Source organism: Esox lucius, chromosome 9 (assembly GCF_011004845.1).
Source record: "Esox lucius isolate fEsoLuc1 chromosome 9, fEsoLuc1.pri, whole genome shotgun sequence".
Taxonomy (NCBI): Eukaryota; Metazoa; Chordata; class Actinopteri; order Esociformes; family Esocidae; genus Esox; species Esox lucius.
Genome location: NC_047577.1, coordinates 7,184,247 through 7,328,425, shown reverse-complemented (window position 1 = coordinate 7,328,425; position 144,179 = coordinate 7,184,247). Strand labels below are relative to the sequence as shown.

General features: G+C 40.5%; 1 protein-coding gene and 5 long non-coding RNA genes across 15 annotated transcripts; all 6 read left to right on the top strand.

The window, feature by feature from the left end:
- Nucleotides 1-18,040: 18,040 nt before the first annotated feature.
- On the top strand, nt 18,041-20,123 carry LOC117594894. Its single transcript, XR_004576183.1, has 3 exons — nt 18,041-18,086; nt 18,809-18,886; nt 20,024-20,123. It is a non-coding gene; the product is annotated as an uncharacterized LOC117594894 (long non-coding RNA).
- Nucleotides 20,124-25,662: 5,539 nt separating this feature from the next.
- Nucleotides 25,663-30,831, top strand: LOC109616114. The gene is made up of 3 exons (XR_004576181.1): nt 25,663-25,704; nt 30,401-30,636; nt 30,779-30,831. It is a non-coding gene; the product is annotated as an uncharacterized LOC109616114 (long non-coding RNA).
- A 13,793-nt stretch (nt 30,832-44,624) lies between these two features.
- On the top strand, nt 44,625-135,819 carry LOC105007993 (sialoadhesin-like). 10 transcript variants are annotated; one of them, XR_004576161.1, is made up of 11 exons: nt 44,627-45,462; nt 47,456-47,526; nt 49,864-50,211; nt 52,025-52,246; nt 53,110-53,475; nt 56,918-57,169; nt 57,391-57,622; nt 57,715-57,792; nt 57,932-58,012; nt 58,154-58,286; nt 70,596-70,695. XR_004576161.1 is itself a non-coding variant. In XM_034294312.1 (11 exons), the coding sequence occupies exons 3-11, from the start codon at nt 106,175-106,177 to the stop codon at nt 116,390-116,392; spliced, it is 1,680 nt and encodes a 559-aa protein (XP_034150203.1). In that variant the 5' UTR covers nt 103,791-103,877; nt 105,043-105,182; nt 106,159-106,174; the 3' UTR covers nt 116,393-117,452. The 10 variants fall into 10 exon arrangements, 5 of the variants coding, with proteins under 5 accessions (XP_034150201.1, XP_034150205.1, XP_034150203.1 ...); XR_004576162.1 differs by lacking the exon at nt 70,596-70,695 and adding an exon at nt 65,654-65,670; XM_034294312.1 differs by lacking the exons at nt 44,627-45,462; nt 47,456-47,526; nt 49,864-50,211; ... (6 more) ...; nt 58,154-58,286; nt 70,596-70,695 and adding exons at nt 103,791-103,877; nt 105,043-105,182; nt 106,159-106,229; ... (6 more) ...; nt 115,718-115,938; nt 116,314-117,452.
- LOC117594888 lies at nt 91,395-92,986 on the top strand. Its single transcript, XR_004576176.1, has 3 exons — nt 91,395-91,566; nt 92,444-92,782; nt 92,883-92,986. It is a non-coding gene; the product is annotated as an uncharacterized LOC117594888 (long non-coding RNA).
- Nucleotides 130,286-131,028, top strand: LOC114828679. Its single transcript, XR_004576172.1, has 3 exons — nt 130,286-130,493; nt 130,582-130,806; nt 130,944-131,028. It is a non-coding gene; the product is annotated as an uncharacterized LOC114828679 (long non-coding RNA).
- LOC117594887 lies at nt 133,195-133,952 on the top strand. Its single transcript, XR_004576175.1, has 3 exons — nt 133,195-133,254; nt 133,522-133,757; nt 133,846-133,952. It is a non-coding gene; the product is annotated as an uncharacterized LOC117594887 (long non-coding RNA).
- Nucleotides 135,820-144,179: the final 8,360 nt, after the last annotated feature.

The following is a 144,179-nucleotide window of genomic DNA, read 5'->3' as shown; positions in this document are numbered from 1 at the left end:
ACTGCATGTCATGTATTCATATCATCCACACTGTGTTTTAGGGAAACATACATCAGTTCTGAATGCATCTATAAGAATCACAGTGGTTGTTCTGGTTCTCATCCTCTGTCTCTCTGGATTCATCTGGTTCAGGTGAGGTGACTTTAATCTTTTACAAACCAAATGTAATTTTTGGTTACTCAATTGTGTTGGTTTAATTTTGTTCCAAGAAGGAAGAATGACTCCAAATCCACCTCTTCTGACAAAAGAAACACCAAAAACACAGAAGACAAACGACAGGTGAGTCTGTTAGAATATTTCATTAGATTCATATGTTATGAAATACTGGGTAATGTTTCAAATAGAACATTCTCTCTCTCAATTTCATCACTCTCTCTTTCCAGAATTTCCATCCTGATCCAAACAGAGATACATACACAGCTCTGAATATGAGGACCAGATCCCCTGACTACGACACTCTGGAAGTAATTACATTATCATACATTATTATGTCATGTCTGTGTTTTTCTGTTATTTACAATATTTTATGTTGACAGAAAACAAACATGTTAGTATTGTTTCATAACACCCAAGTATTCTCCCTCTCTACATTTCTCTCCCTCCCTCCCCCACAGAGTGTCCATCCTTATACTAACAGTGACATGTACTCATCTCTGAACATGAAGACCAGGTCACCTGACTATGACACCCTGGAAGTGAGTATTGTGATGTTTCCTCTCCTCTATCAACATTGGACAAACAACTCTGAGGGTTTGTGTGTTTTGTGTTTGTCTTTTTTGTTTGCTTTTCCACATGTGTCTTCTTTCAGAGTGTGAGACCCCTCAGTGACACAAACACCCAGATAGACACTAAGCCTTCTGATTATGAGAACTGAAGAGAACCACCACAGAACCAGGACTGTAGAGAACCACCACAGAACCTGGACTGAAGAGAACCACTATATAACTGGCATCAATTCAAAGCTAGAAAATATTGAAAATGTCCAGATAATAAGCTTAACTTAAATGTGGAGGTGAATTCTGTTTCAAAGTAATGATAATGATTATAAAGTATATTGATGATTACTTGTACACATTATGTTCCAGATATTTTCTTTTAAGGTTTATAACCTTTTTGTGACCAATAGGAATATTAACAATAGCTTTAGTTGTCTTTGCTGTTGTTTTTATTTACAGTTTTGGACCATATGGTTGCAACTATTTAATATTACTCATAGATCAGTTAAATAGTCACTTACCCATGATGCATCACAGTTTTCAAAATGATTGAGAATGGTTATAGATAGAGGACTATTATCTGTTCCTTCTCAGGAGACAGGGGGCACTGGGACACTGGTAACACCAAGTCACTATAAAATCTCACAGTTAGAATAAAAGGGGAGTGTTTTGTTAGAAGAATACTACAGAGTCTATCTATAATACTGTAGCAAGAACAATGTCCAAAATAATGAAAAAAAAACTGGTCAAACATAATTATAAAAATAATTATATAAGTTTCCATGTAATGTCTAAAAATGGCCAGCAGATGGGATCAAGGTCTATTAGATATGATATCCAACCAATCTAACACGTCTGTAATGTAAGTAGATTCTATTACAGAGAGCAAATCCTAATAAATAGAACAAAAAAAAAATCTAAACACAAAATGGAAAACATAAGTGGAATATTTTGTAAAAAAATCTAAAATATGTGCTAATAATAATTATCCATTCATGGAAACATTTATGCTTACCAGAAAATTAAGAGAAAAACTACAATTCACAAGATATTGTACTATTGTAAATGTTTAGTCAGAAACCTGAAAAAGAACAATAATAACCAACCTCATACAGACTGATAAGAATTGGTATCTCTTTTTTGTGTTTAATAATTGGAAATAGTCATCTAGTAATATGTCCCCATGGTTACCTCTCCTCCAATCAGACAGACTCCAGTCCTGTGTATGAGAACATATCAGACATGGTCATGACCTCTACTGCAGTACAGACAGCAGACACAGACAACCAGGATGACCTTCACTATGACGGCATCCACTACTCTTCCTCCAAGAAACAGGATGTACCTCTGTACTCCACCCCCCAGAAACAGGAAGAGGAAGTCCAGAATGTTTCTGTGAAATTCAACTGTCTCAGTGCTGCCACTTGGTGGATACATTCTGTCATTACATCAACAGCATCAAGAGGAGGGGATGTTCAAGTTCAAAGTTGATCTTTCAAACACACTGAATAACACAACATCATCCCGAATAACACAGCATCATCCTGAATAACACAGCATCATCCTGAATAACACAGCATCATCCTGAATAACACAGCATCATCCTGAATAACACAGCATCATCCTGAATAACACAGCATCATCCTGCACAATGAAACTCTTCTGACATGGCACACAACATCTACGTATATCAAACGAAAATATGGAGAATTTGAATAATATGGGTTGAAGTATTGTATATTATAGGTATAGTATGAGTGTAATATGGTTATGAATAATACATACAAAACAAAATTGTATGTAGATTAAATGTACCTGAATAGATCTGTAATGTTGGTGTGATCAGTATGATTACAGATCAGTGTTGTGTCAAAAAGAGGAAGGAACTGGCAGTTCATCTGCTATTTGTGCCTTAAAATATTTTAAATATCAACTACAGATCTTGCTGTTCCAGTCAGTTCCCATTTACTGACTGTAAGTTGACTCAACCAGACCTCCCCCTTCACTTCACTCTGTAAGTACACTTAGTGATGCCTTGTTACTTTGTATTTTGGTTATTTCATTATAAACATAATCAATTGTGGGTTGAGATTCATTTTTCTTTTATTTGTTCCTTTCAGTTGTGTTTTGGTTGTCAAATGATGGTCAGTATGTGTAAAGGATCTCAGAGTAGGAGGGCTGATCTATAGTAGGATCCCAGAGGACACACTACAGTTACCTCAAATATCCCATCTGTCTGGATCCCCATAATGTACATAAGTCTTGTAATAAACTAACATCTAACCAGGCCTTCTGTTAGGGGATGATGGATGGGTCTGACCCCAAGAGTCACATGGTCATTCCTGGTGCTAGGCAACAACATTTACCTTCTGTTTGTTTATTGAACGTTACTTTAACAGCAACTTAATAGTTGTGAATGTGTCAGCATATTTACATTACAACAGTGATGGTCAGTAAGTGATTGTTATTGTTGTTCATGATGAAGATGATGGTTTTGTTGTACAATTCAAATTATTTTAACATTATTCAGCATGTCAGCATTAAAATACAGATGCCAACTGACATGAAACACATCACACATTAATAACATACAGAATACATACAGTGTTCTCAGACCACCATATCTACAATATAATATCAGTCTGGATAGCTTTTATTGCAGTGGTCCTATACTTCATCTATAATTTACACTACAATGTATCAGGTGTATTTATTTACCAGTAATACAGTAGAGGGAGTTGTTGTTGTAGAATCATATATGTTTCATTGAATGTTAAATGTGCCTAGATAATGAGAACAACAGAAACATCTGTGTTTAGATCCAAACTCTGCCAACCTCAGGAATGTGGAATGTTTGCATTGACCATCTGGGGTTCTTGTGGAGATGTGATCTGTGATACAGTAGGTAGACAAGCCCTTCAGTGTGTATAAGCACAATGTGTAACCGCTAGATTCTAACATTGTTTATGTTACAGGGGCATAGATACAACAATGTCCTTGAGATCAACAGGAAGTGTGTTTGTGGTCTTCCTCTGGTCTTTGACAGGTATGTTGTGTTTCATAATTTTATTACATTAAATGCCTGTAATTCTAAGGAGCAGGATGATCTCTTCCAGCAGTTTCCATGCGATCATTGTCATTATATTAGTCTAAAACAAAACACTTCTGCCTCATTGTGCTCCAGTTACTCCTTGTGGCCTCTTCATATCATGTATTATTAAGTCATTATGACATTGAATCACTGTACCTGTCCCTGATGAATAGATGTCAAATAATCATGTCAGAGTATCAAAAAAACAATCCATCTGTGATTTACACAGCAACCAGGCCAGAGATTCAGACATGTGACTGCAAACAGTTTCACCTTTTTAAAAGTGTATCCTGGTATTTCACTGATTAAGAAAGATTACTGTTTAGATGTAGTGAACTGCTCAACAAAGACAAACAATCATAAAAAGACTGGGAAAAATAAATGTCAATTATTCTAAACTGTGTACAATAACACCTTGGGATTACAAAGAAAATAACATTTCTCTTTTTACTAGCATCTGGCGGGTCCAAAAGTAATATTTGATAACTTAATGAATATTGAATGCTGAATCATTTAGAAAAGTATAAACATTAAAAATGCCATTTGATTTAGAAAACTATAGAGTAGTTTACTGTATTATCATTATAGTTTAATGTATATACAGTTGTACTCATAAGCTTGCATACCCTGGCAGAAATTGTGACATTTTGGCATTGATCTTGAATATACCTTGAAGGCCAAGTCAATAAGCAAAATCAATGACATAACATTTTAGAAAATTGAGAAATGTAGAAGAAATGTTTAGAAACTCAGACATGGATGGACAGAACAGGAAGGAATAATAAAATTAATTAGTTTAGGATTGGTTAGGATTAGTCTGGTTAATTTGTCTTTACACAAGTCTATTTCCATGAAAAATATTGCTATTGAATTAAATGAATTTGCTGTCCTAAATCACAAATTTTACATAAATCAACTAAAACATATAAATGGTTCAGGTTAAGAAACACACAAACACACATGTCTATATATAAATATAAATACAGCTCCGGGAAAAAATATCAAAAGGTTGATAAGGAGGGTTCTGAGTGAGGAACAGAAGGGATCAAATTAAGAGACCGCTGCAAATTGAACGCTTCGACGGGGAGGTGACGGACAGCTCCGTAATCTCCTGCATTTCCTGGTTTCCTTTCTTCCTCGAACACATCCTAGACTTGTTTTGTGTCTTGTCTCCTATCATCACTCACACCAGGTGCCAATTTGGTCATTAGTATGTGTTTAAATGTTTCTCCTCTGCTCCCATCACTAAATCAGACAGTGTATACTTAAATATGTGATTAACAATGAACACCTTTTCTTTTGTGTTTATGAGTATGAGTCATAAACCCCATAATGCCTTGTAGCTGAACTCGAAAAGCCATTATTTACATTCTTACACCATTAATTTATTCTGTAGACATTTTTCAGATCCACATGAAATAAGGTCTGTGTATCATGCAGGCTTACACCACATCGTCCATGTATAATATAAGACTTCAAATACCCATGTAGTTTATTTGCTAGAAACTTGACAAACATTGTTAATATCTGGTAATAATGGAACCACTTGTCTGTGGAGCTGAAGGGGACCCGTTCAAGACTGTTCAAACAAACTAAATACAATGTCTGTAGATGGACAGGATTTCCCTATTATGTATATTGACATTTACATTAACTCACTTTTCATTGTCAATCATAAATTGGCCTAAAACAGTTTTAACAAAGTATTATGAAATAGAGCCCACCAGGGATGTTAACAATATCGGACACCATTTCTCACACAGACTTATTTCCATGTAGTGAACAACCATGTACATTAAAATGGTGGTATCATGTTAGCTGAGGAAAGGTAAAAGGGGAACTGGGGTCTAAAGGTTGAGTTCATTAATGACAGGACTTTTATCTCTAGACCACAGGATCTGATGACATCATTTAAAATGTCTAAACGCAATGGCCACCTTCTCAATATATTTTTATATCCAAAATGTAAAGTGGATATCAGAGTGGTGATCCAGTGGGCAAGACATTCCCTGATTAACTCTAAATCACTGTCAATGACATGATATGATAACTATCAGAACACCCAATCAACAACCTATAGGATAGCACTTTCCAAACACCCCCCCATCAACAACCTATAGGATAGCACTTTCAAAACACCCACCCCTTCAACAACCTATAGGATAGCACTTTCAAAACACCCACCCCTTCAACAACCTATAGGATAGCACTTTCAAAATGCTCTCTAGTTTCAAACACATGTATCAGAATTCCATTGAAACCTCCATCCAATACTCCATTAAACCAACCATGTTACCTATTTTTACTTGGTTTCATTCTAACTCTATTGTGTTGTCTGACTGTGTTTCAGTGGTACTGGGTCAGGGTGACTGGGGTGTGACCTACTCCACTCAGAGTATCTGTGTCTTGAAGGGGTCAACAGTGGAGCTGAGCTGCACCTACAAGTATCCAAGTGGTCATAAAGTCACATCAACCTTCTGGTTCACTAAAGAAATCCCTAATAATAATTATGTGAACCTGAGTGATGATCCAGACTACAGAGGTCGTGTGACGTACCGTAGTGATGAGAAGAACAGACACATCCTGATAATCACAGACCTGAGAGAGAGTGACTCAGCTGAGTACAAGTTCAGATTTATTACAGATCAGCCTGAAGTGAAATGGATTGGTAATCCTGGAGTCACACTGTCTGTCACAGGTATATTTGTAATGAAATACAATTATATGATGATCCAGTCCATTTAGTGAAAATAGATATTTTAAAGTCTGTTTGAAGTATCATTTTTACCACTATTGTTAAAGTCAGTGACAACAAAGTTAGAGTATGTTAATTGTCATACACAGTATGTTGTTTATTCTGCAGGTCTTCATGTGGAGGTGACTGGTGGAGATATGAAGACACTGACCTGTAAAAGCATCTGTGCTCCACCTATTAACCCTAACCCCACCTACATCTGGTACAAGAACGGACAACAGATAGATGAAAGCTCCTCCCCCCAGTACAAAGACCCAGTCTACATTGACTATGAAATCAGTTACTCCTGTTCTGTTAAAGGTCATGAGGATCTCCACTCTCCTACAGTGTGTTTATTTAATACTGGAACACTGAGTCAGATACAGGAGAGTCAAATACAAGGGAGTCAGGTACAAGGGGAGTCAGATACAGGGGAGTCAGATACAGGGGAGTCAGGTACAGGGGAGTCAGGTACAGGGGAGTCAGGTACAGGGGAGTCAGATACAGGCTTCAATGAATTTATTAACCAGGGAAGCAACACTGATCAAAAACAAAAACTCACTTGGAAACAAAGAAAACAACAAAACAAGATGACCCTCATCAGGACAGGTAAGATCACTACAACTAGACAACAGATAAACACAAAACCAAAACTACAAACAATCCTGTTCATTGACCTGACAAAGGAACACATTAAATAGACCTCCTGATGGGAAATGGAAAACACCTGGACTCAATAACACACAAGCTCCATTCAAGTCCAGGGGTGTAGAGTGACTGTTGAGGAGGGTTGTGAGGGGTGTTACAAAGACCCCTGGTGGACCAAGTAGACTGGAGACTCTGACCGTCTCGGGTGTAGAAGGTCTGGAGGGAGACACTGATAGTGTAGGTGGGGGTGACGTAGCTGTGGTTATGACCAGTACATTGTGTTAACACTTTATAACCTCTGTGTGTTTGTTTCGTAGTATATTTTGATAACATTAGCATTTATAGAAATAACTAAGACAATGTCCTCTTGTTATGTCACTGTGTTTCAGATGTTCAGGATCCGTACTGCAGCAGAGTGACTTACACCCAGAGGAGAATCTGTGTCTTGAAGGGGTCATCAGTGGACATATCCTGTACTTATGTTGGTTATAATGATGTCACATCACCACTGTGGTTTAGTCCTAAACAGAGTGGTAGGTGGAGGGATAAGTTGATCCCTGAGGATCTAACCACAGACCCAGGGTATGCAGGTCGGGTGGAGTATCCTGACCAAGAGAGTAGAAGATACAGAGTTCCCTTCACCCTGAGAATCACAGATCTGAGAGAGGAGGACTCAGCTGAATATCGCTTCACTTTTAAAACAAACTACTTTGAATGGGGTCATAGTCTCCCTGGAACAACTCTGACTGTCACAGGTAATAATAAATTCACTGTGTTTGATACAACTGTACATCATTAAATAAATGTATAGTTCTGTTCATTCAGAGGTGTGTTTGGTTAATCAATATTCCATCAGATGTCCAGGTGAAGATGACTCCTGCTACAGTGACTGAGGGACAGAATGTAACACTGACCTGTATCACATCCTGTCCTCTGTCTGACAACCTCACCTACATCTGGTACAAGAAGACTGTAACCTCACCAAAAGCATCAGGACAGAGTTACAGCATCACTAACATCACATCTGAGGACAGTGGAGAATATTACTGTGAGGTCAGGAATGGAGGAGGATCTAACAACACTACAGCTCTGATGATCACTGTCGCAGGTAACATTTAATCTACAATGTTCAATGGAGAATGACTGTAACACCTCCTACTGGTCCTCCTGCTCTTCCTGCTCCTCCTTCTCCTCCTCCCTGTCGGTGCAGAGCTCGGCATCCCCGGTATAATAGTTCCCTCCAGCCCAACGACGCCTAATCAGTTTTTCATCACCAACCAGACTTGTCTCCTTTCCCCCTCACATACCTGGTTCCTGTTTGCTCATTACATACCTGGTTCTGTTTCCTCATAACACACCTGGTTCCTGTTTCCCCATCACACACCTGGTTCCTGTTTCCCCATCACACACCTGGTTCCTGTTTCCCCATCACACACCTGGTTCCTGTTTCCCCATCACACACCTAGTTCCTGTTTCTCCATTACACACCTGGTTCCTGTTTCCCCATTACACAACTTGTTCCTGTTTTCCCATTACACACCTTGTTCCTGTTTCCTCATTACACATCTGGTTCCTATTTCCCCATTACACGCCTGGTTCCTGTTTCCCCTTTACACACCTGGTTCCTGTTTCCCCTTTACACACCTGGTTCCTGTTTCCCCATCACCCACCTGGTTCCTGTTTCCCCAACTAGTTGTAGTATATAATGCCTTCTGGTCTCTCCTGTCCATTGTTGGTTATTGTTACTTGTCCCTGCATTATGTCTCTATCTCGTTCACTGATTTTCTAATCCTTATGCATTGATATTTAATTCTTGCACTCAATGTTTTTTTTGTTATGCTTTTGGTGTATTGTTGTTTTGTGGCATTAAATAAATATCGTTGAATCCTGCGCCTGACTCCAGAACCCTTCTCTCTCAACAATAACATGTTTCAAGATAATATTTTGACTCTGTTTATTACACTTTACCTCCAGCTTACAGTGAGGTCTCTGCTCAGCAGTTTATACATCGTCCAATTCAATCTTCTGCCAAGTAGTTTCATATTCTGTACTACCAACTGTATATTCATTAACTTATTGTTTATTCCAACATGTCATGTATTCATATCATCCTGATTGTATTTTAGTGAAACAGACATCAGTTCTGACTGTATCTGTTGGAATCACAGTGGTTGTTCTGGTTCTCATCCTCTTTCTCTCTGGATTCATCTGGTTCAGGTGAGGTGACTTTTACCAAATGTAACTTTTATACTCAATTGTGATGGTTGATTGATCTGTTCATAATTTTTTTGCAAAGAAGGAAGAATGACTCCAAATCCACCTCCTCTTATAAAAGAAACACCAGAAACACAGAAGACAAGGGACAGGTGAGTCTGTTAGAATAGTTCCATATGTTTCGAAATATTGGGTGATGATTCACATATAACATTCTCTCTCTCTATTTCATCTCTCTCTCTAGGGTGTCCATCCTGATCCAAACAGTGATACATACACAGCTCTGAATATGAGGACCAGATCCCCTGACTACGACACTCTGGAAGTAATTACATTATCATACATTATTATGTCATGTCTGTGTTTTTGTCTTATATAAAATATTTGATGTTGACAAAAAACAGACATGTAACTGTTGTTTCATAACACTTATATTCTCCCTCTCTACATTTCTCTCCCTCCCTCCCCCACAGAGTGTCCATCCTGATACTAACAGTGACATGTACTCATCCCTGAACATGAAGACCAGGTCACCTGACTATGACACCCTGCTAGTAAGTATTGTGATGTATCCTCTCCTCTATCAACATTGGACCTACAACTCTGAGGGTTTGTGTGTTTTGTGTTTGTTTTTTTGTTTGCTATTCCTCATGTGTCTTCTTTCAGAGTGTGAGACCCCTCAGTGACACAAACACCCAGACACACACTAAGCCTTCTGATTATGAGAACTGAAGAGAACCATCACAGAACCAGGACTGTAGAGAACCACCACAGAACCTGGACTGAAGAGAACCACCATATAACTGGCATCAATTCAAAGCTAGTATTAACATGTCTATTCTATTAATATAATTCTTCTTCCCCATATTGAAAATGTCCAGATAATAAGCTAAAATTAAATGTGGAGGTGAATTCTGTTTCATAGTAATGATAATGATTATAAAGTATATTGATGATTAGTTGTACACATTATGTTCCAGATATTTTCTTTGAAGGTTTATAACATTTTTGTGACCAATAGGAATATTAACAATAGCTTTTGTTGTCTTTGTTGTTGTTGTTTTTATTTACAGTTTTGCACAATATGGTTGCATTAACCAAATAATATTATTCATAGATCAGTTAATCAGTCACTTACCCATGATGCATCACAGTTTTGATAGTCTCAAACGACTGCTGTGAGTAAGGACATCCCTGTACCATCTTGGTTCCAGACATAGAGTTGAATAGAGGGACCCTCCTTGCAGCTGGACCAAAATAGCTTCTGAGACAGCATAACTAACTGTCTCCATTTTAAAGAAGTGGTCAGATAGAAGGGGTATGTGGGTAATATCTTTCTTCATCCTCTACTTTACTGTAGCAGCAAACAAATGAAAGAGGAGAATACTGTAACATAGGTTTTGTTTCAAGTTTGTCCTCAATTCAACTCTATGGTCTCTAAGTTTGAAACTGACACCATATTTCATTACACTCTCATGAAATTGACTAAATCAGTATTCTGGAACCTAAATCAAAATATCTCTGTAATGATTTGTATTCAGTCTTTTTGTTACATAAAACCATAATCCATATGTTTTTCTTCATATAACATATTCACATCAAGGCCCTCAGAGCATTTTAAATTAAGAGTAAAAGTTTGAGTGTTTTAGCCTTTGTAAAATCTTTGTGTGTTTTAGCCAGACTCACATTAAAGGTGTAATGTAGACATGAATACCTGTCTGACGTTACTGTGATGTTGATGTTTTTGGAAGTGAACTTTTGTTTTGTTTTCTACAATTGTTGTTATCTACTAAGAACTAAGGAGCACAGAAAGGGATTATGGGAAACAGGTGTGTGTCAGGTGGTGATTAGACACCTGCTGCATATAAGTACGGGCCAAAATACCAGCAGGGAGGAAGAGCAGCAGAAACAGGGGGAGGATGAGGATGTTTGCAGTGAGTAGCCTACGTGATGATGATGATGATGATGATGATGATGATGATGATGATTCCAGCCAGTACATGATGAAGAGGGTATTGAAGAAAAGGCTGACACAAGGATGAGCGCAGGATGTGAACATCAAAGGAGTGGATAAACACACACATTAACCCTGCAAAAAGGGACGGTCGTCTTCTGCCTACAATTTGGTTATTGAGAGTCACAGGGGCTGGAGGCTTGTCGTGCCTGATCAGTGTTGTTCACCTTCCCATAGACCACTTTTGTTAAATAGTGTTTGGCAACCAACATTATCAGTGCATTACTGCCACCAACTGGACTGGAGTGGGGTACCAGAGACAGGGAAGGCCTAAATCCTATTCAGCAATCCTGTTTCCCTTAAAAAACAAAACAACCAATTCATACCCACATTCTGTGATCCTAACACTGTCCTTACATTCATTTGTATCAAGCCAAGCTTCCTCACATCCACGATCATTCTCTCTCGTTCCCTCCCATAATCCTGGCATCAAAATAAAACATGATCTAATGATTCTAATTAATCTACAGTATACAGTTCCCACAATTCCCAGTATTGTTTTTCTATTATGTATAATGTTGCGTTAAGCCTCGTGTCCCAATCTCATCCTGGTTAATGGACTTTCCTACCATTTCTGTCGATTTGACGGTCTCCCTGTTCAAACTGTCCCTTGGATTCCATACATGTGTCATCCCTTTTCATCCCTGTCACTCCATACAGGTGTCATCCCTTGTCATCCATGTCCCTCCATACAGGTGTCATCCCTTGTTTTTCAGTCTGTTTAGTAATGTCCAAAATAATTATGAAAAATTGGTCAAACATAATTATATAAATAATTATTTAAGTTTCCTTGTAATGTCTAAAAATGGCCAGCAGAAGGGATCAAGGTCTATTAGATATGCTCTCCAACCAATCTAACACGTCTGTAATGTAAGTAGCATCTATTACAGAGAGCAAATCCTAGTAAATAGAAAAAAAGTTCTAAACACGAAATGGAAAACATAGTGGAATATTTTGTTCAAAAATATAAAATATGTGCTATTAATAATTATCCATTCATGGAAACGTTTATGCTTACCAGAAAATTAGGAGACAAACTACAATTCACAAGATATTGTACTATTGTAAATGTTCTGTCTAAAACCTGAAAAAGAACAATAATAACCAACCTCATTCAGACTGATAAGAATTAGTATCTCTTTTTTGTGTTTAATAATTGGAAATAGTGATCTAGTAATATGTCCCCATGGTTACCTCTCCTCCAACCAGACAGACTCCAGTCCTGTGTATGAGAACATATCAGACATGGTCATGACCTCTACTGAAGAACAGACAGCAGACACAGACAACCAGGATGACCTTCACTATGACAGCGTCCGCTACTCTTCCTCCAGGGAACTGGATGTACCTCTGTACTCCACCCCACAGAAACAAGAAGAGGAAGTCCAGAATGTTTCTGTGAAAATCAACTGTCTCAGTGCTGCCACTTGGTGGATACATTCTGTCATTACATCAACAGCGTCAAGAGGAGGGGATGTTCAAGTTCAAGTTCAAAGTTGATCTTTCAAACACACTGAATAACACAGCATCATCCTGAATAACACAGCATCATCCGGCACAATGAAACTCTTGTGACATGGCACACAACATCTACGTATTAAGAAAAATATAAAACAAAAATACAGCAAAAATATATGGAGAATTTGAATAATATGGGTTGAAGTATTCTACATTTTAGGTACAGTATGAGTGTAATATGGTTATGAATGATACATACAAAATAATATTCTACGTAGATTAAATGTACCTGAATAGATCTGTAATGTTGGTGTGATCAGTATGATCATGGATCAGTGTTGGCCTGAGGGGAAAACCTGTTCACACTGCAGCTGTCTAACAGACACTACCAGAGTATCAGGGCACATTTACAGACTCACAAACTAACTGTGAATAAGAGCCTGGAACCCCTTATATTTAAATGAGGTCTAGTGGGAGGGGCTTCACTAAGTAACTCATCGGTCTAAATCATTTAGATGAAGGCAACATTGTTTTCTACTTAATATCCACTGTTTGTCAGTGAATCACCAGACCGTGATATAATTTATACATGTGACCAAGTTACAGAGCTGTAATCATGTGTTAGGAGACATGCTTTCTCAAACCAGTTCAATGCTTATCCTCGGCCTCTGTTACTGTGTGCAGTTTGGACACGTGTGAGAGACACATACAAGACACAGAACAATGTGTAGAAGGGAGAAAAAGGTGTTCAGAAATGTGTCAACCACAGAACTCACACTTCCTGAAGGCTACTTGTGTCAGCAGCACTGCCAATAAGTGTTGTTGGTTTATGATGAAAACACTCAGCATCACCTTCCTTTACCCCATTAGACATCCTGTATCTTGTAAAATATTTTTATGTACCTTGTTAACACTTTTTAGTATTTCGTCTGATGTATTTTTTACTAGTATAATATTGTATTGTGGAGCCAGTCAAGAAGAGCGAATGTCACTTACTGTTTGTGTGAGTGACAGAGTCCCCCTTGTTAAATAGTGTAGTGGTTACAGAAGCGGACCTGTCAACTATAGGTCCTGTGTTTGTATCTCCTGACAGGCCAAGCAAAGTATGCATTATGTATTATTCTGTACAGACAAAAACGTTGCTAGCTAAAACCTTCAATAACTACATTATAGCAAGCCTGAAATAAAACAGTTGACGGTTATATTGCGACTGTTTCTGGTGGATTTTCGAAGTACACATGCGTGCGTTTTGGGTCAGGATAGACAAACACATTTGCTTGCAACACTTTCTATTGTGGGCCGGCTGAACTTGGTTGACCTGGGCTTGCCTGGTTTCTTGTTACATTTGATGTTTCTTATGTTGGCAAAGGCAGTATGTTAACCCTTGTGTTATGTTAACAGTATGTTAACCCCTGTGTTATGTTAACAGTATGTTAACCCTTGTGTTATGTTAACAGTATGTTAACCCTCACGTTATGTTAACAGTATGTTAACCCTTGTGTTATGTTAACAGTAGTTTAACCCTTGTGTTATGTTAACGGTATGTTAACCCTCACGTTATGTTAACAGTATGTTAACCCCTGTGTTATGTTAACAGTATGTTAACCCTTGTGTTATGTTAACAGTATGTTAACCCCTGTGTTATGTTAACAGTATGTTAACCCCTGTGTTATGTTAACAGTATGTTAACCCTTGTGTTATGTTAACAGTATGTTAACCCCTGTGTTATGTTAACAGTATGTTAACCCCTGTGTTATGTTAACAGTATGGTAACCCCTGTATTATGTTAACAGCATGTTAACCCTTGTGTTATGATAACAGTATGTTAAGCCTTGTGTTATGTTAACAGTATGTTAACCCTTGTGTTATGTTAGCAGTATGTTAACCCCTGTGTTATGTTAACAGTATGTTAACCCTTGTGTTATGTTAGCAGTATGTTAACCCCTGTATTATGTTAACAGTATGTTAACCCTTGTGTTATGCTGTTAACAGTATGTTACTTTTATTATAACACTAAAGTTATATTAACCCTTGTGTTATGTTAACAGTATGTCAACGTAAGTGTTATGATAAAAGTATGTTAACCTTTTTGTTATGTTAACAGTATGTTAACCCCTGTGTTATTTTAACAGTATGTTAACCCCTGTGTTATGTTAACAGTATGTTAACCCTTGTGTTATGTTAACATTTTTGTTACACTCTTTAAGTTACTGGGTCAAATTGACCTAGGGTGTAAAATCACAGCCCATTACACACTATTGATATTTTAGTCTCCAAAAAATGACCAAATCATTACTCATATAAATAATAACATTTAATATTATTTATTATGTAGTCCACTTACACCACATTTTTATTTAGACCACATAATCAAAATGTATATATGTTTGCTACTATTATCCATTAATTGTATTGTTCTAGACAATGTTCTGCTGACCCATATGTCGAGAAATTAAGATCATAGTGGCAACTTATATGTTTCGGGCTAAAACATGTTACACACAAATCAAAAGTTATGGAATCAGTTTGAGCAGGACTGGTCATCTCTGTACAATACACCATGATGTTCTCACACCACGTGCTATTCGTCTCTCACTACATGCTGGTTTTGTGTCACAGTTATCTAAGAGAACTAATCTGGAGAATATACAAAGTCGCTCAAGTGACATGGTTGCATGCAAAACATCTCAACCTGTCTCTGTATTTCATAAACTATCCATTGATTCAGGTTTGGACGTGTAGTCTGTAAAGTAAAATTATGTCTTACTTAAGGCCTGTAAGTAATGTAACCTTGTGAACATTATGAACAGAACTACCTGGCCCCTCCCACACAGGACACAACAAAGCCTTTCCTGTGAGAAACGTTGAGTTCCAAAAATAACACATATAATAATAGCTTGTGTTTGTAAAAGGTGAGGGATGATTTAACTGGTAGTGTGTGTGTGATGTTAGACATTACAAAGGGTCTCATTGGGTGAAATGTCTCTAATGTGTGACACTACCTCACCACATGAAATTCAACACTACTGTTGTTTGCTCCTTGGGGTTTAAGGCCGGGTGTCTCTGTAAAGCACTTTGTGACAACTGCTGTTGTAAAAAGCACTTTATAAATACATTTTGATTGATTGATTGACATACCTGGTAAAGAAGAAATGAAACAAACACTGACCCTGTCAGGCATGGTTTGTATGTACAGCATGTGTGTATGTGTGTGGGTGCGTGTGTATTTGTGTGTGTGTGGGTTTATATAAATATATATGTGTATTTATTTATTTTTTAGGTGTAGTGCGACAGTTTCCACTCTAAATCTGCAATCAGCAGTATTTCCAACAAGCATTTTCATCTATTCTTCACACCCAGGTCATTTTGACCGTAAAACTATGAATGTAACTATTTTTAGAGGCCTTATAAACTGTTACATTTGGTCACCTTTCGTTTTATATGTTCATAAACACAATTTTGAGGATATCATGAAGATTCATGCAGATAAAAAATAACTAAATGGTCAAGTCAACATTTTAAAATGGGTGAATTTGATTGTAACAATTTAAGTTTAAAGAAAAACTAGTCAAGCCTGGCTCAGCCAGCATGTGGGTGGAAGTGACTGGTGAGGCAGTGAGGGGGCTTGAAGAGCTATTTATGGACCAATGTTAGAGACAAACAACCATTATAATGATATTGCAATGCCATATTGTCAATCTCCTACATTCTAGCGTGTTCAGGTTCAGTTCTGCTGCAGAATGATTTACACCAAGAGGAGAATCTGGGTCTTGAAGTGGTCATCAGTGGACATATCCTATACTTATGTTGGTCGTTATCTCTGGGCATTGAATACTCACACCTGTTTAGCCATGAATCAAACCATTATAAGGTGACAATCATAGCCTTTCCATGCACTGCTTTGCCATTGCAACTTGTGGAGAGAATTTTAAGAATTGTATTACCTAGGCTTAACTAGGCATAATGAATCACGGTATAAGTTAATTATTAAACAGAGATGTGTTTGATTAATCAATATTCCATCAGATGTACAGGTGTATATGACTCCTGATACAGTGACTGAGGGACAGAATGTAACACTGACCTGTATCACATCCTGTCCTCTGACTGACAACCCCACCTACATCTGGTACAAGAAGAATGTAACCTCACCAAAAGCATCAGGACAGAGTTATAGCATCACCAACATCAGATCTGAGGACAGTGGAGAATATTACTGTGACATTCAGAATGAAATAGCAACTAGGAATTCTGCAGTTCTGACTGAAGTTATTGCTGTTAATCTTCAAATGTTACTACAAAATGACATAATTTAAGACAATTCAAATCATTACACTTGAGTTTATGGATATGAATTCTATCAAGATCACTTGGTGGAACATTAATGTGTCCATATTACATGTCCTCTCCTATATAAACTTCCTAGTGATCCCCAAGGAAAAGTTTTTTTTGTGTTTGTGTTGTATGTTTTGTTGGTTTGCCTGTCCATGTGTTTAAGTGAATGTTGTGTTAAGACAGTGTTTCTCATCCCTATTCTTGTGCGCCCCCCTGCCCTGCATGTTTTAGAGCTCTCCCTGCTCAGTCACACCTGATTCAAATGATCAGCTCATTATCAAGTCCTTCATGAGCTACATCAGGTATGTTAGGGCAGGGAGAGATCTAAAACATGCAGGGCAGGGGGCGCCCAGGAGCAGGGTTGAGAAACACTATGTTAAGAGTTTACACCTTTGTGACAAAGACACGGCACTGAGCCTTAGGGTTTATTTTATGTTTAGGCTGTAAATCAGTGTCCTTAATTGTTGTGTCCACAGCCTTGAGGTTCCAACAAGAATGGTTATAAACAAATGTTTGTTTGTGTGTAGAAATTAAGACACAGTTGAAGACCCAGACAGTATAAAAGTATATTGGTGCCGTTATACTACAGAGGACGTCATATGAAGAGACTACATTCATGTACACCTACTTCTACAATAAACACAAACTATTAGATTGTGTGTTCCACGTAGACTTTTTAGATGTAATTATTTTCTGACAAGATGGTCTGTTTGTAATGAATGTTGATGTCATAAACAGGAAGGAACTGACAGTTCATCTCCTTTTTGTACATTGACTCCTTATTATAAATATCAACTACAGATCTCACAGTTCCAGTCAGTTTCCATTCACTTACAGTCAGTTTGACTTACAAGACCTCCCCCTTTACTTCACTCTGTAAGTACACTTAGTGATATCTTGTTGATTTGTATTTTGGTTATTAATTTTTAAAGTTAATCAATTGAGGGTAAAGTTTCCTTTTTCTTTTCTTTAATACTTTAAGTTGTGTTTTGGTTGTCAGATGATGGTCAGTATGTGTAAAGGATCTCAGAGTAGGAGGGCTGATCTATAGTAGGATCCCAGAGGACACACTACAGTTACCTCAAATATCCCATCTGTCTGGATCCCCATAATGCACATAAGTCTTGTAATAAACTAACATCTAACCAGGCCTTCTGTTAGGGGATGATGGATGGGTCTGACCCCAAGAGTCACATGTTCATTCCTGGTGCTAGGCAACAAACTTGACTTTTTTATATTTTTTACTGAACCTTACTTTTACCAGTTTGGGTTTGAATGTGGGTCAAACTTGGGTTATCAAGTCACCTTTACATTCCGCCCCCCCATTTCTTGGATCAATGTGTGATATATTTTTGTGACCACTGGCTATATAATTATAGCTGTCAACTGGCTTTATATCGTGTGGATAGGAGCTGTAATTGGTTCTGCTGCCCAGTATTTAGGTTTAACTAGAACTTGGTGGTCAGTCTATAGTCTACAGTAAAGCCTAGTTAGGTTTTCATTGCAGTGGTCCTGTAATCCATCTATAATTTACACTTCAATGTATCAGGTGTATTTATTCACCAGTTATATACTGAGTTGTTGTCTATGTTTCTAAGACAACAGGGACGGAGATACAACAATGTCCTTGAGATCAACAGGAAGTGTGTTGATGGCTTTCCTCTGGTCTTTGACAGGTATGTTCTGTTTCATAATTTAATTAGATTCAATGCAAGTGATTCTAAGATGCAGGATGATCTCCTCCAGTAGTTTCCGTCCAATTCTCAACATTTTGTTCAAAAACATAAAATGTTTTTTTAAGCACAATAAAATGCATTTTTTTCTGCCTCAATGGGCTCTAGCGACTTCTTGTGGCCTCATTGTCTAATGTATGGATATAATGTAGTCATTATGACATTGAAGCACTGTATGTGTCACTGACAAATAGAATAATAGAATAATAGTCATGTCAACAGAGCATCACAAAATGATCAAACTGTGGTTTCCTGATCAATCTGTGGCCAGATATTCAGAAGTCCACCTGCAAACAGTGTTCACATTTCATAAACAAATCCTGGCAATTCACTGAAAAAACTATTTGCTGCGTATTTGTATTCATTACTCTGGATCGGTAGAAGTTAGACGCTTCTTTTTTTCACGCGTGAAACAGGACATTCTGCTGCAAATAACACCATCTTACTTGGGTACTTCCGTAAATCATAAACCCCACAATGGAGTTCACAAAACCCCGGAGGTTTTAGCCACTGAAGATTTTATCTATATGGGCAAATCTTAATGCACAATTTGCTGTGACGACATTTGAATGCGGGGCATATTAGTTGGAGGTTCGCGTCTCCAACGACTACGCTATTTAACAAGGGGTAGTCGAGTCAGTCAGTCAGACAGTCAGTAAGAGGTCAACATGCTCTGCTTAACTGCGGTCAACCTAGCCACCCTTTGAAAATACTCGGTTTAACTAGCCTTTCGGGAAAAATGTGCGCGCGGCGATACCATAGTATTTGTGAAAGCGCTCATTTGAATCACAAGACGTGCTTTGCGTGAATATTTAATATTTCATGAAACACAAATGCAATTAACATTTCTGAAAATACGATGTAGTAAGAACCTTAATATAGCAATAATCTGTGCTATTTAGAGTTATTTCCTCTAAATTATGGAGATTGAAGTCGATTGTGGATGTTTACTGTAGCGTACTGTTATTGAACTTTCAGCCGCCTATGGTCGTCTTTGAGTGCCCAGATAAAAAGTTTACAATGTTCTTTACGTTGCTATTTGTTGTTTATTCCCTTTATGATCCCGTTGTGTGTTGTTAGGATTTGGGCATTGTTGAATACATCAAACATATGGTGGGTGTGGACTTATGGGACTAGCTGATCCAATACTGCACAGTGCACCACAGGAACAGGATATGTACACAGGACCCTGTTCTTATAATTTATAGACATTGGCATGACAAATGTGTGGATAATATACAAGGACTTCCAGAAGAATCAAAACATGTCAACCAACAGCCTCATCACCCACAAGGCCTTTGTGGAGCAGCTTGTGGCTGAGTTGTGTGGGGTGTCTCCTGAGGATGTAACCATCCAAAAGAAGACTGGACACATCCCTGTTCAAATCTCCACTGCTTACAGATACGCTACATATAGGGAATTCCAAAGGAAATAAAGGCACCCCCTAAGCAAGACAATAAGGGAGGACTGCCATCTAGTGGTGGATTGTGTAAGTACAGTATAACATAATTATGGGCATTTTAAGGGGTTTTGAGAAAAAAGGGATGTGGAAGAAAGTCAAAAAACAAATGCCATGTTCATTTTATTATTTTATATTTTCTAAACCAAACAACTTGTAGGACCCCCTGGGGATATCCAAATGTAATGTAAAACTGAAAACATGTGAAAAAATGTGAACTTCCGTTTTAAAATGTCACATTATTACATTATTACACATGTAAGTGTCTCTTTCAATACAACCTCCATGTAGCTGAGAGTCTGCAGAATCCCAGAATATATAGAACGCCCTTCTAATATAAAGGATGACCATTTGAGAATCCAAAAGGTCGAGATAGTGACAGGCGGACTTGAAAATCCCAGTTCTCAGAGGGTTTGACCAATCAGAAGTACAACACTCTAGTAATAACATAACACTCCCCCCTTTAACATTCTAACAACCCTTAATGTTTATTCTTAACAAATACAGTGTTAAACATGGAAATCAAATGTAGACCCTGTAAACAACAAGGTCATCTATGACATCATCATCCTAATAGTTAGTGAATGGAAACAGGTCAGGTTTGATCCTGAGTCACCATGGAAATAAGATTTAGACCCTGTAAACAACATGGTCATCTATGACATCATCATCCAAAGGAAGACTGGACATTATCCTGTGTCACCTGTGGTTATAACCTTACAGAGGAAGCCTGGACACATCCCTGGTCCAATCTCCACTGTTTCCAGATATGGCACATGTAGGAAATAAAGGCACCCCCTATTCAAGGCACCCCATAAAACATTTAAAAAAAGAAACCAGGCATGTCAAGTTCAGCCGGCCCGCAATAAAAAGAGAAGATGGCTATTACCTTCCCTGGAGGTGTTCTCGCACCTCCTATGTCAGAGGCTGTCTCTTTTCCACTACACCACAAAGCAATACATTTGCTGTTGGTATAGCCTCCTGACATTATACAGTATATTTTTGTCACGCAGTAACATCACGCAGTTTGAATATATAGCTAGACTCCATTGAGGATGGTGTCAAACTGAGTAACATTTCTTATTAAGTTTACCTCCAACACAAATAGCATTTATGAACTGTCTGGTTTTTGCCACTGTCCGTTTTAAAAGCTTATTAGCCATTCGTGAATGACATACAGGATCAATATATAGTGGTATCAAAATAGGTGGCGATAACTTACTTTTTCGTCAAGTGAAAAGACGAGAGTGTTTGTCTATCCTGAACAAATCCAAATATCCACCAGAAAAGATTAATTTTAGCTACAGAAGAGTGTACAATTACGTAGCTACAGAAAGTTTTAAGCAGCAAGGTTTTTGCCTTGTGTTTTGACTGTGACTGGTGTTGAAAACAGGACCTGTTGTTTTATAGTGGGCATCTCAGTCAGTCAGTCACTCACTCAGTAAGAGACATTCACTCTTCTAGGCTTGCTCCGCTTACACAGTCCGGCAAAAATAAGGGAGGACTGCCATCTAGTGGTGGCTTTTGTAAGTACAAATTAATAGAACTGATGAAGGGACCCCATATGGGCATTTTGAGAGATTTTGAGAAAATGTTTGAGAGTTTTTGAGAAAAAAAATGGATGCGGACGAGAGTAATAATAAAAAGCCATGTTCATTTTATTATTTTATATTTTCTAAACCAAACAACTTGCAGTTATTCTGATCCCCTGGGGGTATCCAAATGTAAAGTATAATTGTCAACTTTTATATTTTACCTTTCCTTGTCAGTATAAAAAACAAAACACATTTAAATTATTTCGGTCTATTTCACATTTGTTTTCATGTAAGAGTCTTACAAAATGTGTGTTCAATTCACCATTCATGTAGTTGAGGGTCTGTTGAATCCCACAATATAAAGCATTTTCTTCTACTACAAAGGATGAGCATTTGAGAGGCCAAAATGTCAAGATTGTATAATGTAGTCATTATATTCCTCTGATTTAATCGTAATTCTTGGAGGGTTTTAAAAGTATAAGCCATTATTGTTTCATGAATTAATTCAGAAGAATATAATGACTGCATCTTTCTTAAAATTATTTGAAAATAATCACATTTATAAACAAAATGATATTATCTATTTATTCGCTATAAAGTTGTCAAACACAATAAATATCCATTAATATATTGGAATTCCCTTGGCAAAGCCCACTATACTATAAAGTATAGCTAAAGATGACAGGTTCAAGAAAATGGTGGCGTCATGTAATCTGAGGAAAGGTAAGAGGGGAACTGGGGTCTAAATGTTGAGTTTGTCAGTGACAGGACTTTTACCACCAGACCACAGGATCTGATGAGATCATTTAAAATTGTGTTAAGTGTCTAAACATAACTTCTGCCTTCTCAGTTTCTTTTTTTCTCCAAAATGGCCTTCAGAGTGGTACTCCAGTGGGCAAGACAACTCTGCATTATTGTCAATGTCGTCACATCATGGCACTGACTGTCAAAACACCCATCCCATCAACAACCTAAAGGATAGCACTTTCAAAATACACTCTAGTTTCAACAACATACACTACTCCAAAATTAAAGGAACATGTAATCATCACAGTATAACACCAAGTCAATTTAATCTTCAGGGATATCAATCTGTCCAGTTAAGAAGCAAAAGCGATTGTGAATCAATGTCACCTGTTTTGAGGCAAATGAAAGTGACAACAGGTGCACTGGAGAGGCGACACCAAGACAACCCCCAAAAAGGGAATGGTTTTGCAGGTGGTGGCCACTGACAATTGTTCTCTCCTCATCCTTCCTGATTGATTCTTCTCTAGTTTTGTGTTTTGCTAGTGTCCTTGTCACTACTGGTAGCATGAGGTGGTACCTGCACCCTAAAGACAGTCCAGCTCCACCAGGATGGCACATCCATACGTGCCATCGCAAGAAGGTTTGCTGTGTCTCCCAGTACAGTCTCAAGGGCATGGAGGAAATACCAGGAGACGGGCCATTACACAAGGAGAGCTGGATAGGGCCATAGAAAGGGCATTAACCCAGCAGCAGGACCGGTATCTGCTCCTTTGTGTCAGGAGGAACAGGAGGAGCACTGCCAGAGTCCTACAAAATGACCTCCTGGGCTCCTAGTGTGCATGTTTCTGACAGCAGTCAGGGTACCTGGCAAAAGAGGATTTGTTGAGGATAGACAAAAACTGTCAGAAACAGACTCCATGAGGGAATCTGTTCTCTAGTGGGACCTGTACGCACCGCTCAGCACTGTGCATCTCGATTGGCATTCGCCAGAGAACACCAGAATTGGCAGGTCCGCCATTGGTGCCCCATTCTCTTCACAGAGCAGAGCAGGATTCACACTGAGCACATGTGACAGACGTGAAAGAATCTGGAGATGCTGTGGTGAATGTTATTCTGCCTGCAGCATTATCCAGCATGACTGGTTTGGCGGTGGGTTAGGGATGGTCTGGGGAGGCATATCCTTAGAGGGCCTCACAGACCTCCACATGCTAGCCAACGGTACCCTGACTGCTGTTAGGTACCAGGAAGAAATCCTCTGACCCATCGTCAGACCTAACGCTGGTGGAGTGGGCTCTGGGTTCCTTTTGATGCAGGACAATGCCCGGCAGTTCCTGGATGACGAAGGCATTGATGCCATTGACTGGCCCTCATGAATCCAATTGAGAACCATTGGGATGTTATGTATTGGTGCATCCAATGCTGCCAAGTAGCACCACAGACTGTCCGGAAGCTCACTGATGCCCTGATCCAGGTCTGGGAGGAGACCCATTGACCGTAGTTACATCACTTTGTTCTCAACATATTATACAATGTTCATTGAGACCCAATGTGTGAAAGCAGAGCTTCAAAGAGCGAATGTCTCTTACTGACATGCTGACGGACTTTGGTCAGATACACGATTCTTTCGTCTTTTCACTTGACAAAAAGTAACATATCGTCACCTATATTGATAGATAATGTATCTATGTCATTCACAAATGGCTAATTAGCTGTTAGAACGGCCAGTGGCAAAAGAGGATTTGTTGAGGACAGACAAAAACTTCACTGGCTAAAACCTTCAGAAGCTATGTTATAGGCAGCCCAAAATGTAATTCAAATTATGTCATAGCGTTCAGGGCAGAAAAAACACTTTGCTGGCTACACGATTATTAGCCATTTCACGAATGGCTAATAAGCTGTTAAAAATGCCAGTGGCAAAAGCCATAAAGTTAATAGATGCTATTTGTGGTTGAGGTAAACTTCATAAGAAACGTTACTCAGTTTACCACAATGATTAATGGTGTCTAACGAAATATTCCAATTTGGTGTGATGTTAATTTGTGTAATGTCAAGAGTCTATGCTGACAGCCAGCAAATGTGTTGCTCGGTGACATAGTGGTTAAAGACATGTCACCTGTCACATGGGTGACCTTGGTTTCAATCACAGGAGGGCAACAATGGTGACCTCTTTTTATTGAGGGCCAGCTGAACTAGGCTTGCCTTGTTTCTTGTTTATTTTAGTATATCAGAATTCCACCCAATTCTCCAGTAGACCAACCAGGGAAGCAGCTACCTATTTTAACTTGGTTTCTTTCTAACTCCATTGTGTTGTGTGACTGTGTTTCAGTGGTACTGGGTCAGGATGACTGGGGTGTGACCTACTCCACTCAGAGGATCTGTGTCTTGAAGGGGTCAACAGTGGAGCTGAGCTGCACCTACAAGTATCCAAGTGGTCATAAAGTCACATCAATCTTCTGGTTCACTGAAAAAGATTATGTGAATGTGTTGGATGACCCAGACTACAGAGGTCGTGTGACGTACCGTAGTGATGAGAAGAACAGACACACCCTGATAATCACAGACCTGAGAGAGACTGACTCAACTAAGTACGGGTTCGGATTTATTACAGATCAGCCTGGAGGGAAATGGATTGGCCAAACTGGAGTCGCCCTGTCTTTTCCAGGTATATTTGATATGATAAATATTTCTAAAATGGGCATTTAGTAACAAATCGATTTTTTAAAGTCTGTATGAAATATGTTTTCTAATGATAATTTAGTGATGACATGTTGCAGAGTTAAAGTATGTTGTTAATTCTCCAGGTTTTCAATTGGAGGTGACTGGTGGAGATAAGAAGACACTGACCTGTAGACACTGTCCTCCACTTAGTAACCCAAACCCCACCTACATCTGGTACAAGAACGGACAACAAACAGATGAGAGCTCCTCCCCCCAGTACAAAGACCCAGTCTCCAGAAACAATGGAGACAGTTACTCCTGTTCTGTTAAAGGTCATGAGGATCTCCACTCTCCTACAGTGTGTGAGTGTTTGTTTAATACTGGAACACTGAGTCAGATACAGGAGAGTCAGATACAGGGGAGTCAAGACACAAGGGAGTCAAGACACAAGGAAGTCAGATACAGGAGAGTCAGATAAAGGGGAGTCAGATACAGTGGTGGCAGATAAGATTAGATTCAGCTTTACTGTAATTCACCAAGTACAAGCACAGTACAACGAAATGCAATTAGCATCCAACCAGAATTGCAATTAGAAGAGGGCAGAACTTTTACAAGTATTAAGTATTATGTATGTTACAAGTGGGATGTATAGATGTGCAATGATTGCAAATGCCAGTACAAATGACAATTCTATATGTGCAATGAAGGCAAATTGAAGGTGCAACTGAAATACAGGAATAACCACAATGAGGTTCCAGAGGTAGACACGTACACGTAACAACTGAAAACGTCCCTGAAGGGCTGTACTAAGTTGAGGGCAGGTGGGTGTGGTTAGTGTTGGATCACAGACTTCAGCGGGGTTACAGTAGTTGGAAAGAAGCTGTTCCTGAGCCTGCTGGTATGGGAGCGAAGAGACCTGTTCTGCCTAACATGATGGTAGGAGGGCAAACCAGTTTTTGACATGGATGTGAAGGGTCCTTGATGATGCAGCGCGCCCTGTGCAGACAATGCTGGCACTGGAGGTCCACGATGGCTGGGAGCTGGGCACCAGTGATGTGCTGGATGGTTTTCAACACCCATAGCAGGACCTTCCGATCAGCCACGGAGCATCCACCAAACCACACTGTGGCGGAGTTAGTCAGAATGCTCTATTGTGCATCGGTAAAGGTTCACAAGGATCTTGGAAAACAGTAGTGCCTTCTTCAGCCTCCTCAAAAATTATAGTATAGTATTGTGCCTTTTTGACCAGGGCTGAGGTGTAGAAGGTCCAGGAGAGGTCCTCGGAGATCTGAAAGAAGCATTGCGTGCCTTTTGCAGTTTTCGGACCTCTCTTTTCATCCAAGGCTTCTGGTTGGGGAAGGTCTTTATTAGATTATGAGTAGTGACATTGTTGATGCGGATGTTGATGAAATCCAGAACGGAAGAAGCATATGTATCAATGTCCGTATGGGAGTCAATGTTGGCCTGAATGGCAAACAAACTCCAGTCTGTGTGTTGAAACTGGTGCTGTAGAAGTGAGTCTGACCCCTCTGGCCATACTTTGAACGTTCTCACACGTGGTTTCACCTGTTCAATGAGGGGTAAATACTTGGGGAGTAGAATTAGTGAAAGATGGTCAGTATTGCCCAAGGTGGGGGAGTCAATGCAAAGATTTAAGAACAGGAGTGATGTGCTCTGTTCTCTTTGTCCTGGTTAAAATTCTAGCAGCAGCATTCTGAACGAGCTGCACCTGTTTTACAGTCTTTTTCGGGAGTCCAGTTAAGAGGCCATTACAGTAGTCAACCCTACTAGAGATAAAAGCAGGGATGAGCTTCTCTTGGTCTTTTTGGGACACCAAGCCTTTGATTTTTTAGATGATAGAATGCTGTTTTGGTGACCGCTTTGATATGACTGTTAAATGTGAGGTCTGAGTCTATCAGAACACCAAGATTACGCATTTTATCCCTGGTGACACAGAGAGTTTATTGAGCTGTTGTCATATGGTTTGAGAGCCATGTATATTTGAGTATCATCGGCATAGCTGTGGTAGTTAATGTTTTTGTTCTGTAGAATTTGGCCCAGAGGTAGCATATAGAGATTGAACAGAAGCGGTCCGAAAACTGATCCCTGTGGAACTCTGCATGTCATAGCCACCCTATCAGATTCATGATTACCAATGGTGACAAAGTAACTCCAGTAATCTTTTAATAAGATCTGAACTAATCAAGGACTGTCCCGGAGAGTCCTACCCAAGTTTCCAGCCTATCTATAAATGTTCTATGATCTACGGGTTCAAATGCTGCACTGAAATCTAATAGAACCAGACCTGTTATTTTATCAGAATCCGTATTCAGCTGTATATCATTTAAAACTTTAATCAGGGCCGTTTCAGTACAGTGGTGAGGTCAGAAACCTGACTGAAATTTGTCTAAGATGCCGCTTGAGGTCACAAAATTACTGAATTGATTGAAGACAACCTTCTCAGAGATCTTGGCTATAAAAGGGAGATTTGATAAAGGTCTATAGTTGTTCATTATAGATGCATCCAGTGTTCTCTTTTTTAATAGGGGCTTAATGGCAGCTGTTTTGAGAGACATGGGAAAATGCTTGATTGCAGAGAGCTATTAACTATTTGGTGTAGGTCCATTGATATAGAAAAGTCTGATGGCAGTGTGTCGAGACAGCAAGTGGAAGCTTTAAGATGTCGAACTGTTTCTTCTAGGGATTTTTGATCAATTGTATTTAAATGCGACGTAATAACCAAGTTATGTCTTGGTGGTCATGGTGACGGTACAGAGTCCTTGTTAGACTGTGTAGTTCTGATGTTCCGTCTAATACTTATAATTTTTTCACTAAAAAACACGCAAATTCATTACATTTCACAGTGGACATGAGTTCTGATGCTATCTGCTTTAGGGGGTTTGTAAGCTTGACAAATACAGTGCGGGTAGTGTTGTTATTCTTGTTGATCATTCCTGATAAATGTTGCTGTCTGTCCCTGTGTTACTTAATGTTGAAGCCACCAAGGCTTTGTTTATAGATGTCATAGTGGATTTTAAGTTTAGTTTTCCTACACTTACGTTCCGCTTTCCTACATTCTCTTTACAGGGTGCTTACCATCATGGTGGTCCCCCATGGTGTTTTCTGTTTGCTTATAGTTTTCTTTACTTTTACAGGTGCAACACGATCCATGACATTCAATATTTTGGCGTTAAAATTATCCCAGAGAACATCAACTGATTCAGCACTTATTGTTGGAGAGATAGGTATAGCTTCCATAAACTGAGCATTGGTACTCTCATTAACAGAAACAGAGTTTACTGGAACATTTGGGGTGATAAGTGAATCAAAAAAGACACAGAAATGATCAGACAGGGCCAAGTCTTTAATCATGACAGAGGAAATATTGAGACCTTTAGAGATAACCAGATCTAGAATATGGCCTTGAGTGTGTGTACGCTCTGTCAAATGTTGATTGAGATCAAAAGTGTCAAGTAGTGGAAAAAGTTATTTGGCATTATTGTCTGTACTATTATCTATGTGGATGTTTAAATCCCCTGTAATAATAAACAAGTTATAATCAACTGATATAACAGAAAGTAGTTCAGCAAAATCATCAATAATATTTGCAGAATATCTGTTAATGATTAAAAACAACATTTTGGGGGTATTCATATAGCCACATTCTTCGGGTGCTGTCTCGTTAAGAATAACAGCACTACCATCTTCTGTTAGCCACGTTTCAGTGAAAAAACATAAAATCTAGGTTGTAGGATATTATGCTGTCATTTACCAAGAATGATTTGTTGGTATGAGATCTGATATTAAGTAAAGCCAGCTTAATATATATAATAGGGGTTCCTGGACTAGTTGGTTGAAGTGTTACAGATTAAGATTAAGACTACTCTGCCTATGAGTACTGTCCTTCATGCTTATCTTGTTTGAGAATGGCATTCCAAGAGTGTGACGTATGTTAGCACCAAGCAGCCGGCATCCCATGATGTTTCGATGAACCTCATCAGATCTAAAGCGGTCTTTACAGTTCCAAAAAATATTGAAATTGTCAAAAAACCTTATCCCGTGGTTGAGGCATGCCGATGCCAGCCACGTATTCAGCCCAAGGAGTCTGCTAAAAGATTCAATTCCTTTCCCCAAGGTTGGAATGGGGCCTGAGATGAAAACATGTTGTTGAAAGTTGTTTATTTTCACCAGTAGCATAGAAAAATCTTTTTTCAGGATTCCTTTGTAGAATGCCTAAAGACCCTGTGTGGATAATAATCTGCATGTTGCTTGGATGTGTAGAGAGAATAACTGGCAACATTTCTGTTAGCTCTCTGACCGATGTGTCATCCATGGTTAGGAATTCAGTCTTTGCCATTCTGATATGCTTGGTTATGTCGTCCGCAATAAAGGTAGTATCTGGATTATCAGATGTGGAGATAGCAAAGTTTCTTCTTTCCCTCGTCCTATCAGTGGTATTTGGTTAGCCCTAATGCTAGTGTTGAATTTGAGCTGAACGTCTGCACTTCCAATGCATCTCGGTTGTTTCATTTCAAATTCATTGTGGTGGTGTAAAGAGCTAAAATCATGAAAAATGTGTCAGTGTCCAGATATTTCCAGACCTAACTATTTGTCCATTGATATCAGAAAAGTAACATTAACCGTAAAATAAGTAACTAAAGTATATTAGTATGTGATTCATTAACTCTCCTACTGACATTGTTTTCAACTAGCCTATATAATACAGCAGCATAATAGAAATCTATATAACTGTATAAAAAAGGTCTTGAGGTGCTGCTGGTAGGCGATGGTGTTGAGGTGTGATTGTGATAAATGTATTGTGTTAACATGTTATAACCTCTGTGTTAGCTTCCTCATTTATTTTGAAAACTTAAGCATATATAGAAATAATTATGACATTGTCCTCTTGTTATGCCACTGTTTTTCAGGTGTTCAGGGTCAGGACTGCAGCAGAGTGATTTACAACCAGAGGAGAATCTGTGTCTTGAAGGGGTCATCAGTGAACATATTCTGTACTTTTGTTGCTAATTATTATGTCACATCATCACTGTGGTTTAGTCCTAAACAGAGTGGTAGGTGGAGGGATAAGTTGATCCCTGAGGACCTAACCACAGACCCAGGGTATGCAGGTCGGGTGGAGTATCCTGACCAAGAGAGTAGTAGATACAGAGGTCCCTTCACCCTGAGAATCACAGGTCTGAGAGAGGAGGACTCAGCTGAATATCGCTTCACTTTTAAAACATACAACTTTGAATGGGGTCATAGTCTCCCTGGAACAACTCTGACTGTCACCGGTAATACTGAACTAAAAGTGTTTGTGACAACTGTGTATCATGATGAATTACTTGAGAATGCCTTTTAAAGGGTGATTAATTTAACAATGAATGCCAGTTCTGAAGACTGTAGTTTACTCTGTTTATTATCCACTTTATTCAGTTGTTCAGGTGGATGTGAGTCCTAAAGAGTGGTCAGAATCAAAGAAGCTGACCTGTAGAACCACCTGTCCTCTGACTGGTAACCCCACCTACATCTGGTACAAGAATGGACAACAGATAGATGAGAGCTCCTCCCCCCAGTACAAAGACCCTGTCTCCAGTAATTCTGTAGACAGTTATTCCTGTTCTGTGAAAGGTCATGAGGATCTCCATTCTCCTACAGTGTGTGAGTGTTTGTTTAAAGCATCATGTAAACACTGTATAACCTCAGTGCTCATTTCATTATGTTTTGATTCCTGTAAAAGAAGCATTTATAGAAATTACTAAGACAATGTGCTCTTGTTATGTCACTGTGTTTCAGGTGTTCGGGGTCAGTTCTGTAACAGAGTGATTTACACCAAGAGGAGGATCTGTCTCTTGAAGGGGTCATCAGTGGACATATCCTGTACTTATGTTGGTAATCATACTGTCACATCATCACTGTGGTTTAGTCCTAAACAGAGTGGTAGGTGGAGGGATAAGTTGATCCCTGAGGACCTAACCACAGACCCAGGGTATGCAGGTCGGGTGGAGTATCCTGACCAAGAGAGTAGAAGATACAGAGGTCCCTTCACCCTGAGAATCACAGATCTGAGAGAGGAGGACTCAGCTGAGTATCACTTCACTTTCAAAACATCCAACTATGAATGGGGTCATAGTTTTCCTGGAACAAATCTGACTGTCACAGGTAATACTGAACACATGATCAAAGTATGTAGACTCATTGATTTATATTTGCTGGGTAGTTTCTTTTTATTTAGTCTATAATAATGAATTCTGTATTCAGATCTACAGGTGAAGTTGAGTCCTGCTACAGTGACTGAGGGACAGAATGTAACACTGACCTGTATCACATCCTGTCCTCTGACTGACAACCCCACCTACATCTGGTACAAGAAGACTGTAACCTCACCAAAAGCATCAGGACAGAGTTACAGCATCACTAACATCAGATCTGAGGACAGTAGAGAATATTACTGTGAGATTGAGAATAAATATGGACGTCACAAATCTACAACTGTGTTTATAGATGTACAGTGTAAGTATTAACAAATTGGTCTATATATCAAAGCACACATATTTACATTCATATTTAGTTTATTTTTATCATAAGTACATGTTTTTCTCATGTCAAAAGCTTTTATTTTTATGTTTTATAATTACACCAGATGGACCAAAGAACCCCTCAGTGTCAGTCAGTCCCTCTGGTGAAATACTGGAGGGCAGTTCAGTGACTCTGACCTGCAGCAGTGATGCCAACCCACCTGTGTACGGATACGCCTGGTACAAGAAGACTGTAACCTCACCAAAAGCATCAGGACAGAGTTACAGCATCACTAACATCACATCTGAGGACAGTGGAGAATATTACTGTGAGGTCTGGAATAGAAGAGGATCTGAGACCTCTTCACCTCTGATGGTCATTGTTACAGGTAATATTTTGAATTTATTAACACAAAATCTAGTCTTAAGCTAATATTATCACCATACTTTGTCTTATGGTTTAGTACATCTATGTGTTTGCTGTATGTGATCACTTGACAAGTCTTTCATTATACATGTATTGCCAAACGCATATTCATTAACTTATTGTTCATTACAACATGTCATGTATTCATATCATCCACATTGTATTTTAGGGAAACAGACATCAGTTCTGACTGCATCTGTAGGAATCACAGTGGTTGTTCTGGTTCTCATCCTCTGTCTCTCTGGATTCATCTGGTTCAGGTGAGGAGACATTTATATTTAAAATATTTTTTGTAATGAAGTTATAAATTATTTTTGTGCAAAGGAAGAAGAAGGCCTCCGAATCCACGTGCTCTGAGAAAAGAGACAATGAAGAAAATGGACAGGTCAGAAAGTTCTAATAGATTATTATACAGTATTTTGAAATCAGGGGTGATGTTTCATTACACGTTCTATCTAACCTCTCTTTCTTCTCCCTCTCTCTTTCTCTCCACAGAGTGTCCATCCTGATCCTAACAGTGACATGTACACAGCTCTGAACATGAGGAACAGGTCCCCTGAATATGATACATTGGAAGTAGGGATCTGATCATACATAATTATGTATTTTACTAGATGTTTGTGTTTGATATAATATACGATGTTGACAGAAAACAGACATGTATGTATTGTTTCATAACACTTATATTCTCCCTCTCTACATTTCTCTCCCTCCCTCCCCCACAGAGTGTCCATCCTGATACTAACAGTGACATGTACTCATCTCTGAACATGAAGACCAGGTCACCTGACTATGACACCCTGGTAGTAAGTATTGGGATGTTTCCTCTTCTACAGTGGGGAGAACAAGGATTCAACAAGGATCGTAGGTACACTTCAACTGTGAGAGACGGAATCTAAAACAAAATCCAGAAAATCTCATTGTATGATTTTTAAATAATTTATTTGCATTTTATTGCATGACATAAGTATTTGGTCACCTACCAACCAGTAAGAATTCCGTCTCTCACAGACATGTTAGTTTTTCTTTAAGAAGCCCTCCTGTTCTCCACTCATTACCTGTATTACCTGCACCTGTTTGAACTTGTTACCTGCATAAAAGACACCTGTCCACACACTCAATCAAACAGACTCCAACCTCTCCACAATGGCCAAGACCAGAGAGCTGTGTAAGGAAATCAGGGATAAAATTGTAGACCTGCACAAGGCTGGGATGGGCTATAGGGACAATAGGCAAGCAGCTTGGTGAGAAGGCAACAACTGTTGGTGCAATTATTAGAAAATGGAAGAAGTTCAAGATGACGGTCAATCTCCCTCGGTCTGGTGCTCCATGCAAGATCTCACCTCGTGGGGCATCAATGATCATGAGGAAAGTGAGGGATTAGCCCAGAACTACACGGTAGGACCTGGTCAATGACCTGAAGAGAGCTGGAACCACAGTCTCAATGTAAACCATTAGTAACACACTACGCCGTCATGGATTAAAATCCTGCAGCGCACGCAAGGTCCCCCTGCTCAAGCCAGCGCATGTCCAGGCCCGTCTGAAGTTTGCCAATGACCATCTGGATAATCCAGAGGAGGAATGGGAGAAGGTCATGTGGTCTGATGAGACAAAAATAGAGCTGTTTGGAGGAAGAAGAAGGATGAGTAGAACCCCAAGAACACCAACCCAACTGTGAAGCATGGAGGTGGAAACATAATTATTTGGGGATGCTTTTCTGCAAAGGGGACAGGATGACTGCACCGTATTGAGGGGAGGATGGATGGAGCCATGTATTGCGAGATCTTGGCCAACAACCTCCTTCCCTCAGTAAGAGCATTGAAGATGGGTTGTGGCTGGATCTTCCAGCATGACAATGACCTGAAACACACAGCCAGGGCAACTAAGGAGCATCCCAAGGTCCTGGAGTGGCCTAGCCAGTCTCCAGACCTGAACCCAATAGAAAATCTTTGGAGGGAGAAGATTACCTATAATAAAAATTACAGACTTCTACATGCTTTGTAAATGGGAAAACCTGCAAAATCGGCAGTGTATCAAATATTTGTTCTCCCCACTGTATATCAACACTGGACCAACAACTCCAAGGGAGAGAGTTTGTTTGTGTGAGTTGTTTGAGTGTTTGTTTCCACATGGTTGTTTCAGTGGTGAGGTGTTGTGTTTTATGAAGTTTTTCTTTCAGAGTATGAAACACCCAGTTACACACTGAGTGTTCTGATTATGAGAACTGAAGAGAACCACCACAGAATCTGGATGGAAGAGAATCACCACAGAACCTGGACTAAAGAGAACCACCACAGAACCTGGATGGAAGAGAACCACCACGGAAACTGGACGGAAGAGAACCACCACAGAACTGGCATAATATTCAAAGCTAGCTATGTCTATTCCTGTAATGCTTCTACCCGATATGAAAGATGTCCAGACAGGGGGTGTAGAATTAGGGGGGATGGAGGGGTCATGACCCCCTCAATATTTCAGACAGGTCAATGTCACCCCTATGGAAAAGAGTAGAAATCCTTGGATTCATTGACCCAACCCACCCCCCCACCCCAATACGCAATACAAACCTACGCCATTGTGTCCAGATGATAAGCTTAACTCAGGTAAATGTAGTGGTGAATTGTCTTTCAATGTAATGATAATGATAATAAAGCATATTGAAGATTAGTTATACATATTATGCTCCAGATATTTTCCTAGAAGATTTATTACATTTTTGTGAATACTATTTACATTAGATTTATGTCTTCTGTTTTTGTTGTTGCATTTGGACCAGGTTGTTGAATTAACAATGTATAGTATACATAGATAAATCAGTAAATCAGTCACCCATAATGCATCACAGTCTCAAACACCACTCGTGTGAGTAAAGTAGACGTCCCTGTATCGTCTTGGTTCCTGACATAGAGTTGAATAAAGGGACACCCATTCTATCTGTACCACATAGGCTTCTGATACAGCAAAAGCAACTGTCTCTATTTTTAATCAGTGGTCACATTGGGATATGTGGGTAATACCTTTCTTCTTCTACTACTTTTTGTAGCAGTGAACAAATGAAAGAGGTGAATAATATAACACAGGTTTTGTTTCACAGGTGTCCTCAATTAAGCTATATGGTCCATGATATGTTTAATACTTTATTTCCTGATTCTCCCAATAAGTGTTTGCTGTATAATGTGTTGTCCTATCAGAACCTAATTCTGTGATCAACCTCTCTAGAAATAAAGTGTGCTAAACTGGATTCTGTTTGTGTGTTTCCTGAGGATCAATCAGAACCGCGTTTCAGTGACAAACACAGCATTCCTGTATTAGACAAATTACAGGCCTTCTGATTAATGACATGTCATCTATTTACTTTAAGTGAAAATGAAAGGATTCTAATGACGACGGTATGCATTATAATATAAAATATCAGATTACATTTTAAAGTTCGAAAAGCAACTCAGTATAATGTTCAAAAACATGTTTTTGCTTTTAATGAAGAACTCAGAAGGGCAACATATTTTATTGTTTCATTATTTAAGTTATTATTAATAACTTGTATTTAACCAGGAAAGACCCACTAAGGTTGCAACCATCAATACAACATTACAGACTTACCAAACACACAATACTATTAAACAACATTACACACTTACCAAACACAACAATACAATTAAACAACATTACAGACTTACCAAACATAAAACAATACTATTAAACAGCATTACAGACTTACCCAACATTTAACTATACTATAAAACAACATTAAACACTTACCAAACACAAACATACAATTAAACAACATTACAGACTTACCAAACACACACCAATACTATTAAACAACATTATAGACTTACCAAACATACAACAATACTATTAAACAACATTACAGACTTACCAAACATACAACAATACAATTAAACAACATTACAGACTTACCAAACACAACAATACTATTAAACAACATTACAGACTTACCAAACACAACAATACTATTAAACAACATTACAGACTTACCCAACATTTAACTATACTATTAAACAGCATTAAACACTTACCAAACACAAACATACAATTAAACAACATTACAGACTTACCAAACACACAACAATACTATTAAACAACATTATAGACTTACCAAACATACAACAATACAATTAAACAACATTACAGACTTACCAAACACAACAATACTATTAAACAACATTACAGACTTACCAAACATACAACAATACAATTAAACAACATTACAGACTTACCAAACATACAACAATACAATTAAACAACATTACAGACTTACCAAACATACAACAATACAATTAAACAACATTACAGACTTACCAAACATACAACAATACTATTAAACAACATTACAGACTTACCAAACACACAACAACACTATTGAACAACATTACAGACTTACCAAACGTACAGATATGTCATGAATCCAGCATCTTGAGCCTGTTTTGCCAGTGTTCTGTTTTGCTCTAAACTGAAGTTAGTTTTTTCCTGAGTTTTCCTGAACACATCCCGGCTGAGTCTCCATCCACTTACACCTGCTGTGATCTGCACACCTGGTCCTGATTACCATTCCCTGCACCATATAAGCCACAACCAGACATCCATTCCCTGCTGGATCGTTAGCGTAACCAGTATGTTTTAGCTCTTGTATCAAGCTTCTAGTTTTGGAAAGTCTTTTGCTGTTTTTGTCTCTTTGCCTGTCGCTAATCTGCCGCCTGCTCCTCTGTCTACAGTTACTCACCTGGATTGTCACTCACACCTGCCTGGTTGTCTACTTCATTGCAGCACATTTGAATCAGCACAAAAACCTCCAGTCTTCCAGCCTCACTCCCTGCTGACCAACTGGACCTAATCGCTTTCCACATTCAAATTCCAAATAAATACTCACCTTGTATTTTCTACTTACCTCATCCTGGTCTGCTTTTGGGTTCCTGCACAAGACATATCTTAACAACTTGGCAGGGGATTACACAAGACAACCCATAAATGGATAAACTAAAGTGTCAATAGACAAAGTAAAAAAAACGTGGAGTATAGTCTACATGATGATGATGATGATGTTTCCAGGCAGTACGTGATGAGGAAGGTATTGAAAAAAAGGCTGACACAAGGAGGAGGGTAGCGCACGAACATAAACGGAGAGGATAAACACACTCGTTAACCCTGCAAAAAGGGACGGTCGTCTTCTGCCTACAATTTGGTTATTGAGAGTCACAGGGGCTGGAGGCTTGTCGTGCTTGATCAGTGTTGTTCACCTTCCCATAGACCACTTTTTTAAATGGCGTTTGCCAACCAACATTATCAGTGCATTACTGCCACCAACTGGACTGGAGTGGCGTACCAGCGACAGGGAAGGCCTAAATCCTATTCAACAATCCTGTTTCCCTTAAGAAACAAAACAACCAATTCATACGCACATTCTGGGATCCTTACACTGTCCTTACATTCATTTGTATCAGGCCAAGCTTCCTCACATTGTCTCTCATTCCCTCCCATATTCCTGGCATCAAAATAAAACATGATCTAATGATTCTAATTAATCTACAGTATACAGTTCTGACAATTCCCAGTATTGTTTTTCTATTATGTATAATGTTGCGTTAAGCCTCGTGTCCCAATCTCATCCTGGTTAATAGACTTTTCTACCATTTCTGTCGATTTGACGGTCTCCCTGTTCCAACTGTCCCCTGTATTCCATTCAGGTGTCATCCCTTTTCATCCCTGTCACTCCATACAGGTGTCATCCCTTGTCATCCCTGTCCATCCATACTGGTTTCTTCTCTTGTCATCCCTGTCCCTCCATACAGGTGGCATCCCTTGTCATCCCTGTCTCTCCATACAGGTGTCTTCTCTTGTCATCCCTGTCCCTCCATACAGGTGTCATCCCTTATCATCCCTGTCCCTCCATACAGGTGTCATCCCTTGTCATCCCTGTCCATCCATGCAGGTGTCATCCCTTGTCATCCCTGTCCCTTCATACAGGTGTCATCCCTTGTCATCCCTGTCCCTCCATACAGGTGTCTTCTCTTGTCATCCCTGTCCCTCCATACAGGTGTCATCCCTTGTCATCCCTGTCCCTCCATACAGGTGTCATCCCTTGTCATCCCTGTCCCTCCATACAGGTGACTTCTCTTGTCATCCCTGTCCCTCCATACAGGTGTCATCCCTTGTAATCCCTGTCCCTCCATACAGGTGTCATCCCTTGTCATCCCTGATGTTCCTATTAAAACTTCCAATTCCACTTCATGTTTCAGTCTGTTTAGTAATGTTTTTCACCTCCTCATGTCATTCCAACCTCACATTAACTGGTCCCCAGAGGAACCTCTCTATTTCTGCCATCTGTCTTATCCTGTAATGGGCCAGTGGGACCTCATACTGTAGATCTAGTATGCTCTGAGATACAAACGTTTTAATCCTCATCAGAGCAGAACAGGAATCAGAGCAGATCACCACCCTGTAAAGCCTCACCTCCTTCACTCATTCTAAGGCCATCAGAATGGCTAGTAACACCAGTGTGTAAACTGACAGGTGATTGGTTGTCCTTAGTCACTTTCACATTAAGTTCAGGCACACCAAAGGCTGCCCCTGTCCTCCCTGTTTTAGGGTCCTTAGATCATCAGTATAAATGTTCAGGTAGGCATAGTATTCTGATCTCATGTGTTGCTTTATAATAATTTACTGGATCCACTGTTTCCTTCCCTTCACTAACCCTCTCAAACCCAAATCAGTAATTGGCGGGTTTAAAAACCATTGTGAAATAACAGGGATTGCAACTGTTGGGCGAAAGTCCAATCAAAAAGTTCCAACTCTCTTGCCAGGCCATCACCTTTCCCCCCATAACTTATCGATTTGTCTTGTTTATGCTCCCAGAACTCATAAAGTTTATTATTTGTCAGTTGTTGACCAGTGTGGTCTTGAAAAATTTATCAAGTTGTCTCCTTAAGAGCACCAGCATCTCTCCCACCTGCATCTGACCTCCACCTGCACCTCCACCTGCACCTCCACCTGAACCTCCACCTGAATCTCCATCACCTGCACTTCCACATGAACCTGCTCCTGAACCTCCACCTGAACCTCCATCACCTGCACCTCTACCTGAACCTCCACCTGCACCACCACCTGAACCTCCATCACCTGCACCTCCACCTGAACCTTCACCTGCACCTCATCACCTGCACCTAGCTCTCCGGAATGAGAGTTACACCCTAGTGAATGAGAGCTACACAAAATGAATGAGAGCTACACAAAATGATTGAGAATGGTTAGGTTTAGGTGTTACTGGTTAGGTTTAGGTGTTAATGGCTATGTTTAGGTGTTGCTGGTTAGGTTTAGGTGTTGCTGGTTAGGATTAAGTATTACTGGTTAGGTTTAGGTATTACTGGTTAGGTTTATGTGTTTCTGGTTAGGTTTAGGTGTTACTGGCTATGTTTATTTGTTACTGGTTAGGTTAAGGTGTTACTGGTCAGGTTTAGGTGTTGCTGGTTAGGTTTAGGTGTTACTGTTCAGGTTTAGGTAGAGGACTATTATCTGTTCACTGGGGCACTGGGACACTGGTAACACCAAGTCACTATAAAATCTCCTAGTTGGAATAAAAGGGGAGTGTTTTGTTTGAAGAATCCTAGATAGTCTGTCTATAATACTGTAGCAAGAACAATGTCCAAAAGAATTAAGAAAAATTGGTCAAACATAATTATAAAAATAATTAAAGCTGCAAGCAGCATTTATCGGGGTTCAAGCTGTTAAGGCCTTTAAGCACCCAAACATCAAAAGACATTACATTTTATTTAGCAAGCATTTAACCACTGAAATAATAAATGGAAAAGTCCATTCACAGCCAATACAGGCATTGTAGCATTGGAAATGTATGTTTTTCAAAGCTTTTTGACAGTTATAGTTGCACCTATTGTCTGATCTCCACAAAACTCTGCATTCTTCTTCACTATGTTATGACACATATGCTCATGTATTTTTGTGATGTTTGGGGTTTTTCTATGGGATTTATTGGCTTTTGAGTGTATTTTGTCCTGCCACTTGAATAAATTATCCTGTTACAGCCAGGCAAATGGCCTGGCTGTAATTTTTTGATAATTATTGATCTAGAGAGTCCAGAGAATCATCGTAGTCCGAATTGGTTCCGAAAGGCCGAAAGTCCAGGTACTAGTTCGCGAAAGTAGGTTTTTAACATATTCGCGAATATTAAATGAACAGTTTGATTGACAGTAGTGGTTCTTGAGGCAAAGTTTTTCAGCATGAGGAGATCTATCAAGTGATATGCATTTTTTGACGTAAATTGTAACAACACGTGATTAGAGAGCCTTAAAACTCGTTAGCGCCAACTAGTGGCCGATTTCTTTAAAAATTCTTATAGACCTCTAGGACCTTGTGCCAAACATGCCCACCAAGTTTCGTTCTGATCAGAGTATGTCAACCTGGTTTAATAGGTGCTCAAATCTCATTGGCCAATGGCGGCCATGTTTTTTGAGATACGCCAATATCCTCTTAGGCATACATGGCCCCTTGGGCAAAGACACTGCATACCAAATTTCAAGTAATTTGGACAAACGGTCAGGTGTCTATACGTTTTTCGTATTATTTTTCGTATTATAGCGCCACCATGTGGCCAATCGACGCAGTTTACTGTGACCTCAGACTGACTTCTAACACATGTATACCAAGGTTGGTGAAGTTTACTTAACTACTTCTTGAGTTATAGCCTTTTTAGTAAAATAGGCTCCTCCCACAACTTTAATTTTGCGCCCCCTAGCGACCATGAATCGAAATGTAAATTTTTTTTTGATAATTATTGATTTTCAGACTCCATAGAACATTTCTACACTGGTTTGGTTCCGATCGGGCGAAAATCCAGGGACTAGTTCGCAAAAGTAGGTTTTTGACAAAATTCAAAATGGCGGAAAATCTATCATGGCGGAAATGAAATCGGAGATATACGTTTTGTTCGTCTTGAGCCAAGGATTACAGGGATATAAGACACTTGAGTCTACGACATACGGTCTAGGAGTTATGACCACTTTCGCGCTTTAGGTCGCTATAGCGCCACCTATGGGCCAATCGGGCTCATATTTTGATAACCTCTCCTCGATTTTTGTACTACCATATGCCAAAGTTTCAAAGCTCCAGCTCTTACGGTTTGGGCTGCACGATGCGTTTTACGGCAGAAGAATAAAAATAAAAATCTGTACAATAACAATAGGGTTTCAGCACTTCGTGCTTGAACCCCTAATAATTATTTAAGTTTCCATGTAATGTCTAAAAATGGCCAGCAGATGGGATCAAGGTCTATTAGATATGATCTCCAACCAACCAACACGTCTGTAATGTATGTAGATTCTATTACAGAGAGCAAATCCTAATAAATAGAAAAAAAAAGTTCTAAACACGAAATGGAAAACATAAGTGGAATATTTTGTTAAAAAATCTAAAATATGTGCAATTAATAATTATCCATTCATAGAAACGTTTATGCTTACCAGAAAATTAGGAGACAAACTACAATTCACAAGATATTGTACTATTGTAAATGTTCAGTCTGAAACCTGAAAAAGAACAATAATAAACAACCACATTCAGACTGATAAGAATTAGTATCTCTTTTTTGTGTTTAATAATTGGAAATAGTGGTCTTGTAATATGTCCCCATGGTTACCTCTCCTCCAATCAGACAGACTCCAGTCCTGTGTATAAGAACATATCAGAGAAGGTCATGACCTCTACTGCAGTACAGACATCAGACACCGACAACCAGGATGACCTTCACTATGACGGCATCCACTACTCTTCCTCCAAGAAACAGGATGTACCTCTGTACTCCACCCCACAGAAACAAGAAGAGGAAGTCCAGTATGTTGGTGTGAAATTAAACTGACTCAGTGCTGCCACTTGGTGGGTACATTCTGTCATTACATCAACAGCATCAGGAGGAGTGGATGTTCATGTTCAAGTTCAAAGTTGATCTTTCAAACACACTGAATAACACAGCATCATCCTGAATAACACAGCATCATCCGGCACAATGAAACTCTTGTGACATGGCACACAACATCTACATATTAAGAAATATATCCAACGAAAATATGGAGAATTTGAATAATATGGGTTGAAGTATATTATATATTATAGGTACAGTATGAGTGTAATATGGTTATGAATGATACATACAAAATAATATTCTATGTATATTAAATGTACCTGAATAGATCTGTAATGTGGGTGTGATCAGTATGATCATGGATCAGTATTGGCCTGAGGGTAAAACCTGTTCACACTGCTGCTGTCTAACAGACACTACCAGAGTATCAGGGCACATTTACAGACTCACAAACCAACTGTGAATAAGAGCCTGGAACCCCTCATATTCAAATGAGGTCTAGTGGGAGGGGCTTCACTAAGTAACCGTCGTCTGTCTAAATCATTTTGTTGAAGGCAACATTGTTTTCTACTTAATATCCACTGTTTGTCAGTGAATCACCAGACCCTGATATAATTTATACATGTGACCAAGATACAGAGGTGTAATCCATGTGTTTGGAGACAAGATATCTGGAACAAGTTCACTGCTTATCCTTTACTGTTACTGCATGCACTTGTGAGAGAGACCAATAGAAGACACAAATGGGGGAGTGGGTAATGGGAGGTTGGTTGTTTCATTTAGCAGATTGAGCCAATGGCTTTCAAAGCACCAATATCTGTCAGTTTTCATGTTGGCTAACAAAGATCATGTCTGGAGCAAGAGACAACCAGACCTTCCATGAATTTGTTGTCTGAGAATGAGATTATCAAATCAGAAGCATGTCTACTTTATATGTGTTGACCCTCGTTAGTTACTGACTAGAAAAGATTGGTGAAGAAAAAGCCCTGAATGGTTTGGTGGTGATGTTTAGGAGGAGATCTTGTGGTGATATTGTATTCTCCTTAATGTGTTGAGAGTGTTGACATGAGACATGGCTGTAGAAAATTGTGGAGAAGGGAGAAGTGGTCAGAAATGTGTCAACCACAGAACTCACACTTCCTGAAAGCGACATCTTGTGTCAGCAGCACTGCCAGTAAGTGTTGTTGGTTTAAGATTGAAACACATAATCTTCTTATTCCCCATTAGACATCCTGGATCTTATAAAAGTTATGTACCTTGTTAACACTTCTTTATTAGTTAACATAATGTATTTTTATTAGTTAATCTTATGTATTTTTACTAGTTAATATAATATGATATGAACAGAACTACCTGGCCCCTCCCACACAGGACACAACAAAGCCTTTCCTGTGAGAAACGTTTAGTTCCAAAAATAACAAATATAATAATAACGTTGCTTTAAATACGAACTATTCAAGCCTGGTTCAGCCAGCATGTGGGTGGACGTGATTGTGGTGAGACAGTGAGGGGGCTTCAAGAACAGTTATTTATGGGCCGAGGTTAGAGACTTAGTAGCCAGTAAACATGTTTTCCATTTATAACACATAATGTCAATCTCTCAGATTCTAGTGGGTTGAGGGTCAATTCTTCAGCAGTTTTACACCAAGAGGAGAATCTGTGTCTTAAAGGGGTCATCAGTGGACATATCCTGTACTGATGTTGGTCGTTATTCTGTAGCATCATCATTCTGGTATAGTTCTTCTCTCAGATCTGAGAATCACACATCTGAAAGAGGAGGACTGAGCTGAGTATCACTTCACTCCTGAAATACTGAATGGGGTTATAGTCTCCCTGGAACAACTCTGACTGTCACGGGTAATGTTTTGTGCTTGAACATAGTTGGGTATTGTCAAATGAAAGTAGCTGTTGCCAGAGTGATATCATTATTTTGAGTAGTTATGTACTATGCATGTATCCCCTGTTAACTGTTAAGCATATTCTCTTCCTGTGTTTGAGTAGTGCAATTCACAGGTTAATATTGTGTAGTGTCACTTTAAAACAGAGGAGCAAGAATGAGGGAGGCTTACAGTTTGGTAGAGAACGTGATGGTATGAAAAGGAGACCGATTGCTCTGCGACTTGACCAATTAATATGAGAAAAAAATATAACACTGCAGAAGAATATAGTTGCCAAATGCAAACAGAGTTGTCCTGTTATAAGTGTGCAACATTAACACTGAACTTATAGTGTTTGATACAATTGTATATTATAATGAATTACTGAAGAAAAAAAAAATTAAACAGAGATGTGTTTGGTTAATCAATATTCCATCAGATGTACAGGTGAAGTTGACTCCTGCTACAGTGACTGAGGGACAGAATGTAACACTGACCTGTATCACATCCTGTCCTCTGACTGACAACCCCACCTACATCTGGTACAAGAAGACTGTAACCTCACCAAAAGCATCAGGACAGAGTTACAGCATCACCAACATCAGATCTGTGGACAGTGGAGAATATTACTGTGACATTCAGAATGAAATAGCATCTAGGAATTCTACAGCTCTGATAATATTTATATATATGTTCCTCAAAACATGTACCAAAATGACATACAGTATTTCAAAATATTTCAAGACATTACATTTTGTACACTTGTTCATGGATCTAAATTCTGTCTATCAAGATCACTTGGTGGAGCATAAATGAGTTTATATTTCATGTCCTCTCATAAATCAGTTTCCCACGGCCCCAAGGAAAAGGGTTTTGTGTGTTTATGTTGTGTGTTTTGTTGGTTTGCCTGTCCATGTGTTAAAGTGAATGTTGTGTTAAGACTTTATTCAGTTGTGAACACCTCTGTGACAAAGACACAACACTGAGCCTTCTGATAATGAGAACAACACTGTAATTTTTCTGTTACGGTTGATTTTAGGTTTAGGCTGTAAATTAGCGTCCCTCATGTTTGTGTTCACTGCCTTGAGGTTCACGCCAGAATGGTTATAAAAAAATGTGTGAGTTTGTGTCTAGAAATTAAGACACAGTTGAAGACCCAGACAGTATAATAGTATATTGGATAGTGTGTTCCATGTTAACTTTTTAAATGTAAAAGCTTTTCTTTTCTGACGTGATGGTCTGTTTGTCTTGAATGTTGATGTCATAAACAGGAAGGAAATGACAGTTCATCTGCTATTTGTGCCTTGACTCCTTATTATAAATATCAACTACAGATCTCACAGTTCCAGTCAGTTCCCATTCACTGACCATAAGTTGACTCAACAAGACCTCCCCCTTCACTTCCCTCTGTAAGTACACTTAGAAATGACTTGTTACTTTGTATTTTGGTTATTTCATCATATACTTAATCAACTGTGCTTTTTCTTTTACTTTATTACATTAATGTCTTGGTTACACATATGATGGTCAGTATGTGTAAAGAATCTCAGAGTAGGAGGGCTGATCTATAGTAGGATCCCAGAGGACACACTACAGTTACCTCAAATATTCCATCTGTCTGGATCCCCATAATGTACATAAGTCTTGTAATAAACTAACATCTAACCAGGCCTTCTGTTAGGGGATGATGGGTGGGTCTGACCCCAAGAGTCACATGGTCATTCCTGGTGCTAGGCAACAACCATGACCTTTATATATTATTCACTGAGCCTTACTTTAACCACAACTTAGATGTTGACCAGTTTGGTGTTTGAAAGTGGGTCAAAAGTGGGGTAATAAGACACCTTTACCCCCCCCCCATCTGGTTATAAAGTAAATAGAAACCATTGATATATGTGATACATGTGGTAGATTTCTGCCACCCCAGGTGTAAGAGCCAATTTAATGTTTCAATAGTTTGTATTTATTTCAGTATTATTTTGTATGTTTTCTGATGTATAATTTCTGTTCTGTTTCTTTAATGGTTACGCCCACTAGTGGACGGAAGGTTGATCTTGAAGTGAGTGCTTAGAAAAAGGGAGAAACAGTTTTTTTACCGTTTGGTCTGTCATTATGGATAAAACACGTGTTTAAGCATGTAAGGAAACACAAGTTAAAGGATTAACAAGTGAAATCTTAAGATAGGCTACAGAAGCCAACAGGATTTTGTATATTTTTATGTTTTGAATAAACTTGTTTACAGATTTTTGACTGACTTCTGTGACGAGTAAGAACACATTTTTCCTGCTACTATAAGTGAACCTAGGACTTTGCATCTTCACCAGGCTATTTGATTACAGCTGTCAACTTCCACTATATCATTTGGATAGGAGCTGTAACTGGATCTACTGCTCAGTTTTTAGGTTTAACTTCAACCTGGTGGTCAGTCTGTAGTTTGTAGTAGAGTCTGGTGGTCAGTCTGTAGTCTGTAGTACAGTCTGGTGGTCAGTCTGTAGTCTGTAGTATAGCCTGGTGGTCAGTCTGTAGTCTGTAGTACAGTCCGGAGGTCAGTCTGTAGTCTGTAGTATAGCCTGGTGGTCAGTCTGCAGTCTGTAGTACAGTCCGGTGGTCAGTCTGTAGTCTGTAGTATAGCCTGGTGGTCAGTCTGTAGTCTGTAGTACAGTCCGGTGGTCAGTCTGTAGTCTGTAGTATAGCCTGGTGGTCAGTCTGTAGTCTGTAATATATCCTGGTGGTCAGTCTTCATGCTTGGGTAGCTTTGGTTTACTCAGAATTCAACTTATCCTGCTACATTTGATGTTCTTTAAATAAATCAGCTTTAGGACCGTGAATGTCTGTAATATGTTTACAAATTATCAGATCGACTCAATTAGTGATTGTTTTTATGGTTGTTGTTGATGATGATGATGATGGTGAGAATGGTGATTATCACATTGTTGAATCCTTAATATTATTCTAGCATGCTTTAGCATGTTAGCTTTATAAGACAGATGCCAACAGCCATGCAACACATCACACATTAAAAACATACAGTGTTCTCAGACCACCATATCTACAATACAATATCAGTCTGGTTACTTTTCATTGCTGTGGTCCTGTACTCCATCTATAATTTACACCTAAATGTATCAGGTGTATTTATTCACCAGTAATACAGTAGAGGGAGTTGTGGTTGTAGAATCATATATGTTTAATTGAAAGTTAAATGTGCCTAGATAATGAGAACAACAGAAACATCTGTGTTTAGATTCACACTCTCCCAACCACAGGAATGAGAAATGTTTACATTGATCATTTGGCATGGGGTTTCTTGTGGAGATGTGATATGTGATCGGAAGAAACACCCTTCAATGTGTATAACCACAATACGTAACTGCTAGATTCTAACATTGTCTTATGTTACAGGGACTGAGATTACAAAATGTCCTTGAGTTCAACAGGAAGTGTGTTGGTGGTCTTCCACTGGTCCTTGACAGGTATGTTCTGTTTCATAATTTAATTGCATTAAATGCCTGTAATTCTAAGAAGCAGGATGATCTCTTACAACAGATTCCATCCGATGATTCTACTTATATTAGTCAAAAACAAAATGCTTTTTTCTCCCGCAAAACACACAACTTTTCTGCCTCGTTTTACTCTAGTTACTACTTGTTGCACCGTATATTTGTCAAACAATCGGAGCAGGGCTAAAGACGAGGTATTTCACATAGAGGAAGTTCTAAAATGAAAGAAATTACATGGAGAAACGCACATATTTGTTCAGTGGAAAAAGTACTAGTGTTCTGCCAGCAGCACTAATGATGATGTCATAATCATATTGTTATTACGTTCATCAAGTAGGCATCAGGTTACCGGGCTGTTATGGAACCCCAACTATGATTGGTTCAGGGGTGGACGGTAGACTCCATAATCTCTTTATGATGTTGATCTCGTTCATAAAGAGACGTTTTAGCATCGCCATGGCGCATTTAAAATATGACACTAAAAATATTGTGGTCCAAGTCATTTCTAGTGTTTTGACCAATCGCAATCCAGATCCTGAGTGACAGCTTGGATCAGACGGACTCATGATGTTGGTTCCCGGACCTAAAAAAGCCCCCCTGGAGCTTGGCTTCCTTATACTAAAAAGCCCCCCTGGAGCTTGGCTTCCTTATACTAAAAAGCCATGGTCAACGATTAAAATACAATAATTAAGTCAGAAGTGAAGTAAAGGTAGGAGGTCTGCAAAGCGAATACTGGAAAGTACACTAAACAAAATTATAAATGCAACACTTTTGTTTTTGCCCCCATTTATCATAAGCTAAACTCAAAGATCTAAGACTTTCTCTATGTACACAAAAGGCCTATTTCTCAAATATTGTTCACAAATCTGTCTAAATCAGTAAGTAAGCGCTTCACCTTTGCCGAGATAATCCATCCACCTCACAGGTGTGGCATATCAAGATGCTGATTAGACAGCATGGTTATTGAACAGGTGTGCCTTAGGCTGGCCACAATAAAAGGCCACTCTAAAAAGATATTTGAGTTCAGCTCTTGATAAATGGGGGCAATTACTAAAGTGTTGCATTTATAATTTTTTTCAGTGTATTTTCTAAAACAAAAATGTCTCTGTTACACCAAAAGTCAGCTGAGGCATTAAAAACTGAGCTGAATTGTTTCTCAGCCCCCATGAATCAGTTTTCTATAGACAGCGCAAATTATGTTGAGATCATGCCAATCTCGGCCCATGCAGTGAACGGCCCTATAGAATTAATCATCCCTGGTCATGGAGAACAGTATCTGGACTTGATTAAAACTTTACTACACCTGACCCTCAAAGTAACCAACATGGGACTAATATTGCAGAGGATTCCAATGTAGCTCTCATTAATTATCCTTTGGCGACCATCTTCTCCCAAGTGGATGTGACATGAGGGGATCGACTCATCAGCCAGAGCAGCTCCACCTACCCCTACAGAGACATTCTGGGGTGTTTACTGAATTACTCTGTAGATAAGTGTTATGGATTCCACTGACCTCACAGCCACTCCAATGGGAGCAAACAGAGGGTAATAGAGCATTCTGGGTACTCTAGAAATTCACAGAACCTTAAACTTTTGGGCCCAATGTTTTTTTCTTTCAAGAGGGTTTACTCCTAAATGCAATTGATTTAAGAGTCAAATTAACAAGAGCAAAAGAGGAATTTTGCCTGATGGCTGCAGCTTGCAGGGATTTTTGTCTAAAACTATCCTGTACTTATGTTGGTGCATCGCTTTTTGTGAAAAAGGTCTCTGTAACGTCTTTGTAATCAGAGTGGTTCTCCACCCACACATTCCCCACTAAATTCTACAGCATTGTCAATGTCACATCATATTACTAACTATCAAAACACCCACCCTGTCAACACCCTATAGGAAAGCACTTTCTAAACAAACAGCTGTTCAGAAACCTACAGAATAGCACTTTAAAAACGCTCACCCCTTCATCAACATTTTACATAATTCCATTGAAACCTCCATCCAATACTCCAGTAGAACAACCAGGAAAGCAGCTACCTATTTTTACTTGGTTTCATTCTAACTCTATTGTGTTGTGTGACTGTGTTTCAGTGGTACTGGGTCAGGGTGACTGGGATGTGACCTACTCCACTCAGAGTGAGGTGTTATGGAAGCCCAGGTTGCTTTGATAATGGCCTTTAGCTCTTCTGTGTTGTTGGGTCTAGTGTATCTCATTTTACTCTTGACAATAACCCATAGATTCTCTACAGGGTTCAGATCTGGCGAGTTGGATGGCCAATCAAGCACAGTAACCTTTGTTGTCTGACTGTGTTTCAGTGGTACTGGGTCAGGGTGACTGGGGTGTGACCTACTCCACTCAGAGTATCTGTGTCTTGAAGGGGTCAACAGTGGAGCTGAGCTGCACCTACAAGTATCCAAGTGGTCATAAAGTCACATCAACCTTCTGGTTCACTAGAAAATATACTGATGGGAATCCTGTGAACCTGAGTGATGACCCAGACTACAGAGGTCGTGTGACGTACCGTAGTGATGAGAAGAACAGACACACCCTGATAATCACAGACCTGAGAGAGACTGACTCAACTAAGTACGGGTTCGGATTTATTACAGATCAGCCTGGAGGGAAATGGATTGGCCAAACTGGAGTCGCCCTGTCTTTTCCAGGTATGTTTGAAATGAAATATATGATAGTCGCAACGTATCATGTATATTTCTATAAAGACTGTGTTGGAAATGTAGATTCACCAAAAGGTACTCAGGCAGGCAATTCAGAGGCCCGGTCTCATTACACAACATCAGTTTTATTGAGTTCTTGCAAGCAAAGACAGTGAAACGTGTAACTCTAAAGTGCATCTCAGAAGGCCATTCTCTAATACAGCTAATAGGACATGATAAAAACATTTCATAACAGTCACACTTCAACAAGACAAGTTTTATCTGGTTAAAGACAGTTCTTCTTAAAACATCCATCCATCAATCAATCAAATGTATTTATGAAGCCCTTTTTATAACAGCAGTTGTCACAAAGTGCTTTTACAGAAACACCCGGCCTTAAACCCCAAAGAGCAAACAACCGTAGTGATGAATTTCAGTGGCTAGGAAAAATTCCCTAAGAAGGCTGAAATTTAGGAAGAAACCTAGAGAGGACCCTGGCTCAGAGGGGTGACCAGTCCTCTTCTGGCTGTGCCGGGTGAAATATTAAGAGTCTAATTGGAATAATTAACAAATGCATGTGGGCTAAATCCAGAGTCGATTAAAATTTAGATCTGGTCAGAAGCATGACCAGATGGACAAGGACAGGGACAACATGGGGGAGGTGTCAGCACAGTGGCAGCCGAAATCGTCAGGTATCGTCTTGATCTGCAACACAACCAGGAGGACTTTGGACAGGGACAGCAACGGGCCCCAGAAACCCGGTACTCCGCAGGTGTGGACAAGGACCTCATGTCCTCGCAGTGTCCTCCAAGTGTAAAACGGGAGGAGACTGAGAAAATTCAGAAAATGCATTCCTCATTTCAACAAGGGTTTATAGTGGAGAAGGATAACCCAGTGGAGAAGGACAACTGACCCTACTCCCCCAGCACAATAATATAGCAGCGTAAGACCTTGTCCAACCAGTGGTTACAGATTTTACAGCTGCCGGCCCCATGTTACTTTGTTAAACTTTACCAGAACAACATGTATTGCTTCTCATGGGAAAAAACTCAGTACTTTTCCATCAGCAAAGTCAGAACCTATTTAAACATCATTGTTGCTATGCAGACCAATCAGTTGTACACCTTTCTAGTAATAACATAACAATCTAGTAATAACATAACACTCTAGTAATAATAAAACACTATGGTAATAACATAACACTCTAGTAATAACATTACACTACCACCTTTAACATTCTAACAACCCTTAATGTCAATTCTGTAATTTCTTTATGTTAAGAAATTACAGAATGAACCATGGAAATAAGATTTAGACCCTGTAAACAACAAGGTCATTTTTGACATCATCATCCTAATAGTTAGTGAATGGAAACAGGTCAGGTTTGATCCTGGGTCACCATGGAAATAAGATTGGACCAACACTTGTAATGAAACCTTAGAAGGACATGCTTTTATTAGACACGATGACATCATGCTGCAAACATGCAAAAAGACATTCATTAGGACATCATCTATTCACATGGTTGGGAATTAATGTGAGTAGAGGAACATAATGTTCCTTCCTGTGTACAAATGTGTCCAGTACCATTTACTAAATTAACAGACTGGTTTAGTCATGACATGACAATCACCATCTGGGGGGCAATTATCCAGGAGGGAAGAAATGTGTTTTCCATAACAGTAATAATGTCCATAATAAGATCCAGTTCAATTAGTAGAAACAGTTCTATTAGAGGTTATGTAACACAGGATTATGTTCCACTGTTGTGTTCTAATGATACATTACAACATAGAGTTACAGCATGTTGTTTATTAACCAGGTCTTCAGGTGGTGGTGACTGGTGGATATATGAAGAATCTGACCTGTAGAACCACCTGTCCTCCACCTATTAACCCCAACACCACCTACATCTGGTACAAGAACGGACAACAGATAGATGAGAGCTCCTCCCCCCAGTACAAAGACCCAATCTACATTCACTATAAAGACAGTTATTCCTGTTCTGTTAAAGGTCATGAGGATCTCCACTCTCCTACAGTGTGTGAGTGTTTATTTAATACTGGAACACTGAGTCAGATACAGGAGAGTCAGATACAGAGGGAGTCAGATACAGAGGGAGTGTTGTGGACATTTCTTTATACAATGTATTCACACTGAGTAAAGGACTGAGTCCCACTGTTAAGATAGGTACAGGAATGTGGGGGATCTGGTATTTGCATAGGGGGCATCTATTGTCTGTCCAGATGCAGATCAATGGGTTTTAGGACAGGATAGGAGAAGATATACAACAGGGGGAGTAAGGTCAGTTGGCCCCTTTGGGTAAACACTACAGTAAACATTATGGCAGGAAGGATAAGGTGGGGGAAGATAGCATTTGACTTGTGTGATAGAACAAAGGGAAAGGTGTTTGATTGACATAAGACAGATGGTAGCATCTTACCACACCCCTTTTCCTATGTAATAAATACTGTCGAAATGATGTTTTTATTTAGAAACTATTCACTGTTACTTTGTAGCCTGTATACTTTCTCCTTGCAAGCACGATTAAATGGATTTCTCCTGTCTTACCTACCATTTTCATACAACTATTTGGATTTTAGAAATTGCCATCACAAGAGTCAGATACAGAGGGAGTCAGGTACAGTGGAGTCAGTTACAGGAAAGTCAGATACAGGAGAGTCAGGTACAGGGACCAAGTAGACTGGAGACTCTGACCATCTCGGGTGTAGAAAGTCTGGAGGGAGATACTGATAGTGTAGGTGTGGGTGACGTAGCTGTGGTTATGACCAATATATTGTGTTAAAACCTTATAACCTCTGCGTGTTGGTTTCATAAGATATTTTGATGACATAAGAATGTATAGAAATAACTAAGACATTGTTGTCTTATGTCACTGTGTTTCAGGTGTTCAGGGTCAGGCCTGTAACAGAGTGACTTACACCAAGAGGAGAATCTGTGTCTTGAAGGGGTCATCAGTGGACATATCCTGTACTTATGTTGGTTATTATAATGTCACATCATCACTGTGGTTTAGTCCTAAACAGAGTGGTAGGTGGAGGGATAAGTTGATCCCTGAGGACCTAACCACAGACCCAGGGTATGCAGGTCGGGTGGAGTATCCTGACCAAGAGAGTACAATATACAGAGGTACCTCCACCCTGAGAATCACAGATCTGAGAGAGGAGGACTCAGCTGAGTATCGATTCACTTTTAAAACAGACATCTTTGGATGGGGTCATGATCTCCCTGGAACAACTCTGACTGTCTCAGGTAAAACTGAACTTAGTGTTTGATACAACTGTGTATCAAGATTAATAACCTTAAAAAATATAATCTGTAAAATAATCTGTGAAAATGTGATATGTGAAGATTGGTTTTAAAACACACAAAATATTTGAAATGGAGCATAGTCTCCTTGGAACAACTCTGACTGTCAAAGGTAAAACTGAACAAAGTATGTAAACTCATTGATTTATATTTGTTGGGTGATTTATTTTCAAACCCCCCTTAATGATGAAAAAAATTACGAGTACCGTGACGTCGCCCGGTATGGCGCAGCCGGGGCCCCACCCTGGAGCCAGGCCCGGGGTTGGGGCTCGTATGCGAGCGCCTGGTGGCCGGGCCTTCCCCCATGGGGCCCGGCCGGGCTCAGCCTGAGCGGGCGACGTGGGGCCGCCCTCCCGTGGGCTCACCACCCACAGGAGGGACCATAAGGGGCCGGTGCGAAGAGGATCGGGCGGCAGTCGAAGGCAGGGGCCTAGACAACCCGATCTCTGGACACGGAAACTAGCTCTAGGGACATGGAATGTCACCTCGCTGGCGGGGAAGGAGCCTGAGTTAGTGCGTGAGGTTGAGAGGTTCCGATTAGAGGTAGTCGGGATCACCTCTACGCACGGCTTGGGCTCTGGAACCACACTCCTTGAGAGAGGATGGACTCTTCACCACTCTGGAGTTGCCCATGGTGAGAGGCGGCGGGCTGATGTGGGTTTGCTTATAGCTCCCCAGCTCTGCCGCCAAGTGTTGGAGTTTACCCCGGTGAACGAGAGGGTCGTTTCCCTGCGAGAGGGTCGTTTCCCTGCGGATAGGTCTCTCACTGTTGTTTGTGCCTACGGGCCGAACAGCAGTGCAGAGTACCCGACCTTCTTGGAGTCTCTGGGAGGGCTGCTGGAAAGTGCTCCGACTGGGGACTCCATCGTTCTACTGGGGGACAACGACAGTGACACCTGGAGGGGCGTGATTGGGAGGAACGGCCCCCCTGATCTGAACCCGAGTGGTGTTCAGTTATTGGACTTCTGTGCTAGTCACAGTTTGTCCATAACGAACACCATGTTCAAGCATAAGGGTGTCCATCAGTGCACGTGGCACCAGGACACCCTAGGCCGCAGGTCGATGATCGACTTTGTTGTCGTCTCATCTGACCTGCGGTCGTATGTCTTGGACACTCGGGTGAAGAGAGGGGCGGAGCTGTCAACTGATCACCACCTGGTGGTGAGTTGGATCCGATGGCGGGGGAGAAAGCGAGACAGACTCGGCAGGCCCAAGCGTACTGTAAGGGTCTGCTGGGAACGTCTGGCCGAGTCTCCTGTCAGAGAGATCTTTAACTCCCACCTCCGGCAGAGCTTCGACTGGATCCCGAGGGAGGCTGGAGATATTGAGTCCGAGTGGACCATGTTCTCCACCGCCATTGTCGAAGCGGCCGCTCGGAGCTGTGGCCGTAAGGTCTCCGGTGCCTGTCGAGGCGGCAATCCCCGAACCCGGTGGTGGACACCGGAAGTAAGGGATGCCGTCAAGCTGAAGAAGGAGTCCTATCAGGCCTGGTTGGCTTGTGGGACTCCTGACGCAGCTGACGGGTACCGACAGGCCAAACGGGCTGCAGTCCGGGTGGTTGTGGAGGCAAAAACTCGGGCCTGGGAGGAGTTCGGTGAGGCCATGGAGAAGGACTATCGGCTGGCCTCGAAGAGATTCTGGCAAACCATCCGGCGCCTCAGGAGAGGGAAACAGTGCCCTACCAACGCTGTTTACAGTAGAGGTGTCGTCAGGCGGTGGAAGGAATACTTCGAGGATCTCCTCAATCCCGCTGTCACTTCTTCCATTGAGGAAGCAGAGGATGAGGGCTCAGAGGTGGACTCGTCCATCACCCGGGCTGAAGTCACTGAGGTGGTCAAGAAACTCCTCGGTGGCAAGGCACCGGGGGTGGATGAGATCCACCCTGAGTACCTCAAGTCTCTGGATGTTGTGGGGCTGTCTTGGTTGACACGCCTGTGCAACATCGCGTGGCGGTCGGGGACAGTGCCTCTGGGATGGCAGACCGGGGTGGTGGTCCCTCTTTTTAAGAAGGGGGACCGGAGGGTGTGTTCCAACTATAGGGGGATCACACTTCTCAGCCTCCCCGGGAAAGTCTATGCCAGGGTTCTGGAGAGGAGAATACGGCCGATAGTAGAACCTCGGATTCAGGAGGAACAGTGTGGTTTTCGTCCGGGCCGTGGAACACTGGACCAGCTCTATACCCTCTACGGGGTGTTGGAGGGTTCATGGGAGTTTGCCCAACCAATCCACATGTGTTTTGTGGATTTGGAGAAGGCATTTGACTGTGTCCCTCGCGGCATCTTGTGGAGGGTGCTTGGGGAATATGGGGTCCTGGGTCCTTTGCTAAGGGCTGTCAGGTCCCTGTACAACCGAAGCAGGAGCTTGGTCCGCATTGCCGGCAGTAAGTCAGACTTGTTCCCAGTGCATGTTGGACTCCGGCAAGGCTGCCTTTTGTCACCGGTTCTGTTCGTAATTTTTATGGACAGAATTTCTAGGCGCAGCCAGGGGCCGGAGGGTGTCAGGTTTGGGGACCACACAATTTCGTCTCTGCTCTTTGCAGATGATGTTGTCGTGTTGGCCCCTTCTAACCAGGACCTTCAGCATGCGCTGGGACGGTTTGCAGCCGAGTGTGAAGCGGTGGGGATGAAAATCAGTACCTCCAAATCCGAGGCCATGGTCCTCAGTCGGAAAAGGGTGGCTTGCCCACTTCAGGTTGGTGGAGAGTGCCTGCCTCAAGTGGAGGAGTTTAAGTATCTAGGGGTCTTGTTCACGAGTGAGGGAAGGATGGAACGGGAGATTGACAGACGGATCGGTGCAGCTTCTGCAGTAATGCGGTCGATGTATCGATCTGTCGTGGTGAAGAAAGAGCTGAGCCGCAAGGCGAAGCTCTCGATTTACCAGTCAATCTACGTTCCTACTCTCACCTATGGTCATGAGCTTTGGGTCATGACCGAAAGGACAAGATCCCGGATACAGGCGGCCGAAATGTGCTTTCTCCGCAGGGTGGCCGGGCGATCCCTTAGAGATAGGGTGAGAAGCTCGGTCACCCGGGAGGAGCTCAGAGTAGAGCCGCTGCTCCTCCACATCGAGAGGGGTCAGCTGAGGTGGCTTGGGCATCTTTTTCGGATGCCTCCGGAACGCCTTCCTGGGAAGGTGTTCCGGTCCCGTCCCACCGGGAGGAGACCCCGGGGAAGACCTAGGACACGCTGGAGGGACTATGTCTCCCGGCTGGCCTGGGAACGCCTCGGTGTCCCCCCGGAAGAGCTGGAGGAAGTGTCTGGGGAGAGGGAAGTCTGGGCATCCCTGCTTAGACTGCTGCCCCCGCGACCCGGCCCCGGATAAGCGGAAGAAGATGTAATGGGTGATTTATTTTTATTTTCTCTATAATAGTTAATTCTGTATTCAGATGTACAGGTGAAGATGACTCCTGTTACAGTGACTGAGGGACAGAATGTAGCACTGACCTGTATCACATCCTGTCCTCTGACACACAACCCCACCTACATCTGGTACAAGAAGACTGTAACCTCACCAAAAGCATCAGGACAGAGTTACAGCATCACTAACATCACATCTGAGGACAGTGGAGAATATTACTGTGAGGTCAGGAATGGAAGAGGATCTATGTACTCTTCAGCTCTGATGGTCACTTTTGCAGGTAACATTTAATCCATAATGTTCAATATAAAATGACATGTTTCAAGATAATCTGATCTTTATACTTTCTCTAATTACAATTTAGTTTATACATGTATGGGTTGTCCTGGGTAATCCCTTAACAAGTAGTTCTTTCACATTCTGTACTACTGACTGTATATTCATTAACTTATTGTTCATTACAACATGTTATGTATTCCTATCATCCACATTGTATTTTAGGGAAACAGACATCAGTTCTGACTGCATCTGTAGGAATCACAGTGGTTGTTCTGGTTCTCATCCTCTGTCTCTCTGGATACATCTGCTTCAGGAGAGGAGACATTTATGTTTTTGAAACCAAATTTCACATTTACACTCAGATGTAATGAAGTTATGAATTATTTTTGTGCAAAGAAAGAAGGCCTCCAAATCCATGTCCTCTGACAAAAGAGACAATGAAGAAAATGGACAGGTCAGAAAGGTTTAATAGATTAATATATTTTGAAATCAGGGGTGATTTCATTACACGTTCTATCTCACCTCTCTCTCTCTTTCTCTCTCCAGAGTGTCCATCCTGATCCTAACAGTGACATGTACACAACTCTGAACATGAGGAACAGATCCCCTGAATATGACACGCTGGTAGTAAATACATTATCATGCATTATTAACATGTCTTTGAGTTTTGAGATTTTGATGACAGAAAACAGACATGTAACTGTTGTTTCATAACACTCAGGTATTCTCCCTCTCTACATTTCTCTCCCTCCCTCCCCCACAGAGTGTCCATCCTGATACTAACAGTGACATGTACTCATCTCTGAACATGAAGACCAGGTCACCTGACTATGACACCCTGGTAGTGAGTATTGTCATGTTTCCTCTTCTATATCAACATTGGACCAACAACTCCAAGTGAGAGAGTCTGTGTGAGTTTGAGTGTTTGTTTGCACATGGTTGTTTCAGTGGCGTGTTGTGGTGTTTTATGAAGTGTTTCTTTCAGACTATGAGTCACCCAGATACACACTGAGTGTTCTGATTAATGAGAACTGAAGAGAACCACCAGAGAATTTGGAAGGAAGAGAACCACCACAGAACTGGCATCATATTCAAAGCTAGTTTTAACATGGGGATAGGTATGTGGGTAATACCTTTCTTCTTCTACTACCTTTTGTATCAGTGAACAAATGAAAGAGGTGAATACTATAACACAGGTTTTGTTTCACAGGTGTCCTCAATTAAACTATATGGTCCATGATATGTTTAAAACTTTATTTCCTGATTCTCCCAAGATGTGGTTACCGTATAATGTGTTGTCCTATCAGAACCTAATACTGTGATCAACTTCTCTAAAGTGTGATAAACTGGATTCTGTTTGTGGGTTTCCTGAGGATCAATCAGAACCGGGAATCAGTGACAAACACAGCATTCCTGTATTAGACAAATTACAGGCCTTCTGAGTAATGACTTGTCATCTATTTACTTTAAGTGAAAATGACAGGACTCTAACTACGACTGTATGAAATATACAAACCCGATTCCAAAAAAGTTGGGACACTGTACAAATTTCATAAACTTATATTTAATTCACCATATAATATAGATAACATATTGAAAGTTGAAATAGAGACATTTTGTAATGTCATGCCAAATATGGGCTCATTTTGGATTTCATGACAGCTACACATTCCAAAAAAGTTGGGACAGGTAGCAATAAGAGGCCGGAAAAGTTAAATGTACAGATAAGGAACAGCTGGAGGACCAATTTGCAACGTATTATGTCAATTGGCAACATGATTGGGTATAAAAAGAGCCTCTCAGAGTGGCAGTGTCTCTCAGAAGTCAAGATGGGCAGAGGATCACCAATTCCCCCAATGCTGCGGCGAAGAAATAGTGGAGCAATATCAGAAAGGTGTTTCTCAGAGAAAAATTGCAAAGAGTTGGAAGTTATCATCATTTACAGTGCATAATATCATCCAAAGATTCAGAGGATCTGGAACAATCTCTGTGCGTAAGGGTCAAGTCCGGAAAACCATACTGGATGTCCGTGATCTTCGGGCCCTCAGACAGCACTGCATCACATACAGGAATGGTACTGTAATGGAAATCACAACATGGACTCAGGAATACTTCCAGAAAACATTGTCGGTGAACACAATCCACCGTGCCATTCGCCGTTGCCAGCTAAAACTCTATAGGTCAAAAAAAAAGTGGTATCTAAACAAGATCCAGAAGCACAGGCATTTTCTCTGGGCCAAGGATCATTTAAAATGGACTGTGGCAAAGAGGAAAAGTGTTCTGTGGTCAGACAAATCAAAATTTGAAGTTCATTTTGGAAAACTGGGACGCCATGTCATCCGGACTAAATAGGACAAGGACAACCCAAGTTGTTATCAGCGCTCAGTTCAGAAGCCTGCATCTCTGATGGTATGGGGTTGAATGAGTGTGTGTGGCATGGGCAGCCTACACATCTGGAAAGGGCTGACAGTTATTTCCAAGTTCTAGAACAACATATGCTCCCATCCAGACGTTGTCTCTTTCAGGGAAGTCCTTGCATTTTCCAACATGACAATGCCAGACCACATACTGCATCAATTACAATGTCATGGCTGCATAGAAGAAGAATCCGGCTACTGAAATGGCCAGCCTGCACTCCAGATCTTTCACCCATAGAAAACATTTGGCGCATCATAAAGAGGAAGGTGCGACAAAGTAAACCTAAGACAGTTGCAACTAGAAGCCTGTATTAGACAAGAATGTGACAACATTCCTATTCATAAACTTGAGCAATTTGTCTCCTCAGTCCCCAGACGTTTGCAGTCTGTTATAAAAAGAAGAGGGGATGCCACACAGTGGTAAACATGGCCTTGTCCCAACTTTTTTGAGATGTGTTGATGCCATGGAATTTTAAATCAACTTATTTTTCCCTTAAAGTGATACATTTTTTCTCAGTTTAAACATTTGATATGTCATCTATGTTGTATTCTGAATAAAATATTGAAATTTGAAACTTCCACATCATTGCATTCTGTTTTTATTCACAATTGTACAGTGTCCCAACTTTTTTGGAATCGGGTTTGTAATTTCAAAAATCAGATGACATTTTAAAGTTTGTAAAGCAACTTTGTATAATGTTCAAAAAAATTTCTTCATGCTTTTAATGAGGGGACTCTGAAGGGCAAAATATTTTATTGTTTCATTATTGTAGTTTTTTATTAATAACTTGTATTTAACCAGGAAAGACCCATTGAGACCCAGAATATTAAAACAATCCAGAAAATCACATTGTATGATTTTTAAATAATTAATTTGCATTTTATTGCATTACATAAGTATTTGATCACCTACAAACCAGTAAGAATTCCGGCTCCCACAGACCTGTCAGTTTTTCTTTAAGAAGCCCTCCTGTTCTCCACCTGTATTAACTGCACCTGTTTGAACTTGTTACCTGTATAAAAGACACCTGTCTACACACTCAATCAAACAGACTCCAACCTCTCCACAATGGCCAAGACCAGAGAGCTGTGTAAGGACATCAGGGATAAAATTGTAGACCTGCACAAGGCTGGGATGGGCTACAGGACAATAGGCAAGCAGCTTGGTGAGAAGGCAACAACTGTTGGCGCAATTATTAGAAAATGGAAGAAGTTCAAGATGACGGTCAATCTCCCTCTGTCTGGGGCTCCATGCAAGATCTCACCTCGTGCGGCATCTATGATCATGAGGAAGGTAAGGGATCAGCCCAGAACTACACGACAGGACCTGGTCAATGACCTGAAGAGAGCTGGGACCACATTCTCAAAGAAAACCATTAGTAACACATTACGCCGTCATGGATTAAAATCCTGCAGCGCACGCAAGGTCCCCCTGCTCCAGCCAGCGATTGTCCAGGCCCATCTGAAGTTTGCCAATGACCATCTGGATGATCCAGAGGAGGAATGGAAAAAGGTCATGTGGTCTGATGAGACAAAAATAGAGCTTTTTGGTCTAAACTCCACTCGCCGTGTTTGGAGGAAGAAGAAGGATGAGTACAACCCCAAGAACACCATCCCAGGCGTGAAGCACGGAGGTGGAAACATCGTTCTTTGGGGATGCTTTTCTGCAAAGGGGACAGGACGACTGGACCATATTGAGGGGAGGATGGGTGGGGCCATGTATCGCAAGATCTTGGTCAACAACCTCCTTCCCTCAGTAAGAGCATTGAAGATGGATCGTGGCTGGGTGTTCCAGCATGACAACGACCTGAAACAAACAGCCAGGGCAACTAAGTAGTGGCTCCATAAGAAGCATCTCAAGGTCCTAGAGTGGTCTAGGCAGTCTCCAGACCTGAACTCAATAGAAAATCTTTGGAGGGAGCTGAAAGTCTGTATTGTCCAGCGACAGCCCCGAAACCTGAAGGATCTGGAGAAGGTCTGTATGGAGGAGTGGGCCAAAATCCATGCTGCAGTGTGTGCAAACCTGGTCAAGAACTACAGGAAACGTATGATCTCTGTAATTGCAGACAAAGGTTTCTGTACCAAATATTAAGTTCTGCTTTTCTGATGTATCAAATACTTATGTAATGCAATAAAATGCAAATTAATTACTTAAAAATGTGATTATCTGGATTTTTGTTTTAGATTCCGTCACTCACAGTTGACTTCTACATGCTTTGTAAGTGTGAAAACCTGCAAAATCGGCAGTGTATAAAATACCTGTTCTCCCCACTGTACATATAAACACAACAACTGAAGTTACACATCCTTAGACAACAGACTCTTTGTTTTTGTGGCACCAAGTTGCCACTGTGTCGCATACAGCATCCTCATTAAATGTATCCATGTATTCATCCCTGTTCTCACTCAGTCTCTGTGTGATGTTGGGCTCCAGCTTGAGCTCATGCAGAAAGTTATCTGCGGCCACGTGATCATCCCTGAGGTGTTCAAAGCCTCGACCAACATGTGCGCCCTGTTTTGGCTCCAAATAAATCACTTTTTGAAAGTTTTTCCATAAACTGGCATTCAAAACCATTTGTTCAGTCACATCAGCCTTAAACTCTTGGCCTTCGGGTAATTCATAAAATGCAACCTCCGGTATTTCTGGGTTGAAAATGTATCCACCAACTTCCAATCCCGTGCCAACATATCCTGGTGTAGTTGATGGATTCGGGTTGAACTTTGCATTGGTTTCATAGGGGCTGGCATGTTGATTGCATCTCTGCTGTCCATTTGTAATCTCTTGCCGACTCGCGGAGCTGCGGTTAAGCTGTTAGCTTTCGATGGTGTTTCACCCAAAACTCTGATCGCTCCACAAGCCACCATGGTTTGTAATGTAGGTAAGTTTACTCAGGATATACAGAATGACCATCACTGGGGTCTGTGTGGTTTAAATACACAGACCACGGCAATTATCTCATAAAACATGGAAGGTTACCACCCACATTTTAGTTATCCTGCTGGAAGTAGCCATCAGAGGATGGGTACATGGTGGTCATAAAGGGATCGACATGGACAGAAACAATGCTCAGGTAGGCCGTGGCATTTAAACGATGCCCAATTGGCCCTAAGGGGCCAAACGTGTGCCAAGAAAACATCCCCCACACCATTACACCACCACCACCAGCCTGCACAGTGGTAACAAGGCATGATGGATCCATGTTCTCATTCTGTTTACGCCAAATTCTGACTCTACTATCTGAATGTCTCAACAGATATCGAGACTCATCAGACCAGGCAAAAATGTTCCAGTCTTCAACTGTCCAATTTTGGGGAGCTCGTGCAAATTATAGCCTCTTTTTCCTATTTGTAGTGGAGATGAGTGGGACACGGTGGGGTCTTCTGCTGTTGTAGCCCACCCGCCTCAAGGTTGTGCGTGTTGTGGCTTCACAAATGCTTTGCTGCATACCTCGGTTGTAACGAGTGGTTATTTCAGTCAAAGTTGCTCCTCTATCAGCTTGAATCAGTCGGCCCATTCTCCTCTGACCTCTAGCATCAACAAGGCATTTTCGCCCCCAGGACTGCCGCATACTGGCTGTTTTTCCCTTTTCACACCATTCTTTGTAAACCCTAGAAATGGTTGTGCGTGAAAATCCCAGCCACTGAGCAGATTGCCCGTCTGGCACCAACAACCATGCCACGCTCAACATTGCTTAAACCACCTTTCTTTCCCATTCTGTCATTCAGTTTGGAGTTCAGGAGATTTTCTTGACCAGGACTACACCCCTAAATGCATTGAAGCAACTGGCATGTGATTGGTTGATTAGATAATTGCACTAATTCCTAATAATCCTTTAGGTGAGTGTATTTATTGCATGGGAATTTAACATTCCGGAACCCTAAGACACCCATTGTTAAGCATCAACCCTATCACACCTGTTATAACACACGTTCGGTGTGCTCATCAGTCATTGTAAAACATCAAACATGGACACATCGATGTAATCATAAATTATAATGTAAATCATAAAGTCACCGGACATGCATACGTCATTCCAGAAGTCCAGTCCTAACACACGTCATACCGGAAGTCCATGGGTGACAACGAAAGTCCCACCCTCCAAACCGGATGTCCCGCCCACCATTCACATCAATCTGGAAGACCCGCCCACCAGGGTAATAAATCACCAAAGTGACACAATATACCTTTAATCTACATTTACTACTCCCGAGAATGAGAGCTACACCCCAGTCAACAACGAGGAGCAATGTCATGTCACTGTTAAAGAGGAAGGACAGGACTGTTCTGTATCATTCATCCTCTGAAAACTTTTATGCGTTAACAAACTCAGAATTATTATTGATAGTTCAATGACTGTTAACTAACTTCACAACATGCCCTCTCCACTTCATGCTACATTATTTATTTTTTTAAACAAGAGATATGTTGGGACAACAACATTCATCCCTTATGATCACGGGCTGGCAGAACAAGGCTTGCCTTTTCCTTTTCTAGTTCCTGTATCTTTTCAGTTTCATTTTGAGCGGTATTTCAGTTATTACATCTGGACAATATTTTCAAAGGTTTTGAAAGCAGTATGTGTTTGAGTAGGAGTGCTGATCAATGATCAGGGTCCCCAGTCATATATTTTAATATACAATGTGTTTATATTCATGCACTATATATGTGTATGAGAGAGGTATCCGTGTATATACATATTAATGTGATAAATAGATCACCACAAGGTCCCCACTGGGGACAATGTGATGTCTGGTTAAGAGGTTAAGTTTAGGGACGTACTGTAAAAATCACTAATGGTTTATTTTAGGTTTTGGTGTCATTGGTTAGATGTATGTGTTACTGGTTAGGTTTAGATGTTACTGGTTAGGTTTAGGTGTTACTTGTTGGTTTAGGTGTTAGTGGTTATGTTTAGGTGTTACTGGTTAGGGCTATGTGTAACTGGTTAGGTTTAGGTGTTACTGTTTAAGTTTAGGTGATACTGGTTAGGTTTATGTGTTACTGGTTAGGTTTAGGTGTTACTGGTCAGGTTTAGATAGAGGACTATTAGCTGTTCTCTCTCAGTAGACAGGGGGCACTGGGACAATGGTAACACCAAGTCACTATAAAATCTCATAGTTGGAATAAAAGGAGAGTGTTTTGTTTGAAGAATCCTACAGAGTCTGTCTATAATACTGTAGCAAGAACAATGTCCAAAATAATTATGAAAAATGGGTCAAACATGATTATAAAAATAATTTCCATGTAATGTCTAAAAAATGCCAGCAGATGGGACCAAAGACTATAACTTGTGATTTCCACTTGTCCTTAGAGTCACCAATATCTGTCAGTTTTCATGTTGGCTAACAAAGATCATGTCTGGAGCAAGAGACAACCAGACCTTCCATGAATTTGGGTTAAAGTGTCTGGGACGGCGATTATCAAAACAGAAGCATGTCTACCTGATATGTGTTGACCCTCGTTAGTTACTGACTAGAAAAGATTGGTGAAGAAAAAGCCCTGAATGGTTTGGTGCGGTTGTTTAGGAGGAGAGCATGTGGTGATCTTGTTTTCTCCTTAATGTGTTGGGAGTGTTGACATGAGACATGGCTGTAGAACAATGTGGAGAAGGGAGAAAACCGTGTTCAGAAATGTGTCAACCACAGAACTCACATTTCCTGAAAGTGACATCAATCAATCAATAAAATGTATTTATAAAGCCCTTTTTACAACAGCAGTTGTCACCAAGTGCTTTACAAAGACACCCGACCTTAAACCCCAAGGAGCAAACAACAGTAGTGTTGAATTTCAGAGTATTGCTAGCAGCGTACAGCCCAATTGCACAAGTGCGCAACAGAGAGTCAACAACAAGCCAGTGACTCTTCCCCCGAAAGGCATTGGAGGGAGGGCATCCCAGTGGCGATGAGAGCCCACCTGGCAAGAGAGCAAGGGTGGACAGTATTAAGCCTACTAGTCACCTTCACGCCCCCGAGCCAGGCTACACCTAATTATAAACCGTGCTGTAGAGATTAGTGTTTAGTAGACACTTCAAAGTTTGCACTGAGTTTGCATTTCTAACCTTAATTGGCAGATCATTCCACAGGAGTGGAGCTCTATGAGAAAAGGCCCTGCCGCCAGCTGTTTGTTTAGAAATTCGAGGTACAATTAAAAGGCCTGCAACTTGCGATCGTAGGTTACGTGTAGGTATGTATGGCTGGATCATTTCAGCAAGGTAAATAGGAGCAAGTCCATGTATTGATTTATAGGTTGAGAGTAAAACTTAAAATCAGCCCTAACCCTAACAGGCAGCCAATGTAAGGACGCCAGGACAGGAGTAATGTGTTTACATTTTTTGTTCTAGTTAGGATTCTAGCAGCCGTGTGCAGCACTAATTGAAGTTTATTTATTAATTTGTCTGGATAATCAGAGAGAAGAGCATTGCAGTAATCTAGTCTAGAAGTGACTTTATACTGCGTGTGATGGAATCGCCAATGACTAAAGTTTTTTGTTTTTCAAGGCCACCGGTAGAACATGCCTGCCGATCATTCCCCCCCGGAGACGGCTCGGGCCTTGACTCCAACTCCAGTGGGGAAAACCTGTTCAAAGTCTCAGTTGGATTTAGCAGGATAAATTGGTCGACGGCATTTCTTCCCAGTGACCAAGAGAAAGTTATTGCCCGGCTGCAAGAGCTGTGTCGGGGGGCTAACAAAACTATCGTTTCTACCTGGTGGCACTGACGCAGTTTTTTCTATTTCTACACTAGCATAATCCTTGCCTGACATTTGCGTCAGAAGCCGAGCCTCTAACTCTGCTATCTTTAACCTTTTCACGCGTGAGTTTCAAATATTTCTTACCGACCCCCCAGCGTGAGTTTTTTTGCACGTGACTTCAGTACTCTGCAGCATTTGAACTCACGCCAGAATTTGAACAGTCACCTTGCTAGGTAAGGAACACTACATGCATTGCATTGCAAGCTTCTCTCGTTGACTCGAATTCTAAGAGCTGCAAAAGTTGGTTGATTTATTACTGTAGCTAGCTAGAAAACGTCAGCTAACCGCTAACAAACTTTAACTGCCCGCTAGCTAACAAATCGTGACCAGTAATTCAGTGCAGTGAAAATGAATAAACTATATAAAATGCATACAACGGGGAACGTAACTTCTAGAAAGTTTTTGCAATGGTTTTGATCGGTAGTAGTCGCTAATATAATTCGTTTTTGTGCATTAGTGTTGGCTGTCTGTTGGTACGTAACTAACACTTCTTGTCCCGATTTGAATGCTTTCTACCTGGTTAATATCATAGTATGGTCTTGAAACAATTACAATCAAGAAATAAAGTTATAAACACTGTTTGAGCTAAATGTGAGTAAATAATAGCGCGGTTTTACCAGCCATTGTTACGTTACTTGTAGCTAGGTATGCTAATGGTGCGTTCTAAACATGACGTTCTAATCACACCGGTGTGATCGTACGCTCCAGGGACCACTCTAGATTGATCACACCAGTGTGATCGTACGCGCCAAAGGGTTAACTGAAGACGAACGTTCTCCTCTGTGTTGTTGCTACAACAATTACAGTGATAAGGCATTGTAATGATACTTAGCCTCGGGTGTTCAGGGGTGAGTAGTTCTGTTAATTATGTCCAAAAAGAGTCCCGGTGTAGAAAAGTTGGGTAAGAGGTCAACAGATAAATATTGCGTTGGTAAAACTCTTAAAATAGAATGTTGACCAATTAGTTTATATAGAGTAAATTCGAAAAAAAGTTTGGTAGGTAACAGCAGGCAGAGTACAGCACGTCAACAATCCCACAATGCAGTTCTTCTCAAACTCTGAAGTGTGTCAGCAGCACTGCCAGTAAGTGCAGTGCACACATAATCTTCTTATTTCCCCTATATCTTATAAAAAACCTTATTAACACTTCTTTATTAGTTAACCTTATGTATTTTTATTAGTTCATCTTATGTATTTTAACATGTTTATCTGAGGTATTTTTTGTATTACATTGTATATTTTTTACATTTGATGTTTTTTATGATGGTATTGGCAGAAGTATGGTAATCCTTGTGTTATGTTAACAGTATGTTAACCCTTGTGTTATGTTAACAGCATGTTAACCCTTGTGTTATGTTAACAGTATGTTAACCCCTGTGTTATGTTAACAGCATGTTAACCCTTGTGTTATGTTAACAGTATGTTAACCCCAGTGTTATGTTAACTGCATGTTAACCCTTGTATTATGTTAACAGTATGTTAACCTTTGTGTTATGTTAACAGTATGTTAACCCTTGTGTTATGTTAACAGTATGTAAACCCTTGTTTTATGTTAACAGTATGTTAACCCTTGAGTTATGTTAAAAGTATGTTAACCCCTGTGTTATGTTAACAGTATGTTAACCCTTGTGTTATGTTAACAGTATGTTAACCCTCACATTATGTTAACAGTATGTTAACCCTTGTGTTATGTAAAGAGCATGTTAACCCTTGTGTTATGTTAACAGTATGTTAACCCTGTGTTATGTTAACAGTATGTTAACCCTTGTGTTATGTTAACAGCATGTTAACCCTTGTATTATGTTAACAGTATGTTAACCTTTGTGTTATGTTAACAGTATGTTAACCCTTGTGTTATGTTAACAGTATGTTAACCCTTGTGTTATGTTAACAGTATGTAAACCCTTGTTTTATGTTAACAGTATGTTAACCCTTGTGTTATGTTAACAGTATGTTAACCCCTGTGTTATGTTAACAGCATGTTAACCCTTGTGTTATGTTAACAGTATGTTAACCCCAGTGTTATGTTAACAGTATGTTAACCCCTGTGTTATGTTAACAGCATGTTAACCCTTGTGTTATGTTAACAGTATGTTAACCCCTGTGTTATGTTAACAGCATGTTAACCCCTGTATTATGTTAACAGTATGTTAACCTTTGTGTTATGTTAACAGTATGTTAACCCCTGTGTTATGTTAACAGTATGTTAATCCCTGTGTTATGTTAACAGTATGTTAACCCATACTGCTCACCCATATGTCTAGAAATTATGACCTAAGTGACACCTTCTATGTTTTCGGTCAAAACATGTTACACACAAATCAAACGTTTTGGAATCAGATGTAGCAGGCTGGTCATCTCTGTAAAATACACCATGATGTTCTCAGAGTCTAGGTTTCAGGGAAGACTCTCACGCCACCTGCTGTTTGTCTCACACATGACGTGGTGGTTTTGTATCACAGATACCGAAGTTAAGTTAAGGAAATACATCTTACCCTGTCTTTATATCCCACAATACATCTCACCCTGTCTTTATATCCCACAATACATCTCACCCTGTCTTTATATCCCACAATACATCTCACCCTGTCTTTATATCCCACAATACATCTCACCCTGTCTTTATATCCCACAATACATCTCACCCTGTCTTTATATCCCACAATACATCTCACCCTGTCTTTATATCCCACAATACATCTCACCCTGTCTTTATATCCCACAATACATCTTACCCTGTGCTTTATATCCCACAAACTACCCGTTGATTCATGTTTGGTCTTGTTGTCTGTAAAGTAAAATATTGACAGGATCCTTCACAAGCCCTTTAAGTAATGGAACTGCCCGACCCCTCCCACACAGGACACAAGAAAACCATCCCTGTGAGAAATGTTCAGTTCCAAAAATAACACATATAATAATAGCTTGTGTTTGTAAAAGGTGAGGGATGATTTAACTGGTAGTGTGTGTGATGTTAGACATTACAAAGGGTCTCAGTTGGTGAAATGTTTCTAACGTGTGACAATACCTCACCTCATATGACCTGGTAAAGAAGCAATGAAACCAACACTGACCATGGCAGGCATAGTTTCTATGTACAATGTGTGTGTTTATGTGTGTGTGTGTGTGTACATGTGGATTTTTGTTTTTTTGTTTAGGTGTCGTGAAACAGTTTCCATTCTTAATCTGCACTCAGCAGGATTTTCAACAAGCTTTTTCAGCTATTCTCCAACAGCAGGTCATTTTGACCGTAATGTTACGAATTTAACTATTTCTTAGAGGCCGGATCAACTGTTATATTTTTTTCGCCTTTTGTTTCACATGTTCATAGACACAATTTTGAGGATATCATCAAGTTTCATGCAGATACAAAATGACTATAAACAGTCACATCAAACAAGACCTAGTCAAGCCTGGTTCAGCCAGCATGTGGGTGGAAGTGACTGTGGTGAGGCAGTGAGGGGGCTTGAAGAACAGTTATTTATGGGCCGAGGTTAGAGACCTAGTAGCCAGTAAACATGTTTTCCATTTATAACACATATTGTCAATCTCCCAGATTCTGGTGTGTTGAGGGTCAATTCTTCAGCAGTTTTGCACCAAGAGGAGAATCTGTGTTTTCAAGGGGTCATTAATGGACATATCCTGTAATGATGTTGGTCGTTATTCTGTAGCATCATCATTCTGGTATAGTTCCTCTCTCAGATCTGAGAATCACTGAAAGAGGAGGACTGAGCTGAGTATCACTTCACTCCTGAAATACTGAATGGGGTTATAGTCTCCCTGGAACAACTCTGACTGTCACAGGTAATGTTTTGTGCTAGAATATGGTTGGGTATTGTCAAATAAAAGTTGCTGTTGCCAGAGTGATATCATTATTTTAAGTAGCTATGTACTATGTGTGTATCCCCTGTTTACTGTTAAGCATATTCTCTTCCTGTGTTTGAGTAGTGCAATTCACTGGTTAATATTGTGTAGTGTCACTTTAAAACAGAGGCGCGAGAATGAGGGAGGCTTTCAGTTTGTTAGAGAACGTGATGGTATGAAAAGGAGACCGATTGCTCTGCGACTTGACCAATTAATATAAGAAAAAAATATAACACTGCGGAAGAATAAAGTTGCCAAATGCAAACAGAATTGTCCTGTTTTAGTGTGCAACATTAACACTGAACTTACAGTGTTTGATACAACGGTATATTATATTGAATTACTGTAAAATTTAATTCATTCAACAGGGATGTGTTTGGTTAATCAATATTCCATCAGATCTACAGGTGAAGATGAATCCTGCTACAGTGACTGAGGGACAGAATGTAACACTGACCTGTATCACATCCTGTCCTCTGACTGGTAACCCCACCTACATCTGGTACAAGAAGACTGTAACCTCACCAAAAGCATCAGGACAGAGTTACAGCATCACTAACATCAGATCTGTGGACAGTGGAGAATATTACTGTGACATTCAGAATGAAACAGCATCTAGGAATTCTACAGCTCTGACAGTAGTTATAAGGAAAAGTGTTTTGTGTGTTTTGTTTTGTTGGTTTGTCTATCCATGTGTTAAAGTGAAAGTAAATTAGGATCCCTCATGTTTGTGTTCACTGCCTTGAGGTTCACGCCAGAATGAAAAAAAAAAAAATTGTGAGTTTGTGTCTAGAAATTAAGACACAGTTGAAGACCCAGACAGTATAATAGTATATTGGTGCCATTATGTTACAGAGGACGTCATATGAAGAGACTACAGTAATGTACACCTACTTCTACAATAAACACAACCTATTAGAATTGTGTGTTCCATGTTTACTTTTTTTAATGTAAAAGCTTTTTTTTTCTAACATGCTGGTCTGTTTGTCTTGAATGTTGATGTCATAAACAGGAAGGAACTGACAGTTCATCTGCTATTTGTACCTTGACTCCTTATTATAAATATCAACTGAAGATCTCACAGTTCCAGTCAGTTTCCACTCACTGACAGTCAGTTGACTTACTTAACAAGACCTCCCTGTTCACTTCACTCTGTAAGTACAATTAGTAAAATCTTGTTCATTAGTAATTTAGTTATTCAGTTGTTAACTAAAAATTTTGAGGGTAATATTTCCTTTACTTTTTCTTCATTCCTTTCAGCTGTGTTTTGGTTGTCACATGATGGTCAGTATGTGTAAAGGCTCTCAGAGTAGGAGGGCTGATCTATAGTAGGATCCCAGAGGACACACTACAGTTACCTCAAATATCTGTCTGGATCCCCATAATGTACATCTGTCTTGTAATAAACTAACATCTAACCAGGCCTTCTGTTAGGGGATGATGGATGGGTCTGACCCCAAGAGTCACATGGTCATTCCTGGTGCTAGGCAACAACATTTACCTTTATATATTATTCACTGAGCCTTACTTTAATCACAACTTGGATGTTGACCAGTTAGGTGTTATAATGTGGGACAAGGTTGGGGTAATAAGACACCTTTACCCCCCCCCCCCCCATCTGGTTATAAAGTAAATAGAAACCATTGATATATGTGATACATGTGGTACATTTCTGCCACCCCAGGCTATTTAATTACAGCTGTCAACTTCCACTATATCATTTGGATAGGAGCTGTAACTGGATCTACTGCTCAGTTTTTAGGTTTAACTTCAACCTGGTGGTCAGTAGACTGTAGTCCGTAGTATAGCCTGGTGGTCCGTCTGTAGTATAGCCTGGTGGTCAGTCTTCATGCTGAGGTAGCTATGGTTTATTCAGAATTCAACTTATCCTTCTACATTTGAGTTTCGGTAAATAAATCAGCTTTAGGACCGTGAATGTATGTAATAAGTTTACTAATCATCAGATCAGTTCAATGAGTGATTGTTGTTGTTGTGGTTGTTGTTGATGATGATGATGGTGGGAATGATGATTATCACATTGTTGAATCCTTAATATTATTCTAGCATTATTTAGCATGTCAGCTTTATAAGACAGATGCCAACTGCCATGCATCACATCACACATTAAAACATACAGAATACATACAGTGTTCTCAGACCACCATATCTACAATACAAAATCAGTCTGGTTAGTTTTCATCTATAATTTACACTTCAATGTATCAGGTGTATTTATTCACCAGTTATATAGTGAGTTGTTTATGTTTCTGAGACAATAGGGACGGAGATACAACAATGTCCTTGAGATCAACAGGAAGTGTGTTGGTGGTTTTCCTCTGGTCATTGACAGGTATGATCTGTTTCTTATGAGAGATTATGGGCATGAGAAACTTAAAACAACGCTTAAGTGCTGACTAACTCTGAATAAAGGACAATAAATAGGACGTGATGCTCATTACTGATGGACCCATACATCCTGTCCATACATCCTGTCCATACATCCTGTCTATACATGCTGTCCATACATGCTGTCTATATATCCTGTCCATACACCCTGTCCATACATCCTGTCCATACATCCTGTCCATACATCCTGTCTATACATCCTGTCCATACATCCTGTCTATACATCCTGTCTAAACATCCTGTCCATACATCCTGTCCATACTTCCTGTCTATACATCCTGTCCATACATCCTTTCCATACATCCTGTCCATACATCCTGTCCATACATCCTGTCTATACATCCTGTCTAAACATCCTGTCCATACATCCTGTCCATACTTCCTGTCTATACATCCTGTCCATACATCCTGTCCATACATCCTGTCTATACATCCTGTCCATACATCCTGTCCATACATCCTGTCTATACATCCTGTCTAAACATCCTGTCCATACATCCTGTCTATACATCCTGTCCATACATCCTGTCTATACATCCTGTCCATACATCCTGTCCATACATCCTGTCTATACATGCTGTCCATTCATCCTGTCCATACATCCTGCCCATACTTCCTGTCTATACATCCTGTCCATTCATCCTGTCCATACATCCTGCCCATACTTCCTGTCTATACATCCTGTCTATACATCCTGTCCATACATCCTGTCTATACATGCTGTCCATACATGCTGTCTATACATCCTGTCCATACACCCTGTCCATACATCCTGTCCATACATCCTGTCCATACATCCTGTCTATACATCCTGTCCATACATCCTGTCTATACATCCTGTCTAAACATCCTGTCCATACATCCTGTCCATACTTCCTTTCCATACATCCTGTCCATACATCCTGTCCATACATCATGTCTATACATCCTGTCTAAACATCCTGTCCATACATCCTGTCCATACATCATGTCTATACATCCTGTCTAAACATCCTGTCCATACATCCTGTCCATACTTCCTGTCTATACATCCTGTCCATACATCCTGTCCATACATCCTGTCTATACATCCTGTCCATACATCCTGTCCATACATCCTGTCCATACATCCTGTCTATACATCCTGTCTAAACATCCTGTCCATACATCCTGTCCATACATCCTGTCCATACATCCTGTCCATACATCCTGTCCATACATGCTGTCCATTCATCCTGTCCATACATCCTGCCCATACTTCCTGTCTATACATCCTGTCCATTCATCCTGTCCATACATCCTGCCCATACTTCCTGTCTATACATCCTGTCCATTCATCCTGTCCATACATCCTTCCCATACTTCCTGTCTATACATCCTGTCTATACATCCTGTCCATACATCCTGTCTATACATGCTGTCTATACATGCTTTCCATACATCCATACATCCTGTCTATACATCCTGTCTATACATCCTGTCCATACATACTGTCCATACATACTGTCCATACATGCTGTCCATACATCCTGCCCATACTTCCTGTCTATACATCCTGTCCATTCATCCTGTCCATACATCCTGCCCATACTTCCTGTCTATACATCCTGTCTATACATCCTGTCCATACATCCTGTCTATACATGCTGTCTATACATGCTTTCCATACATCCATACATCCTGTCTATACATCCTGTCTATACATCCTGTCCATACATACTGTCCATACATACTGTCCATACATGCTGTCCATACATCCTGTCCATACTTCCTGTATAAACATCCTGTCCATACATCCTGTCTTTACATCCTGTCCATACATCCTGCCCATACTTCCTGTCTATACATCCTGTCCATTCATCCTGTCCATACATCCTGCCCATACTTCCTGTCTATACATCCTGTCCATTCATCCTGTCCATACATCCTGCCCATACTTCCTGTCTATACATCCTGTCTATACATCCTGTCCATACATCCTGTCTATACATGCTGTCTATACATGCTTTCCATACATCCATACATCCTGTCTATACATCCTGTCCATACATCCTGTGCATACATCCTGTCTATACATCCTGTCTATACATCCTGTCCATACATACTGTCCATACATACTGTCCATACATGCTGTCCATACATCCTGTCCATACTTCCTGTATATACATCCTGTCCATACATCCTGTCTTTACATCCTGTCCATACATCCTGTCCATACATCCTGTCTATACATCCTGTCAATACATCCTGTCTATACCTCCTGACTGACATAGGGTCTATGAATGCTCTCAACGAATTACACAAAGTATAGTAAAGGTTTTGACCTTTAATATATTTCCTTCATCGAGTAGTTTGAGTAGTTTTCATCTTAAGATGGAAAGCATTTCCCTATTAACAGTGAGTAAACTGACATTGACATTAACTCAGCTTTTATTGTGTCATATATTGACATAACAGCATTAATAAAGTAATGTCCAATAGAACCCACCAGGCAGGTTAACAATATCTGACACCATTTCACACAGACTTATTTCCATGTAGTGAACAACCATGTACATTAACATGGTGGCGTCTTGTTAACTACTTCTCAATAAACTGTGGTCTGCAACATTACAACCTGCCAGTTTACCCCACTGTGACTGGTCGAGACGGTGTATCATAACTCTTCTTTTCGTCAGTGTTTCCGTCAGCTTCTTGTGGCGCAGCTCCGTCCTGCCTTCATGGGTACAGGACGTCAGAGTATCATCTATAAAATTTCACCCAACATGACGTTTACTGTATTTACAGGTTGCTTCTTCTTGCTTTCCTGACCACTTAACTAAGCTCTCTGCACCCCGCAGTGAAGAAACTGGCAGAGAAACATGTAGGGCTCTCACTAACTTACAAAGATTTTTCACTTATTTCCTTTGAATGTTAGTCCTTCTGCTTTACCACTTGATAGGTGCCAGCTTGTTTTCTATTGGAACAATTCATATGAATGTTTATTGTTTGGCATTTCTCATTGGCTGATGTTTAATTAAGATTTGAATGTTAAATTGCTAGCTGTTTCTGATTTGCTACTGATAGTTTCCCTGGGAAACTGATGAATTTGATGATAACAATAATAACAACTATAATAACAATCATAACAATAATAATAATAATTAATATTCAGGGCAATTAGCCAATATATTATCTGATCGGGGGCAGTAAGGGACATGGATAATGGATAGGGGGGCGCTGGCCCAAAAAAGGTTTAGAACCAGATAGCATTTTCAAAATGCCCACCCCCTCAGCAACCTAAAGGATGGCATTTTCAAAATGCCCATCCATTCAACAACCTATAGGATAGCACTTTCAAAATGCCCTCTAGTTTCAAACACATTTATCAGAATTCCATTGAAACACCCATGCAATACTCCAGTAGACCAACCAGGGAAGCAGATACCTATTTTTACTTGGTTTTATTCTAACTCCATTGTGTTGTCTGACTGTGTTTCAGTGGTACTGGTTCAGGGTGACTGGGATGTGACCTACTCCACTCAGAGTATCTGTGGCTTGAAGGGGTCAACAGTGGAGCTGAGCTGCACCTACAAGTATCCAAGTGGTCATAAAGTCACATCAACCTTCTGGTTCACTAAAAAATATACTGGTAGGAAGTATGAAAATCTGAGTGATGATCCAGACTACAGAGGTCGTGTGACGTACCATAGTGATGAGAAGAACAGACACACCCTGATAATCACAGACCTGAGAGAGAGTGACTCAGCTGAGTACAAGTTCAGATTCATAACAGATCAGTCTGGAGGGAAATGGATTGGCAAACCTGGAGTCACTCTGTCCATCCCAGGTATTTGTGATATGATATATATTTCTATAAAGATTGTGGTGGAAACTTAGGTTGACCAAGAGAAACTGAGGCAGGCAAGACAGAGACCCAGTCTCATTACACAACATCAGTTTTACAGAGTACTTGCACGCAGAGAGTCAATGAAAAATCTCTTTCTCTAAAGTGCATCTCAGAAAGCTCTTATACATCTAGTAGGACGTGATAAAAAGAAACATTTCACAAAAGCAGAGGTGGAAAAAGTACTGAAAACAAGTATTGAACTGTGTTCAGCTCTGTTCACCACTTTAGGGAAGTATCTAATTACAATCTAAGTTGCCAGGTAAAGGGAGTTCAAAAATAACCAGTGATCAATTAAATAAAAAGAAGGAGTATAATTGTCTTTATTTATTTAATTAATTAATGTTTTATAGTGATGTGTTTTTAGGTGGAGTAGACTATAGGACATACAACAACTACCCTGATATATAACACCACCTGTTATTAACACAGAGGTTCATTAATTTAATCATTTCAGGTCATCAGGTGGAGGTGAGTCCTACAGAGTGGTCAGACTGGAAGACACTGACCTGTAGAACCACCTGTCCTCTGACTGGTAACCCCACCTACATCTGGTACAAGAACGGACAACAGATAGATGAGAGCTCCTCCCCCCAGTACAAAGATCCAGTGACCCGGAACTATGAAGACAGTTACTCCTGTTCTGTTAAAGGTCATGAGGATCTCCACTCTCCTCCAGTATGTGAGTGTTTATTTAATACATCATGTTTATTGAGCAATAAGGCACAGGGAAAAAAGCCTGTTTTTTTTGCACAAGTCAACACAGATTGCCTGGACACAGCACTTTGCCTTGATGTATTGGCAATATACCACATAACCAAAATGGGTCTTAAATCTATTGTAAAGCCGTTACCTAAACAACAGTATTGTAATATCATTACCTTGGAACAGTAAAAAGTAGTATTTTGTTATTATTATGAAATGAGGTCTCTAATAAACCTGATGCTTTGAATGCTGAATGCATGTTATGTGTCCAATACACCATGGCTATGAGATTTTTTTATGCACAACACATCACAGAGTGCCTGGATACAACATTAGTCATTGTATATTGGCAATATATAACAAACCCCAGAGAAGCCTTATTGATTTTATAAAACGGTTACCGATATAATTAGAGCAGTAACAAGTGATGTGATGTCATAGCAGTGTTTTAAATACCAGGGCTGTCAGCCAATCAGAATTCAAACCACTTTATAAGAGACTGTGAACCACATGCATGACATCACATCACTCCACAATGTGTCGTGCCTAAAAACAGCTCATATCTGTGGTATACTAACTACACACCAAACACCCAAAATGCCTGATTGTTAACATGTACAATGGCTTTCAGTCAATCAGCATTCAACAATTTATCCACCTTGTTTATTATAATGTATTTGTGTGTGCTGGTTTTGTTACAGTAATTTGAGGCGTTCATAAAAATAACTAATACAATTTCTTCATATTTCAGGTGTTCTGGGTCAGATCTGCAACAGAGTGACTTACACCAAGAAGAGAATCTGTGTCTTGAAGGGTTCATCAGTGGACATATCCTGTACTTATGCTGGTTATTACCCTGTCACATCACCACTGTGGTTTAGTCCTAAACAGAGTGGTAGGTGGAGGGATAAGTTGATCCCTGAGGACCTAACAACTGACCCAGGGTATGCAGGTCGTGTGGAGTATCCTGAGATACCCTTCACCCTGAGAATCACAGATCTGAGAGAGGAGGACTCAGCTGAGTATCGATTCACTTTTAAAACAGACATCTTTGGATGGGGTCATAGTCTCCCTGGAACAACTCTGATTGTCACCGGTAACAGTGAACATATGATCACAATATGTTGACACATTAATATATATATTTGTTTTGGTGGTTTCTTTTTATTTAGTCTTTAATAATGTATTCTGTATTTAGATGTACAGGTGAAGATGACTCCTGCTACAGTAACTGAGGGACAGAATGTAACACTGACCTGTATCACATCCTGTCCTCTGACTGACAACCCCACCTACATCTGGTACAAGAAGAATGTAACCTCACCAAAAGCATCAGGACAGAGTTACAGCATCACTAACATCAGATCTGAGGACAGTGGAGAATATTACTGTGAGGTCAGGAATGGAAGAGGATCTATGAACTCTTCAACTCTGATGGTCACTTTTGCAGGTAACATATATTCTAGAACACATCAATACAAAATGCATCAAGATATTCTAATCTTTATACTTTGTCTAATGACACTTTAGTTTATACATGTCTGGGTTTTCGTAAGTATTCCCTTGTCATGTTGTTCTAATATATTCTGTACCACTTACTGAATATTCATTAACTTATTGTTTATTACAACATGTCATGTATTCATATCATCCACATTGTATTTTAGGGAAACAGACATCAGCTCTGACTGCATCTGTAGGACTCACAGTGGTTGTCCTGGTTTTCATCCTCTGTCTCTCTGGATTCATCTGGTTCAGGTAAAGGGGACTCATCTTTTCATTTATTACACTTCAGCAATCTGATTTGTTACAAATATTATTATTATTATTTTTCTTTAATACAATAATAATGGAGTATTGATTAATTCACCAAACAGGATGAGGGGCTGTAAATCCCCCTCTGATACAACAGACCAAACAGATGATGGACAGGTGAGTCTGTTGGATTCAGAAGATTACTGTGATGAGTGTTATGATTTATTAATATTTCCTAATATGTTTTCATATTGTTCTCTCGTCCAATCAGACAGACTCCAGTCCTGTGTATGACAACATAACAGACATGGTCATGACCTCTACTGCAGCACAGACAGCAGACACAGACAACCAGGATGACCTTCACTATGCCAGCGTCCACTACTCTTCCTCCAATGAACAGGAAGTACCACTATATTCCACCATCCAGAAACAGGAAGAGGAAGTCCAGTATGTCGCTGTGAAATTCAACTGTCCCAGTGCTGCCACCCAGTGAGTTTTATCTGTCATTACATCATTATAGAGTCAACAGATGTAACAGACAGCATCAAGGATATTCATGCTTGGTTTTTGGAGACAATCATCAATCAGTCATCAATATGTAAAGCAGGTGACTCCTTGTGACCCCCAATGATGACATGTCCTGATTGACATGAATTTAATAATATGAGATAACACTTCCATAATGAAGGACAGATGTGATGATGTATTAAGGGACTGTTTATCATTTGTTCAACATGGTAGCCTTTTCACTATTTAGTTCACTACTTTTGATAACAACACTGTAGACCCTGGTCAAATGTAGGGAACAGGGTAACATTTGGGATGCAGAGATCCTATTCATTCTGGATTCTCTCTCTTTAGACTGACGACACAAACAGCTGAAGTGGATCCCTCCAGGATTTACAGCTCAGTTTACAAACCCAGAATCAACAAGAAGTGAACACAACAAGACCTGAGGGGTTCTGTTAAGTGCAGCTCATCCACCAATCAGATTCTATTCTGTCACCAGGGTCTGTTCCTTTACAGAACATCCAGTTCACATGGGAGTCTGCATAGTTCTCTGGGAATTTCAAAGGGAACTCTTTATTAGACAACAAATAAACCCTTTAGATCACTAGGAAGAATTTCATTTGAATACAAAGTCATTCATAGACCAGGCCGACTTATTCAATGAACTAAGTCACTCTGGGTAAATGGTCACATTTTAAACTGTTACTCAACCCATATATGTCCAATGTCACCCACTGCACTTATTCTTTGAATATACCAACTATGTTTCACTTTGAGATTTCTCTTCAGTAATACTTTAAGTACCACTGACAGGGGAAATTCAAGTGTTCTTTTACAATATAAATGTATGTTTATATCATTGATTTTATTATAGGTTCCAGTACTCTACATATATTATTGATATTATTATTGGCACCAAATTTGTTTATATATCTATGACATTATTATAGGTTGCAGTACTCTACATATATCTATGAAATTATTAAAGGTACTGGTACTGTACATATATCTATTACATTATTATTGGCACCAGAAATGTAAATATTTCTATGACATTATTATGGGTATCAGTCCTCTACATACATCTATACCAAAATTACCAGTTCAAGACTGTCCAAACAAACTAAATACACTGTGTCTGTAGACGGACAGGATTTCCCTATTAACAGTGAAATTACTGACATTGACAATAACTCACTTTTTATTATTAGTAATAAATTGACCTAAAACAGTTTTAACAAAGCTTTATCAAATAGAACCCACCAGGGAGGTAAACAATATCTGACATTGTTTCACACACAGACTTATTTCCATGTAGTGAACAACCATGTACATTAAAATGGTGGTATCATGTAAACTGAGGAAAAGGAAGAGAGAATCTAGGGTCTAAACTACATCACTGTCATTGTCATTAATCATGGCAACTACCTGCAGAATAGCACTTTCAAAACACCCATTAGTTTCAACAACAAATAGCAGAATGCCAGATAATCTAATAGACTGATCAGCAGCTACCTAACTCCATTGTGTTGTGTGACTGTGTTTCAGTGGTACTGGGTCAGGGTGACTGGGATGTGACCTACTCCACTCAGAGTATCTGTGTCTTGAAGGGGTCAACAGTGGAGCTGAGCTGCAACTACAAATATCCAAGTGGTCATAAAGTCACAACAACCTTCTGGTTCACTAAATTAGATACTGATGAGAATTATGTGAATGACCCAGAATACAGAGGTCTTGTGACGTACCGTAACAATAATAATAACCACACCCTGATAATCACAGACCTGAGAGAGAGTGACTCAGCTGAGTGCAGCAAAGTTCAGATTTGTAACAGACCAGAATGATGGGAAATGGATTGGCCAACCTGGAGTCACTCTGTCACAGGTATATTTGATATGATATATATTTCTATAAATATCCAGTAAACACAGGTCAATCAAAGGCAATATAACTTTGGATTTCTTTCCACTATTGTGTTCTAATGATAAGTTAGTGACAACATGTTGAAGTGTTACAGTATGTTGTTTATTACCAGGTCTTCAGGTGGAGGTGACTGGTGGAGATAATTTGACACTGACCTGTAGAACCCCTCAGTACAAAGACCCAGTCTACAGTTACTATAGAGACAGTTACTCCTGTTCTCTTAAAGGTCATCAGGATATCCACTCTCCTACAGTGCTTATTTAATATATTAATCAATCACGTTATGTATATATAACATATCAAGGTGCTTTTACAGGTAAGTCAACATGTAAGCAGTTAATATGTAATGCTGTGGGGCCTCCCACAGTGGTCTACATACTTGCCTCTCATGTCCTGCTGTGTTGTTACTGTCGATTGTGGCTGAGGGGTCTGGTAGGGGGTCTGGTAGGGGTCTGGTAGGAGGTCTGGTAGGGGTCTGGTAGTGGTTATGATAGGAGGTCTGGTAGGGGTCTGGTAGGGGTCTGGTAGGAGGTCTGGTAAGGGTCTGGTAGTGGTTACGGTAGGAGGTCTGGTAGGGGTCTGGTAGTGGTTACGGTAGGAGGTCTGGTAAGGGTTTCGGTAGGAGTTCTGGTAGGGGGTCTGGTAGGGGTTACGGTATGAGGTCTGGTAGGGGTCTGGTAGTGGTTACGGTAGGGGGTCTGGTAAGGGTTTTGGTAGGGGGTCTGGTAGGGGGTCTGGTAGGAGGTCTGATAGGGGTCTGGTAGGGGGTCTGGTAGGGGTTAAGGTAAGGGGTCTGGTAGGGGGTCTGGTAGGAGGTCTGATAGGGGTCTGGTAGGGGGTCTGGTAGGGGTTAAGGTAAGGGGTCTGGTAGGGGGTCTGGTAGGGGGTCTAGTAGGGGGTCTGGTGGGGGATAAGGTAAGGGGTCTGGTAGGGGGTTAAGGTAGAGGGTCTGGTAGGGGTTAAGGTAAGGGGTCTGGTAGGGGGTCTGGTAGGGGGTCTAGTAGGGGGTCTGGTGGGGGATAAGGTAAGGGGTCTGGTAGGGGGTTAAGGTAGAGGGTCTGGTAGGGGTTAAGGTAGGGGGTCTGGTAGGGGGTCTGGTAGGGGGTACGGTAGGGGGTCTGGTAGGTTGGTGCATATTGGGCTGGAGTCGTCCGGGGGAGCAGGGACATAATCGACCTAGGGGAGATCCATGTGCCTCCGTGAATCTGCAATGTCTGTGGCGGGGCATGCGCCTCTGAACTGGATAGACAGTGGCTGAATCTCAAATCATATACTTGCATATTATATAGCATGCCAGATTCATATGTGAGAAGTTTAATATGTCTCAATCCAAAGTATGCTGAAAATAGTATGCCAAACGTTTCTGCTAAAGTATTTCTGGTGGATCTTCGAAGCATCTTTGCATACTTTTTGGGATAATATAGACCACAACCCCTTGCATAGTAAAAGGGGGATTTCCACAATTGTCTCACCTTTTCACTTGACGAAAAAGTCAGTTTTTGTCACCTATTGATAGTTATTGTTTCAGGCTGTAATCATCACTGATTCAAATGTACAAAATGTCTCACAAGATTTCAACATTTTACTAAATGACTCAACAAGATGTAGTATGCAATTTGAGATTCAGACAATGTGAGTGAGTGTTCCTTTATTTGTATTTGTATTTATTTTACCAGTAAAATCCAAATGAGATCAAAAATCAAGACTGCAACAGAGAAACCTGGCCAAGGTAGCAGCCGTATAAAAAACAGAACACATTAAAATGCAACATTTCCAACATGAAATACGATAAATCCTAAATAAAACATAAAAGACAACTAATCAAACACAGTGGCCACTCAAGAAAAACAACCATATTCTTCACGATGCCCTTAAATTCAACAATGGATATAAATACATCTAATTTTAGATCTTTTTGCAGGTTATTCCAAGCCCAAGGTGCATAGTAGGAAAATGCAGTTCTCCCCAGATCTGTCAAAGCCTGAGGTACATTAAAAAGCAACCACTTGGAGGAGTGTAGCTGATAACTACCAGAGCTGAGATAGAGAAGGGTACAGAGGTATGCTGGAGGTTTACCTAACATCACTTTATAGATAAAAACACACCAGTGCTGCTGTCTGTGGGTGGTCAGCAATGTCCAACCCACCAGATCATAAATAATGCAGTGGTGAGTGAGGGAAATGGGAGACCTAAAAACACATGGCAGTGAGGGAATTGAAAACAGACGTGTGTTAAACATTTTGGGCCATCCATAAGTTAATGTCTGTGTGTCATGCATGAGGTTGTGGTAGGACACAGGCGCAGAGTCGATGAAGTTGAAATAATCCATGTTTAATAAATAAAAAAAAAAAAAAAAAAAGAGAGACTCAACCAAAACAACCGCCGCAACCAGTGACATAGGCTATCCTATACAGGGACAAACCCAAAATGAACCACACTGGTGTGGCAAAACAGGGAACTTAAATAGGGACCCCAATTGGAGGCAACGACCGACACCTGCCTCCAATTGAGGAGACTAACAGGATTGGAGGTGGCTAGAGGTGCCACCTCCTGTTCTGTCCTCACTATGCCCCGAGCCCAGCGCAGAGGTGGCTAGGGGCTTAGCAAGGACGTGACACTGTGATGCATTTAATCAATGTGTCATTGAGGCTTAAGTCATCAGGAAACACAGAGATGTAAAGTTGTGTGTATTCAGTGTAGCTGTGTAAATTAATACCATGATTTCTAATGATGTTACAAAAAACAAGCATATACAGGTTGAACATTATAGGACCCAAAATCAAACCTTGTGGAACTCAACATGTAATATTTATTGTCTCCGACTTCTGGTCACCAAGGGAAACAAAAACAGTTTCTGCCAGTGAGGCACATCTTTAACCAGTTTAAACTACAAATACAAAATGACATGTTTCAAGATAATCTTATCTTTATACTTTGTCTAATTACACTTTAGTTTATACAAGTATAGGTTGTCCAATCCCTTTGCCAAATAGTTATTTCATATGCTATTCTACCAACCATAGATTCATTAACTTATTAATTAATACAACATGTCATGTATTCATATCATCTACATTGTATTTCAGGGAAACAGACATCAGTTCTGACTTCATCAGTAGGAATCACAGTGGTTGTTCTGGTTCTCATCCTCTGTTTCTCTGGATTCATCTGGTTCAGGTGATATTTTAATTTATTACACTTTAGCAATCTGACTTGTTATAAAAAATATAAATTGATTCATTAATATATATTCATAAATTAATACATATTTACATCGACACAATAGTAATGGAGTATTAATATTTTACATAGAGGAAGAAGGGCTGTAAATCCCCCTCTGATACAACAGATCAAACAGATGATGGACAGGTGATTCTGTTGGATTCAGGAGATTACTGTGATGGATGTTATTATTTATTAAAATGTCCTAATATGTCCTCATGTTGTCCTATCCTCCAATCAGTCAGACTCCAGTACTGTGTATGACAATATATCAGACATGGTCATGACCTCTACTGCAGCACAGACAGCAGACACAGACAACCAGGATGACCTTCACTATGCCAGCGTCCAACACTCTTCCTCCAAGAAACAGGATGTACTTCTGTACTCCACCCCCCAAAACCAGGAAAAATAAATTCTATATGCTGATGTGGAATTTTACTGTCTCAGTGATGCCACCTGGTGAGTATATTCTGTCATTACATCAATATAGAGTGAACAGATGTAACAGCATGAAGGATTTTCATGCTGCTTTTTGTTGGAGGCAATCAGTAAAACAGGTGACCTCTGCAGTAGTGACGCCCAATGATATCATTTCCTGATGACCCTCAATGTAATTACCTTGAATTAACTCTCTTCCATAATGATGGACCGGTGTGACTATGTATTGAGGAAACTGTTCGGCATTTGTTCAAAACAGTATCTTTTTCCTTGTTTAGTTCACTACTTTTGATAACAACACTGTAGACCCTGGTCAAATGTAGGGAATAGTGTAACATTTGGGACGTAGAGATCCTATTCATTCTGGATTCTCTCTCTTTAGACTGACGACACAAACAGCTGAAGTGGATCCATCCAGGATTTACATCTCAGTTTACAAACCCAGAATCAACAAGAAGTGAACACAACAAGACCTGAGGGGTTCTGTTAAGTGCAGCTCATCCACCAATCAGATTCTATTCTGTTCTGTTCCTTTACAGAACATCCAATTCAGATGGGAGTCTGCATTGTTCTCTGTGAATTACAAAGGAAATACTTTATTGAACAACAAATTGACCCTTTAGATCACTGAGAATATATTTATATATATAATTTTTCTCTAAAATCACTCATAGATCAGGCCAACTTATTCAATTGTCCATACATAGATCAAATATCTAAGTCACTCTGGGTAAATGACCACATTTTAAACTGTTAATCAATGCATATATGTCCAATGTTACCCACTGCAGTTTTTCTTTGAATATACCAACTCTGTGTTTTGCTTTGATATTTCTCCTCAGTAATAATTGAAGTACCACTAAACAACTGACAGTGTTAATTCTTAAGTCAAGTGGCATGATTTTATTATCAAGTAGGCCTACACACATATGGGTGATAATTAATAATAATGTTTTTAATTAATGGTCTCACTAATTATATGAATTGTCAAGCCTATAATCTACATTGTAGAGGCCTACAGTATTATACATGTACAGTGGTACAGTAGGTCCACTGCATAGCAAATACAGGAATGGTGTTTCATTCAATTTATTAAGAGATTTTCATGACAATACATTCTATTCTATCTGTGATCCTGGCAGCAAATAAACTGAGAGAAAAAAAAACCAGAGAGACAGGAGCTGGAAGACAGGGTGACCCAGAGAGTAGTGAGACTGACTGAACCAACAGAGAGACGGGAGTTGGAAGACAGAGAGACCCAGAGAGTAGTGAGACTGACTGAACCAACAGAGTTTTACTGTGGTAATCAAGGTTTGTATTTAATATGAGTGTAGGAGGTTTAAATGCTGTGGAGAACCTTCTGTTTGGGTATGAGGTCCAACCCCAAGAATCACATGTTCAGTCACTGTACTAGGCAACAAACTTGGCCTTTTGTTAGATTCATTTATTGAACCTAACTTTACCTACAACTTAACTACTTTATTAGTTAATCTGATGTATTTTTATCAGTTCATTTAATATATATTTTTACTAGTTCATCTGATGTTTCTTATGTTGTTATTTGCACGACTGGTGTCTGGTGAGCCAGGGAGAGGGCTTGATGTACAGTATGTATCAGTAGACATGTTTTGGGTAATTGCCATTTATAACACACATAAGAGACAACTATTATAATGGTATTGCAATGCTATTATCTCCCACATTGTAGCGTGTTCAGGGTCAGTTCTGCTGCAGTGTGACTTCTGTGTCTTGAAGGGGTCATCAGTGGACATATCCTGTACTTATGTTGGTCATAATGAAGTAACATTATTGCTAAAGTGTAGTGACCTGTGTCACATCCTGTCCTCTGACAACACCACCTATATGTGGTATAAGAACAGACAACCTGTTAATTTATGGGGAATACTTCCTGCCTAGAGAAAGAGACAGTAACTCCTTTTGTGTTGAAGGCCATGAAAACCTCCAATCTCCAGCAGTGTGTAAGTGGGGGAAAATGTTTGTATCTTGCAAAATAAATCTGTGAAATGTATATTAGTGCTGTAATATTACAGATGAATTAGGACGTCTTATGAAGAAACTACTGTAACGTACTTCTACAATAAACACAACCTATTAGATATTGTGTTCCACATTTACTTTTAAAACTGAATACCTTTTATTTTCCGACATGTTGGCCTGTTTGTCGTGAATGTTTGTGTCATTAAGAGGAAGGAACTGACAGTTCATCTGCTATTTGTTTAGTGACTCTGTATTATAAAGATCAACTACAGATCTTGCGGTTCCAGTCAGTTTCCATACACTGACCTTAAGTTAACTTAACAAAACCTTGTCCTTCACTTCTCTCTGTAAGTACACTTCGTGATACCTTTTTACTTTGTATTTTGGTTATTTCATTATATACTTATATACTCATTATATATAAATTGAGGGTAATGTTTCCTTTTTCTTTTCTTTATTATATTCAGCAGTTTTTTAGTTGTCACATGATGGTCAGTATGTGTAAAGGATCTCAGAGTAGGAGGGCTGATCTATAGTAGGATCCCAGAGGACACACTACAGTTACCTCAAATATCCCATCTGTCTGGATCCCCATAATGTAATTATTCAGCATGTCAGCATTTAAATACAAATGCCAACTGACATGCAACACATCACACATTAGAAACAATATCAGCCTGGTTAGTTTTCATTGCTGTGGTCCTGTCCTCCATCTATAATTTGCACTTCAATATATCAAGTGTATTAAATCACCAGTTATAGCGCAAATAGTTTTTGTAGGATCATATCAATATACAGCTCCGGAAAAGGAATGTGGAATGTTTGCATTGGCCATTTGGGGTTCTTGAGGAGATGTGATCTGTGATACAATAGGTGGACAAGCCCTTCAGTGTGTATAACCACCATACGTAACCGTTAGATTCTAACATTGTCTATGTTACAGGGACGGAGATACAACAATGTCCTTGAGATCAACAGGAAGTGTGTTGGTAGTCTTCCTCTGGTCTTTGACGGGTATGTTCAGTTTCATAATTTAATTACGTTAAATGCCTGTAATTCTAAGCAGCAGGATGATCTCTTCCAGCAATTTACACGTTTGTCCGAGAATTTCAGTGACGGCTGCTCCACGTGGCGCTACGTGCTCTCTCCCTCTCCGGCACTCCACCTCACCGGTGTTCTAGCTGGCAGCAGCGCACCCTTCACACACACACACACACACACACCTGTTTTGAGTTAGTCACTATGTTGTCTATTTAGGCGGTTCATTTTCACCCACACCTAACAGGTTATTGTGTTTCTCTGTTGGAGACGGTGTGATGGGTTTTGCCATTAAAATAAGAGACCTGCCGTTTGTTCTCCGTGTTGTTAGTTTCGTTTTTGCCTCTCCATTTTACCCACTCACTTCCCTCGCACCTCACAATTTCTTTACTTTGCCATGAGGGGTTAATTCCTTTCATGTTTAATACATCCTTCATACTCGTATCCAGATCCCTTTCAGCCGTTTGTCTAATATGTTCTGGTCCTTGTTGTTTAAGTTTACCCAGCTGAGGCACTAAATGCATGTTATTAGACATCATCAGATCAGCGCCCCCTCCTGGATGCTGTAAGGCTGGTGATGAAGGACATGGCTATACTGAGCAGTCCTAATTGGAATCTACATGCTGTATGTCATGCCTTTGCTTTGTAATGCTGGTCCATTTATTTGCAAATTGCTTGATGGCAGCCTTTTGCCTCTTCATTTTTTTTAATTGTTCTTGGCTGTCGGATGCGCCCCTTGAGAAGATTCAGAGCAATTTCACAGAGAGTTAAAATGCTAAAGTTCAGATCTGCTTGAGTCTGTTTGTCAATTACTTTTATGACTAGACCACAGGATCTGTTGACATCATTTAAAATTCTGTCACATGTCTAAAAGCAATGTCCACATTCTCAATTTATTTTTTCTCCAAAATGTAACATGGATATCAGAGTGGTGATCCAGTGGGCAAGACATTCACCAGTTAACTCTGTCAGTGTCATTTTTATCATGGCACAGCCTATCAAAACACCCACCCCATCAACAACCTATAGGATAGCACTTTCAAAACACCCACACATTCAACAACCTATAGGATAGCATTTTACAAACACCCACCCCTTAACAACCTATAGGATAGCACTTTCAAAACACCCACCCCTTCAACAACCTATAGGATAGCACTTTCAAAACACACACCCCTTCAACAACCTATAGGATAGCACTTTCAAAATGTCCTCTAGTTTCAACAATATCTGAATTCCATTAAAACACCCATCCAATACTCCAGTAGACCAACCAGGGAAACTGCTATCTATTTTATTCTATTTTTATTTTATTCTAACTCCATTGTGTTGTGTTACTGTGTTTCAGTGGTACTGGTTCAGGGTGACTGGGGTGTGACCTACTCCACTCAGAGTATCTGTGTCTTGAAGGGGTCAACAGTGGAGATGTCCTGCTCTTACACATTTCCCAGTGGAACCGTCACATCAACCTTCTGGTTCACTAAATATGTTGCTGATGGGAATCCTGTGAATCTGAGTGATGACCCAGACTACAGACGTCGTGTGAAATACCGGAGTGATAAGAAGAACAGCCACACCCTGATAATCACAGACCTGAGAGAGAGTGACTCAACTGTGTACAAGTTCAGAGTCATAACAGATCAGACTGGAGTTAGTTATACTGGACATCTTGGAGTCACTCTGACTGTCACAGGTGATAAGTTACAACTTGGTTCAACTCTATTTAGTTCTGGAAAATTACCTTTTATTTATAATGCTTGAATTGAAAAGGGCTTCTTGTTTATAGCAATGTGTCTATAGTGGTGTGTCTATAGTGGTGTGTCTATAGTATGTGGGTTTATAGTGGTGTGTCTATAGTGGTGTGTCTATAGTGGTGTGTTTATAGTGGTGTGTCTATAGTGGTGTGTCTATAGTATGTGGGTTTATAGTGGTGTGTCTATAGTGGTGTGTTTATAGTGGTGTGTCTATAGTGGTGTGTTTATAGTGGTGTGTCTATAGTGGTGTGTCTATAGTGGTGTGTTTATAGTGGTGTGTCTATAGTGGTGTGTCTATAGTGGTGTGTCTATAGTGGTGTGTTTATAGTGGAGTGTCTATAGTGGTGTGTTTATAGTGGTGTGTTCATAGTGGTGTGTTTATAGTGGTGTGTTTTTAGTGGTGTGTCTATAGTGGTGTGTCTATAGTATGTGGGTTTATAGTGGTGTGTCTATAGTGGTGTGTTTATAGTGGTGTGTCTATAGTGGTGTGTTTATAGTGGTGTGTCTATAGTGGTGTGTCTATAGTGGTGTGTTTATAGTGGTGTGTCTATAGTGGTGTGTCTATAGTGGTGTGTCTATAGTGGTGTGTTTATAGTGGAGTGTCTATAGTGGTGTGTTTATAGTGGTGTGTCTATAATGGTGTGTTTATAGTGGTGTGTCTATAGTGGTGTGTCTATAGTGGTGTGTCTATAGTGGTGTGTTTATAGTGGTGTGTCATACATTTTTTTTTTTCCAGTGATGTGGTTTTAGGTGGAGTAGACTAGAGGAAATACAACAATATTCTGATATATAACACCACCTGATATTAACACAGAGGTTTATGTATTTTAACATCATATCAGGTCTTCAGGTAGAGGTGAGTGGTACAGAATCAAAGACACTGACCTGTAGAACCACCTGTCCTCTGACTGGTAACCCCACCTACATCTGGTACAAGAACGGACAACAGATAGATGAGAGCTCCTCCCCCCAGTACAAAGACTCAGTCTACAGTAACCGTGAAGACAGTTACTCCTGTTCTGTAAAAGGTCATGAGGATCTCAACTCTCCTACAATGTGTGAGTGTTTATTTAATACATCATGCCTTAGAACAGTAAAAAGTATTATTTCGTTATTATCATGAAATGTCTTTGAATAAACCAGATGATTTGAATGCTGAATGCTTAGTGTCTGATAGCTGTTGAATACCTGAGCAATAAGTCACAAGAGGATGTATTATCAGTCCAGTATACCTTGGCTAAGAGCTTTTCTTAGGCACAACGCATCACAGAGTGCCTGAATACAGCAATTAGCCATGGTATATTGGCAATATATAACAAACCCCAGAGATGCCTTATTGATTTGATAAAACGGTTACCAATATAATTAGAGCAGTAAGAAGTTCTGTGATGTCATAACAGTGTCTTATTTACCAGGACTGTCAGCCAATCAGAATTCAAACCACCCAGTTTATAAGAGACTGTGAACCACATGGATGACATCACAACAATGTTGTTACGTCCCCAGTGCTTTCTTTTGCTCTGTGTTCGTATGTGTTTTTGTCCCTTGGTGTTCTATGTGGTGGTTGCAGGCTAATTGGCTTCCTGATCGCCGGTTGCAGCTGATTGGTCGGTTTTGGGCTGATTGGAGAGCCCCTACGCCAGCTCGTCAGTGATTACAGCTGGTTTAGCCTGCATATAAGCCACAGTTCTAGTGTCTCAGAAGAGAGACACACATGCTGTTGCTTTTGATCTGTGGTGCGATCTGTAAGGTAGAAAGAACGTTTGTGATTAAGTGTTGTGGCAAGTGTCTGTGTTCAAACTTTATGTGCATTGTGTGTTGTGGCATTTGTTTGTGTTTAAACCTTTTTCATTTGTTACCAGGGGGAAGGGGAAAGCCATTGTGCTTTAGGCAAGAGGCCCTGGGGCATACACCTCCCGTAGCTTTACTCTGTCTAAAACCACTAGGTCAGACCTGGGGCATACACCTCCCGTATCTTTACTCTGTCTAAAACCACTAGGTCAGACCTGGGGCATACACCTCCCGTAGCTTTACTCTGTCTAAAACCACTAGGTCAGACCTGGGGCATACACCTCCCGTAGCTTTACTCTGTCTAAAACCACTAGGTCAGACCTGGGGGGACCACCCCCTGTATTTTGGTTAGAGCACCGGCGCAAGAGGTGCTAGTTAGGTAAGTTCTTGGTTTGACAGGTAAGGTAGGGTTAGAGGGTTTGGGTTTACTTTTATGTTCTTTGCTTTGGTTCTGTCCAGCCCCTTTTCCCTGAATTACCGTTACGTTCATTAAATAGTCCTGAAAACGGTAGTCCTGCCTCTGTCATCCATTCTCGCACCCACGACCCCATACCCATTCTGTCAAGTCCTAGGGTGCTTTACGTGTAGCGGGGTGTTGCGCTCTCTCCTCCGGGAGGCGTGCATAACAAATGTGTACCTGTCTAACTGCATTGGTACATAGTTTATAAATCCAATAAGGCATTATGGATTTTGCTAACATGTCCCATAGCTTTCAGTCAATCAGCATTAAACAATTTATCCACCTGGTTTATAATAATGTATTTGTGTGTGCTGGTTTTGTTACTTTAATTTGAAGTGTTCATAAAAACAACTAATACAATGTCATCATATTTCAGGTGTTATGGGTAAAGACTGCAACAGAGTGACTTACACTAAGAGGAGAATCTGTGTCTTGAAGGGGTCATCAGTGGACATATCCTGTACTTATGTTGGTTATAATGGTTATGCTGGTCGTTATCCTGTCATATCATCACTGTGGTTTAGAAGTGATAAGATGACTCCCAGAGACGTAACAAAAGACCCAGAGTACACAGGTCGAGTCCTGAACACACTTCCCTCCACCCTGAGAATCACAGATCTGAGAGAGAAGGACTCAGCTGAGTATCGCTTCACTTTTAAAACATCCAACTTTGAATGGGGTCATAGTTTCCCTGGAACAACTCTGACTGTCACAGGTAACAGTGAACATATGATCACAATATGTTGACACATTGATTTATATTTGTTTGGGTGGTTTCTTTTTATTTAGTCTTTAATAATGTTTTCTGTATTTAGATGTACAGGTGAAGATGACTCCTGCTACAGTGACTGAGGGACAGAATGTAACACTGACCTGTATCACATCCTGTCCTCTGACTGACAACCCCACCTACATCTGGTACAAGACTGTAACCTCACCAAAAACATCAGGACAGAGTTACAGCATCACTAACATCACATCTGAGGACAGTGGAGAATATTACTGTGAGGTCAGGAATGGAAGAGGATATAAGATATCTTCAGCTCTGATGGTCACTCTTGCAGGTAACATTTAATCTTCAATGTTTCAATGCAAAATTCAGTTTTTCAAGATATTCCAATCTTTATACGTTGTCTTATTCCACTTTAGTGTATACATGTATGGGTTGTCCTTTTTTCCGGACCGTGTAAGTGGAGCGACCTAGAAGAGCGAATGTCTCTTAGTGAGTGAGTGCCTGAGTGACCCTTGTTAAATAGCGTAGTGGTTAGAGGGGTGGGCTCCAGAACAACAGGTCCTGCGTTTGTCTCCCATAACAGTCTTAAAAGCATTATGCCTGAGGTTCAGGACAGACAAACCTTTCACTGTCTACAACTTTATCTAAGTATGTAATAGACACCTAAAATAAAGCAGCTCTGGTGGATAATAGGATTTGTTATTCTTGTTTGTTCTTTTTCACAGACGAAATTGTTAATTATATTACCTTATACATTTCAATTATGGCTTTTATTGTGATAAAGAAAATCTGTGTGCTGCCAGCATAATATCCTGCTGCTAAAAAAACGCGAATGAAGCCTCGAATGGCCATCACTAGTTATCTTCACCTATATTGATAGATAATGTCATTCACGAATGGCTAATTTGCTGTTAAAACAGCCAGTGGCAAAAGCCATAAAGTTCATAGATGCTATTTGTGGTGGAGGTAAACTAAATAAGAAACGTTACTCTGTTTTTCACAATGCTCAATGGCGTCTAGTGACATATTACTTGCTAATAAGCTTTTAAAACAGCCATTGGCAACTGTCATACAGTTCCTAGATACTATTTGTGGTGGAAGTAAACCTAATAAGAAACGTTACTCAGTTTAACACTAGAAATATTACGTTTGGTGGCGTTCACATGACCGTCCCCGGTTCGATTCTCAGGAGGGCATCCAAGATAAACACTTTGTACTGCGGGCTGGCTGAACTAAGCTTGCATGGTTTTTTGTTTATCCTTTGCCAAGTAGATACTTTATATTCTGTTCTACCTACCATAAATATTAATTAACTTGTTGTTTATTACAACATGTCATGTATTCATATCATACACATTGTATTTTAGGGAAACAGACATCAGTTCTGACTGCATCTGTAGGAATCACAGTGGTTGTTCTGTTTCTCATCCTCTGTCCCTCTGGATTCATCTTGTTCAGGTGAGAAGATTCATATTTTCAATTAATAAACTTCAGCAATCTTATTTGTGATTCATTCATTTGATTCATTAATTCAATATTTATGGAGTATACATTTTTTTCATCAAACAGAATGAGGGGCTGTAAATCCCCCCCTGATACAACAGACCTAACAGATGATGGACAGGTGAGTCTGTTGGATTCTGAGGATTACTGGGATGAATCTAATGGTTTATGAAGTTGTTCTCCTTTTGTCCTCATGTTCTTCTCTCCTCCCATCAGACAGACTCCAGTCCTGTTAATGACAATGTATCAGACATGGTCATGACCTCTACTGCAGCACAGACAGCAGACACAGACAACCAGGATGTCCTTCACTATGCCAGCGTCCACTACTCTTCCTCCAAGGAACAGGATGTACCTCTGTACTCCAGCATCCAGAAACAGGAAGAGGAAGTCCAGTATGTCGCTGTAAAATTAAACTGTGCCAGTGATGCCACCTGGTGGGTATATTTGGCAATGACATTATATAGAGTAATCAGATGTAACAGACAGCATCAAGGATATACATGCTGTGCTTTGGCAATAATCAGTCATCAATCTGTCATTAAACTATAAAGCCGGTTTCTCTTAGTGACCCCCAACGATGACATGCTCTGATTGACATAAATATTAAATACATATACATTTTCACTATTTAGTTCACTACTTTTGATAACAACACTGTAGATCCTGGTCAAATGTAGGGAATAGGGTAACATTTGGGACGCAGAGATCCTATTCATTCTGGATTCTCTCTCTTTAGACCTACGACACAAACAGCTGAAGTGGATCCCTCCAGGATTTACATCTCAGTTTACAAACCCAGAATCAACAAGAAGTGAACACAACAAGACCTGAGGGGTTCTGTTAAGTGCAGCTCATCCACCAATCAGATTCTATTCTGTCACCAGGGTCTGTTCCTTTACAGATAGAAAACATTGGATATTAATTTCTATATGTCTATATATGTTTGCCACCCCAGGCAATTTAATTACATTTGTTTTATAGCATTATATTGTGTTCATAGGAGCAGTAATTGGATCTGCTGCTCAGTTATTAGGTTTCACTAGAACTTGGTGGGCTGACTTTAGTCTGCAACACAGCTTGTTGGTCAGTCTGTAGACTTGCAGTAATGCCTGTTGGTCAGTCTTTATGCTCAAAATAACATTATTGTCTAAACCGCTGGCAACAAAGTGAGTACACCCCTAAGTGAAAATGTCCAAATTGGGCCCAATTAGCCATTTTCCCTCCCCGGTGTCATGTGACTCATTAGTGTTACAAAGTCTCAGGTGTGAATGGGGAGCAGGTGTGTTAAATTTGGTGTCATCGCTCTCACACTCCCTCATACTGGTCACTGGAAGTTCAACATGGCACCTCATGGCAAAAAAATCTCTGAGGATCTGAAAAAAAATAATTGTTTCTGCAGCACGGTGGCCAGGACCATAGAGAGGTTTAACACGACCGGTTCCACTCAGAACAGGCCTCGCCATGGTCCACCAAAGAAGTTGAGTGCACGTGCTCAGCGTCATATCCAGAAGTTTTCTTTGGGAAATAGACGTATGAGTGCTGCCAGCATTGCTGCAGAGGTTGAAGCAAGCAAGCAAGGTTTGTTTATATAGCACTATTCATACATCGAAGCAGTTCAATGTGCTTTAAAAAGAAAAATATATGTATTCTGTATGTTTTTAATGTGTGGTGTGTTACATGTCTGTTGGCATCTGTATTTTAATGCTGACATGCTGAATAATGTTAAAATCATTTGAAGGACACAACAACACCATCATCAACATTCCCATAATCATCTTTATCATAAGCAAAAACAACAATCACTTGTGACAAATAAAACACAGCTTAATGTAATAAATAAAAGAGAGGGGAAAATTAACCCACAGTTGTACATAATGAAATAACCAAAATACAAATGAACAAGGTATCACAAAGCGTTCTAACAGAAGGAAGTGAAGGGTGAGGTCAACTTGGTGTCAGTGATTGTGAACTCACTGGAACCACAAGATCTGTTGTAGATTTCTGTAACATGGAGTCAAGTTACAAATATCAGATGAACTGTCAGTTCCTTCCTCTTTATGACATCAGCATTCATGACAAACAGACCAGCATGTCCGAAAAGAAAATGTATTATTATTAAGTAGATGTACATTACTGCAATCCCTTTTTATGACCCCCATAATGCATCTGTAACATAAAGGCACTAAAATACTTGACATTTCCAGGAAATGATTCACAAGATAAAAGAACATTTCCCCCACTCACACACTGCAATAGATCAGAGGTTTTCATGGCCTTCAACGCAACAGGAGTAACTGTCTGTTTCACTAAAGCAGTTAAAGAAGTTGTCTCTCTAATCAATAGGTTGTCCATTCTTACACCAGATATACAGCAACTCACAAAAGTGAGTACACCCCTCACATTTTTGCAAATATTTTAGTATCTTTTCATGTGACAACACTGAAGAAATGACACTTTGCTACATAGTGAGTGTACAGTTTGTATAACAGTGTAAATTTGTTGTCCCCTCAAAATAACTCAACACACAGCCATTAATGTCTAAACCGCTTGCAACAAAGGTGAGTACACCCCTAAGTGAAAATGTCAACATTGGGCCCAAAGTGTCAATATTTTGTGTGGCCACCATTATTTTCCAGCACTGGTTTAACCTTCTTGGGCATGGAGTTCACCAGAGCTTCACAGGTGGCGACTGGAATCCTCTTCCACTCCTCCATGACGGCATCACAGAGCTGGTATTCATGGTTCCCTCAATGAACTGTAGCTCCCCTTTGCCAGCAGCATTCATGCAGCCCCAGACCATGACACTCTCATCATCATGCTTGACTGTAGACAAGACACACTTGTTTTTGTACTCCTCACCTGAGATGATTGTGTTTGGCAACAAAAATAAAAGAACAAGCAGTAGTAAAGAGCTGGATTTTCAGGCCCTAAAAACCAGGGATCAAGTGCGTAATCTTGGTGTTCTGATAGACTCAGACCTCACATTTAACAGTCATATCAAAGCGGTCACCAAAACAGCATTATATCACCTAAAGAATATAGCCAGAATCAAAGGCTTGGTGTCTCAAAAGCATCCATGCTTTTATCTCTAGTAGGGTTGACTACTATAATGGCCTCTTAACTGGAATCCCCAAAAAGACTGTAAAACAGCTGATGCTCATTCAGAATGCTGCTGCTAGAATATTAACCAGGACCAAGAGAACAGAGCACATCACTCTGAGTTCTTAAATCTTTGCATTGGCTTCCAGTCAGTTACAGACTTGATTTCAAAGTGGTGCTTTTAGTTTATAAATCTCTGAATTGTTTAGGACCTGAATGCATTTCAGATATGTTTGAAGAATATAAACCGAGCATAGCTCTTAGATCCATGAACACAGGTCAGCTAGTAGAATCCAGAGTCCAAACTAAACACGGAGAAGCAGCGTTTAGCACTTATGCTGTACAAAACTGGAATAAACTACCAGAAGATCTTAGAGGTGCCCCAAACGTATACATTTTTAAATCCAGGTTACAAACACTTCTCTTCTCACTTGCCTATGACTGAGCACTTTAACTTAACCACACTGTTTAGCCTTACAGCTTCCTATGTTTTGTTATTGTATTGTCTTTGACCACTGTATCTACAATACAATATCAGCCTGGTTAGTTTTCTTTGCTGTGGTCCTGTACTCCATCTATAATTTTCACTACAATGTATCAGTTGTATTCAATCATCAGTTATAGTGGGAGTTTTTGTTGTAGAATCATAGGAATATATGTTTCATTGGGTGTGCCTAGATAATGAGAACAACAGAAACGACTGTGTTTAGATTCACACTCCAACCTCAGGAATGTGGAATGTTTGCATTGACTATTTATTTTTTTTTTGTGGAGATGTGATTTGGTATAGACAGACACGCCCTTCAGTGTGTATAACCGCTATACATAACTGCTAAATTATAACATTGTTTATGTTTCTGAGACTATAGGGATTGAAATACAACAATGTCCTTGAGATCAACAAGAATTGTGTTGGAGGTTTTCCTCTGGTCATTGACAAGTATGTTCTGTTTCATAATTGAATTATGTTCTAACAATGATTTTAGGCTATAACATGATCTGTTCCAGCAGTTTCCATTGAATTCTCTCTATGTTAGTGTTTTTTCTGTTTTTAATGCATTTTCTCCCACAAAGTAGTTTTCTTCCTCACTGCACTCTAGCGACTCCTTGTGGCCTCTTTGTATTATGTATCAATAAAATTAAGTTATTATGACATTTAATCACTGTACTTGTCCCTGATAAATAGATGTAGAATAATAATTAGGTCAACAGAGAATCACAAAATGATCTGTGGTTTCCATGGCCACCAGGCCGGGGATTCAGACATCCGACTGCAAACAGTTTCACCTTTTTAAAAGTGTATCCTGGTAAAATTCACTGATTAAGAAGGGTTACTGATGAGATGTAGTGAACTGATCCACAAATACAGACAATCGTAATAATAATATAGATTTTTTTTTTTCACTAGGATCTGGCAGGTCAGAAAACATAGTATTAGATACCTTAATACATATTGAATGCTGAATGAATAGTATACCATTGAAAAGTATAACATTTGAAAATGCCATTTGATTTGGAAAAGTATACATAGCTACTGTAATTGTACTATTCTCTATATACATTCAATGAGTTTATTACATTAATTCATTGACTATTTGGAATTAATCAGAAACGGGTCAAAACCCAGTTCCACCAGCACCCGGCCAGGACCTGACCCTAAAACCTTGCGGCAAAACTGGGAAAGGCATTGCTTTCTTACACCATTAACTTCTTCCATAGATATTTTTCAGATCCACTTCAAATAAGGTTTGTGTTTCATGCAGGCTTACACTATATCGCCCTGTATATTATAAGACATCAACTATCTATGTAGTTTATTTGCTATGAAGTTGACAAACTATTAATATTGGTTAATATATTGGAACCACCTTGGCGAAGCCCACTACCTCCCATCACTCCAAATGGGATAGTAGCTGATGTACCTGTCTGTGGAGCTGAAGGGGACCAGTTCAAGACCGTCCAAACAAACTAAACACATATCTGTAATCAGACAGCATTTCCCTATTAACAGTGGTGAAACAGAAATTGACATTAACTCACTTTTCATTATCAGTCAGAAACTGACATAAAACAGCTTTAACCAAGTATTATTGAATAGAACCCACCAGGGAGGTTAACACTATCTGACACCATTTCACACACAGACTTATTTCCATGTAGTGAACAGCCATGTACATTAAAATGGTGGCTTCATGTTAGCTGAGGAAAAGGAAGAGGAACTGTGGTGTAAATGTGGAGTTTGTCTAAGATTTTAATCTCCAGACCACAGGATCTGTTGATATCACTGACAATTCGGTCATGTGTTTAATGACAAAGGTACAGTAAAATATTGACCTACTTCTACAATACAAATGTATCTTTTTTTTAAGACCAAATATGTGAATACATGATGTACAGAGCTTTTTCAGATACAACCTCTATAGCATTATAGTGTGGCGTCTATACATTACATACATCTTTGAAATTTGTATAGGTTCCAGTACTCTACATATACACTCACCTAAAGGATTATTAGGAACACCTGTTCAATTTCTCATTAATGCAATTATCTAATCAACCAATCACATGGCAGTTGCTTCATTGCATTTAGGGGTGTGATCCTGGTCAAGACAATCTCCTGAACTCCAAACTGAATGTCAGAATGGGAAAGAAATGTGATTTAAGCAATTTTGAGCGTGGCATGGTTGTTGGTGCCAGAGGGGCCGTTGTGAGTATTTCACAATCTGCTCAGTTACTGGGATTTTCACACACAACCATTTCTAGGATTTACAAAGAATGGTGTGAAAAGGGAAAAACATCCAGTATGCGGCAGTCCTGTGGGCGAAAATGCCTTGTTGATGCAAGAGGTCAGAGGAGAATGGGCCGACTGATTTAAGCTGATAGAAGAGCAACTTTGACTGAAATAACCACTTGTTACAACCGAGGTATGCAGCAAAGCATTTGTGAAGCCACAACACGCACAACCTTGAGGCAGATGGGCTACAACAGCAGAAGACCCCACCGGGTACCACTCATCTCCACTACAAATAGGAAAAAGAGCCTACAATTTGCACGAGCTCACCAAAATTGGACAGTTGAAGACTGGAAGAATGTTGCCTGGTCTGATGAGTCTCGATTTCTGTTGAGACATTCAGATGGTAGAGTCAGAATTTGGCGTAAACTGAATGAGAACATGGATCCATCATGCCTTGTTACCACTGTGCAGGCTGGTGGTGGTATTGTAATGGTGTGGGGTATGTTTTCTTGGCACACTTTAGGCCCCTTAGTGCCAATTGGGCATCGTTTAAATGCCACGGCCTACCTGAACATTGTTTCTGACCATGTCCATCCCTTTATGACCACCATGTACCCATCCTCTGATGTCTAATTCCAGCAGGATAATGCACCATGTCACAAAGCTCAAATCATTTCAAATTGGTTTCTTGAACATGACAATGAGTTCACTGTACTGAAATGGCCCCCACAGTCACCAGATCTCAACCCAATAGAGCATCTTTGGGATGTGGTGGAACGGGAGCTTTGTGCCCTGGATGTGCATCCCACAAATCACCATCAACTGCAAGATGCTATCCTATAAATATGGGCCAACATTTCTAAAGAATGCATTCAGCACCTTGTTGAATCAATGCTACATAGAATTAAGGCAGTTCTGAAGGCGAAAGGGGGTCAAACACAGTATTATGGTGTTCCTAATAATCCTTTAGGTGAGTGTATCTATGACATTATAGGTACTTGTACTCTACATACAGCTTAATTTTTTCCATCTGTGACATTGCTATAGGTTCCAGTACTCTACATATATCAATGACATTATTATATGTTCCTGGACTCTACATAAATCTATGACATTATTACACGTTCCAGTACTTTATATATATCTAAGCCATTGACAGAGAAATCTCCCAGACTGAAGACTCTACCGTGGCTATTAGCTACATTTTCTATACATTTAAAAGTTAGCAGGGTCATGCTGCTGCTTGCACTTTAGTTTTGTGAGTAATTAGACATGTAGTTACATAATGGGTTTGTATTTTGCCTGTAAAATCATGGAAAAAGGCCAAACAGTGTAATTCTTCACCTCATAGAGTAAGTGGCTAGGAATGGAAACTAAGTTATCAAGGTGACCACAAATCCTAAACATTTCACTGACAAAACTTTTTAATAAAATATTAAATATAAATAATATCTCCTTCATTTCAAAAACCCACTGTGACCGCTTTATACAATTCAAGTAAATTTTTAGTTTTGGGAAATGGATTGTCAACTGGTGATCCTCTGACTGATGCTCTGGTAGAGATGCTGGAGGAGGAGTAGGCAGGAGTTGGATGACAGAGTGACTTAACCAACAGAGTTTTACAGTGGTAAGTAAGATTGCATTTAGGAATAAACTCCTGACCCATGAGCATATACAGTAATAATTCCTAATATGAGTGTCGGAGGTTATAAAGCATTTAATAGACAAGGGCTTTTCATGGTATTTATTCAAAATTTTCACATTACAGAACAAGTCATGTATTACACATTTTCCTATAATTAATCTATTTACCTCCTTTTAGCCAACATGTAGGAAAACGTGATTTTCATCCTCAATAACTTGGACATGGATATCTTTAAAACATCCAAAACAATGTGACATGTAAATTGCTTGATGGCATATTTTCAGAATATTACCTCAGAAATTACATAGGTTTAAAAGTATCTGTGTTTGGGTTGTTTATGAACACTTGATTGCACAGGCCTACTGCAATTGCCATCTCTTCTGGTCCCTATAAAAATACAGAACACTATATATTATGTGTGTTGGGGGAGATAAAACCCCTATCTCAATGTTAGAGAATGTTAAATGCTTACAGATCAGAGTGGAGGGGGTTTAGGTTTATGGTAATGGAGGTCATATAAATGTATGCAGCTTTCATGATTAGGGTCAGGATCAGGCTTCTGGTAAGGATCAGGGTTGAGGTTAGGTTCAGGATTGAGGTCGGAGTTAAAGTTGGGATCAGGGTTAATGTCAAGGTTAGGGTAGGGGTTGAGGTCAGGGTTAAGGTTTGGGCCAGGGTTGAGGTCAAGGTTAGGATCAAGGTATAGGTCAGGGTTAGGGTCATGGTGGGGGTTAGGATAGGAGTGTGTGCTGGGGTTGGGGTTAGCGATGAAAGGGCAAGCAAGTTTATTTATATAGCACAATTCAGACATATTCAATGTGATTTACAGAAGAAAAAAAAATATAAAGATGATATATATATATATATATATATATATAATATAATAGCATAAAAACAAATACTCAAATGAAAACATCAAAACAACATCGTAATAATAAAACATCGAACAAGACAATAGAAATGGAACAATAACGGGATAAAAACATAGGAACTATAAAAGCTGTAAGGCTAAACAGTGCGGTTAAGTTTAAATGCTCTGTCATAGACGTGAAAAGAGAATAGTTTTAACCTGCATTTAAAAAGTGATATATTTGGGGCACCTCTAAAATCTTCTGGTAGTTTATTCCATTTTTGAGCAGCATAGCTGCTAAACACAGCTTCGTCCTATTTAGTTTGGACTCTCGATTCATGAACCATGATGTGCTGTTCTTTTGGTCCTGGTTAACATTCTGGAAGCAGCATTCTGAAAGAGCTGCAGCTGTTTTACAGTCTTTTTGGGGAGAACAGTTAAGAGACCATTACAGTAGTCAAGCCTACTGGGGTTAAGGTTTGGGTCATAGGTGGAAAGGTTAAGGTTAAGGTCATGGGTGGGTGTGAGATGTTTGTGTATGTAATGTTGTATGTGTATGTAATGTTGTGTGTGTATGTAATGTTGTATGTGTATGTAATGTTTGCTGGGCCATTGTTCTCAGCTTCATGGGACATTGTGGTGAATTTCTGGAAATGTTCTTTACAATAACAAACTTATCTTTGAAGAATGTGTAGAATTTCAAGAAATGGTTTTAAAATATTATTGAGGATAAGGAGGGGCCTAAGAAATTACCAAATGAGGGGGCCAACGTTGCCTATCGCTGCAATGCCACGCCCCCTGACACGCCCCTGACCACACCCACCACCTAAAGCGCTGTTTGATCCAGTAAAAAACCTTAATGGGGCAAGAAAACCTTTTGACAGATTAAAAATTCCAAACAGTATCAGGAAACACATTTGGCAAAATAAAACTGATTAAAACTTTTGAACATTTAGGAACTTTTGAACATTTAGGAATTGTATGCCACTCAAAAAAGAAAAGCATTTAGATCTGACACACATTTACATTTTTCTAGTACAGCAACCTTCCTTTTGTAAAATGCTTGTCTGTTTTTCATGAATGTTAACATAATAAAGAGGAAGGAACTGACAGTTCTATATTTGCTACTTGTGTCTTGACTCCTTGTAGAGTGTTTCAACGGAAGAACCCACAGTTAGTGTCACTTTCCTCTTACTGCAGTAAGCTGACTTATTGAACAAGACCTCCTACTTCACTTCATTCTGTAAGTATGCTCGGTGATGTCTGTTATTATTGTTTTTTGGTTATTAAATTATACAGTTATTCAATTCAGGCTAAAGTAAATGTTTTCTTTTAGTTTCATGATGAGTTTTGTTTTGGTTGTTATAAAAAAGACTAGGCCACACCTCCCATCTCATCTGGCCTCATTGGAGGACTAGAAACTTTCTATTGGATGTTAGTATTAATAAAACCTCCACTCACAGGCTTGTTGAAGGCAGGCCAAGCATGGTTTAACTGTTTCTCCAAACTGGATAGAACACGTTTTTAGATCCTACCTAGGTTGCAACATACCAGAAAAGAAGGAAGGAATAATTTAATTATATTTTGGAAGAATTGTGCTATATTCATAACATTGAGTCAATTAAGCCAATACAACTGAGTAGTTAACTACAATTTACCTAGGAAAGGGTTATGTTTGTTTATCAAAGACTGATATGATTCACTACAAACGTGACATACATCCATAGATTTTGATGGAATTTTATTTGGCAATTTTGTGACAAGCCAAGCCAAAAACCAGGACTGGAGAATCTGTGTCTTGAAGGGGTCATCAGTGGACATATCCTGTATTTCGTCATAATGAGTGTCACAGGAAATACTAAACTTATAGTGTTTGATCCAACTTTATATTGTGATGAATTACTGAAGAAATGAAAATACAATTCAGTTTACTCAGTGATATGTCTGGTCCATTCATATTCCATGAGATGTCCAGGTGAAGATGACTCCTGTTACAGTGACTGAGGGACAGAATGTAACACTGACCTGTATCACATCCTGTCCTCTTAGAACCCCACCTGTATATGGTACAAGAACGGACAACCTGTTAAAGAGAATTCGTCTTTAACTGCTTTAGTGATACAGACAGTAACTCCTGTTGTGTTGAAGGCCATGAAAACCTCTGATTTTCTGCAGTGTGTGAGAGGGGCCAATGTTTTTATCTTGTGAATCATTTCCTGGAAATGTATATTAGTATATTAGTGTTATTATGTAACAGATGAATGACGACATCATATGAAGAGACTGCAGTAATGTACACCCACTTCTCATATAAATAAAATCTAATAGATTGACTGTTCCACATTCCAGTAATATATTTTCTTTTCTGACATATTGATCTATTTGTCTGGAATTTTTGTGTCGAAAAGAGGAAGGAACTGGCAGTTCATCTGCTATTTGTACCTTGACTCCATATTTTAAATATCAACTACAGATCTCACAGTTCCAGTCAGTTCCCACTCACTGACAGTCAGTAGACTTAACAAGACCTCCCCCTTCACTTCCCTCTGTAAGTACACTTAGTGATGCCTTGTTACTTTGTATTTTCGTTATTTCATTATAAACATAATCAATTGTGGGTTGAGATTCATTTTTCTTTTATTTGTTCCTTTCAGTTGTGTTTTGGTTGTCACATGATGGTCAGTATGTGTAAAGGATCTCAGAGTAGGAGGGCTGATCTATAGTAGGATCCCAGAGGACACACTACAGTTACCTCAAATATCCCATCTGTCTGGATCCCCATAATCTTCATATGTCTTGTAATAAACTAACATCTAACCAGGCCTTCTATTAGGGGATGATGGATGGGTCCGACCCCAAGAGTCACATGTTCATTCCTGGTGCTAGGCAACAACATTTACCTTCTGTTCCATTCCTTTATTGAACCTTACTTTAATCACAATTTAATAGTTGTGAATGTGTCAGCATATATACAGTACATCAGTGATGATCAGTAAGTGATTGTTATTGTTGCTTATGATGAAGATGATGCTGGGAAGGGTGATAATGGTTTTGTTGTGTCCTTCAAATGATTTTAACATTATTCAGCATGTCAGCATTAAAATACAGATGCCAACTGACATGCAACACATCACACATTAAAACATACAGAATACAGTGTTCTCAGACCACCATATCTACAATACAATATCAGTCTGGTTAGTTTTCATTGCAGTGGTCCTGTACTCCATCTAAAATTTACACCTAAATGTATCAGGTGTATTTATTCACCAGTAATACAGTTGAGGTAGTTGTTGTAGAATCATACATGTTTCAGTGAAAGTTAAATGTGCCTAGATAATGAGAACAACAGAAACATCTGTGTTTAGATTCATACTCTCCCAACCTCAGGAATGAGTAATGTTAAATTGACCATTTGGCATGGGGTTTCTTGTGGAGATGTGATATGTGATCGGCAGACACGCCCTTCAATGTGTATAACCGCCATATGTAACCGCTAGATTCTAACATTGTTTATGTTACAGGGACGGAGATACAACAATGTCCTTGAGATCAACAGGAAGTGTGTTGGTGGTTTTCCTCTGGTCCTCGACAGGTATGTTCTGTTTCATAATTTAATTGCATAAAATGCCTGTAATTCTAAGCAGCAGGATGATCTCTTCCAGCAGATTCCATCCGATGATTCTCTTCATATATCAAAAACTAAATGCATTTTTCTCCCGCAAAACAGACAACTTTTCTACCTTGTTGAACTCAAGCGACTCCTTGTGGCCTCTTTGTATTATGTATAGATAGATGTATTATCAAGGCGTTATGACATTTAATCACTGTACCTGTCCCTGATACATGGATGTCAAATAACAATCATGTCAGCAGAGTATCTAAACACAATCCATCTGTGATTTCCACGGCAACCAGGCCAGAGATTCAGATGTCCAACTGCAAACACTTTCACCTTTATAAAAGTGTATCCTGGTAATTCACTGATTAAGAAGGATTACTGTTGAGATGTAGTGAACACTGATCAACAAAGACAGACAATCATAATAAAAACGTAAATTATTTTAATTATTCTAAACTGTGTACAATAATACCTTGGGATTACAAAGATAAGTAGCATTTTTCTTTTTACTAGCATCTGGCTGGTCAAAAAACATAGTATTTGATAACTGAATGAATATTGAACACTGAATGATTTAGAAATAGTATAAAAATAGAAAATTACATTTGATTTGTAAAAGTATTCCTTAGTTTACTGTATTATCATTATAGTTTAATGTATATATTCTGTATATATACAGTTGGGCTCATAAGTTTCATAAGGCTGGGACACCTGTACAAGATCTTTTAGTTCAGCTAAAAGTGATGCGTTTATAAATTTGTTCAGTGTATTTTCAAAAAAAAATTATCTGTTTAACCAAAAGTCAGCTGAGGCAATAAAGACTGAGCTGGATCTTTTTTCAGCCCCCATGACTCAGTTTCTATAGACAGTGCAAATTATGTTGAGATCATGCTAATCTCGGCCCTGGCAGTGAACGGCCCTATAGAATTATGGAGCTTGGCTTCCTTTTACTAAAAAGCCATGGTCAACGATTAAAATACAACAATTAAGGCAAATGCGAAGTAAAGGTAGGAGATCTGCAAAGCAAATAGTGAAAAAGATTTTCAAAAAAAATATGCTCTATTACATCACAAGTCAGCTAAGGCATTAAAGACTGACCCTAACCCTAACCCTAACTCTAACCCTAACCCTAACTCTTGGCAGAGAACGGCCCTACAGAATTATTCTTCCCGGTCATGGAGAACAGTATCTGGACTTGATTAACGCTCTACTACACCTGACCCTCAAAGTAACCAACATGGGACTAATATTGCAGAGGATTCCAACGTAGCGCTCATTAATTATCCTTTGGCCACCATCTTCTCCCCAGTGGAATGTGACATTAGGGGATCGACTCATCAGCCAGAGCAGCTCCACCTACCCCTACAGAGACATTCTGGAGTGTTTAATGAATTACTCTGTAGACCTGTAACGTGGACATCAGAGTGGTTCTCCACCCACACATTCCCCGCTAAACTCTACAGCATTGTCAATGTCACATACTACTAACTATCAAAACACCCACCCTGTCAACAAGCTATAGGAAAGCACTTTCAAAACACCCATCCCATCAGCAATCTACAGGAACGCTGTCAGAATAAACTGTAGGTAACCTTGTTTACTTTCCTTGAAATGCGGAAAGGACCGATGAATCGTTGAGCCAGTTTGCGGGACTCCACATGGAGAGGCAGGTTCCTAGTAGATACCCACACCCGTTGGCCAGGACGCAAGGCAAGAGCAGCTCGACGATGACGATTGGCATGGCGCTGATACTGCTGAGATGCCTGCAGGCTTGAGCCTAGCTTTCCTCCAGGTTAGCCGGCAACGTCGAACAAAGCACAGGGCAGATGGAACTCCAACCTCAGCCTCTTGGTCAGGGAATAACGGGGGCGTGAATCCGAACTGACACTCAAAGGGAGACATGCCAGTTGCTGATGAACGCAGAGTGTTATGGACGTACTCTGCCCAGATGACGAAAGATGCCCAGGATGTTGGGTTGGTTGCTGTCATGCACCTTAGTGTGGACTCTAGGTCCTGGTTCAGTCTCTCAGTTTGTCCGTTAGATTCTGGGTGGAAACCAGAAGACAGACTCACTGTTGTCCCCCGAAGTCGACAGAAGTTATGCCAGAAGCGTGATGAAAACTGAGGTCCTCTATCTGTAACAATATCCTGTGGAATCCCAAAGACTCTGAACACATGTTCAATAACAATCTCTGCAGTTTCCTTAGCAGAAGGTAACTTGGGCAAGGGGATAAATCTGCATGCCTTAGAGAATCGGTCGACCACCACAAGAATGGTGGTATTACCTTGGGATGGAGAGAGCCCGGTGATGAAGTCCATTGAGAGGTGAGACCAGGGCCGTTGGGGAATGGGAAGGGGGTGCAGCAATCCTTGAGGTGTTTGATGGGGTACCTTCCCCTGGTTGCAAGTCGGGCATGCAGCCACAAACGCCTGAGTGTCTTCCTTAATGGTAGGCCACCAAAACTTTCTCAGAAGGAAATCCAGGGTCCGAGCAGCACCAGGATGGCAGGTAAGGTGAGAACTGTGACCCCACTGCAGAACCTGGGAACGGACAATGCTTGGGACGAATAGACGATTTGTTGGTCCCCCTCCAGGATCCGGTTCTTGAGCCTGGGCCCTCCTTACTGAAGCCTCAACATCCCATTTGACTGGAGCCACCACCTTAGAGCTCGGAATGATGGTTCCTGCTGGCTCCTCATGACCAGCAGGGGAGTAAACTCGAGACAGGGAATCCGGTTTCAAATTCTTGGATCCTGGTCGATAGGACAAGGTGAACTGGAAACGGTTAAAAAACAGTGACCACCGGGCCTGGTGAGGATTGAGCCGCTTAGCCTGTTGGATGTAATCCAAATTGCAAACCCCAAAAATCGTTGAACCTCCTTCACATTGGTGGGGGTAGGCCAATCGGTGACAGCCTGGACTTTTCTAGGATCCATCTGGATGTTACCTGGGGTAATAATGAATCCTAGGAACATGGAACTCACATTTCTCTGGCTTAATGTACAAATGGTTATCTAGGAGGAGACAAAGGACTCTTTGAACATGCTTTGTGTGTTCTTGCAAGGATCCAGAGAAAATCAGAATGTCATCTAGATAGATGAATACAAACTGGTTTAACATGTCCCGGAGGACATCATTGATTAGGGCCTGGAAAACGGCGGGAGCATTAGTGAGTCCAAAAGGTATAACTTGATACTCATAATGCCCTGTAGGGGTGTTGAATGCCGTTTCCACTCGTCCCCTTGCCTTATGCACAAGATGGTATGCGTTGCGTAGGTCAAGTTTGGTGAAAATGGAGGCTCCTTGTAGCAACTCAAAGGCAGTGGACATGAGGGGCAAGGGGTAGCGATTTCGGATTGTGATATTTTTAAGGCCTCTGTAATCAATGCACGGGCGAAGGCTACCATCTTCCTCGCTCACAAAGAAAAAACCTGCACCAGCTGGGGAGGTAGAGGGCCGGATAAACCCTGCAGCAAGGGATTTGTTAATATAGCCATCCATAGCTGCGCGCTCTGGAGGGGATAGTGAAAAAATACAGCCTCTAGGGGGAATTGTGCCTGGAAGCAGATCAATGGCACAATCATAGGGCCGATGAGGGGGTAACGAGGTGGCCCTGCTTTTACTGAAAACCTGGGAGGGCACTTGAGAGAGGTCAAGGAGTTCTTGGGACTGAGGAGAAACATGTGAGGAACTCGAGAAGATGCACGTGGCATGACAGGTGGGTCCCCACTCAAGGATGGTGCTGGTGGACCAATCTATATGGGGGTTGTGCCGAAGAAGCCAAGGATAGCCCAGGATTACAGGGAAAGCAGAAGACTGGATGAGATGGAACGATATCTCCTCTTGATGTTGAAAAATGGAGAGACGTAGTGGGAGTGTTTGACGAATGATTTCTCCATGGTCCAGAGGTCGCCCATCCAGGGCAGTAACAACCAGGGGAGACGAAAGGGACTCAGAGGGAAGGCTCAACTTCTTGGCCAAGGAAATGTCCATAAAGTTTCCAGCTGCACGGGAATCCACCCAAGCCTGTAGAGAATGTCTTTCATTGCCCCAAGAGATGGTAACCGGAAGAAGAAGGCCAGTGTCGGTTAGGGAAGAGATTTGAGTAACTCCCGTCACAGACCTCCCCTGTCTGCACAGGACAAAGCTTTTCCCGAAAGCTCTGGACAGGAGATTCTGAAATGTCCAGACTGGCCACAGTAAAGACAGCAGCCCTCTTTCATGCGCCGATCACGCTAAGTGGGTGACAATCTGGTACCTCCCAATTGCATGGGCTCTGGAGTTTCTTGGAAAGCTTGAGTTGTGAGGTGTACCGGAATGGGGACGGAAGACTTACGGGAACGTTCTCTCTCTCTAAGTCTATTGTCTAAGCGGATGGCCACTTCAATTAGTCTCAAGAGTGCCAACTGGGTCTCTGGTAGCAAGCTCATCCTGGATGTCCTCTGAGAGGCCGTTCTGGAAACATACAACGAGGGCCTCTTGATCCCAGCCACTAGCTACAGTAACAGTGCGGAACTGGATGGCATAGTCTGCCAAACAGCATTTACCTTGCTGTATGGATAACAGCCTCTTTGATGCCTGCCGACCTCAGAGAGGATGATTAAAGACCCGTTTGACCTCATCCACAAAGTCAGAGTAACTGGTACAGACAGGGTTGTTGGCCTCCCAGATGGCTGTGGCCCAAGACAGGGCTCTTCCAGAGAGAAGGGTGATAATATAAGCTATCTTAGCCCCATCTGAAGGGAAGGATGATTGTTGTAACTCAAAGGTAAGAGCACACTGCGTCAAGAAGCCATTGCAGGCATTAGGGTCTCCTGCAAAGTGTTGGGTGGAGGTAGACAGGCTTCAGATAAGAGGCTTGGGTTAGGAGGCAATGGTGGAGGTGCTTGAGCTGGAGTCGGGGCAGGATCAGCTGGCAGTCTCCGAAAAAGCTCTTGAAGAGATGTGAGAATGTCAGATAGCAGGCCATCGTGTTTTGTCATCAAGGTCTCATGTTGGGCTAAAGCAGCCTCCTGACGAGCAACTGCCCCATGAAGATCCTGGGCTTGAGATGAATCTGCTGTTTCTGGCTCAGTGTCAGAAACACAGGGTTAGAACAAGTGTGAAAACTTGAACAGATCAAATTGGTGAACCCAAATGCAGAAAACCAGATGACATTTCTGTGCAATGTCTTCAAATCTTTTATTAGATGAAAGGGAATGTCCAAACTGTCATAGGAAATATCCAAAATGTAAACTCCACAATATCTTCCAAAAATAGTTTGACAATGGTCCCAAAACATTTATCCAAAGGGTCCACAGAGAAAATCCAGATGGAATTTTAGAAAAGGTTCACAAAAAATCTGAGTACTCCAAAATTTTAGAGAGCAAAGTCAATAAAAAACAAAAATGAACCATACCAGTTTCACAAAGTAGATATAAACTCCAGAAGAGGCACAGCAAGAGTTAGACCTAGACTTGGTCATGGCACTGGAAACACTGAGCAAATTACTCAGGAGAAGAGTGACTTACATACACAAACAGGCATCAAGGCACAGGTGACAACAGTAAGAGATAATGACAGAGACTGAAAACCAACAAGAGATACAATGGGGGCCTCTAGTGGCCAAGAATATGTCTAAAACCGCGGCAAACACACTTTCAAAACAACCAGCTGTTCAGAAACCTACAGAATAGTGCTTTTAAAACACTCACCCCTTCATCCACAATTATCAGAATTCCATTGAAACACCCATCCAATACCCCAGTAGACCAACCAGGGAAGCAGATACCTATTTTTACTTGGTTTCATTCTAACTCCATTGTGTTCTGTGACTGTGTTTCAGTGGTACTGGGTCAGGATGACTGGGGTGTGACCTACTACACTCAGAGTATCTGTGTCTTGAAGGGGTCAACAGTGGAGCTGAGCTGCACCTACAAGTATCCAAGTGGTTATAAAGTCACATCAACCTTCTGGTTCACTAGAAATGATGTTTATGGGAATTATGTGAATCTTAGTTATGATCCAGACTACACAGGTCGTGTGAAGTACCATGAAAATAAAAATAACCACACCCTGATAATCACAGACCTGAGAGAGAGTGATTCAGCTGAGTACAAGTTCAGATTCATAACAGATCACTCTGGAGGGAGATATAGTGGCAATCCTGGAGTCACTCTGTCTTTTCCAGGTATGTTTGAAATGAAATCTATGTTAGTCGCAACATATCATATATATTTCTATAAAGACTGGGTTGGAAATTTTGATTCACCAAGAGAAACTCTGAGGCAGGCAAGATAGAGACCCGGTCTCATTATCAGTTTTATTGAGTACTTGCAAGCAGAGAGTCAGTGAAACATGTGGAACTCTAAAGTGCATCTCAGAGGGCCATTCTCTACCACAGCTGATAGGATGTGATAAAAACATTTCATAACAGTCACACTTCAACAAGACAAGTTTTATCTGGTTATAGACGGCTCTTCTTTAAACATCCTTGTCCACCCAGTAGTTACAGATTTTACAGCTGCAGGCCTCATGTTACTTTGTTACACTTCACCAGAACAACATGTAAAACTTCTCATGGGAAAAAAACTCAGGACTTTTCTATCAGCAAATCCAGAACCTGTTTAAACATAATTGTTGATATGCAGACCAATCAGATGTACACCTTTCTAGTAATAACATAATACTCTGGTAATAAAATAACACTCTAGTAATAACATAACACTACCCCTTTAACATCCTAACAACACTTAATGTTAATTAACCATGGAAATAAGATTTAGACCCTGTAAACATCATGGACATCTGTGACATCATCATCCTAATAGTTAGTGAATGGAAACAAGTCAGGTTTGATCCTGAGTCATCATGGAAATAAGATTGGACCAACATCTGTGCTGTAACCTAAGAAGGACATGCTTTTATTAGACACGATGACATCATGCAGTAAACAAGCATAAAGACGTTCATTATGACATCATCTATTCACATGGTTGGGAAGTAATGTGAGTAGAGGAACATAATGTTCCCTCCTGTGTGAAAATGTGTCCAATACCATTTACTAGTTTTACAGACTGGGTTAGTCATGACATGGCAATCACCATCTGGGAGGCAATTATCCAGGAGGGAAGGAATGTGTTTTCCATAACAGTAATAATGTCCATAACAAGATCCAGTCCAATTAGTAGAAAATGTTATATTAGTGGTTATGTAACCCAGGATTATGTTCCACTATTGTGTTCTATTGATACATTACAACATGTTGTAGAGTTACAGTATGTTGTTTATTCTCCAGGTCTTAAGGTGGTGGTGACTGGTGGAGATATTAAGACACTGACCTGTAAAACCAAGTGTCCTCTGACTGGTAACCCCACCTACATCTGGTACAAGAACGGACAACAGATATATGAGAGCTCCTCCCCCCAGTACAAAGACCCAGTCTACAGTAACTATAGAGACAGTTACTCCTGTTCTGTTAAAGGTCATGAGGATCTTCACTCTCCTACAGTGTGTGAGTGTTAATTTTATTCTGGAACACTGAGTCAGATACAGGGGAGTCAGATACAGGGGAGTCAGATACAGGGGAGTCAGATACAGGGGAGTCAGATACAGGGGAGTCAGATACAGGGGAGTCAGATACAGGGGAGTCAGATACAGGGGAGTCATGTACAGGCTTCAAGCAACACTGTTTAAAAACAAAAACTCTCATGAAAACAAAGGAAATAATTAAACAAGGTGACAAACATCAGGACAGGTAAGATCACTACAACTAGACAACAGATAAACACAAAGCCAAAACTACAAACAATCCTGTTCATTGACCTGACAAAGGAACACATTAAACAGACCTCCTGATGGGAAAAGGAAAACACCTGGACTCAATAACACACAAGCTCCATTCAAGTCCAGGGGTGTAGAGTGACTGTTGAGGAGGGTTGTGAGGGGTGTTACAAAGACCCCTGGTTGACCAAGTAGACTGGAGACTCTGACCATCTCAGGTGTAGAAGGTCTGGAGGGAGATACTGATAGTGTAGGTGGGGGTGACATAGGTGTGGTTATAACCAGTACATTGTGTTAACATGTTATAACCTCTGTGTGTTGGTTTTATAGTATATTTTGATAACATTAGCATTTTTAGAAACAACTAAGACAATGTCCTCTTGTTATGTCACTGTGTTTCAGGTGTTCAGGATCAGTACTGCAGCAGAGTGACTTACAACCAGAGGAGAATTTGTGTCTTGAAGGGGTCATCAGTGGACATATCCTGTACTTATGTTGGTTATTATTCTGTCACATCATCACTGTGGTTTAGACCTAAACAGAGTGGTACGTGGAGGGATAAGATCAATCCTGTGGACCTAACCAAAGACCCAGGGTATGCAGGTCGGGTGGAGTATCCTGACCAAGAGAGTAGAACATACAGAGATCCCTTCATCCTGAGAATCACAGATCTGAGAGAGGAAGACTCAGCTGAGTATCGCTTCACTTTTAAAACATCCTTCTTTGAATGGGGTCATAGTTTCCCTGGAACAACTCTGACTGTCACAGGTAACATTGAACATATGATCAAAAAGATGTAGACACATTGATTTATATTTGTTGGGTGGTTTCTTTTTATTTCGTCTAAATAGTGATTTCTGTATTAAGATCTACAGGTGAAGATGACTCCTGATAGAGTGACTGAGGGACAGAATGTAACACTGACCTGTATCACATCCTGTCCTCTGACTGGTAACACCACCTACATCTGGTACAAGAAGAATGTAACCTCGCCAAAAGCATCAGGAAGGAGATACAGCATCACTGACATCACATCTGAGGACAGTGGAGAATATTACTGTGAGGTCTGGAATGGAAGAGGATCTATGAACTCTTCAACTCTGATGGTCACTGTTGCAGGTAACATTTAATCTTAAATTCTTCAATACAAAACGACATGTTTCAAGAATTTAATCTTTATACTTTGTCTAATGACACTTTAGTTTATACATGTATGGGTTGTCCTGTGTAATCCTTTGCCAAGTAGTTCTTTCATATTCTGTACTACTGACTGTATATTCATTAACTTATTGTTTATTACAACATGTCATGTATTCATATCATCCACATTGTATTTCAGGGAAACAGACATCTGTTCTGACTGCATCTGCAGGAATCACAGTGGTTGTTCTGGTTCTCATCCTCTGTCTCTCTGGATTCATCTGGTTCAAGTGAGCTGATTCATATTTCTATATTTTACACTTCAACAATCTGATTTGTGATTTATTAATGGGATTCATAATTCATTTCATAATTCAGTAATAATGCAGTATTAATTAATTAACCAAACAGGATGAGGGGCTGTAAATCCCCCTCTGATACAACAGACAAAACAGATGATGGACAGGTGAGTCTGTTTGATTTAGAAGAATACTGTGATTAATATAATGGTTTATTAATGTGTCCTAATATGTCCTCATGTTCTCCTCTCCTCCAATCAGACAGAGTCCACTCCTGTGTATGACAACATATCAGACATGGTCATGACCTCTACTGCAGCACAGACAGCAGACACAGACAACCAGGATGTCCTTCACTATGCCAGCGTCCACTACTCTTCCTCCAAGGAACAGGAAGTACCTCTATATCCCCCCATCGAGAAACAGGAAGAGGAAGTCCAGTACGTCGCAGTGAAAATAAACTGTCCCAGTGCTGCCACCCAGTGAGTATATTCTGTCATTACATCAATATAGAGTCAACAGATGTAACAGCATCAAGGATATTCATGCTGGGTTATTGGAGGCAATAATCAGTCAGCCATCAATCAGTCATCAATCAGTCATCAATGTGTAAAGCAGGTGATTCCTTGTGACCCCCAATGATGACATGTCCTAATTGGCATTAATTAATGAATATGATATAACACTTCCATAATGAAGGACTGATGTGATGATGTATTCAGGATCTGTTCATCATGAGTTCAACGTGGTTGCCTTTTTCCTATTTTGTACACTAATTTTGACAACAACAAAATCTAGAGAACAGGGTAACATTTGGGACGCAGAGATCCTATTCATTCTGGATTCTCTCTCTTTAGACCGACGACACAAACAGCTGAAGTGGACCCCTCCAGGATTTACAGCTCAGTTTACAAACCCAGAATCAACAAGAAGTGAACACAACAAGACCTGAGGGGTTCTATTAAGTGCAGCTCATCCACCAATCAGATTCTATTCTGTCACCAGGGTCTGTTCCTTTAGAGAACATCCAGTTCACATGGTAGTCTGCATTGTTCTCTGTCAATTACAAAGGGAACACATTATTGGACCACACATAGACCCTTTAAATCAACTGGGAAGATAAAATGTTTTATGTTTTTCTACAAAGTCAGTCATAGATCAGGCCAGCTTATTCAATAAACTAAGTCACTCAGAGTAAATGACCACATTTTAGACTGTTAATCAACGTATATATGTCCAATGTTACCCACAGCAGTTTTTCATTAGTATACCAACTCTGTGTTTTACTTAGAGATTTCTCCTCAGTAGTAATTGAAGTACCACTAAACAATTGACATAGTAAATGCATATGTGAATTGGTATGATTACATTATCAAATAGGACACATGGGTGATAATTAATAATAATATTTTTATTTGATAGAGCACTTCATTGTCTCACTAATTATATTAATTGTCAAGCCTATAATGAACATTGTAGAGGCCTACATTATAACATATTTACAGTGGTACAGTAGGCCCACTGCATAGCCAATACAAAAAAGTTGTTTTATTTAATTTGTTAAGAAGTTTTCATGGCAATTACATTCTAGTTCTAGTTGTTACCGAAGGGAAGCAAAATGATTGTAGCAGCGGGAAAAAACTAAGAACATCATACAAATCTACATGGTCTTGTAGGCTGTAACATTACTTTTCTAGTTCCAAAGTCCTATATTATTGTGCTGTATCGATTAACTCCATCAGCTCCATCACTTTAAGCTCTTCCTCAGTATTCCAATTTACATGGATTTTAGTTTGTTTAAAATTTGTATTGATTTAATGACAAATGTACGGTAAAATATGTACCTATTTATACAAAATAAATGTATATATTTGTAAAACCAATTGTATGAGTGTTTTGGAACAGTTGTTTTTCAGATTTAATCCTTTTCAAATTATAGTGTTGAGTGTGGGAAAAAATGTCAGTTTGTACCAGTACTCTACATCTATGACATTATTATAGGCATCTGTACTCTACGTATATCTGTGACAATATTAAAGGCACCTGTACTCTACATATATCTATGGCATTATTATAGGTAACAGTACTCTACATATATCTATGACACTATTAAAGGCACATGTGCTCTACATATATCTATGACATTATTCTAGGCACCTGTACTCTACATATATCTGTGACATTATTCTAGGCACCTGAACTCTACATATATCTATGACATTTTTCTAGGCACCTGTACTCTACATATATCTATGATATTATTCTAGGCACCTGTACTCTACATATATCTGTAACATTATTCTAGGCACCTGTACTCTACATATATCTATGATATTATTCTAGGCACCTGTACTCTACATATATCTATGACATTATTAGGGCTGCAACTAACTACTATTTTGATTATCGATTATTCTCTATATAACTACTTCAATTATTCGATAGATAGAGAAAATACATACATTCCTAAATTAATTGCAAGGGTTTTATTTAATGAAATAGTTGTCAGTGTTTTTCTTATCCTTTTACCATGCCTTCATTAAAACTTCATTAAAAAAAACTGTGTCAAGTCCTGGCTGGGTCCTTCTAGAAATCTCTATGAGCTTGTGGTTACAGTCAGGACCTGACTACAGAGGTGCCTCTAGTTAATGTTTTGTTCTCCCCAATCAGAGGCAGCTGCACCCTTTTGTCTTTAATTGGGGACCCTATTTAAGTTACTTTTGGTTTTGAGGGTCATTGTTGGGAGTTAGCTTTGTGTTGCACCTCAGTGCTTGGTTAAACTCTCCTTATGTTATTTTTGTGCGTGTTAATAAAAGGATGTTCTATACTTCTGCACCTCATGTCCTTCCCTGTCAACCGTGGCAAACTGTAGGTAGTAGTTATAAAACAAATAAAAATGAAAGGGTCATCATAGTATCATTTTCAAGACTGTTGGAAAAGCATTCCAGGGCATCATGAAGCTGTTGGAGAGACCTTTGACTGATACTGTAAATATTGATGGAAACTGTAGTGCATTTAAATGCCTCAACGTATATGTGTGCAGAAATATAGAACTCATCAAATTTGACAGTAATGTGTTAATTCATCAGTAATATCCTGAATGGTTAGCTACTAGCTGGAGCTGCTCAACTTTACACAAACTCAACATACTCAAGCAGATCACTGGTTTTTTGGGGAAAAGGTTTACATTAACTCAGCCAGGCATTTGAAATTAACTATTTCTCAATTAAAAACAAAATTCCGTGAATACAAATAATAATGAATGAATTTGTATTAAATAAACTTGCTGAGCCCTCTTCATCTCCGGCCATCGTGGTTACAACCCGATTTATGTTTAAATTACTTAACACAAAGCATATGTGCTGACTAACTCTGAACAAAGGACCATAGATAAGATGTAATGCCGTTATTGATGGGCCCCACACATCCTGTCCATACATCCTGTCTCTACATCCTGTCCATACATCCTGTCCATACATGCTGTCTATACATCCTGTCCATACATGCTGTCTATACATCCTGTCCATACATCCTGTCTCTACATCCTGTCCATACATCCTGTCCATACATGCTGTCTATACATCCTGTCCATACATCCTGTCTATACATCCTGTCTATACATCCTGTCTAAACATCCTGATAGGAGTTGTCCTTGTGACTGTCTCTATGGACCATAGGTTGGAACATACCATACAAGGGTATTTTGTAGGATAATCCTTTCTTATTGGAGGGTATTGGACTGTATGATGGTTGGTTATGACCACTGACCTCCTCCGATGTGTCCTGGCATAAAAGACTGTGGTAACTTTATCATTATTGGAGAACATGTAAGAACAATGGAAGATTAACATCTTGGACTCATGCTAAATAAAGATTCACCCCTGACAACCAGTTGCATTCATTTTATTCATGGATCAAAAATGGACAGAATCTAACAGCATGGTGCCATGACTACGGATAGATGGATTTGCACTCTGATTGGTGAGTCAAAACACTCTAAAAGAACAAGTCAGTTAAATCAGCATGAGTATCCAGATGAACAAAAAAGTATATCTTCGATTATTTGCATTTGACATTTCCACATCAACTCCGTCCATTCATGTAGGCCATGTGATTCTGCTTGCTTTGCGTCTCGGAAAATTGTGTTCATTGGTTATTATTGGCTGCTGACGTCATTTGCTTTAAGCTAAGAGTGCAGGTATAATCACAGTTTATTTCTTTCATTTTGAAAATCCATCACTTAATAATCGCAGGCTAGTTCGTACGGGTAAATCTTATTTCTATGCAGGTGTTCACGACTGCAAAAGTGCATTCGCGTGCTGGGGGTTTCTGCAACATTTTGACAATGTTGGTTGTGGAGCAAATCAGACTTGCAGATTTCGTTTATACACGAAAAGCTACGGATATCTTAATTTTTATTTACAACAATGTCAATACCCTTTTCGAGAAAGTGCCATTTATTTTTCAACAATGTTTTGAAGCAATTAAAAACATGAATAAAACACAAATAAACGAACAGGCTTAAGCATCATTACATGTTGGGTTATGTTCAGATAAAATGTCAGATTCTGGAAGATCGAGGTTTATTGGATAAATTGGAATTACTGAATATCGGACAGACCTTTAGCGTGTAATGTAGAGATATAGCCCAATCATATTAAAGTAAAAAGCAATGGTTTAGAAACCCATTTCCAAAGGCACTGTAGCCTACACAACCCTTAAGGTAAAATGTGAATTTGGTTTTTGGCCAGCTATTTAAACTCTAACATTGATTGATCCCGCAAAAGGTTTTCAGTTGGTTATAGGCTGTTCCTATTTGTTTTTCAATGCCTCTTAATATGAATGTAATCTAAAAGTAATTCAGAAAGTTACGTTACTGATTACAAATGTGGACAGGTAACTTGTAACAGTAACGGATTACATTTAAAAAGTAACCTACACAACCCTGGGTATCACAGCACTGGGGTTAAGGTAAGGGTTATGGTTTGGGTTAGGATTACCAAGAAAATCCCTTCAAACGTATTTATGTTGTGACACCACCACTTGCCATTGCTATTTACAGGTTCCTCACTTGGCCAGTGGGTAGTGTGCCTGTTTGGGGTGCAGAAGGTCAACGGTTTGAAACATGGAATTCTGTTTTTATTTTCGCCGTTCCGACTCTAATGTTATTTTACCGAACGCAATAAATCTTAGGAAATCTATAGCATTATCATAGGTACCAGTGATGGAGATATATCTATGACATTATAATAGGTACCAGTACTCTACATATATCTATGCCATTATTATAGGTACCAGTAATGGAGATATATCTATGATATTATTATAAGTACCAGTACTCTACATATATCTATGCCATTATTATAGGTATCAGTAATCGAGATATACCTATGACTTTATTATAGGTACCAGTACTCTACATATATCTATGCCATTATTGTAGGTACCAGTAATTGAGATATACCTATGACTTTATTATAGGTAGTACTATAAAAGTACTATAAATTCAATAGAAAATAGTACAAAGACAACATATAAACTGTTTAATCCCTAAATCCCTGACTGGAGAATTGTGATAAGAGTGTAACTGTCCTCAGAGTCCAGAGGTGAGTTTGAGGGAATCATCTAGGACATTATAATAACAATATAATAATGTCCTAGATAATGTATATAATCTATAGATTAGGACACTGTTGGAGACCCAGTTTAACTGTATAATGATGTTTCCATTGTATTACCAACCAGATAAATAAGGATGTCATAAGAAGAGACTGCAGTAATGTTGAAATGCCAGTAGGGAGCGCTCTAGTCAAGAACCATGGAAACTTCAGCAGCACTTTAATGACGCCAATATAGAACGTGCCAGTGGGACTAATGACATCATGGATCTGATCAAATGTAAATGAAACCTTGAGCTGTTCAAAGAAGAACTCAGTGAGGAAAGAAAAACCTTCTGACATATTGTAAAAATTCCAAACAGTTTCAGGAAATATATTTGTTTAAAAAAAAAAAACATTTTCGTACATTTACAAATTGTGTGCCCATCCTCATTAAAGAAAAGTAATTAAATATTTGTCACACATATACATTTGAAATAAAGCAACCTTCCTTATCTTAAATGCTTGTCTGTTTGTCATGAAAGGCAACAGAATAAAGAGGAAGGAACTGACAGTTCTGCATCTGCTACTTGTGTCTTGACCCCTTGTACAGAGTTTCAACCACAGAACCCACAGATACTGTTCACTTTCCACTGCAGTAAGTTGACTTACTGACCAACACTTCCCTGTAAGTACGCTCTTTGATATATTGTTTTATCTTTATTTTGGTTATTTAATAATGCAGTTATTCAACAGAGAATAAAGTTTCATTTTTCTTTTTGTTTCATGTTGAGCTATGTTTTGGTTGTTACACCAAGGCTAAACTCGCAAGGCCACACCTCCAATATCATCTGGCCTCCTTGGAGGTCTGGAAATGTACCTATTAACATACCTATTAAAATAGGTTCCCACTGACTCAGCGACAGGATTCTTATTGGATAATTGGATGTGTTCTATTCATAACACAGAGTCCATAAAGTCATTACAGCTTCTCTGCTTAATTGATATTTTGGCATGCCTTTCTACAGGCTACGTATGTTATGCAAAAATCTTTTAGAACACCTGTGGGTTGAGACTCTTTTTGTTCAGAGTTCAGTGTTAGCTTTCTCCCCTCACAAAACCGCTAATTATTCCACACGTCTTTTATATTATAGCAGAAGATTGTGACCGGACCCACATACTGCTTTAGAAAACCCATCATTCAGCGTTACTGGTCCTGTTATATCTTCTAAAGTGAGTGTGTAGTCTGGTCGCAATAACGACGATTTACTTTACCAGAAACACGACATACATCCACAGATTTCAATGTGATTTTTTTGGGTGATTTAACTGCCATCTACTTTTAGCTACCAACGGTTGTACTGAAAGCATTATTCTCGTGAGAACCTGTATAAGGCCCTCCCAAGCAATGCATTAAACTGGGTAAACGTGTTTTCAGGCGTTAGCCCAACACATACATTTGATTAGGTTAAAAAGTGTTGAGCCATTATTGAAAAAACCTTGTTCCTACCCCTGCCCTGAGCAACACAAATCCTATAGGGGTTCCCCAGGCCTAGCGACAAGCCAGGCCTGGTTTAAGAGGCTAAACCAAGGCCAATGTTCATTAAGTGTCTCACAGTAGGATGGCTAATGTACAGCAGGAAACCAGAGGACACATTAAACATTTACCTCAAATATCAGATTTGTCTAGATCCCCATGAAGCAGATATGTCTTTAAATCCAAACCATTAGAGGGCACAGCACAAAAAAAAAAAACAGCTGGCCAGGCCTTCTGTATGGGGATGATGTAAAGGTCTGACCCCAAGAGTCACATGTTCAGTCCCTGTTCTCATCTGTTGCTATGGAAATGGGAATGTCTGTCAGAGAAATGTGGGTCTGCATGAAAGGTACCAGGAGTCAAGCAGACATATGAGACTGGAATATAGACTTATATTCAAATTAGTTCTAGTGGGAGGGGCTTTACTAACTAACTGTCATCTGTATGAATCATTTTGATGAAGGCAAAATTGTTTTCTACTTAATATCCACTATTAGTGTATCACCAGACCCTGGTATAATTTATACATGTGACCAAGTTACAGAGGTGTAATACATGTGTTAGGAGACTAGATTTCTCAAACATGTTCTCTGCTTATTCTTTACCTCTGTTACTGCATGCAGTTTGGACACATCTGAAATGTCTTTAAATGTCACATCTGAAATGTTTTAAAAAAAAGAAAATCCAAACTGCCATTCAGAGGGACACCATAGCATAAGAGACGTACAAGACACCTATGGAGAGGTTTAGTGGGAGGTTGTTTGTTAAAAATATCAGATTGACCCAATGACTATGTCTGGAGCAAGGGTCCACCAGACCTTCTGCAAGTATTGTCTGCAGTGTCCGAGGACAAGATTATCAAAACAGAAGCACGACTACCTGACGTGTGTTGACCCTCGTTAGTTACTGACTAGAAAAGATTGGTGAAGAAAAAGCCCTGAATGGTTAAGTGGGGATGTTTAGGAGGAGAGCATGTGGTGATCTTGTATTCTCCTTAATATGTTGGGAGTGTTGCAATGAGACATGGCTGTAGAACAAAGTGTAGAAGGGACAAAAAATGTGTCAACCACAAAACTCACACTTCCTGAAGGCTACTTGTTGTGTCAACAGCACTGCCAGTAAGTGTTGTTGGTTTATGATGAAAACACTGAGCATCACCATTACATTGTCCCTATTAGACATCTTGAATCTATTTTAAGTTATGTACCTTGTTAAACATTCTTTATTAGTCAATCTAATGTATTTTTACTAGTTCATCGGATCATTATAATGTTGGTATAGGCACAGTACAGTATGTTAACAGGAATAGAAACTAGTCAAGCCTGGTTCAGCTAGTATGTGATGGAAGTAACTGTGGTGAGGCAGGGAGGGGAGCAGCTATTTATTAAGATACCTAGTAGCCAGTAGGGAAATAACCATTAGTAACACATGAACAGACAATCATTTCAATAATATTGCAATGCCATATTGTCAATCTCCTACATTCTAGTGTGTTCAGGGTCTGTTCTGCAGCAGAGTGAATTACACCAAGAGGAGAATCTGTGTCTTGAAGGGGACAATCTTGTATGAATAATGGAAAAGGCAACACTAAAACTCGTTCATGTGCTACTTGATTGACAGCTCCAATCTGATAGTTTGCTCTCAAGTGTCCAATCACAGTGCTCCAAGCAAAAAACACGCAGTCCAATGGTCCCACCCCATTGCATTTGGACGACGCACAACTTCACACCATTCAAAGGAAATGTTTATTTCATTTGGACGATGCATAAGTGTACACAATGCAAATGTAATGTGTATTTATTTCTGTATATATTTAATTGTATTTTAATTATATTTTAAATTTTTAATATATTATAGTACTAAATGATTTTTTTATTTCATATTATGGCACACTTAGTCCTCCTCACACTGGAACACCTCTGACTGTGTCAGGTAAAACTGAACTTATAGTGTTTGATACAACTTTGTATCATTAAGAAAAAGAGTAAATGCATCATTCTGTTCCCTCAGAGGTGTGTTTGGTTAATTCATATATCATCAGATCTACAGGTGGATGTGACTCCTGCTACAGTGACTGAGGGACAGAATGTAACACTGACCTGTATCACATCCTGTTCTCTGACTGAAACCACACCTACATCTGGTACAAGAATAAATAACCTGTTAGACCATTTCCAGGTTGTATGTTAACTAGCTTAGTGATAGAGACAGTTACTCGTGTGGTGTTAAAGGCCATTAAAATCTCCTGCTGTGTGTGACTTATTGTGAATTTTATGAAATGTCAAGTGTATTAGTGTCATTGTGTGACAGATGAATGAGGACGTCATATGAAAACACTGCAGTAATGTACATCTACGTCTCCAATACACAAAAGCTATTAGATAGTGAGTTTCTGTTTTACTTTTGAAATGAAATACATTTTCTTTTCTGACATGCTGGTCTGTTTGTCATGAAAGCTGCTGTCATAAACAGGAAGGAACTGACAGTTGATCTGCTATTTGTACATTGATTCCTTATTATAAACATCAACTACAGATCTCACAGTTCCAGTCAGTTTCCACTCACTGACAGTCAGTCGACTTACTTAACTAGACCTCACTCTACAATTCACTCTGTAAGTACACACAATTTCCTTTATATTCTATATTACATTCATTTGTGTTTTGGTTGTCACATGATGGTCAGTATGTGTAAAGGATCTCAGAGTAGGAGGGCTGATCTATAGTAGGATCCCAGAGGACACACTACAGTTACCTCAAATATCTGTCTGGATCCCCATAATGTACATCTGTCTTGTAATAAACTAACATCTAACCAGGCCTTCTGTTAGGGGATGATGGGTGGGTCCGACCCCAAGAGTCACATGTTCATTCCTGGTGCTAGGCAACAACATTCATCTACTGTTCCATTCCTTTATTGAACCTTATTTTAACCACAACTTAAGAGCTGTGAATGTCTCAGCATCTTCAAGGAACATCAAATATAATCATTAATTGATTGTTGTTTACAATAAAGATGATGGGATTGGTGATAATGGTTTTGATGTATCCTTCAAATTATTTTAACATTATTCAGCATGTCATCATTAAAATACAGATGCCAACTGACATGCAACACATCACACATTAAAAACATACAGAATACATACAGTGTTCTCAGACCACCATATCTACAATACAATATCAGCCTGGTTAGTTTTCATTGCTGTGATCAAGTCCTCCATCTATAATTTACGCTTCAATATATAAGGTGTATTTAATCACCAGTTGTAGAGGGAGTTGTTGTTATAAAATCATATGAATAAATGTTTAATTGAAAGTTTAATGTGTCTAGATAATGAAAACAACAGTGTTTAGATTCACACTCTGACAACATTGGCCATCTGGGGTTTCTTGTGGAGATGTGATCTGTGATACAGTAGGTACACAAGCCCTTCAGTGTGTATAAACACTATACGTAACGGCTAGATTCTTACATTGTCTATGTTACAGGGACAGAGATACAACAATGTCCTTGAGATCAACAGGAAGTGTGTTGGTAGTCTTCCTCTGGTCCTTGACAGGTATGTTCTGTTTCATAATTAAATTACATTAAATGCCTGTACTTCTAAGGAGCAAGATGATCTCTTCCAGCAGTTTCCATCCAATTCTCTTTATATTAGTCAAAAACATAATGCTTTTTTCTCACCTTTTCTGCCTTGTGGTACTCTAGCAACTCCTTGTGGCCTCTTTGTATTATACAGTGGGGAGGACAAGTATTTAATACACTTCCGTTTTTGCAGGTTTTCCCACTTACAAAGTCTGTACTTTTTATCATAGGTACTCTTCAGCTGTGAGTGACAGAATAAAAAAAAAGTATCTAGATAATCACATTGTATGATTTTTAAGTAATTAATTAGCATTTTATTGCATGACATAAGTATTTGATACATCAGAAAAGCAGAACATAATATTTGGTACAGAAACCTTTGTTTGCAATTACAGAGATCATATGTTTCCTGTAGTTCTTGACCAGGTTTGCACACACTGCAGCAGGGATTTTGGCCCACTCCTCCATACAGACCTTCTCAAGATCCTTCAGGTTTCGGGGCTGTCACTGGGCAATACGGACTTTCAGCTCCCTCCGAAGATGTTCTATTGGGTTTAGGTCTGGAGACAAGCTAGGCCACTCCAGGTCCTTGAGATACTGCTTACGGAGCAACTCCTTAGTTGCCCTGGCTGTGTGTTTCGGGTCGAAGTCATGCTGCAAGACCCAGCCACGACCCATCTTCAATGCTCTTACTGAGGGAAGGAGGTTGTTGGCCAAGATCTCGCGATACATGGCCCCAACCATCCTCCCCTCAATACGGTGCAGTCATCCTGTCCCCTTTGCAGAAAAGCATCCCCAAAGAATGATGTTTCCACCTCCATGCTTCAAGGTTGGGATGGTGTTCTTGGGGTTGTACTCATCCTTCTTCATCCTCCAAACACGGCAAGTGGAGTTTAGACCAAATAGCTCTATTTTTGTTTCATCAGACCACATGACCTTCTCCCATTCCTCCTCTGGATCATCCAGATGGTCATTGGCAAACTTCAGATGTGTCTGGACAATCGCTGGCTTGAGCAGGGGGACCTTGCGTGCGCTGCAGGATTTTAATCCATGACGGCGTAATGTGTTGCTAATGGTTTTCTTTGAGAATGTGGTCCCAGCTCTCTTCAGGTCATTGACAAGGTCCTGTCGTGTAGTTCTGGGCTGATCCCTCCCCTTCCTCATGGTCAGTGATGCCCCACGAGGTGAGATCTCTCATGAAGCCCCAGACCGAGGGAGATTGACCGTCATCTTGAACTTCTTCCTTTTTCTAATAATTGTGCCAACAGTTGTTGCCTTCTCACCAAGCTGCTTGCCTATTGTCCTATAGCCCATCCCAGCCTTGTGCAGGTCTACAATTTTATCCCTGATGTCCTTACACAGCTCTCTGGTCTTGGCCATTGTGGAGAGGTTGGGGTCTGTTTGATTGAGTGTGTGGACAGGTGCTTTTATACAAGTAACGAGTTCAAACGAGGTGCAGTTAATACAGGTAATGAGTGTAGAACAGGAGGGCTTCTTAAAGAAAAACTAACAGGTCTGTGAGTAGGAAAACCTGCAAAATCGGCAGTGTATCAAATACTTGTTCTCCACAATGTATACAAAAAATACTTTTTATTATTTTAACTAAACAGGGTCACCTCATAACCCCACCTCCCTAAAAGACCTGTAACTACCACAGATCTGGGGTACATCAGTGGTAGGCAGATTTCCAAGGCGGGGAAGAGCCTCTATATCGATCCTCATTGCGCAATAGGTCGAAGGTCGCATGGAAAGTCAATGGGATGAGAATGTTTGTGTTTTTGTCATCATCATGTCATGTCATCTTCTTCCGCTTATCCGCGGCCGGGTCGCGGGGGCAGCAGTCTAAGCAGGGATACCCAGACTTCCCTCTCCCCAGACACTTCCTCTAGCTCTTCCGGGGGGACACCGAGGCGTTCCCAGGCCAGCCGGGAGACATAGTCCCTCCAGCGAGTCCTAGGTCTTCCCCGGGGTCTCCTCCCGGTGGGACGGGACCGGAACACCTTCCCAGGAAGGCGTTCCAGAGGCATCCGAAAAAGATGCCCAAGCCACCTCAGCTGACCCCTCTCGGTGTGGAGGAGCAGCGGCTCTACTCTGAGCTCCTCCCGGGTGACCGAGCTTCTCACCCTATCTCTAAGGGATCGCCCGGCCACCCTGCGGAGAAAGCTCATTTCGGCCGCCTGTATCCGGGATCTTGTCCTTTCGGTCATGACCCAAAGCTCATGACCATAGTTTGTGTTTTTATTGTAGGAAATTGACACCACTTACTAAAATAGCTGCCCGGATCTAGCACTTATTTCTATCAATCCCCAAATGTTTTCTGATAATGTTGACATGTTTGGGAAACCATAGGATGTGTGTATAGCAGCATTTATCAATATTTGATTTTTAGCCTGTCCATGAAAGAATAAGAGTAGAAATTAATTTCTTGGTTGTGTGTTCTAGCTTGTGCCTGAAAACGTTCTTTCCTTCAATCTACATTCTGCTGAATTCCTCAATCTCCCATGTGTATTTTATACAGAATGTCCTTTATACATACACAGAATTTTATACACTGTGTATGTCCTGACAACATATGTGCACATAAATTGCAGTTATAATGGGCAATGGCAGTATAGGCGGAAATCTCAATTTCTTCACTAACACTCAAGAGGCTAAAAGCAATGTCCGCCTTCTCGGTTTCTTATTATATCCCAAATGTAACATGGACAACCGAGTGGTGATCCAGTGGGCCAGACATTCCCTGATGGACTCTACATCACTGTCAATGTCATGATATCATGGCACCAACTATTAAAACACACCCCTTCAACAACTTATAGGATAGCACTTTCAAAACACCCACCCCTTCAACAACCTATAGGATAGCACTTTCAAAATGCCCTCTAGTTTTAATAACATTTAGCAAAATTCCATTGAAACACCCATCCAAAACTCCAATAGACCAACCAGGGAAGCAGCTACCTATTTGTACTTGGTTTCATTCTAACTCCATTGTGTTGTGTGACTGTGTTTCAGTGGTACTGGGTCAGGGTGACTGGGATGTGACCTACTCCACTCAGAGTATCTGTGTCTTGAAGGGGTCAACAGTGGAGCTGAGCTGCACCTACAAGTATCCAAGTGGTCATAAAGTCACATCAACCTTCTGGTTCACTAAATATGATGCTGATGGGAATCCTGTGAATCTGAGTGATGACCCAGACTACAGAGGTCGTGTGACGTACCGTAGTGATGAGAAGAACAGACACACCCTGATAATCACAGACCTGAGAGAGAGTGACTCAGCTGAGTACAAGTTCAGATTCATTACAGATACGTCTGGAGGGAGTTATACTGGAAATCCTGGAGTCAATCTGTCTGCCACAGGTGATAAGTTACAAATTGGTTCAACTTTATTTAATTCTGGGAAATTATCTTTGTATTTATAATGGTTGAATTGAAAAGGGCTTGTTGTGTCTTTTGGAGGTCATTAATTAATGTTTTTCCAGTTATGTGGTTTTAGGTGGAGTAGAATAGTGGAAATACAACAACAGTTCTGATCTATAGCACCATCTGTTATTAACACACAGGTTTATGTATTTTTAACATCATCATATCAGGTCTTAAGGTGGAGGTTAGTCCTAAAAAATCAAATAAACTGACCTGTAGAACCACCTGTTCTCTGACTGGTAACCCCACCTACATCTGGTACAAGAACGGACAACAGATAAATGAGAGCTCCTCCCCCCAGTACAAAGATCCAGTGACCTGGAACTATGAAGACAGTTACTCCTGTTCTGTTAAAGGTCAAGATGATCTCTACTCTCCTACAGTGTGTGAGTGTTTATTTAATACATCATTTTAACACTATATAACCTCTGTGTTGGTTTTATTATGTGTTTTGATAACCATAATATTAACATTTATAGAAATAAATAAGACAATGTCCTCTTGTTATGTCACTGTGTTTCAGGTGTTCAGGGTCAGGAATGCAACAGAGTGAATTACAACCAGAGGACAATCTGTGTCTTGAAGGGGTCATCAGTAGACATATCCTGTACTTATGTTGGTGGTTATTATGTCACATCATCACTGTGGTTTAGTCCTAAACTGAGTGGTAGGTGGAGGGATAAGTTGATCCCTGAGGCCCTAACCACAGACCCAGGGTATGCAGGTCGGGTGGAGAATACTGATGAAAAGAGTACAAGATACAGAGGTACCTCCACCCTGAGAATAACAGATCTGAGAGAGGAGGACTCAGCTGAGTATCGCTTCACTTTTAAAACATCCAACTTTGAATGGGGTCATAGTTTCCCTGGAACAACTCTGACTGTCACAGGTAAAACTGAACCTACAGTGTGTGATACAAATGTGTGTCATGATGAGTTCCTGGGGAAAATGTTACTAGTGTTGAAATATTATATTAGTTCTTCAGGTGGAGGTGAGTCCTAATGAGTGGTCAGAAAGGAAGACACTGACCTGTAGAACCACCTGTCCTCTGACTGGTAACCCCACCTACATCTGGTACAAGAACGGACAACAGATAAATGAGAGCTCCTCCCCCCAGTACAAAGATCCAGTGACCTGGAACTATGAAGACAGTTACTCCTGTTCTGTTAAAGGTCATGAGGATCTCCTCTCTCCTACAGTGTGTGAGTGTTTATTTAATACATCATTTTAACACTATATAACCTCTGTGTTGGTTTTATTATGTGTTTTGATAACCATAATATTAACATTTATAGAAATAAATAAGACAATGTCCTCTTGTTATGTCACTGTGTTTCAGGTGTTCAGGGTCAGGACTGCAACAGAGTGAATTACAACCAGAGGACAATCTGTGTCTTGAAGGGGTCATCAGTAGACATATCCTGTACTTATGTTGGTGGTTATTATGTCACATCATCACTGTGGTTTAGTCCTAAACAGAGTGGTAGGTGGAGGGATAAGTTGATCCCTGAGGACCTAACCACAGACCCAGGGTATGCAGGTCGGGTGGAGAATACTGATGAAAAGAGTACAAGATACAGAGGTACCTCCACCCTGAGAATAACAGATCTGAGAGAGGAGGACTCAGCTGAGTATCGCTTCACTTTTAAAACATCCAACTTTGAATGGGGTCATAGCCTCCCTGGAACAACTCTGACTGTCACAGGTAAAACTGAACCTACAGTGTGTGATACAAATGTGTGTCATGATGAGTTCCTGGGGAAAATGTTACTAGTGTTGAAATATTATATTAGTTCTTCAGGTGGAGGTGAGTCCTAATGAGTGGTCAGATAGGAAAACACTGACCTGTAGAACCACCTGTCCTCTGACTGGTAACCCCACCTACATCTGGTACAAGAACGGACAACAGATAGATGAGAGCTCCTCCCCCCAGTACAAAGATCCAGTGACCCGGAACTATGAAGACAGTTACTCCTGTTCTGTTAAAGGTCATGAGGATCTCCTCTCTCCTACAGTGTGTGAGTGTTTATTTAATACATCATTTTAACACTATATAACCTCTGTGTTGGTTTTATTATGTGTTTTGATAACTATAATATTAACATTTATAGAAATAACTAAGACAATGTCCTCTTGTTATGTCACTGTGTTTCAGGTGTTCAGGGTCAGGACTGCAACAGAGTGATTTACAATCAGAGGAAAATCTGTGTCTTGAAGGGGTCATCAGTGGACATATCCTGTACTTATGTTGGTGGTTATTATGTCACATCATCACTGTGGTTTAGTCCTAAACAGAGTGGTAGGTGGAGGGATAAGTTGACCCCTGAGGATCTAACCACAGACCCAGGGTTTGCAGGCCGGGTGGAGTATCCTGACCAAGAGAGTAGAAGATACAGAGGTCCCTTCACTCTGAGAATCACAGATCTGAGAGAGGAGGACTCAGCTGAGTATCGCTTCACTTTTAAAACATCCAACTTTGAATGGGGTCATAGTCTCCCTGGAACAACTCTGACTGTCACAGGTAAAACTGAACCTACAGTGTGTGATACAAATGTGTGTCATGATGAGTTCCTGGGGAAAATGTTACTAGTGTTAAAATATTAAATTAGTTCTTCAGGTGGAGGTGAGTCCTAATGAGTGGTCAGAAAGGAAGACACTGACCTGTAGAACCACCTGTTCTCTGACTGGTAACCCCACCTACATCTGGTACAAGAACGGACAACAGATAAATGAGAGCTCCTCCCCCCAGTACAAAGATCCAGTGACCTGGAAATATGAAGACAGTTACTCCTGTTCTGTTAAAGGTCATGAGGATCTCCTCTCTCCTACAGTGTGTGAGTGTTTATTTAATACATCATTTTAACACTATATAACCTCTGTGTTGGTTTTATTATGTGTTTTGATAACTATAATATTAACATTTATAGAAATAACTAAGACAATGTCCTCTTGTTATGTCACTGTGTTTCAGGTGTTCAGGGTCAGGACTGCAACAGAGTGAATTACAACCAGAGGACAATCTGTGTCTTGAAGGGGTCATCAGTAGACATATCCTGTACTTATGTTGGTGGTTATTATGTCACATCATCACTGTGGTTTAGTCCTAAACAGAGTGGTAGGTGGAGGGATAAGTTGATCCCTGAGGACCTAACCAAAGACCCAGGGTATGCAGGTCGGGTGGAGAATACTGATGAAAAGAGTACAAGATACAGAGGTACCTCCACCCTGAGAATAACAGATCTGAGAGAGGAGGACTCAGCTGAGTATCGCTTCACTTTTAAAACATCCAACTTTGAATGGGGTCATAGTTTCCCTGGAACAACTCTGACTGTCACAGGTAAAACTGAACCTACAGTGTGTGATACAAATGTGTGTCATGATGAGTTCCTGGGGAAAATGTTACTAGTGTTGAAATATTATATTAGTTCTTCAGGTGGAGGTGAGTCCTAATGAGTGGTCAGAAAGGAAGACACTGACCTGTAGAACCACCTGTCCTCTGACTGGTAACCCCACCTACATCTGGTACAAGAACGGACAACAGATAAATGAGAGCTCCTCCCCCCAGTACAAAGATCCAGTGACCCGGAACTATGAAGACAGTTACTCCTGTTCTGTTAAAGGTCATGAGGATCTCCACTCTCCTACAGTGTGTGAGTGTTTATTTAATACATCATTTTAACACTATATAACCTCTGTGTTGGTTTTATTATGTGTTTTGATAACCATAATATTAACATTTATAGAAATAAATAAGACAATGTCCTCTTGTTATGTCACTGTGTTTCAGGTGTTCAGGGTCAGGACTGCAACAGAGTGAATTACAACCAGAGGACAATCTGTGTCTTGAAGGGGTCATCAGTGGACATATCCTGTACTTATGTTGGTCATAATACGGTCACATCATCACTGTGGTTTAGTCCTAAACAGAGTGGTAGGTGGAGGGATAAGTTGACCCCTGAGGATCTAACCACAGACCCAGGGTATGCAGGTCGGGTGGAGTATCCTGACCAAGAGAGTAGAAGAGACAGAGGTACCTCCACCCTGAGAATCACAGATCTGAGAGAGGAGGACTCAGCTGAGTATCGCTTCACTTTTAAAACATCCAACTTTGAATGGGGTTATAGTTTCCCTGGAACAACTCTGACTGTCACAGGTGAGACTGAACACATGTTGACTCAATGATTTAAATTTGTTGGGTGGTTTCTTTTTATTTAGTCTATAATAGTTAATTATTTATTCAGATGTACAGGTGAAGATGAGTCCTGCTACAGTGACTGAGGGACAGAATGTAACACTGACCTGTATCACATCCTGTCCTCTGACTGGTAACCCCACCTACACCTGGTACAAGAAGAATGTAAACTCACCAAAAGCATCAGGACAGAGTTACAGCATCACTAACATCACATCTGAGGACAGTGGAGAATATCACTGTGAGGTCAGGAATGGAAGAGGATCTAATAACTCTACAGCTCTGATGATCACTGTTGCAGGTAACATTTAATCTACAACGCATCAATACAAAATGCATCAAGATAACCTAATATTTATACTCTGTCTAATTACACTTTAGTTTATACATGTATGGGTTTTCCTGTGTAATCCCTTCCCAAGTAGTTACTTTCCTATTCTGTACTACTGACTGTATGTTTATTAACTTATCGTTTATTACAACATGTCATGTATTCCTATCACCCACATTGTATTTTAGGGAAACAGACATCAGTTCTGACTGCATCTGTAGGAATCACAGTGGTGGTTCTGGTTCTCATCCTCTGTCTCTGGGGATTCATCCGGTTCAGGTGAGGGTATTCATCTTTTCATTTATTACACTTTAGCAATCTGATTTGTGATTCATTAATGGGATACATTAATTAAATAATTATGGAGTATTAATTAATTCACAAAACAGGATGAAGGGCCGTATATCCTCATTTGATAAAACAGAGAAAACAGATGATGGACAGGTGAGTCTGTTTGATTTAGTATATTCGTGTGATAAATGAAATTTTTTTTTTGTGTCTTAATATGTCCTCTTGTTTTTCTCTCCTCCAGAGAGACTCCAGTCCTGTGTATGACAACATATCAGACATGGTCATGACCTCTACTGCAGCACAGACAGCAGACACAGACAACCAGGATGACCTTCACTATGCCAGCGTCCACTACTCTTCCTCCAGGGAACAGGAAGTACCTCTATTTTCCATCACCCAGAAACAGGAAGAGCAAATCCAGTATGTCGCTGTGAAATTCAACTGTCCCAGTGCTGCCACCCAGTGAGTATATTCTGTCATTACATCAAGATAGAGTCAACTGATGTAACAGCATCATGGATATTCACGCTGGTATTTCTTTAGGCAATAATCAGTCATCAATATATAAAGAAGGTGACTCCTTGTGACTCCCAATGATGACATGTCCTGACTGACATTAATGTAATAATATAGTATGACACACTTCCATAATGAAGGACCGATGTGCTGCATTCAGAAACTGTTCAGGCATTTGTTCAAAATGATAGCCTTTTCCCTATTTTGTACATTACTTTTTACAAGAACACTGTAGACCCTGCTCAAATGTAAGGAATAGGGTCATATTTGGGACCCGATGTATGAATTCATTCTGGATTCTCTCTCTTTAGACCCACGACACAAACAGCTGAAGTGGATCCCTCCAGGATTTACAGCACAATTTAAAAACCCTGAATGAACAAGAAGTGAACACAACAAGACCTGAGGGGTTCTGTAAAGTGCAGCTCATCCACTAATCAGATTCTATTCTGTCACCAGGTTCTGTTACAGAATATCCAGTTCACATGGGAGTCTGCATTGTTCTCTGGGAATTACAAAGAGAACATTTTATTGGACCACAAATCGACCCTTTAGATTACAGGAAGATTTTTTATTTATTTATTTTGTCATTTTTCTACAAAGTCAGTCATAAATCAAATAACTAAGTCACTCTGGGTTAATGACCACATTGTAAACTGTTACTCAACACATATACACCAATCAGCATAACATTATGACCACTGACAGGTGAAGTGAATATCACTGATAATCTCGTTATCATGGCACCTGTCAGTGGGTGGGTTATATTAGGCAGCAAGTGAACATTATGTCCTCAAGGTTGATGTGTTAGAGGCAGGAAAAATGGGCAAGCATGACGAGCGACTTTGACATGGGCCCAATTGTGATGGCTAGACGACTGGGTAAGAGCATCTTCAAAACTGCAGCCCTTGTGGGGTGTTCCGGGTCTGCAGTGGTCAGTACCGATCAAAAGTGCTCCAAGGAAGGAAAAGCGGTGAACCAACGACAGGGTCATGGATCCAAGGCTCATTGATGCACGTGGGGAGCGAAGGCTGGCCCGTGTGGTCTTATCCAACAGACGTGCTACTGTAGCTCAAATAACTGAAAAAGTTCATGCTGGTACTGATAGAAAGGTGTCAGAACACACAGTGCATCACAGTTTGTTGTGTATAGGGCTGCATAGCCGCAGACCAGTCAGGGTGTCCATGCTGACCCCTGTCCTCTGCCGAAAGCACCTACAATGGGCATGTGAGCACCAGAACTGGACCACAGAGCAATGGAAGAAGGTGGCCTGGTCTGATGAATCACGTTTTCTTTTACATCGCGTTAATTGCTGTGTCGCTTTCCTGGAGAAAACATGGCACCAGGATGCATTACAGGAAGAAGGCAAGCAGGGAAAGGCAATGTGATGCTTTGGGCAATGTTCTGCTGGGAAACCTTGGGTCCTGCCATTCATGTGGATGTTACTTTGACACGTACCACCTACCTGAGCATTGTTGCAGACCATGTGCACCCTTTCAGAGCAACACTATTCCCTGGGGCCATTGGCCTCTTTCAGCAGGATAATGCACCCTGCCACAAAGCAAAAATGGTTCAGGAATGGTTTGAGGAACACAACAACAAGTTCAAGGTGATGAATTGGCCTCCAAATTCCCCAGATCTCAATCCAATCGAGCATCTGTGGGATGTGCTGGACAAAAAAGTTCAATCTATGGAGGCCCCACCTCGCAACTTTCTGCTGCTTACGTCTTGGTGCCAGATACCACAGCACACCTTCAGAGGTCTAGTGGAGTCCATGCCTCGACGAGTCAGGGCTGTTTTGGCATCAAAAGGGGGACCTACACAATATTAGGCAGGTGGTCATAATGTTATGGCTGATCGGTATATGTCCAGTGTTACCCACTGCAGGTTTTATTTGAATATACCAACTGATAGGGTTAATTCATAACTGAATTGGTATGATGTAATAATGAATAATACTGTTTTTAATTGATGGAGTACTTGATTATCTCACTAATTATATTAAATGTCAAGCCTATAATCTACGTTGTAGAGGCCATAATTACAGTGGTACAGTAGGCCCACTGCATAGAAAATACAAACATTTTGTTTTATTCAATTTATGAAGAGGTTTTCATGACAATACATTTTAGTTGTAGTTGTAACTGAATTTAAGTATCATTTTATAAATCTATGAACTCCATCATGTCCATAATATTTGTTTCTGTCTTTGTCATAAGGACCTTTTTAAAAACTCACATGTGCTTGTTGTCGCATCAACCAATCTCCTCTTTACCAAGCCTGATGATTTAAACATATTTCATAAATACACTCTGGACCCCTCTAAACAACGCCCTGAACACAACAAGACTGGACCCAAGGACTCAAGAAGATAATGTAAAAATGTTGACATTTGAATTAAAGGAAATGATTTTGTTTGTTTGATAATGTTACATTTTTATAGATTTAATGACAAATGTACAGTAAAATATTGACCTACGTACACAAAATAAATAGATATATATATTTTTAAAACCAAATGGCTTAAAATTAAAATTTTAGAAGGAGATGAGGTCCTGGTCCACAACTGCGGATTACCTGGTTTGGGGGGACCGTTGCTGTTCCTGTCCTTGTCCACTTGGTCATACTTCTGACCTAGCCTGATGATTTAAACATATTTCATAAATACACTCTGGACCCCTCTAAACAACGCCCTGAACACAACAAGACTGGACCCAAGGACTCAAGAAGATAATGTAAAAATGTTGACATTTGAATTAAAGGAAATGATTTTGTTTGTTTGATAATGTTACATTTTTATAGATTTAATGACAAATGTACAGTAAAATATTGACCTACGTACACAAAATAAATAGATATATATATTTTTAAAACCAAATGGCTTAAAATTAAAATTTTAGAAGGAGATGAGGTCCTGGTCCACACCTGCGGATTACCTGGTTTGGGGGGACCGTTGCTGTTCCTGTCCTTGTCCACTTGGTCATACTTCTGACCTAGTCTAAAATCAAATATACTCTGGATTTAGCCAAGAGAAATTTATTTATTATTCCAATTGGACTCTTAATATCTCACCCGGCACAGCCAGAAGAGGACTGGTCACCCCTCTGAGCCTGGGTCCTCTCTAGGTTTCTTCCTAAAATTCGACCTTCTTAGGGAGTTTTTCCTAGCCACTGAAATTCAACACTACTGTTGTTTGCTCCTTGGGGTTTAAGGCCGGGTGTCTCTGTAAAGCACTTTGTGACAACTGCTGTTGTAAAAAGCGCTTTATAAATAAATTTTGATTGATTGATTGATTGACCTCGCCCGCCTCCTCGAGTTTCTTTTTCGTGAGGAAGAAGGATGGGGGTTTGCGTCCGTGCATTGACTACAGGGCGTTAAACAAACTGACGATCCGGTACTCATATCCTATCCCCCTGATTTCCCAATATATTGAGTCAATGCATGGGGCGCGCTTCTTCACGAAACTGGACCTCCGGAGTGCGTACAATTTGGTGAGAATCCGAGAGGGAGACGAGTGGAAAACCGCCTTCAGCACCACCACGGGTCACTACAAATACCTGGTGATGCCGTATGGGTTAATGAATGCCCCGGCAGTGTTTCAGTCCTTTGTGAACGATGTGTTTAGGGACATGCTGGGGCGCGGAGTTGTGGTTTACATTGACGACATCCTCGTGTATTCCGCTACGCGTGCTGAGCATGTGTCTCTCGTTCGCAGGGTGCTGAAGCGGCTGTTGGAGCATGGCTTGTACGCTAAAGCAGAGAAGTGCGCGTTCTTCCAGCGAGCCGTCTCCTTCCTCGGGTTTCGAATTACCGCCGATGGGGTGGAAATGGAAGTTGATCGTGTGTCAGCCGTGCGTAATTGGCCCGTTCCTACCACGGTTAAGGCGGTGCAGCGGTTTATTGTGTTTGCCAATTTCTACCGTAGGTTTATACGGGGCTTCGGCAAGGTAGCAGCTCCTATCACTTCCTTATTGAAGGGTGGGCCGAGCCAGATCACCTGGACGGCCGAGGCAGACGAGGCATTTCGCACCCTTAAGAGAATGTTCACCTCTGCCCCGGTTTTGGCTCACCCCGACCCGTCACTGCCGTTCATAGTGGAGGTGGATGCCTCTGAGGTTGGGATAGGTGCTGTGTTGTCCCAACTATCAGGTACCCCTCCTAAGCGTCGCCCCTGCGCTTTTTACTCGCGGAAGCTCAGTGAGGCAGAGCGCAACGATGGCGTCGGTGATAGGGAGCTGTTGGCTGTGTTTAGCGCCTTGACTGTTTGGAGACATTGGCTCGAAGGAGCGAGACACCCGTTTGTAGTCTGGACCGACCACCGAAACCTGGAGTATATCCGGGCGGCGAGGAGACTGAACCCTCGTCAGGCCAGGTGGGCGTTGTTTTTCACCCGGTTTGATTTCACGCTGTCATATGTGCCGGGTACGAAAAACACCAAGGCAGACGCACTGTATCGGTTGTGTGACGCGGGTGTGAGGCGGGTAGATGAGACACCGATTCTGCCCGCCTCGTGCATTGTGGCGCCGGTTCTGTGGGACGTGGACGCGGACCTTCAGCGGGCGTTGCGTGGCGATCCTGGGCCTCCTGGGTGTCCTGCGGGTCGTCAGTACGTCCCGCTGGATGTCCATGACCGTCTCATTTACTGGGCCCACACGTCCCCTTCCACGGGTCACCCAGGCATAGACCGTACGGTGCGCTGCCTTACCGACAAGTACTGGTGGCCTGGCCTGGCTAAGGATGTGAGAGTGTACGTGTCCTCCTGTTCGGTGTGCGCTCAGTGTAAGGCACCTGTCCATTGACTTTTTGACTGATCTACCCCCCTCACTAGGCAACACCACGATCCTGGTTGTTGTGGACCGGTTCTCAAAGGCCTGCCGGTTCCTTCCTCTCCCTGGTCTCCCGACGGCCCTGCAGACCGCGGAGGCTCTTTTCACCCATGTCTTCCGGCACTACGGGGTGCCGGAGGACATTGTTTCTGACCGGGGCCCTCAGTTCACGTCTCGGGTTTGGAGGGCCTTTATGGGCCGGTTGGGGGTCTCGGTCAGCCTCACCTCCGGGTTCCACCCCGAAGCTAATGGGCAGGTGGAGCGTGTGAACCAAGACCTGGGGAGGTTCCTACGGTCTTATTGCCAGGACCGGCCGGGGGAGTGGGCGGAGTTCCTGCCCTGGGCAGAGTATGCTCAGAATTCACTCCGCCACTCCTCCACTTCCTTGACCCCTTTCCAGTGCGTCCTGGGGTACCAGCCGGTCTTGGCACCATGGCAGAGCCAGCCCGAGACCGGGGCTCCGGTGGTGGACGACTGGTTCCGGCGCGCCGAGGACACCTGGTCCGTAGCTCATCGGCACATCCGGCGCGCCGGTGCTCGCCAGAAGTCTGCTGCCGACCGCCGGCGCAGCGACGCCCCGGTCTACACAGTGGGCGACCGGGTCTGGCTCTCGACCCGGAACCTCCCTCTCCGCCTGCCCTGCCGGAAGCTGGGCCCGCGGTTTGTGGGGCCGTTCAAAGTCCTGAGGAGAGTGAACGAGGTAACCTACAAGTTACAACTTCCCCCTGATTACAGGATTAATGCCTCGTTCCATGTGTCTCTCCTCAGGCCGGTGGTGGCTGGTCCCCTCCAGCAACCTGAGGTGCGGGAGGTCCCTCCGCCCCCTCTGGACATCGAGGGGGGCCCGGCGTACTCTGTCCGTTCCATCCTCGACTCGAGGCGCCGGGGGGGGGGCCTGCAGTACCTGGTGGAGTGGGAGGGGTACGGCCCGGAGGAGCGTTGCTGGGTGCCGGCGGTGGATGTTCTTGATCCGGAGCTCCTCGCCGACTTCCATCGTCGGCGCCCTGATCGTCCTGCGCGGCGTCCTCCGGGTCGGCCCCGGGGCCGGCGGGGGCGCGCTGCCGGAGCCGCGCGTCGAGGGGGGGGTACTGTAACGAGGACGCGCATGGAGGACGCGCGCCACCCCTCCCGACATGGTGTTCGGCGCGCGTCATCGCCGGCCTTCTAGCCACGCCGCTCCTCCTCCCACGGCACTGTCCTGTCTTGTTATTGCACACACCTGGTGTCCATTCCCTCATTAGATCGCATATATAAGTTCCTGTGTTTCTGGCTGTCTTTGTGTGGTATTGTTCTATGTGCGGTGTACGTTTGTATCTGAGCTGTCTGCACGCTTGTTTTGCGCCTGTGCGCCTGAGAGTTACGCGTGCTTTTGTTAATATATCTATTGCTATCTGAACTACCTCCCTGCGTTGGCTCCTTGTTTCACGCACCTACACCGGTTACAGTACCAGTGCTCTACATATACAGTATCTCACAGATGTGAGTACACCCCTCACATTTTTGTAAATATTTGATTATACTTGTTCATGTGACAACACTGAAGAAACAACACTTTGCTGCAATGTAAAGTAGTGAGTGTACAGCTTGTATAACAGTGTATATTTGCTGTCCCCTCAAAATAACTCAACACACAGCCATTAATATCTAAACCGCTGGCAACAAAAGTGAATACACCCCTAAATTGGGCCCATTTAGCCATTTTCCCTCCCTGGTGTCATGTGACTCATTAGTGTTACAAGGTCTCAGGTGTGAATGGGGAGCAGGTGCATTAAATTTGGTGTCATCGCTCTCACACTCCCTCATACTGGTCAAATGGAAGTTCAACATGGCAAAGAACTATCTAAGGATCTGTTCTTTGCCATGAAGATGGCCTAGGCCATCTACATAAAGATGGCCTAGGCTATGAGATAACCCTAACCCTAAATTAAAATAATCAGATGGAAACTGTTGGAATAGATCGTGCTTGGCTTAGAATCACTGGCATAACATAATTAAAATAGGAAACAGAACATACCTGAAAAACACCAGAGGAAAACCACCAACACATTTCCTGTTGATTCACATAAAAAATAGCAAGCATTAGAAGGGGTTATCTGCAGTCTAATATGAGGACAGAATGTTAAATGGAAAGCAAATCAAAGTATTTAATTTAAAATATTGTAATAACCACGTGTTGATAAAACAGTCAGAAGCTAGTTCTAATTGTATGTAGAACTGTGTATTTACATACAATGAATCCCCATAATGCCTTGTGGCAAAACTGAACAAGCGCTTCTTTACGTTCTTACACCATTAATGTCTTCTATAGTTCCACTTCAAATAACGTCTGTTCAGGTGGACAACACCTAATCATGTTAAATATAACATTTTAAATAAAAATTTAAAAACCTGTCCAAGCAAATAAATATATGTCTGTAGACAGACAGCATTTCCCTATTAACAGTGAGTAAATTGACATTGACATTAACATACTTTTCATTATCAATCATGAATTGTCCTTAAAAAGTAGAGAAGCAAAACAAATTATAATCAAAACAACCATACTTTCTTGGTTTCTTTCTAACTCCATTGTGTTGTGTGACTGTGTTTCAGTGGTACTGGGTCAGGGTGACTTGGGATGTGACCTACTCCACTCAGAGTATCTGTGTCTTGAAGGGGTCAACAGTGGAGCTGAGCTGCACCTACAAGTATCCAAGTGGTCATAAAGTCACATCAACCTTCTGGTTCACTAGAAAATATATTGATGGGAATCCTGTGAATCTGACTGATGATCCAGACTACAGAGGTCGTGTGACGTACCGTAACAATAATAATGACCACACCCCGCTGATCCCAGACCTGAGAGAGACTTACTCAGCTCAGTACAAGGTTAGATTAACAACAGATCAGACTGGAGGGAAATGGACTGGCCAACCTGAAGTCACTCTGTCCTTTCCAGGTATTTGAAATTAAATATGTAAGTCAACGAGAGGGTCGTTTCCCTGCGCCTACGGGTCGGGGATAGGTCTCTCACTGTTGTTTGTGCCTACGGGCCGAACGGCAGTGCAGAGTATCCAACCTTCTTGGAGTCTCTGGGAGGGGTGCTGGAAAGTGCTCAGACTGGGGACTCCATCGTTCTACTGGGGGACTTCAACGCCCACGTGGGCAATGACAGTGACACCTGGAGGGGCGTGATTGGGAGGAACGGCCTCCCTGATCTGAAACCGAGTGGTGTTCAGTTATTGGACTTCTGTGCTAGTCACAGTTTGTCCATAATGAACACCATGTTCAAGCATAAGGGTGTCCATCAGTGCACGTGGCACCAGGACACCCTAGGCCGTAGGTCGATGATCGACTTTGTTGTCGTTCCATCTGACCTGCGGCCGTATGTCTTGGACACTCGGGTGAAGAGAGGGGCGGAGCTGTCAACTGATCACCACCTGGTGGTGAGTTGGATCCGAAGGCGGGGGAGGAAGCTGGACAGACTCTGCAGACCCAAGCGTACTGTAAGGGTCTGCTGGGAACGCCTGGCTGAGTCTCCTGTCAGAGAGATCTTTAACATTACATAGTCGACATCCGCGGATCCGCGGACAGTGCTCATTTGCATAATTATTTAGAAAAATAGAATCGCCATAATCGTCCCATTCCAATGGTATATTATTTGTAGCCACTTTCGTGAAGCGTTCTGTGTATAATTTGGGTTGTCCGTGTATAATATGGGTTGTATAGTTGTATAGTTTGGGTTGCTATGAGAACTTTTCACCAGGCAACGACATTGACCATGCATCTTAGAAAGGCTAATGTGTAGACAAGAATAGGGATTACAAGGGTGTACATCACTATATATGATGTTTTGAACCATAATACATCTTTTGTATTATAAATATTATATAAAAATAAATATTTAGTCAAAATAGTATGGGGGTGTTCTTGAGTTTTTGGAAAGAAGTTGGAGTTTATAAATTATATAAGTCCAAACGTAATTAGCAATCTAGTGCTTTTTACATGCAAAAAGAAGCACAATACGTTCAATCTTATTTATTTAATAGTGTTTTATTTCTAGGTAGAAGAACCAAATTTTTTGGGGGTGCCTATATTTTTTACCTTCTATTATTTCATTATTTCATTATTTTCAACCCAATACAGTGTGATTTGATAGTAAAGGCATGAAAGTATGAGGAAATACCATTGACACAATTCTTTATAATGCTTTCAAAAAAAAAATCTTTATGCTGAATGGCAGAAATGTTTTCTGAAAAATATTCTTTTTGCCTTTCCAATAGATGAGTTTTTAAAATGGTGACCCAAAAGTCTGTTTTTATGTGTTTTTATTGAAGCCAAGGGTGGTTGTGATTACCAGGATACATCATAATAGGTTGTATCTGTTACAGAAATGAATCTAGGACCCAAAATGTCCCACTAGTGAAATCCGGCCGAAAT

Bases quoted from the DNA above. Each gene is read 5' to 3' on its own strand.
- LOC105007993 (XM_034294310.1), top strand. From the start codon at position 47,472: ATGTCCTTGAGTTCAACAGGAAGTGTGTTGGTGGTCTTCCACTGGTCC. The intron at 52,247-114,419 runs GTGAGTGTTTAT...ACTGTGTTTCAG, and splicing joins TCTCCACTCTCCTACAGTGT to GTGTTCAGGATCAGTACTGC. The intron at 114,786-114,884 runs GTAACATTGAAC...TTCTGTATTAAG, and splicing joins AACAACTCTGACTGTCACAG to ATCTACAGGTGAAGATGACT.